Raw genomic sequence first — 131,300 nt, forward strand, 5'->3', positions numbered from 1 at the left:
CCAGGTCTGTTCTATACAAGCCGTTTGGCAGCCTAGTAGCCTTGATAGTCCTTTGAGGTAATAATCCATTCAGATAATTGTGTCCAATATCAAGATTTTAGGTATCGAATTTTTATTTAATTGATCTACATTTATCCTACTCTAATTCATTTTTTTTCAGAAGAACTCAGAAGCCCATGACCTCTCTCTCTATTCAATTCAAGGGGCTTTATTGGCATGGGAAACGTGTTAACATGGCCAATGCAAGTGGAATTGTCACAGGTGTGTGGAGACCGACCAAGGCGCAGCATGATTAAAGTTCCACATCTTTATTTTAGTGAAACTTTCAAACAAAACAAGACACAACCAGTGACAACAGCTGTGCTACCTGCACTAACTCTAAACAATATCCCACAAAACAGGTGAGAACAGGTAAGTATGATCCCCAATCAGAGACAACGATAATCAGCTGCCTCTAATTGGTAACCACGTTCACTCCCAAAACATAGAAACAAAATGACTAGAACACCCCCCTAGTCACGCTCTGACCTAAACACCATAGAGAACCAAGGGCTCTCTATGGTCAGGGCGTGACAGAAATAGATAACAAGCAAAATGAAATAAACTATAAAAGAATGAACAGTGAACATTAAACCCACTTAAGTTCCAAACGAATAAAGTCACTTCAAATGTCAGATTATGTCTATATAGAGTGTTGCAACAATGTGCAAATAGTTAAAGTACAATAGGGAAAATAAATAAACAGAAATATGGGTTGTATTTCCAATGGTGTTTGTTATCCAGTGGTTGCCCTTTTCTTGTGACAACAGGTCACAAATATTGCTGCTGTGATTGCACTCTGGTATTTCACCCAATAGATCTCTCTCACTCTCTATCTCTCCCGCAAGAGCTATGGGCCATGGCACAAGCCATGGATTGTTTGGCTTTCTCTGATCATACCAATAGATACTTGATGCTTTGTTAATGCCAGTATTGTAACTTAAGCTTCATGCCTTATATTATGCCTGGATTTCATACATTTTACAATGTTAATAAGTCAAATACAATTCTCAGACCTTTCTTTACCTTTCTGTTACTGTCAACTATAGTCTCTTGCATACAGTATTGCTAAATCATCTTTATGTGGTCAGATATTCCGTTTTAATAAACCGTCTTATTACGGGTCGCATGTGAGGTATAGTGCCTTCAGAAAGTATTCATATGTCTTGACTTATTGCACATTTTGCTTGAGCCTTAATTCAAAATGGATTAAATACAGTATATATTTTTGTCTCACCCATCTACACACAATACCCTATAATGACATGCTTTTGGAATAGAAATGCACATCCCTGAGCCTTCAATACCACAGCGCCCTATAAGCTCCTTCCAAAGCTCATGTCCCTGGGTCTGAACTCCTCCCTATACAACTTGGTCCTGGACTTCCTGACAGGCCTCCTCCAAGTTGTGAAGGTAAGCAACATTACCTCCTCGACACGGATTCTCAACAAGTGGGCCCCACATGAGTGCGTCCTCAGTCCCCTTCGATATTCCCTGTATACCCCTGTTTGGCCTCACACAGTTCCAACTCCATCATCAAGTTCGCTGACAACACAACAGTAGTAGGCCTGATTACCAGCAACGACGAGATGGGCTAAAGGTAGTAAATGTGAGGCACTCTGAACGCGTGGTACCAGATTAACAACTTCTCCCTCAACGTTAGCAAAACAAAGCAGCTGATTGTGGACTTCAGGGGGAACCAGGCTGGACACACCCCCATCCTCATCAACAGAGCCACCGTGGAGACTGTCAATAACTTCAAATTCCTCTTCGTACACATCTCAGAGAAGCTGAAATGGTCTAACCACACTTACACCATAGTGAAGAAGGTACGACAGCGACTCTTCAACCTCAGATTTTTGAAGAAATTTGGCCTGTCCCCGAGGGCCCTCATAGTGTTCTACAAGAGCACCAGAGACAGAATACTGTCGGGCTGCATCATAACCTGGTACGACAACTTCACCGAAACGGACGGAAAGGCTCTTCAGAGGGTACAGCCGAACACACCATTGCCTGCCCTAGAGGACACCTACAACACCAGGTGTCGCAAGAAGGCCAAGAAGGTCATCAGGGACCCCAGCCACCCAAGTCATGCCCTGTTCTCCCTGCTTCAATCACTCAGACGCAGGCAGTACAGGAGCACCAATGGTTTCTACCTTCAAACCATCAGGTTGCTGAATAATCACCACTAGTCAGCTACGTACTCCACCCTCCCCCTTGCTACCCACGATATGTACATTTTCCCCTTCACCCCCTCAAGTCATTACTCTGCCTCCTCCCCAGTGGACATTAATTTATTCATTACTGTCACAGTTATTATGTATATAGTGCTATTTTTTATTTATTTTATAAACAAGAATTTGTTCTTAACCTCTTCCGTCTACCCCCTACTTTTTCGAACATTCTGTTAAAAATCGCGCAACATTTCAGCGTCCTGCTACTCATGCCAGGAATATAGTATATGCATATGATAGTATGTGTGGATAGACAACACTCTGAAGTTTCTAAAACTGGTTAAATCATGTCTGTGACTATAACAGAACGTGAGCAGCAAGCGAAATCCCAAGAAAAACCTGGTCACAAAAACCCCAGAAAAGTATTAATCCGCCAGTCTCTGAATTGTTTATTGCAAGCAAAAATATATAGCCGGGAGCTTGCAGTTCCTACAACTTCCACACGATGTCGCCAAAAACGTAATTTTCATTGACAAAAATCCTTTGTGTAATGACAAATAGATCCTTCAAAAAAAAAGAAAACGTTGTCCTTTGTCTCTCTTCCAAAAATCGATTCCTGTATGCTGGACGAAATGTCCAGCATACAGGAATCGATTTTTGGAAGAGAGACAAAGGACAACGTTTTCTTGAGTAGCTGCTATTGAATACAGATCGCCCAGTGATCAATTTGATCGATTATTAACGTTTACAAATACCTAAAGTTGGGTTACAAAAGTAGGTTGAAGTGTTTTGTCAAAGAATATAGGCAATTTATATAATTTTTAAAAATTACGTTGCGTTTTGGAAGGGAGCTTTTTTCCTGAACCAAACAGGCTATACAAATGGATATTTTGGGCATACATAGACGGATTTAATCGGGAAAAAGACCCAATTGTGATGTTTATGGAACATATAGGAGTGCCAACAAAGAATATCATCAAAGGTAATGAATGTTTTATTTCTGCGTTTTGTGTAGCGCCGGCTACGCTAATTCTTTTGTTTACGTCCCCTTCAGGTATATTGGGGTGTTGCATGCTATCAGATAATAGCTTCTCATGCTTTCGCCGAAAAGCATTTAAAAAATCTGACTTGTTGGCTAGCTTCACAACGAGTGTAGCTTTAATTCAATACCCTGCATGTGTGTTTTAATGAACGTTTGAGTTTTAACGAGTACATTTAGCACTTAGCGTAGCGCATTTGCATTTCCAGGTGTCTAGATGAGACGTCTGTGTCTCAGGTGGGAGCAAGATTAACTGACCTGCCAAGTTAAATAAAATAAACAATTGTTGGAGCTCAAGCCTACAATTTTTACTCTACTCTGCAATCTCACCTGCAACCCTGTGCATGTGACTATTAAACACTGACTTGGAATCTCATAGATCATTTTTTTACTCATCTACCAACATGTACCCTTCTTTGTGAGTCACTGGAAAACATCCCTGGTCTATTTGGTTGAATCGGTGTTTGAACTTCACTGCTCGACTTAGGGACCTTACAGATACAGTGCCTTCGGAAATATTTAGACCCCTTGATATTTTACACATTTTGTTACGTTACAGCCTAATTCTAAAATGTATTAAAATATTCGTTTTTCCTAAGCAATCTACACACAATACCCGAAAATGACAAAAATAAATCAGGTTTTTAGATTTATTAGCAAATGTATTGTCACGTTCGTCGTAATAATGGCCGGACCAAGCTGCAGCACGATATGGTTTCCACATAATTTATTAAAGTAAAGAACCTAGAACAAAACAAATAAACAAACAAACAACAAACCATGACTAACGAGATGCTATGTGCACTAACTCAAAACAATATCCCATAACACACAGGTGGAAAAATTCTACTTAAGGATGATCCCCAATTAGAGACAACGATAGCCAGCTGCCTCTAATTGGGAATCATACTATAACGCCAACATAGAAAAAACAAACTAGAATCCCACATAGAAAATATAAACTAGACTAAACCCCTAGTCCGCCCTGGCCTACTCTACCATAGAAAATAAAGGCTTTGGACATGTATAAAAAAAAAGAAACAAAAATACTTTTTTTACATAAGTATTCAGACCCTTTGCGATGAGACTCGAAATTGAGCTCAGGTGCATCCTGTTTCCATTAATAATCCTTGAGATGTTTCTACAACTTCATTGGGGTCCACCTGTGATAAATTCAATTGATTGGACATGATTTGGAAAGGCACACACCTGTCTATATAAGGTCCCACAGTTGACAGTGCATGTCAGAGCAGAAACTAAGCTGTGAGGTCGAAGGAATTGTCCGTAGAGCTCCGGGACAGGATTGTGTTGAGGCACAGATCTGGCGAAGGGTACCAAAACATGTAAACTGTGCTGTCCAAACTTGTGAAACATACACGTCTATTATTGGTTCAGATTTGGTCCAGTCCGGACATGCTTGTCAAAAGATTTTATCATGTGACTCCAACTGAGAGTCAGATACATTCACACACACTTGCACACACACAAACCTGTTCTTGTTTGACAAAGAATTCCTTATTTTCAACAACAAATGTACATAACACAAATGTTGACAGTTTTACTTTTTTCACTTCATAAAAATATTTAATTTTCATCCAAATATCAGGTGGGTACTATTGCTACAGAGGGTGGTGCATACGGCCCAGTACGTCACTGGGGCCGAGCTCCCTCCCTCATACCAGGCGGTGTCAGAGGAAGGCCGTAAAAATTGTCAAAGACTCAAGCCACCCAAGTTACAGTGTTCTCTCTGCTACCGCACTGCAAGCAGTACTGGAACGCCAAGCCTGGGACCAAAAGGCTTCTGAACAGCTTCTACCCCAAAGCCATGACTACTGAACAGTTAATTAAACCCTACCTACATGTACATCCTACTTAAATCAATCACCCAACTACCTCGTACCCCAGTACACTGACTCAGTACTGCTACTAATTGTACAGTATATAACCTCATTATTATTATTTTACTCTTATGTTACTATTTTCTTTTATCTATTTGTTAATTTTCTTTCTTCTTAAATACATTGTTGGGAAAGGGCCAGGAAATAAGCATTTCACGGTAAAGTCTGTACATGTTGTATTCGAGTAATGTGAGGAATGAAATGTAATTAGATTTTTGATTTGATTTAATATTTAAAACTGTCTTGTAAGATATACTGGTGCTGATGAATTCACTAATCAGTAAAAAGCGTGACACCCAACCCCGGTCTCCCCTAAATCCTATGTAAATAGGAGGTCTCCACTAGAGTTCACATTTTGCCGTGCACATATCAAGTGTTTTTCTTCAGTTTCCCATTACTGTAAGAAGCAAACATATTTCTAAGCCTCTTTAACAATCCACAGCAATCCACAAACCACAATGCAAAGCTCCAATTAGAACACTGTACTGTACAATAGATGCATTGTTAAGTGCATGGCTATAAGAAAGAGACAACCTTGAAGAAAACCTCCTTTAACATGTGGTTCCAAATGCAGGAGAAAGATGCCTTTCATTTCTTAATCCATCTCTATGCTGCCTGGAGTTGGCTACACACAACTAGCTTTGCGTAAGAAATAATTATCCTGTCTTGAGAAATGGGAGAGAAGAGCACATCAAGACAATCCAACAGCTTTTACAATTAGTTTTTGTTCTTCCATTTTATAATAATTAACACCTTTCTATTCATCAATCTGTAGGTTAATAACCTTTCTCTTAAACGATTACACTTTCAACTCACAAGTTGAAAAAGATAAGGAATGTCTGGCAACATTGTCATTTCCGTGTATGAAATGAACATAAAAGTGCACATGTACACCAACTGTTGCTCTGACGACTTCTTTCCAACCCATACCTCCTCTCTTCCTCCTCTGTCATTATAACTATGGGGTCATTTGGAATATGTCTGTCTCATACATTTCTCCACATGCTCCTTTCTCTCCAATCCAACCTGTGACCCCCACCTCCCTCTCGAGCTGCTCGCTTCTCTCCATCTCTGACCCCTTACTCTCCACTGCGACGCTCCTCTCCTCTATTTGGAGCCCTCACCCATTCCCTCCATATTGCTTGAATCTCTGGCGACATGGGCTGATTGACATCATTGATAGCAGAGAAGAGAGAGGTTAATAAGGACCAACTGTTCCCTGCTCCCCACCACCGGCACAATGAGGACGTTTACGAGCTCTGGTTTAGCAATAATGATGCCAATGATGAAGTTGCTGCAATTCTACAGTAGCCAAGTCAGATACATGATTAAAAGGACTAAATGGGTTATAAGGACATATTTGCATTGTATTTTATGGGAATTATGGAGTTACACATAGTGTCTGCTGCACACTTGTTGAAAACAACAAATGAGTATCGAGGCACCGGACTTAAGTAATAGCATACATATTATACATATAGTAATAGCATATACAGTAATAGCATACATACAGTAATAGCATACATACAGTAATAGCATACATACAGTAATATAAAACATACAGTAACAGCATACGTACAGTAATAGCATACATATCATACATACAGTAATAGTATACATACAGTAATAGCATATGTACAGTAATATAATACATACAGTAACATAATACATACAGTAATAGTATACATACAGTAATATAATACGTAGAGTAATAGTATACATACAGTAATAGCATACATACAGTAATATACTACATACAGTCACAGCATACATGCAGCACTACTGCTATTTGTATGTATCAGAACATATAGCTAACAGATCTAAAACACAGCCACCATATTGTGGGACTGAAAGATACATTATGAATGCACACTCTGTGATCCAGTGGAGGATACTGATAGCATCTCTTTCATTTCCTCCACATACTCTGCTGAAACACAGGCCCCTGTGGTGCTGGCCACTTCTGATAACCTTGGAAGGGGAAAGATGGAAGAAATAATTTACTTTCATAGCAATCTAATAAGAAATCTCAGGTCTGTCTGTCTGAGACAGCAAAACAGACTGTCTGTGTTTTCCCCCTCTCCTCATGTAGCCTTTTTTTATAGCTTTGACTAACAGTTCAAACCAGCTCATTCTTAGTACTTTGAAAGTTGAGCTTGAATTATTCAAGACGGTCTTAAAAATTAATCTGGCCGAGAAAAAGGAAAATAAGCGTGGTAAAAGGAAAATCTAAATAAGTCGTGAACGTTGAGACGCATTTTTCAGTAGGTAGCTGTCATCGTGCTCAAGAAGAGCCAACCAATGTGGCTGCAGGGTGGAAAGACTGCTTATCTGAAGAGAGGCTAAGGTAAACTATTAACTATGCAGAACATGGATGTCATGGGCAAAGAAGGCACATACAGCTGGAGGCAGCCAGGCCCCGCTGGAATGTTTTGTAGAATTATTGCCAAAATCCTACTACTGTATGTGAATATATCAGACACCTAATGACTTCTAGATGTCGTGGTTTTTCTCTCAATATGCAATTTTGACGTCTTCATTTGTGTCTGAAATTGCCATCTATGCTAAGAAGATTCACTTCCAAAATAGGGCATTGTAGGCAAACATACAGTAAATGATACTGAGCTCCTACAATTGAAACTCAATTATGAAGGTTCAACATGTGGTAATTCAGAGAATGACACAAACTAAATGTGATCATTCAAACTATAGCTAGCTACCACATGAACTAAATGATCCTCAGGGTAGCAAGAGGGTATCACTGCAACCGTTGTTGTTGATACACCCAAACAAAGAATGGGATTCAATCCAAAATAGAGAAAGCCTACACAACAAATGTAGTCAGATTTCCAATTCCAGACATTTATGTTGGTGGTTTTTCAGAAATTCCTGGGACATATTACCATCAAATCCTTTGAGAATGCGGTGCTGGGAATATTGCCGGGATGAGCAACATTGAGAGGAGTCAGTGATTAGCTGTTGGGCCAAGCACGCCCATTGTTTCCTATCACTTTCCTCCCAGTGCCAGAGGATTAAATGTTGCCTTAAACCCCATGCCAGGGTCTCTCCAGACAACAGAAAAACAGAAAAAGCAATCACGCGAATATGGTTAGTGAACAAAAGGAACTGAGCACATGCACGTCTGGAGACACAGAAAAGGCATTTAAGATGAGAGCATGAATATTAATCAACCCAAATGTTTTAACAGTGTGTTAATTGATTGCTCCTTGGTTTGCAGTCACAAGGAGCAGAGAAAGTCTCACCTTCTGTCAGTCTATGTCTATGTCTCTGTGTCTCTCCCTTTCTTTCTCTCTCTCTTTCAATCACTCTCTCTCTCTCTCTCTCTCTCTCTCTCTCTCTCTCTCTCTTTCATTCAAGTGTGAGTTTGTGCAGGGTAACCTAACTAATTTGTTCATCTTAACTTAACCTAAAATGGCCTGGTATAAGATCACTCATATTGTATAAGTGTTTACATTGTACTACAGTGCACTATGTGTTTTGTAATTGTTACCATATTATTTTCAGTGAATAAGGCATTTCATGTAAGAAAACCCTGGGATTTTGTTTTTAAATGGACCAACATTTAGTCACTTTGGTTATGGCACTTCTTACACCATATTCATTTTTCTGCCGACAACTCCCCTGAAGCTTTAAGTGAGTGCTAAATGTTCGTGGGCATCTGAAAGTTTAAACGACAGCCGTAAAGCTTGTGGATGTCGTAGAGCAAAACAAATGACAGTGTCGTGTTCATGACAGTCTCATCCTTCGATGATGGGGTTGCTAGGATTTTATAGATGATTTATTGACAATTTTCTTGTCTGGATTGTCTCACGTGTAGAAAACACCGCTTTCACAAGCCCCAGGTTATGGAATAGGCACACACTTTATATAGGCGGAAAGAGGGGATTGAGCTGCAGCCACTGTAAGCTGATGCCACGGTAACTCTCAAGCATAAACACAAGGGGACCTGAAGGAAAAAGATTTAGGTGGTCACTGGAGTGGCAACGCTGTGTCTGGCTGTCCCTGGGAGACCATGGCTATGTTCCTCTTGCCTGCCTTGCATCCCAGCAGACAAGGCTGGTGGGAGGAGTTATAGGAGTATGGGCTCATTGTAATGGCTGGGATGAAATAAATGGAAAGAAGTCAAAGGTGTTTGATATCATTCCATTTATTCTATTCCAGCCGTTACAATGAGCCTGTCCTCTTATAGCACCTCCCACCAGCCTCCTATGCATCCCAGGTGTTTGTGTAATGATTGATAATGTTAGCTGGCTGTTTTATCATTGTTGAGCTCATTCATGCTTTCTGAAGATTCACTATCTGACCGACACCTTCGGATGCTTCTTGCGTAATTAAGTAGGGAGCTGAAGCAGATTGAATGGAACTAGCATTGAATTGATTGATTAATTATGTTTTTGGGGAAATAAGCAGGGGTTCTTCATGTGCAAAGTAGGTTTTTCAGAATCTGTTTATACTGAAGAGTGATGGTTTTCACAGTTTTATGTTGGGTGTTTTTGGCATTTTGCATTCAATTTAGTAATTTTAGAACTTTTTACATTTCAACAGTTTATTTGATATGTTCCTATTTTATATTAGGCACCTATCATGTTTGCTAATTACTCATTATTTGATTGCATACTGCCTTGTGTGACATTGTTAGTTACTTAGGATATTAGACATTCTCAGATGCCAATTATTGTTAACTGTACTGGATCAGGAACGATTAACTAATTATAGCTTATAAGAAACTAATGTTGCTGTGTCATACGTGGAAAAATTAAATACATTTTAACCAGATATATATATATTTTTTAATCTCTAATCATAATTATATATCCTAAGACACATTCAATGTGTCTCACCTTAAAGAATGCATGGAGGGCAATTAATAGCAATGGCTTTGATAACATCCACCATTCATCACAAACCATCTCAGAGTTCAGTTTATAACAGGGCTCTCCAACCCTGTTCCTGCAGAGCAACACTCCTGTAGGGTTTCACTCCCCCAGCTAACCTGATTCATCTTATAAACCAGCTAATTATTAGAATCAGGTGCGCTATATTAGGTTTGGAATGAAAACCTACAGGATGGTAACTCTCGAGTAACAGTGTTGTAGGGCCCTGGCTTATAATATTTAAATGGTGTCAGTTCAAGCAACACAAGAATGTCACCTTTATCACTCATTCTCATTCAGACACACCATTACTATGGAAATGATTGGTCAATGGCGGCACATGACTCGCATTTTACCTAAAGCAGACAGACATACATAATTAAGTAATGCTTTGCATCCCTGCAAGCAAGACGGCCAAATGACACCGGAATATTTACCTCCAGGCAAAGGTTAGGAAGCTCACCAGACCATTGTGTGTTGGTTATCCTTAGATAAAGCTGAAGCGTGCAAAGAAAGTTCCTTTACAGATACACAGCGTTAAAAAAACTGGGAGAGCGGTGAGATGCTGAAAATGAATGAGATATCCATCCCGCTATTATTCATATTATTTCCGCCCATCCATCGTCTATGTACGGTGCCAGATTGCAAAATGCTTATGCACTTATTCCCAACTCCCCCTCTAAACACACACACACACACACACACACACACACACGTGGTCTGTGGATTGAGTAGATTGTTGCAATGCACAGCGGTCATTAGCGGCCAAACCTCCCACTGAAGAGGCAGCCGATGAAAGCACGGCCATAATTGCGAGCCCTACATTTAACATTCTATTCTCACCCAGCACCTACTTTCCTTTTATACTTTGGGCTGCCGAGATAATCTCACATTGATTCTTCTGAGCACATCCAACGCCCTGTGTGCAAAACAATTCTTTAATGTTGATGTTTGTACACCTTTTATTGTATCTCCATTTGCAATAATAACACGTTTTAAGCAATAACATGAGGCCATGGCTTATGACATTTCATAATGGCTGTGACGTGGTCATAGCCACGAATTTAAGCCGAGTGTCGTAGACCACCACAGACATAATAGAAATGTCATAACACATGGACTCAGGTATATTATTGATTTTATACAATGGGTTACCAGCATTAAAAGCTAGTTTAATTCCCAAACCATTAAAAAAAAAATATATATATGTTACATTCACTAACACTGGTTGTCAATTGCAATTGTAGGTGTTCAAATCAAATCAAATTGTATTTGTCACATACACATCGTTAGCAGATATTAATGCGAGTGTAGCAAAATGCTTGTGCTTTTAGTTCCGACCATGCAGTAATATCTAACAACTAATCCAACAATTTCACAACTACGTTATACTCACAAGTGTAAAGGAATGAATAAGAATATGTACATACAAATATATATCGATGAGCTATGGCCGAACGGCATAAGAAAGATGCATTAGATGGTATACAGTACAGTATATACATATGAGATGAGTAGTGTAGGGTATGTAAACATTATATAAAGTGGCATTGTTTAAAGTGACTAGTGATACATATATTGCATCCAATTTTTAATTATTCAAGTGGCTAGAGATTGAGTCAGTATGTTTGCAGCAGCCACTCAATGTTAGTGATTGCTGTTTAACAGTCAGATGGCCTTGAGATAGAAGCTGTTTTTCAGTCTCTCGGTCCCAGCTTTGATGCACCTGTACTGACCTCGCCTTCTGGATGATAGAAGGGTGAATAGGCAGTGGCTCAGGTGGTTGCTGTCCTTGATTATCTTTTTGGCCTTAGTGTGACATCGGGTGGTGTAGGTGTCCTGGAGAGCAGGTAGTTTGCCCCCGGTGATGCGTTGTGCAGACCTCACTACCGTCTGGAGAACCCTACGGTTGTGGGAGGAGCAGTTGCCATACCAGGCGGTGATGCAGCCCGACAGGATGCTCTCGATAGTGCATCTGTAAAAGTTTGTGAGTGTTTTGGTGGCAAGCCGAATTTCTTCAGCCTCCTGAGGTTGAAGAGGCGCTGTTGCGCCTTCTTCACGATGCTGTCTGTGTGGGTGGACCATTTCAGTTTGTCCGTGATGTGTACCCCAAGGAACTTAACTTTCCACCTTCTCCACTACTGTCCCGTCGATGTTGATTAGTGGCAGCTCCCTCTGCTGTTTCCTGAAGTCCACGATCATCTCCTTTGTTTTGTTGACGTTGAGTATGAGGTTATTTTCCTGACACCACACTCCGAGGGCCCTCACCACCTCCCTGTAGGCCGTCTCGTCGTTGTTGGTAATCAAGCCTAACACTGTAGTGTCGTCTGCAAACTTGATGAATGAGTTGGAGGCATGCATGGCCACACAGTCATGGGTGAACAGGGAGTACAGGAGAGGGCTGCGAACGCACCCATTTGGGGCTCCAGTGTTGAGGATCAGCGGGGTGGAGATGTTGTTTCCTACCCTAACCACCTGGGGGCGGCCTGTCAGGAAGTCCAGGACCCAGTTGCATAGGGAGTGGTCGAGACCCAGGGTCTCGAGCTTGATGACAAGTTTGGAGGGCACTATGGTGTTAAATTCTGAGCTGTAGTCGATGAACAGCATTCTTACATAGGTATTCCTCTTGTCCAGATGGGTTAGGGCAGTGTGAAGTGTGATTGTGTCGTCTGTGGACCTATTGAGGAGGTAAGCAAATTGGAGTGGGTCTAGGGTGTCAGGTAGGGTGGAGGTGATATGATCCTTGACTAGTCTCTCAAAGCACTTCATGATGACAGAGGTGAGTACTAGGGGCTATCGTCATTTAGCTCAGTTACCTTAGCTTTCTTGGGAACTGGAACAATGGTGGCCCTCTTGAAGCATTGCTGGAATAGCAGACTGGGATTAATTGATAATGTCTGTTAACACACCAGCCAGCTGTTCTGCGCATGCCCTGATGACGCGGCTAGGGACGCTGCCTGGGGCGGCAGACTTGCGAGGGTTAACTGGTCGTTAGTTCTATTTGTATTGACTGCCATGTAAAGCAAAAGTGCCCAAGCGCTGGTTGATAGTTCCAGAACTTTGGCTTATAGGGACGCTGTCCATGGTTCTGAAAACAGTGCATGTCTATGCATAGGCAAATTGAAAGCCATATCGAAATGATGTATAGGGGAGCTGTCCATGGTTCTGAAAAAGGCTCAGGTCTATGCATAATAATAGGCTACCTCTTATATGATGTAGGTTCCCTCAAAATAATATAGTAAACTCTCATGTTTTATTGCCCTGAAGCATTGTAGCAAAAGCATCGATACAGCAGATCAGAATATAAACCTTACATGTTTGACACATCGACTGTTATTTATTTACGATTCAAATTGAATTGCACATTTCCGTTCAGTGTACAATTAGAGAAATAGCTAACGTCAGGTTCTCAGCTGGGCGCCATTTCTCAGGAACAACTGCCTTGTTGTTCCACCAAGCTTTTAGTATGTTAGTCCATCTCCTCTGGTTTTCTGTGGACAGCTTCTAAGAGAGCTTTGCATCAGAGAGCTGGTGGATGCTAGTCATCCTGATGCAGTGGTTGGTATACTCCGGGTCGGTTTTCATGTCATAAGAAGGAATAGCCCTCTACCACGGCCACAAATTGGTGAAAATTCCCATTGTAAAAGAGGCAACTGCGTCATAATTATTTTTATACAGATAACTAAACATGCTGAAAAGTGTCTGTGTTGTTCAATGTACGTGTAACCAGGCCAAAAATCCTGACCTAATGTTTGCATTGCTCCCAGAGTGGGAAATTGTGGGGACCCGGTTTCAAAGTGCATGTAGCTGTTGGTTGGTGGAATCCCCATCGACTGAGGAAGAGGGGTCACCATTATGTGGTTGAATGAATATTATGTTCAATACTAAACTATATTAATCAGTCTGACTGCATAATAATGTGAATGAATGCATCATACCCTGTGTCTCTGGAGGATTTAGACAAGGTAGTGAGCCTTGCATCACCACTCAGTATGACTATAATGAACACGTGTCTAACTTGCACCGTTTTACAATTATTAACCTGTCTGGGAACTCCTGCCAACAGCCATTGAAATTGCAGTGTGCCAAATACAAATCAACATAAATCTCATGAATACAATTTCTCAAACATACAAGTACTAGGCACCATTTTAAAGATAACATTCTCATTAATCCAGCCACAGTGTCGGATTTCAAAAATGCTTTACAGCAAAAGCTCCACAAATGATTGCTAGGTCACCAACAAGTCACAGAAAAACCCCACCATAAAATGAATCACTACCCTTTGCTGATCTTCATCAGATGACACTCATAGGACTTCATGTTACACAATACATGTATGTTTTGTTCGGAAAAGTTCATATTTATATCCAAAAATGGCGTGTTATGGGGCGGCAGGGTAGCCTTGTGGTTAGAGCGTTGGACTAGTAACCGGAAGGTTCCTGAGCTGACAAGGTACAAATCTGTCGTTCTGCCCCTGAACAGGCAGTTAACCCACTGTTCCTAGGCCGTAATTCAAAATAAGAATTTGTTCTTAACTGACTTGCCTAGTTAAATAAAGGTTAAAAAAATATATAATAAAATAATAAATAAAAATAAAAAAGTTCAGTAGTTCCAAAACATGCAGTGATTTTGCAGAGAGCCACATACATTTACAGAAATACTCATTAGAAATGTTGATGAAAATACTGGTTGCGCAGTCAACATTAGTCAGAAATAGAATAAAAATATTCACTTACCTTTGATGATCTTCATCAGAATGCACTCACAAGAATCGCAGTTCCATAATAAATGTTTGATTTGTTCGATAAAGTTAATTTATGTCCAAATAGGTTCTTTTGTTAGGGCGTTTGGTAAACAAATCCAATTGCACGTTCAGGTCCAGCCGAACGTCGGACGAAAAGTTCAAAAGGTTATATTACAGGTCGTAGAAACTTGTCAAACTAAGTATAGAATCAATCTTTAGGATGTTTTTATCATAAATGTTCAATAATGTTCCAACCGGAAAATTCCATTGTCTGTAGAAAAGCAATGGAACGAGAGCTACCGCTCATGTGAATGCACATGACTGAGATCAAAGCTGCTGCCAGACCTCTGACTCAATCCCCTCTCATTCTCCTCCACTTCACAGTAGAATCCTGAAACAACGTTCTAAAGATGGTTGACATCTAGTGGAAGCCTTAGGAAGTGCAAAATGACCCATATCCCACTGTGTATTCGACAGGGGCTGAGTTCAAAAACTTTAAACCTCAGTTTTCCCACTTCCTGTTTGGATTTTTCTCAGGTTTTTGCCTGCCATATGAGTTCTGTTAAACTCACAGATATCATTCAAAACGTTTTAGAAACTTCAAAGTGTTTTCTATCCAATACTAATAATAATGTGCAAATATCAGCATCTGGGACTGAGTAGGATGCAGTTTACTCTGGGCATGCTTTTCATCCAAAAGTGAAAATGCTGCACCCTATATACAAATAGTTTAATCCTAGCTACCAATATTATAGCACTAATTTACTAGGTGTAAATAATATTTACCAATACACCTGCTAAATTCTGAAATCAAAGAACTACTCTGTAAAATGAGGAATGCATTTACTCATTTCAACTAATAAGATTTACTAGTCACACAATAATTAACACAAACAATTACAGTGCACATGAAATTCCTGCACTGTAAAAACAGAATGACTCAAAACACCATGATTGTATAATGAAACAATGAAAAGTAGTGCACCTAAACTGAGATCTGGTGTTTGGAGGGTGTTTGAAAGTAAACCCAATGTAAGTGTTCTGATACACTGAAAGTGTTTCTAAAACAGAATAGAGTGGTTCTTAAATCTGAATATTGGTGTTTTTAATAGAGTTGTGAAAATACTTTTAGGGGTTTCAGTAAGGGCTGTGGCGATCACGAAATTTCGTCAGCTGGTGATTGTCAAGCAAATAACTGTCGGTCTCACGGTAACGTTAACATAAAGACATTTAGCATCTCCTGGCTTCCACATGCCACTGATGCAGACCTTGGGAACGTCTAATAAATCCATGTAATATACCCTACACCTTCACAATAAATCCATTATTTATTTTCGACAGGTGTAAATAAGCATGATATGAAGAAAATGTTGTCGATTTCAGAAGAACAGATTAGCATACTCTTAGTTGACCTTATGTTAGGTTCTGATCTGGCTATGACAAATGGCTGTGGACTACACTAGTTCATTTAGCAGACAAGATTTGCTTAGAATTCATTGGCATTATTTGAAAGTATAAAGAATACAATAAATCTGAATAAAAGACAAATATTTTCTCCAAATGATTTGAGGGAGTGCACATATGCTGCTATTCTCTGTTGAACGTTTAACAAAGAAATACATTTTCCTATATGCTTAGTTTGGAGTTATTAATTAATGTAACTTTCGATGTTCTACAGACGTTGGGCTGTGTTTAGATTTTTAATGCATTGTAAAGCTGTATGATGCGAGTCTAATGATGATTTGAAAAAAGATGCTTGAAAAACATGAGATCTGCTTTGTTTTTTTGCGCAAGCTGTACACACTTCATTAAGTGTGTGCCATAAGACTCCTGAACAGCTAATCATAGGGCTACCCAGACCCCTAGTTTACGCTGCTACTCTCTGTTTATAATCTATGCATAGTCACTTTAAATCTACCTACATGTACGTATTACCTAAATTACCTCAACTAACAAGTTCCCCCGCACATTGACTCTGTACCGGTACCCCCTGTATATACAGTTGAAGTCGGAAGATTACATACACTTAGGTTGGAGTTATTAAAACTCGTTTTTCAACCATTCCACAAATGTCTTGCTAACAAACTATAGTTCTGGCAAGTCGGTTAGGACATCTACTTTGTAAAACACACAAGTAATTTTGGAGTCATAAGTTTACATACACTAAGTTGACTGTGCCTTTAAACAGCTTGGAAAATTCCAGAAAATTATGTAATGGCTTTAGAAGCTTCTGATAGGCTAATTGACATAATTTGAGTCAATTGGAGCTGTACTTGTGGATGTTTTTCAAAGCCTACCTTCAAACGCAGTGCCTCTTTGCTTGACATCATGGGAAAATCCAAATAAATCAGTCAAGACCTCAGAAAAAAAATTGTAGACCTACACAAGTCTGGTTCATCCTTGGGAGCAATTTCCAAATGCCTGAAGGTACCAAGTTCATCTGTACAAACAATAGTACGCAAGTATACACACCATGGGACCAGGCAGGCATCATACTGATCAGGAAGGAGATGGGTCTCCTAGAGATGAACGTACTTTGGTGCGAAAAGCGCAAATCAATCCCAGAACAACAGCAAAGGACCTTGTGAAGATGCCAAGCAATCTGAATGACCCTAACAAACTTCAAAAGTTGTGGCAAAATGGCTAAAGGACAACAAAGTCAAGGTATTGGAGTGGCCATCACAAAGCCCTGACTTCAATCCCATAGACAATTTGTGGGCAGAACTGAAAAAGAGTGTGCGAGCAAGGAGGCCTACAAACCTGACTCAGTTACACCAGCTCTGTCAGGAGGAATGGGCCAAAATTTCCCCAATTTGTCATGGGAAGCTTGTGGAAGGCTACCCGAAACATTTGACCCAAGTTAAACAATTTAAAGGCAATGCTACCAAATACTAATTGAGTGTATGTAAAGTTTTGACCCACTGGGAATGTGATGAAATAAATAAAAGATTAAACAAATACTTTTCTCTACTATTATTTAGACTTTTCACCTTCCTAAAATACAGTGGTGATCCTAACTGCCCTAAAACAGGGACATTTTACTAGAATTAAATGTCATGAATTGTGAAAAACTGAGTTTATATGTATTTGGCTAAGGTGTATGTAAACTTCCGACTTCAACGGTATGTTGTGGCATGTAGGCTAATTACTTATGTACATTTACATACACTTTGTTTTACTTAACAGAATAGCTAGTGTTTTTCAGTTTTCAAATCAATTTAATTGACTATTTTGGTAATTGGCCTCGGTAACCTAGCAGATGTCCTGGTAGATTAGGCACCTCTTGTACGCCAAATGGCCTTGCCCCTAAAATCGTGAAATGCCAGGCTTGCTGCTATGGTTACATCAACACAAACTGACACATGAATCATATATTGTGTGCTGCTGGTGAGAAAGAAAGGATGCAACGTCTGAACAAGGCTCTCTGCAGGGACATGGAACCAGTCGATGGGGCCGAAGGGGATGGGGTGTACCGAACCAGAGAGACATCATGACCCCCTTGTCTTTCGCTCTGAGCAGCATGCGCCGGTGGGGCATGTTGGTGGATACAGTAGGTATGCCCTGGTAGCGTGCTAGGGCTTGCGGGCAGACAAAGGTCAAAGTTTATCCAAACAGCAGATGGTTCCGCGGGATATAGAGGGAGTGTGTTGTGTGGTGGAGGAGTGGAACAGTGGAGGAATGGAGGCATGCAGGACTCAGCTTTATCTGCTTCCACTGGGCTGGGCTGGCATACACATCTTGGAATCTATGATAGCAAAGCACACAGAGAATACTCAGAATATACACTCAAAGCAGACACACACACACACACACACACAAGCAGAAACACACGCATACACAGTATATTTGAATTGATAGAACACAAGAAATACCAAATCTGTCATAGAATGTACATTTCAAAGAGACACAAAGCTCATAACATAATGCATAGCTCATCAATGCAGCACATACCAGTTATGTAAATGTGTGAGATTGTAAGGGCACATTGTTATACTGATTTGAGATGTTTTGTGAAGCAATCGTCTCCAACATTACCAGAGAGAGGATCTCTAAGCACCTGGAACAAATCCCCACCTTTGAAGTTTGTTGTTCAAATTTAGACCAACGCTTTGAATCTGAGGCAGTGAACAGTATATTTCACAAATTGAAATGGAGAGAAATACATAAATATGCTGTGTGCTGTGTGTACCATGCACAAAGCAAACCAATTCTCCTGTGGTTGACTTGCTCTAAGCTCGTTGCCTAAACAAGCTTTTCCTGCTCAAGGCCGTGAGCCGGGGACACTGGTAAATTAGGTCCTTGTTTTTGACTGATGAAATTGGTTCCAATGCTCCACTGCATCAGTCTACACAGGGGAAAGAAAGTCACGATAATTCAAAATAAACTGTAAGTTTGATAAGAGACCGCACATGGAGTAGAGCATGTCACCCAAGTGGTTATTCCTGTCAATACTGGGCTTACATCATCAATAAGAGTTCTTTCTGGAACATGGCAGAGACGTGTTTTGCTCTCATGCTGATCAGAGATTGGGCAACTCAGGGGCATAGAACAAATATATGTAGACATTAACCCACATAACTACTGTACATTAAAACCAGTTGGTTGATTTTCCACTTAGAACATTTTTCCACTGAGAACATTGTATGGTATTCTGTGTACATTATCTACTTTACTGTTTCATCCTACATATTGCACAGAACGCTACATATCAGACACATGTCAAGATCAGTGACAGTATTCACAAATATGCACTTGTCAGCAGTGGTTGGAACAAGTACAGGGAACAGAACCGAAACCGGGAAAATAACATTTAAAAAAAAACGGTAACAAAAGTGATCTCTAGATTTAAAAACGGAATACATTTTTATTTATTTATTTGGGAAGTAGTTAATAATGTATTTTATGTTTCAAGCACAAAAAAACAACATCACAGTGCTTATGCAAAGCACTCACTCTGTCACTCAGAAACTGCTCCAGTGTCTGCCTGTCAGCTAGTTTTCTAGGATAGTTAAGGATACTGTAGTTATCACATTTCACATTGAATGTATTAACCCATGAGAGTCTAAGCCTTGTCTAAGCAAGGGGAGGGGAGTTTAGGGGTTCTACTTAGATATATGGATTTTATTTGGTACCAAAATTATATTTGATTAACATTTTTATTTGGCCTTACCGCTATTACATTGAACAATAGCTAGTACCCCCAAAAAATCTAAACATTGTTTGTTCTGAGAGATATAATGAAGATCAGGAAAGATATAAATACATTTTTTACATGTATATACATTTTCTTACATGCATTTAACCACATATTGTTGGCACTAAACTTTCTCCATAAATACTTCCATTGCTTTTTTTCAACTGGTACTGGGAACCAGACAAGTCTTGAGGCCTGTGTCAAAACAATTGACACAATTGAGAGTCTCATCTTTCCATTGAGGGGTCATAATAGTTTGTAGACCAAACCGTTTGAACGTTACAGATGATTTTGTGAGAAGAACGATTTTAGGGATTTCTCATGGTCTGACAAACACCGAGTTAACTCTGTCGCCTATCACTGCAGATGTGGAAGTGTGACATAGGCGGATGCCGTGGATTGATCCAATTCAAACAGATACAGTGCCTTGCAAAAGTATTCACCCCATTGGCATTTTTCCTATTTTGTTGCATTACAACCTGTAATTTAAATCGATTTTTATTTGGATTTCATGTAATGGACATACACAAAATAGTCCAAATTGTTGAAGTGAAATGAAGAAAATTACTTGTTTAAAAAATTCAAAAATATTTCAAATGGAAAAGTGGTGTGTATATGTATTCACTCCCTTTGCTATGAAGCCCCTAGATAACATCTAGTGCAACCAATTTCCTTTAGAAGTCACATAATTAGTTAATAAATAAAGTCCACCTGTGTGCAATCTAAGTGTCACATGATCTGTCACATGATCTCAGTAGATATACACCTGCTCTGAAAGGCCCCAGTCTGCAACACCACTAAGCAAGGGGCCCCACCAAGCAAGTGGCACCATGAAGACCAAGGAGCTCTCCAAACAGGTCAAGGATAAAGTTGTGAAGTTCAGATCAGGGTTGGGTTATAAAAACATATCAGAAACTTTGAACATCCCACGGAGCACCAATAAATCCATTATTAAAAAATAGAAAGAATATGGCACCAAAACAAACCTGCCAAGAGAGGGCCGCCCACCAAAACTCACGGACCAGGCAAGGAGAGCATTAATAACCCTGAAGGAGCTTCAAAGCTCCACAACAGAGATTGAAGTATCTGTCCATAGGACCACTTTAAGCTGTATACTGCAAATAGTTGGGCATCACGGAAGAGTGTCCAGAAACAAGCCATTGCTTAATAAAAAAATAAGCAAACACGTTTGGTGTTTGCCAAAAGGTATGTGGGAGACTCCTTAAACATATGGAAGAAGGTACTCAGTACTTAAAATTGAGCATTATGGCCATCAAGGAAAATGCTATGTCTGGCGCAAACCCAACACCTCTCATCACCCCGAGAACAACATCTCCGCAGTGAAGCATGGTGGTGGCAGAATCGTGCTGTTGCGATGTTTTTCCATCGGCAGGGACTGGGAAACTGGTCCGAATTGAAGGAATGATGGATGGTGCTAAATACAAGGACATTTTTGAGGGAAACCTGTTTCAGTCTTCCAGAGATATGAAACTGGGATGGAGGTTCACCTTCCAGCAGGACAATGACCCTAAGCATACTGCTAAAGCAACACTTGAGTGGTTTAAGGAGAAACATTTAAATGTCTTGGAATGGCCTAGTCAAAGCCTAGAATGCAATCCAATTGAGAATTTGTGGTATGACTTAAAGATGGGGCTAGGGGGCAGCATTTTCACTTTTGGATGAAAGGCGTGCCCAGAGTAAACTGCCTCCTACTCTTTCCCAGATATTCCCAGAATATATGCATATTTTTATTACTGCTGGATAGAAAACACTCTGAAGTTTCTAAAACTGTTTGAATTATGTCTGTGAGTATAACAGAACCCATATGGCAGACACAAACCTGAGAAGAAATCCAAACAGGAAGTGAGAACTCAACTTAGAAAACAGTGCCATTGGATGTCCATTTAGATATGGATGAGCATGCACTTCCTAGAGCTTCCACAATATGTCACCGTATTTAGATTCTGGTTGTATGATTCTACTATAAAGGTGGGGCTCATAATACCTCTTTGAGTGGGTGGTCTGACAGAAAGCCTCGGTCTCATTGCGTGCGGTCACGAGAGCGTGTTCTTGCGTTCCAATGCCTTTCTTCAGACAATGAAATTCTCCGGTTGGAACCTTATTGGTGATTAATGTTTAAAACATCCTAAATATGGATTGCATACATCATTTGACTTGTTTATACGACCTGTAACGGAACGTTTTGAGTTTTTGTCTGGAGGAATTGCTCGTGCTTTTTGAGGATTGAATGCTGTGCTGAACAAGCTAACAACAAGTGGCTAAATTATGTGCTTTTTGGAACTTTATGGAACAAATCAGTCATTTATGGTCGAACTGGGATTCCTGGAACTGCCTTCTGATGAAGATATTCAAAGGTAAGTGAATATTTATAGTGTTTTTTGTAGCTTCTGTTGACGCCAAAATGGTGGCTATTTCTTTGGGTTCTGAGCACCGTTCTCAGATTATTATTTTTCCGTAAAGTCAAAAAAAAATCTGACACAGCGATTGCATAGAGGATACGTTTATCTTTAAATCTGTGAATAACACTTGCATATTTTATCAATGTTTATTGTGAGTATTTCTGCAAAATCACCGGATGTTTTGGAATCAAAACCTTACTGCACGTAACGCGGAAATGTAAACTGATTTAAAAAAAAAAATTATATATATATATATATATATATATATATATATATATATATATATATATATATATATATATATATATATATATATATATATATATATATATATATATATATATGCACATTATCGAACAAAACACACAATACATGTACAACATGATGTCCTATGAGTGTCATCTGATGGAGATAATCAAAGGTTAGTGATTCATTTTATCTATATTTATGCTTTTGTGACTGAAAAATCGCTGTGTGTTTTTGAATTTGGTGGTCATCTAACGTAAAAATATGTTGTGTTTTCACTGTAAAACATTTTTTTTTTAAATCGGACACGATGGGTAGATTAACAACATGTTTATCTTTCATTTGCTGTATTGGACTTGTTAATGTGTGAAAGTTAAATATTTCTAAATAATATTTTTTTCAGCTGAATGAGAGGGGGTGTTCCCTTTTAGGAACTCCTTGTGCCCCCTAGCCCCTTAAGGAGAAACATTTAAATGTCTTGGAATGGCCTAGTCAAAGCCCAGAACGCAATCCAATTGAGGATTTGTGGTACGACTTAAAGATGGCTGTACACCAGTGGAACCCATCCAACTTGAAGGAGCTGGAGCAGTTTTGCCTTGAAGAATGGGCAAAAATCCCAGTGGCTAGATGTGCCAAGCTTATAGAGACATACCCCAGGAGACCTGCAGTTGTAAATGCTGCAGAAGGTGGCTCTACAAAGTATTGACTTTGGGGGGTGAATAGTTATGCACGCTCAAGTTCCAACCGGACAATAGCGTATTCATTAGAGGAAAAAGAAGGAACGGGCCTTTCTAAAGACTGTTGACATCTGCTGGAAGCCTTGGGAAGTGGAATCTGGCCCCATAGACGAAGCATATTGGATAGGCAATCACTTAAATGAAAGTACAAACCTCAGATTTCCCACTTCCTGGTTGGATTTGTCTCAGGTTTTCACCTGCCGTATGAGTTCTGTTATACCTCACAGACATCATTCAAACAGTTTTAGAAACTTCAGAGTGTTTTCTATCCAATACTACTAATAATATTCATATATTAGCATCTGGGACAGAGTAGCAGGCAGTTTTTTCTGGGCACCTTATTTATTCAAGCTACTCAATGCTGCCCCCCTGTCACCAAGACGTTAAACCATGTGGCGATACACAATTTAATTTAAACATCCACATGACTTCTCTTTGGAGTAATTTGTTATCATAACTCTGCGTTGTTAATTAACTTTTTATATCCTGACTCACCGCAATTCATTCATCGAGTGATTTTGTTCTGTAAAGTGTCTGGCAACTGGCGAGTCTATATCTTGACGTCTGATAGTGGATGTATGCACTCCAATGCGTACTTTTAAGGCGTGGGATATTTTTCCAATATAAATCCTATTACAAGAACACTGTAAAATATAAATAACTCCTTTTGTGGCGCAAAATATACTAATATCCCAAACACATTATAATGCACATCATATTATGATGCCCAGTGCTTTAAGCCAAGCCTCGTCCATGTGCACCCCTCTCTTTCACTCCAAGCAGAAAACTTATTTAGCATTTTGCACCCTACACTTGCCCTGTCCAAGCTGCTCTATTCACGCTGATTGTTGGAGTTATTTAATTAGCTCAACGAAACAACTATGTTGATTTCACAGGGTCTAAATGGAACAGAAAGGAACGATATAAACCAGTACTTTTCTGGGGTTCGAACTGGCTCAGAACTACATTATGTTGGTCGGAACAATGGAACGTAACAAAAGTAATAGTGGTTCTGTTCAGAATGAAACAATTGGGATATAATTTTGTCTCCAAAGGCAATATGTTCCATGCAATCTGTTTGCAGTCCTTAGAGTGGTGATTTAGTAACACTGGCTATCGAATCAAATGAGAGAGAAGGAGCTGAAGAGTTGTGGACAGTAAATTGGGAAAAAATTATCAGTAAATTGTACAGTGCGGGAGAGGAGATAGTACCTGTGGAAAAAGTTATTTAATGAGAGTTTGATACTAAGAAGAGAGAACAGAAACCTGGAGGCAACTCGCCTTTTCAATTAGATTTAGCTCAGCAGCACCGCTCACAGGCCCTTTCCCCCTGACACCTCACAACTATACAGTGAGCAATGCTTACAACTTTACATAAGTCACCAAACTTTTCAACTCAGACGGGTGTGCAAAGCGAGGGGAGGGCATCAGTCGATTTCTGTGCCTTTAGATTATCCCTCAAGTTTACCCCATGTGTACTTAATATAAACCACCTTTAAGCCCAATGTAAGACGTTGACAATCTGTTGAGTTTTAGATCACACCTGCAGAACATAAGCTCAGCACTGATAAATGTATTAATACCAGAGATGACAGGAGTGACACTCATGGCAGGGACCGCTATAGACTGCACACTTCATGGTCCCAGTTTAGACACACCCATATGCCTTGCCTCCTCTTCTATGGCAGGGGGCAGGCACGTCCCCTGGAGGAGGCTCCCACACTGACTGCCTGTCTGACTGACTGGCAGCTATGTCCTTATGGCTCATCTTCCCTCTCCTCCTCCTCTCGCTCATATTTAGAGAATTGGAGGCGGCTGCATCATCCATCATGAGGAAGGAGGAGAGCAATAGAGGGAGAGTGAAAGAGGGAGAAAGAGGGAGAAAAAAAGAAAGATAGAAAGGAGAGGGTTAGAGTTACAGAAAAATGAGAGAGAGGGGGGAAGAGAAAAATAAGTGTTAAGTGTTAAGGAGAGGGGTATATAGAGAGAAAGAAAGATTGAGAAGGAGGAGAGAGACATCTAGGTGGGTAGACAGGCTCTCTGGCAGGGCCTTGGCAGGAGTGATGGATGGAAGGAGAGGTGTAGTCCTCTCACAGCCCAACGACTGTCCTCCCTTTCAGGGGCGTCATGCACCCATTATTTTAGAGGGGGCACAAAGTACGTGAAGAAGGAGGGAGTGGAAGTCAAAGAATTATGAATTTTTAAAACACCTGAAAAAGGTTATTTCTTGCAATCTAGAGCCTAGTCTAATTCTCTGTCTATTTTTTTCTGCATAGGTTATCTAAGCATAATTCTTGTACTCAACTGTTCAATTGAAATGTTAATTATCGATGCACATTGATTCTTTTGAGAACTTTTGTGCCTTAGCAGTTTAGTACAACTGCCACACTGGTTTATAGTGTCATCTGGGGCAGCAGGGTAGCCTAGTGGTTAGAGTGTTGGACTAGTAACCAAAAGGTTGCAAGTTCAAATCCTGCCCCTGCAAAAGGCAGTTAACCCACTGTTCCTAGGCTGTCATTGAAAATACAATTTTTTTCTTAATTGACTTGCCTAGTTAAATAAGGTAAATAAAATAAAATGTTTTCTTGCCAGCAGGCATGCCAGCTAAGATAGTTAGACAAGCTACAATAACTTGATTGATAGCTTGAAATGGCTTGAAAGTTAGTTATGAGGTTCGGAAATTGGGAACCTACTATATCTAGCTGGTTAGTTAAAGCCAACTTCATAAAATTGCTAGGTGGCTAGTATTACAGACAAACAATACATTTTAGTTGTATTTATTTATTAATAAGGAATGAATAGGCGACAGAGCTTGATCAAATTCATTTACAAACATACCTGCGAGTCCTGGCAATCACCGACAGCGAAAATCAAACCAAACACTCTGTCACTCCTCCACTGACGTAGGACATCTTTGGGCTTAAAAATTAAGTTTAGTAATTAATTTAACATCTGAAAATGTAAATAAACTGGACAAATCCTATGGGGCATGTTTCCTTGTGCCCCTTATGGGCATGACACCTTTGCCCTCATCCTCTTGGACAGTGGAGCTCAATACCACAGACAATTCTCACTGTCTGAGAAGTCTCACACGGCAACCATGCAACAAATCAGGTTTTTCATTTTTTTTGTTTTACCTTTCTGGCTATTTTTTTGAAGGAAATAAACCATACCAATACAGTAATTCTCAATTTACTGTAATAAAGGTGATAATGTGCAAAAACAACAACTTTGCATAAAAAAAATGTCAAACTATTTATAGGTGTTTCCTTTGTTATTCAGAATAAAGTGGAAATAGAATGTAGAGAAAACCAGTTGTTTTGTTATTGATTTACTTGTGCTTTCGACTGTTTACAATGGGCCCAAACACATACTGTATAGTATGACATATGATGTGTCATTCGAAAGTAGAGATGGATGCTTTTGTGAAACTTACACTCAATTATTCAACTGAGGTGCTTGCATGTCTGACTGTCTTCTTGGCTGAATGGATTGAAGTGAATCTATGTGAATGAGATTCACATTGTGATAATTAAGAAACAACAAACAGAGAGGTCCTTCTCATTGTTTGTGGAGTATTAAAGAATTGTTGAAAAAGCCTCCCATGCGTTTGAAAGGCGTAAGCAGTATCATACCTCCCCAAAATAAAGCCTCATACCTCTGACTTCCTTTATGAAAGCGAGGGAGAGGGAAAGAGGGAAAAGAAAAGATAGAAGGAGAGGTAGACAGAGATAGATTCAGATACAGAGAGAGATATCCTCCATTCAATTTATCTTCCCTAGCTGACACATACTGGATGCATAATCAGTTAATGCTGATGGTAAAACAGTCTGATTAGTATTACCAGTTACGGGCAGATCTGTATGGGCAACACCGGTATGCCAGCCCGTGGGCACCCTGAGTTCTGTGTCTTGATAATCTATCTGTATATACAGTATTTATTGCATGTTCCCTCCCATGGAGTTGGTTAGCCTGTTTGTGTGTGCTTAACCCCTGTACTGTTTTCACTGCCACACCGCTTCATTATATGATATGCCATAGTTTGCTTGTTTGTAAATTAAATAGTTGTTATAGTTTGGGGTTATCATGGTGTGTGGGTCCTTCTGTAAGAGCCCCCTTATTACGATCTACAGTGTGTCATGGGTTTAAGTGAGTATGAATGGCTATGTAATTGGCATGGCTGGCAGAACGTAATTTTGCTTCTCAAGGAGATTGACATTTATTAAATTCATCTAACATTGAGTGTTGTTCTCTCCCTAGGAACATAGCAAACTGATGCCAATACAACAAGATAAATGTCAATGCAAAATATACTTTCACAGATTCAGATCTACTCAAATCCAGATCTGATGTGTGGTAAGTAAGTAACTCAAACTTTTGGTCCAGTCCTACATTTGCTTGAATGCATGATTTATTCAAAAGCATAATTTATGCATGTTGCTAGTATGAAGGTAGAAGCCAAGACACTTTAATATATTTTATAAGCACTGTGGATCCATTTTAATAATGATTATGGCCATCACAATTAGCATTCTCTGAAGACAGGCCTCGGAAATAACATTTTTAATAGAGATATGTGGGTTAAATACTCATTTGAAGATGGATAACTTCTGTGATGCCTTTTTGTTTTTATGTTAGCTTTAAGGACCTTTTACAAATCAAATCAAAATCAAATCAAATTGTATTAGTCACATGCAGGTCGAGAGCTTCAAGTTCCTTGGTGTGCACATCACCAACAAACTATCATGGTCCAAACACACCAGGACAGTCGTGAAGAGGACCTCTATACCTACCACATTGCAAGCGGTACCGGAGTGCCAAGTATAGGTCCAAAAGGCTTCTTAACAGCTTCTACCTCCAAGCCATAACACAGCTGAACAGCTAATCAAATAGCTGGACTATTTACACTACTGCTACTCGCTGTTTATTATCTATGCATAGTCACTTTACCCCTACCTATGTACATGTGCATATCACCTCAATTACTTCAACTAACCTATACCCCTGCACATTGACTCGGTACAGGTACCACCTGTATATTGTCACGACTTCCTCCCAAGTCGGTTCCTCTCCTTGTTCGGGCGGCGTTCGGCGGTCGACGTCACCGGTCTTCTAGCCATCGCCGATCCACTTTTTATTTTCCATTTGATTTGTCTTGTTTTGCCGCACACCTGGTTGTACCCGCACACGTGTATTTAACCCTCTGTTCCCCCATGTATGTGTGTGGAATTGTTTGTTGTTATGTGTATGTGCACGTCAGACTGGTTTGCGCCGGGTTATGTCAAGCCGTATTTGTTTATTGTTCTTAGTGCCATGTGTCTGTTCGCCGTAATAAAGGGCTCCGTTTTGCTACCCAATTCTGCTCTCCTGCACCTGATTTCCCTGCAGGAAATTGTAAGTAAGCATTTCACTGTTGTACTCAGTGCATGTGATAAATACAATTTTATTTGAGCCTTAAAATGTCATCCTGTGTAGTTTTTGTAAAAAGTTGAGTTTTTGATTAACTGTTCAAGAGTCTTATGGATAGGCAGTTGAAGCTGTTAAGAAGCCATTTTGACAAAGGCTTGCCGTGCAGAGAAAACAGTCTATGACTAGATGTGCCTGGAATCCTTGGCAATTTGTTGTGCCTTCCTTTGGGCCTTCCTCTGACACCGACTGGAAAAGAGGTCCTGAGTGGCCTGTGGCTTCGCCCCAGTGATGTACTGGTCCGTACGCACTACCCTCTGTAGTGCCTTGCAGTCGGAGGCCGAGCAGTTGCCATACCAGACGGTGATGGTGCAGCTGTAGAACTTTTTGAGGATCTGAGGACCCATGCCAAAACTTTTCAGTCTCCTGAGGGGGAATAGGCATTGTCGTGCCCGCTTCACAACTGTCTTGGTGTTGACCATGATAGTTTGTTAGTTATTTGGACACCAAGGAACTTGAAGCTCTCAACCTGCTCCACTACAGCCCGATGAGAATGGGGACGTGCTCGCACCTCCTTTTTCTGTAGTCCACAATCATTTCCTTTGTCTTGATCATGTTGAGGGAGTGGTAGTTCATTTAGCAGACAAAATTTGCTTAGAATTTCATGGCATTATTTTCTATTTTTTTAATAGAATGAAGAATACAATTGAACATACCTGAATAAAATAGAAATTATATTTTTTCCAAAGTATTTGAGGGACTGCTCACGTGGCTATTAACAAAGGAACAGGTACTCCTACATGCTTAATTTAGAGTTATTTATGAAACTTTAGTTGTGAGCTAAACTCAAAAAAGAAAAATCCTCTCCATGTCAACTGCATTTATTTTCATCAAACTTAACATGTGTAAATATCTGTTTGAACAAGTTCCACAGACATGTGACTAACAGAAATGGAATAATGTGTTCCTGAACAAAAGGGGGGGTCAAAAGTAACAATCTGGTGTGGTTTCCAGCTTCATTAAGTAGTGCAGTGCATCTCCTCTTTATGGACCACCAGATTTGCCAGTTCTTGCTGTGAGATGTTACCCAACTCTTCCACCAAGGCACCTGCGAGTTCCCAGACATTTCTGGGGGAAAAGCCCTAGCCCTCACCCTCCGATCCAACAGGTCCCAGACATGCTCAATGGGTTTGAGTTCCGGGCTCTTCGCTGGCCATGGCAGAACACTGATATTCCTGTCTTGCAGGAAATCACTTACAGAACGAGCAGCATGGCTGGTGGCATTGTCATTCTGGAGGGCTGTGTCAGGATGAGCCTGCAGGAAGGGTACCGCAAAGAGTGAGGAAGATTTCTTCCCTGTAACGCACATTATTGAGATTGCCTAAAATGACAACAAGCTCAGTCCGATGATGCTGTGACACACCACGCTAGACCATGATGGACCCTCCACCTCCAAATCGATCCCACACCAGAGTACAGGCCTCGGTGTAACGCTCATTCCTTCGACGATAAACGTGAAGACGACCATCACCCATGGTGCGACAAAACCGCAACTCGTCAGTGAAGAGCACTTTTTGACAGTCCTGTTTGGTACAGCGACGGTGGGTTTGTGCCCATAGGCGACATTGTTGCCGGTGATGTCTGGTGAGGACCTTCCTTACAACAGGCCTACAAGCCCTCAGTCCAGCCTCTCTCAGCCTATTGCAGACAGTCTCAGCAGTGATGGAGGGATTTTGCCTTCCTGGTGTAACTCAGGCAGTTGTTGTTGCCTCCCTGTACCTGTCCCGCAGGTGTGATGTTCAGATGTACTGATCCTGTGCAGGTGTTGTTACACATGCGCTGCCACTGTGAGGATGATCAGCTGTTCGTCCTGTCTCCCTGTAGCGCTGTATTAGGCGTCTCACAGTACGGACATTGCAATTTTCTGCCCTGGCCACATCTGCAGTCCTCACGCCTCCTTGCATCATGCCTAAGGCACATTCACGCAGATGAGCAGGGACCCTGGGCATCTTTCTTTTGGTGTTTTTCAGAGTCAGTAGAAAGGCTTCTGTAGGGTCTTAAGTTTTCATAGCTGTGACCTTGATTGCATACCATCTGTAGACTGTTAGGGTCCTCTTACGTCGACCTGACACGCAAGCGTCCCATCTAGACACCTGGAAAAGCAAATGCGCTACGCTAAATGCTAATAGTACTCGTTAAAACGCAAACGTTCATTAAAACACACATGCAGGGTGTTGAATTAAAGCTACACTCATTGTGAATCTAGCCAACAAGTCAGATTTTAAAAATGCTTTTCGGCGAAAGCATGAGAAGCTATTATCTGATAGCATGCAACACCCCAAAATAACTGAAGGGGACGTAAACAAAATAATTAGCGAAGCCGGCGCTACACAAATAGCAGAAATAAAATATAAAACATGTTCGGAAATCTCTCTTCCAAAACTTCCTGTCGGAGACCGGATGGAATGGGGTCTCTCCTTTATTTGACCAAGAAATAACTCCCAGGAAATTGACAAGACTGGCGACATCGTGTGGAAGCAATCTCAGCACCATTTAATTTGGTGTCCCTTAAATAATACATGCAATTGGTGCATGGATATTTTTTCCAGTTTTCAGTGACCAGTTTTTCTTGCTCTTTTCGATGAAACACACGCTCTGTTATATAGTCACAGCCGTGATTTAACCAGTTTTAGAAACGTGAGAGTGTTTTCTATCCACACATACTAATCATATGCATATACTATATTCCTGGCATGAGTAGCAGGACGCTGAAATGTTGCGCGATTTTTAACAGAATGTTCGAAAAAGTAGGGGGTCGACTTAAGCGACCGTTCCACAGGTGCATGTTAATTAATTGTTATGGTTCATTGAACAAGCATAAGAAACAGTGTTTAAACACTTTACACAGAAGATCTGTGATGTTATTTGCATTCTTTACGAATAATCTTTGAAAGACAGGGTCCTGAAAAAGGAACGTTTATTTTTTGCTGAGCTTAAATGTTGGGCTATATGTTTTGATTTTTCATACATTCTATGGTTGCATGATGAGACTCTAATGATGGTTTTAAAAAAGTAGCATGAAAGGTGTGAGCTCTACTTTGTTTTTTTTTGCGCTGGCTTTACACATTTCATCAGTCTCTCGTTCACAATTTGGTAAGCACTAGATAATGCTTCGAATTTCCCAGACACAAATATATAATTCACAAGTGATAGGCTAATATTGTCACCACAGGAGGTTGGTGGCACCTTTATTGTGGAGGATGGGCTCGTGGTCATCGTTGGAATAAGTGGAATGGTATCAAATACATGGTTCCCATGTGTTTGTGTCGACGAAATGTAGTACTGAGAGAGATTTGCTCATTTCTTCAAACAATCATCTTTATTTAATATCGATTAATTATTTCAATGATGATTCAAACTATTCAAAGTGTTTATTTCTATATTATCCAAATTCAAATAAATTACAAAAAAATATTTAATTTTCATGAAATCACAATTGCAATATAGCGTCACACAGCTTAGCTTGTTGTTAATCCACCTGGCGTGTCAGATTTCAATACGTCATCGCAGACAGAAATTCCAAATAGTATCCGTAAAGTGCGTAGAAAGATGTAAAATGTTTTTATAATCATTCCTCAGGTTGTTTTTACAAAATATAATCGATAATATTTCAACCGGAATGTAGCTTCTTCCATAGGCGAGAGAGAGAAAATGGCTGTTGCCATAACAATTATATATTCACTTACATTCTTCCTCTGATTTGTCATCCAAAATGTCCCAGCTATAACATGTAGTGTCGTTTTGTTAGATAAAATCCTTCTTTATATCCCAAAAAGTCAGTTTAGTTGGCGCCATCGATTTGAGTAATCGACTTGTTCAACATGCAGATAAAGGAATCTGAAAATCTGCCCCTAAACTTTGTTTCAACAAGTCAAAATACTATTTACTCTTCAGATACCCTAAAAGGTAATCAAACTATAATATTTTTTTGCGGAATGAAGTATGTTCAATAGGAAACCGATTTTAGCAGGTGCATACTATCTTCTTGGCGTGGGCAAACACACATTTCCAAAACTGTGTCCCTGTACTAAAACTTATACGTTTCTGGTTGGTTTCTCTTTGGATTTTCTCCTACAATATTTATTGAGTTATATTCTCCTACATTATTTTTAACATTTCTGCAAACTTACAAGTGTTTTGCATATCCTGGCTTCAGGGCCTGAGCTACAAGCAGTTTACTTTAGGCACGTCATTCAGGCAGAAACTGAGAAATTAGGGGCCTAGCCCTAAGAAGTTTTAAAGTAAAAAATAAGCAAACACTCCCAAAACATATTGTGGCAAACCTCTTCAAGGTTAGGAGCGTTTGTCACAAATTAAGTGGTAAACTGTCACCAAATCACCCAAGAATGAGAGTTCTTTCGAACAGGACAGTACCTGTGTGTTTGTTTCTCCGTCCTGGTCCACCCAGGCCGTAGGCGAGGTCAAGGATAGCAGGGTTCGGTACACGAATCGGGTTCTCGGTAGGTCCAGGTCCAAACACCAACAGGTAAGTCCAAAACAATCCAGCTCATACACAGTAAATCCAGCCAATCTCTATTGTCTCTTTCTCTATTGTTCATAGATCCTTCCAGCACTCTCTCTCTCTTCCTGTTTTTTCTTGACCCTTTATCTGTGTGTCGGCTCCACCTTCTGAGGGTTCCCCTTGCTTCTGGGACTTGTAGTTTTGGGGTCGGCCATTTTGTGATCTGTAGTTCTCACAGGGGTGACCATTTTAGTGATCGGGCAGAGCCCGTTTATTAGTTCTGCTCTCACATATCTGCCATTTATCACTCGACCCCCTTCTTTGCCACAATATATAAAAAGATTCTCTGGTCAGACGACACTAAAATTTAGCTTTTTAACCATCAAGGAAATCGCTATGTCTGGGGCAAATCCAACACCTCCCATCACTCTGAGAACATCATCTCCACAGAGAAGCATAGTGGTGGCAGCATCATGCTGTGGGGATGTTTTTCATTGGCAGGGACTGGGAACTGGTCAGAATTTAAAGAATGATGGATGGTGCTAAATACAGGGAAATTCTTGAGGGAAACCTGTTTGTCTTCAAGAGATTTGAGACTGGGACGGAGATTCACCTTCCAGCAGGACAATGACCCTAAGAATACAGATAAAGCAACACTTGAGTGGTTTAAGGGGACATATTTAAATGTCCTGGAATGGCCTAGTCAAATCCCAGACCTCAATCCAATTGAGAATCTGTGGTATGACTTAAAGATTGCTGTACACCAGCGAAACCTATCCAACTTGAATGAGCTGGAGCAGTTTTGCCTTGAAGAATGGACAAAAACCCCAGTGGATAGATGTGCCAAGTTTATAGAGACATACCCCAAGAGACTGCAGCTGTAATTGCTGCAAAAGGTGCCTCGACAAAGTATTGACTTTGGTGGAGGGGGGGGGGGGGGGGGGTGAATAGTTATGCTCGCTCAAGTTTGCTGTTTTTTGGGGTCTTATTTCTTGTTTGTTTCACAATAGAAAAGTGGTAGGAATGTTGTTGAAGTAAAATGCTACAACTCCCCCCAAAATCAATTTTAATTCCAGGTTGTAAGGCAACAAAATAGGAAAAATGCCACAGGGGGTGAATAATTTCGCAAGCCACTGTATAGCTGACACTAACAATTCTCAGTCATTGTTGGTTCAACCCCCTCTCATGCAGTCCAAGGAGCATCATAAGCCACTCTGGGTTCATCCTGTCGTTATATCTGCACGTGGGTTGTTGTCTTTACCCCAACCTGGCTTAGTTTCCAGATGCAAAGATGATTTTAAGACAATAAGGAATTGTTCTAAACTCCTTCTGGCTATCTCTATTTTGATTACGCCCACCACATCTTGTCTATGTAATGCAGTTTTTAACACATTTGTCAGCTCAAGCCATCTCCAGTGACCATACGCCCAGATTAGCTGCAGGGAAATAGAGTGGAGTCCATGAAAACACAGACTTAAACAGAACAGAAATGTCCTATTTGTTAAGTATTATATGCTTACTATTAATATCAAAACAAACCAGGTAAATATGTAATTTTACTATCACAGATGCCATTCCCTTTACTCCGTTCCAGCCATTATTATGAGCCTTCCTCCCTTCAGCAGGAAGCAAAGCATCCCCAAACCATCACACGACCACCACCATGCTTGACCGTTGGTGAGGCGACCATCTCTGTCGGTGTCATCTTGATGGCCACCAAGGTTTCTTCGTGCAACAGAAACAAACATCTCTCTGGTCAGAAGAAGGGTGGGGGTGTATGCCTTATGATTAACGACTCCTGGTGTAATCACAACAATATACGGGAACTCAAGTCCTTTTTTTCACCTGATCTAGAATTCCTTACAATCAAATGCAGAGAGCATTATCTTCCAAGAGAATTCTCTTCTATTATAGTCACAGCAGTGCAGATACCTCGTCGGCCTTGAAAGAACTTCACTGGACTCTATGTAAACTGTAAAACAATACATCCTGAGGCTGCATTTATTGTAGCTGGGGATTTAACCTCTCTGGGGTAGGTGGGACGCTTGCGTCCCACATGGCCAATAGCCAGGGAAAATGTAGAGCGCCAAATTCAAATACATTTCTATAAAAATCTAACTTTCATTAAATTACACAGGCAAGATAACAAATTACAGCTACACTCGTTGTGAATCAAGCCAACATGTCAGATTTCAAAAAGGCTTTTTGGCGAAAGCATAAGATGCTATTTTCTGATGATAGCACAACAGTAAACAATGAGAGAGCAGCATATTTCAACTCTGCAGGCGCAACACAAAACGCAGAAATAAAATATAAATCATGCCTTACCTTTGACAAGCTTCTTTTGTTGGCACTCCTATATGTCCCATAAACATCACAAATGGTAATTTTGTGGTCATTTTGATACACTGCCGATTTTGCAGGTTTTCCTACTTACAAAGCATGTAGAGGTCTGTAATTTTTATCATAGGTACACTTCAACTGTGAGAGACGGAATCTAAAACAAAAATCCATAAAATCATATTGTCTGATTTTTAAATCATTCATTTTCATTTTATTGCAGAACATAAGTATTTGATCACCTACCAACCAGTAATAATTCCGGCTCTCACAGACCTGTTAGTGTTTCTTTAAGAAGCCCTCCTGTTCTCCACTCATTACCTGTATTAACTGCACCTGTTTGAACTCGTTACCTGTATAAAAGACACCTGTCCACACACTCAATCAAACAGACTCCAACCTCTCGACAATGGCCAAGACCAGACAGATGTATAAGGACATCAGGGATACAATTGTAGAACTGCACAAGGCTGGGATGGGCTACAGGACAATTGGCAAGCAGCTTGGTGAGAAGGTAACAACTGTCGGCGTAATTATTAGAAACTGGAAGAAGTTCAAGATGATGGTCAATCACCTTCGGTCTGGGGCTCCATGCAAGATCTCAACTCGTTGGGCATCAATGATCATGAGGAAGGTGAGGGATCAGCCCAGAACTACACAGCAGGACCTGGTCAATGACCTGAAGAGAGCTGGGACCACAGTCTCAAAGAAAACCATTAATAACACACTACGCCGTCATGGATTAAAATCCTGCAGCTCACGCAAGGTCCCCCTGCTCAAGCCAGCGCATGTCCAAGCCCGTCTGAAGTTTGCCAATGACCATCTGGATGATCCAGAGGAGGAATGGGAGAAGGTCATGTGGTCTGATGAAACAAAAATAGAGCTTTTTGGTCTAAACTACACTCGCCGTGTTTGGAGGAAGAAGAAGGATGAGTACAACCCCAAGAACACCATCCCAACCGTGAAGCATGGAGGTGGATACATCATTCTTTGGGGATGCTTTTCTGCAAAGGGGACAGGACCACTGCACCGTATTGAGGGGAGGATGGATGGGGCCATGTATCGCGAGATCTTGGCCAACAACCTCCTTCCCTCAGTAAGAGCATTGAAGATGGGTCGTGGCTGGGTCTTCCAGCATGACAACGACCCGAAAGACACAGCCAGGGCAACTAAGGAGTGGCTCCGTAAAAAGCATCGCAAGGTCCTGGAGTGGCCTAGCCAGTCTCCAGACCTGAACCCAATAGAAAACCTTTGGAGGGAGCTGAAAGTCCGTATTGCCCAGCGACAGCCCCGAAACCTGAAGGATCTGGAAAAGGTCTGTATGGAGGAGTGGGCCAAAATCCCTGCTGCAGTGTGTGCAAACCTGGTCAAGAACTACAGAAAACGTATGATCTCTGTAATTGCAAACAAAGGTTTCTGTACAAAATATTAATATCTGCTTTTCTGATGTATCAAATACTTATGTCATGCAATAAAATGCAAATTAATTACTTAAAAATCATACAAGTTTATTTTCTGGATTTTCTTTTTGATTCCGTCTCTCACAGTTGAAGTGTACCTATTATAAAAATTACAGACCATACATGCTTTGTACGTAGGAAAACCTGCAATATCGGCAGTGTTTCAAATACTTGTTCTCCCTACTGTATATCCAAAATGTCCATTTATTTGGCCCGTTTGATCCAGAAAAACACTGCTTCCAACTTACACAACGTTGCTACAAAATATCTCAAAAGTTAGCTGTAAACTTTGCCAAAAACATTTCAAACTACTTTTGTAATACAACTTTTGATATTTCTAAACGTATATAATCGATCAAATTGAAGAAGGGATGATCTGTGTTCAATACAGGAGCAAAACAAACTGACGCTACTTTTCTGGTTACGCGCCTCTATCAAAAGGTACACATGAAGTGACGTTAGTTCTGAGCTATGGTACTTCTTCATTACACAAAGGAAAAATCTCAACCACTTTCTACAAACTGGTGACATCCAGTGGAAGCGGTAAAAACTGCAGGAAAGTTGATTCGAATTCTGGATTCCCCATAAAACCATATTGAAAAGACAGTGACTTCAAAATAAGAAAATCTGAATGGTTTGTCCTCTTGGTCTTGCCTGCTAAATAAGTTATGTTACACTCACAGACATGATTCAAACAGTTTTAGAAACTTCAGAGTGTTTACTATTCAAAACTAATAATAATATGCATATATTAGGATCTGGGACAGAGTAGGAGGAAGTTCTGTTTGGGCACGCTATTTATCCAAAAGTGAAAATGTTGCCCCCTGCCCAAAACAGGTTAAACCAAGTTAACCTGAGAACAAGACTTCCTACATTTTATCAGCATATCGAATGCGCAACCCGGGCTGGCAAAACCCTGGATCATTGTTATTCAAAATTCCACGCCGCATACAAAGCCCTTCCCCGCCTCCTTTCGGAAAATCTGACCATGACTCAATGTTGCTGCTCCCAGCCAATAGACAGATACTAAAAAAGGAAACACCCGTGCTCAGGTCTGTTCAACGCTGGTCCGACCAATTTGATTCCACGCTTCAAGATTGCTTCGATCACGTGGACTGGAATATGTTCCGCAGTGCGTCAAACAACAACATTGACGAATACGCTGATTCGGTGAGTGAGATTATTAGCAAGTGCATCAGTGATGTTGTAACCACAGCGACTACTTAAAACCTTCCCAAAACAGAAACCGTGGATTGATGGCAGCATTCGCGCAAAACTGAAAGGGCGAACCACGACTTTTAATAGGGCAAGGCGCCTGGAAACATGTCCGAATACAAACAGTGCAGCTATTCCCCCCACAAGGCAATGAAACAAGCTAAGCGTTAGTATAAAGACAAAGTAGAGTCGCAATTCAACGGCTCAGACACAAGAGGTATGTGTCAGGGGTCTACAGTCAATCACGGACTACAAAAAGATAACCAGCCCCGTTGCGGACCACAATGTCTTGCTCCCAGACAAACTAAACAACTTCTTTGCTCGCTTTGAGGACAATACGTTGCCACCGACACTCTCCACTACCAAAACCTGCAGGCTCTCCTTCCTCGCAGCCAATGTGAGTAAAACATTTAAACGTATTGACCCTCGCAAGGCTGCCAGTCCAGACGGCATCCCTAACCTCATCCTCAGAGCATGTGCAGACCAGCTGGCTGGTGTGTTTACAGACATATTCAATCAATCCTTATCCCAGTCTGCTGTTCCCTCATGCTTCAAGAGGGTCTCCATTGTTCCTGTTCCCAAGAAAGCTAAGGTAACTGGGCTAAATGACTATCGCCCCGTAGCACTCACTTCCGTCATCATGAAGTGCTTTGAGAGACTAGTCAATGACCATATCACCTCCACCCTACCTGATACCCTAGACCCACTCCAATTTGCTTACCAACCCAATAGGTCCACAGATGATGCAATCGCAATCACACTGCACACTGCCCTAACCCATCTGGACAAGAGGAATACCTGTGAGAATACTGTTCATCGACTACAGCTCAGCTTTTTACACCATAGTACCCTCCAAACTCGTCATTAAGCTCGAGACCCTGGTTCTCGACCCTGCCCTGTGCATCTGGGTCCTGGACTTCCTGACAGGCCGCTCCCAGGTGGTGAGGTTAGGAAACAACATCTCCACCCCAATGATCCTCAACACTGGAGCATCCCTGTCTTCCCCAACCGGCTCTCCGGACATCTGAAGACCAAGTCGCATGCATTCTCCCATATAGTGTTCTTGTGCTCCTCCACAAACACCTCTCTGAGACTCAAGCCTGTTGCCTTGAAGATTTGTTCCTCTTTCCACCACAGCATTTAGTTGGGACACAACTGTCAGATTTGGAGGCTGTTTTCCTTGCTTCTTGAAGACTATAACTACTATAGCTAGCTAGTTGGTAAATTATTTGTTTGTACATACATCCTCCCCTTGCACAAAGGCACAAAATGCTTCAAGTTGCTTAATCCCTAAACTAGCCTAACTTTACCTCTAAAGTGCGGAGTAACACATTGACAAGGACACATGGGGTGCTTTGCACATGCAAATAGCGTGCATATGAGAATCATAAAGTCACTCCAAGTAGCTAAATATTTTAGCTAACCTCTCCCTTTTACAAGTTGGAGTTATCCGAGAAGTGACACACAGCTGTGTAGACACGTGGGTTGCACATCAGCCAGGCTTTCATGATTGTCCCCAGTCACAAATATGTAACATTTGAGAAGATTAAGCATTTTTAGCCCTTTGAGACTGTGCCCTGAGTTCTAAGTCTTTACATTATGAATTGACCATTCTAATGAAGATGGAAGACAGTGTTTTTATGTAAGAGAGAGAAGAATGAAGCACCATGTTGAGGATGAATTAAGCCATTTCCTGCTGCCACATTAAGCTGAACCTCAACACAGGGCTCTTCTCTCACATGGTCAGGTGCAGGCTTGCATTCTTCGGAAGCGTCTGTTGAATGATGCAATACCTGAATTTTGTTTTTAGCCTCAACCGTTCTGCCGATGTCACTCAAAATCACATTAAATTCTGTGTGGGTTCGGGTTACTGTTACGGTCAGGGTTAGTATTAACACTAAAACCACCATAGGCCAATGGCCAACAACGTTTGATTTTGTAAAAAAATGTAAATAATAAAAACTGTCACGCTCAATCTCTGACTTTTCTTAAATGTTTGTATTTTACACTGCTCCGTAGTCAGACTGTTTAAATCACAATCAGAAAACTATTTAGAGCCTTTTTACCAGTTTTTTTTCACACCTATTCCTAACTTAACCCGCCAAGACAATATGCTGTAGGATGTAGGTACCCAGTCAGGCGCTAATGTGCCTCTCTCTCTCCTAACTGAATGAATAACAAATGGATGAATGGACGATAGTTGTGCACGTTACTTCACAATATCATTTTAAATTACGCCTAACTGAATGATAAGGAGGGTTGAAGAGTTTGAGTTTGTGTTATGCCTCTTTATAAGCAGGAAATCATTTGATGTGCGCCTTGGGGGTTGAAACCATTCTCTTTTATGTTTTACTTTGCAAAAATAAGTTTTATTTACTATATCGCTATTACTAATCAAATGCATTGTAAGGGAAACAAAAACATGCTACATGTTGCAGTAGGCCTTTCGATTAATAAAAACATATCCTTGACTGTCCACTGTCCACAGCCCACTGAATGAATTACAAATGGATGGAATGGGCGATAATTGTTATTTCACAACAACAAAAAATTAGGCCTAACTGAAAGATGAGGGTGAAGAGGTCAATTTTATTTAGAACAACAGTGTAATCATGGACTTGTGTTATGCCTATTTATCAGAGTTGGCGCTCATGTTAATAATTTGACAGTGCGCCTTGTGGGTAACTCTATTACTAATCAAATGTATTGTAAAGAAAACGAAAACATGCTATGTGTTGCAGTAGGTCTCTAGAATAACGCAAAACATATCCTTGACTCTGTCCAACTTGATGAGCGGGAAACAAATGATGCCAGTCAGCCCATTGAAACTACACCTAAACTATTCTGAAACTAATTTCACACATAATAAGAATTAGCCTATTGACAAGATTAAATTGACAATTATCTGATGAATGACAGTATTAGGCCTATCAATTGTCAAATTGTACATAAAGAGATGGGTGCATCTTGTAACTTTCTTTGTCAAATTCTCCTTCAGAGTCATATGCAGGTAAAACATTTTGATTTCTAAAAGAGCATATTCTGCCATTTCTATTACACTTTCTCATGTCAAATAACTCTCATAAATCAGTTCTATTTCCAAAATTCCACAAACCTTTGGTCATGTTGTGTAGTGGAGGAGACCAATTGCTATGCCTTGGAGCTACATGAGAAGAGAGTCACAGGGAAGGTGTATCACCTGACGGGAGAGAGAAAGATAAAACCAGACTGTGTGCTTGACTATAATTGCAAAATGGTGGCAGTGTCATGACAAGTTGGACATGGTAAACAGCTTTGCTGCACACACTCAGAAAACCACCAAGTGGTATATGAAGATATTTTTCCATCTGATCAACACTGCTGTCCTCATTGGCCACATAGTTCACCGCCAGCTAACAAATGAGATGATTACTGAACACGGACATACAGTTCACGCACAGATCAAATAATATTCCATTATGCAATTGTGTTTACAGTATCTCACCCACCTCCCCAGTCAATCATCTCCACTCCCTCATTCTCCCTACTCCCTCTCCAAACAGTATATTGCTAGCATACAAAAGCTGTCCTTAATCTTACACACCACTGCACTTTGTATACCAGGGTTGGCTGGCCTTCCCTAGTCACTCGTAGGCTCAGTCACTGGTATACTTTTATTTACAAAGCCATTTTGGGTTTACTACCTTTTTATTTGGGCATTTTTATTGTTCAGAAATGTGGCGGGTACTCTCTTCGTTCGCTGGATTTTATCCTGCTAACTGTTCCAAATGTCCCAACTGAATTAGGTAAAAGGGCTTTTATGTACTCTGCGCCATCATCTTGAAACGCCTTACAAAATATTTTTCAACTGGAAGAACTTGTCCCGATTAGTATTTTTAAATCACTGATGAATGATCTTGAGACTGATTCCCTGACCTGTCAATGTTTTTAATTTGCTGTTTTTGATTTTGTTATACTCTTGTGAATTCTATGGTTGTTACTAAATTACTTGTAGTTTTTCATGTTGTTTGTCTTAAATTTTTGTAATGACTTGGTGCTGCCTATCTTGGCCAGGACGCTCTTGAAAAAGAGGTTTTAAATCTCAATGAGCCCTTCCTGGTACAATAAAGGTTAAATAAATAAAAAATATTAGTCAAGAAAGATGTCACGTTCCAGTTTTGATGTTTGCAAGTTATGATCAATACTGTGTGTGTTGTTTCTAAAAGTTTAAGAATGAAGAGGAATTATTAGTAATTAGAATACAATTTACTATAGCAATAAAATAATATTGCAATGAAGTAACATAATAACACTGCGGTAAAAATATAAGTTGCATTTACAAAATCAGCAAGACCTATGCTAAACAGGCCAAATGAAAACACAGGCCATGGTCGTGATAAGGCCAGGCCAACTTCAAGTGATACAACACAAGTTAATACTTACCTGACGCCATCAGTATAGTTTTACAAAGCTAATAGAATAATGTAGCTAGCTACATAAGCAAAATTGAGTATAACACCATAAAGTTTATGAAATCAGTACCTTGCCTTTCTGCGGTTATGAAGGAATGCACACAGAATACTTTCCATACATATGGTGTAATACAGTATAAACAACGCAATATACAGAAACTATTAAGATAGCGTAATAAGGCATTTACTTTGATAGGAACGCACACATGTCCAAAGTTATTATCAAAAAGGAAACAACAATGAAGGCAATGCGAGTGCCAACTGGAAAATGCACCAGGGAGAAAAAGTTTGTGCAGGTCCTGTTCAGACTGGAGATGTTCAAATGTCTGCATACTTGACCTGGGGAAATGCAGGGGAGGTGCTTGGGCTCTTCGTGCTTTCAAGATAACCGGGAAAAATCATGAAGTCAGTGATCTTCAGGTCGACACAATTTATGTCCAAATAGCTACTTGTTGTTAGCGTGTTCAGCCCAGTAATCCATCATCATGAGGCGCAGGCACTTCGTCCAGACAAAAACTCGAAAAGTTCCGTTACAGTCCTTTAGAAACATGTGAAACGATGTATGAAATCAATCTTTAGGATGTTTTTTTACATAAAACATCAATAATGTTCCAACCGGAGAATTCCTATGTCTGAAGAAGAAAAGCACTGGAATGAGAGGTAACTCTGTCCGGAGCGCCCATCATGAGACCAAGGCACTATGCCAGACCACTGACTCAAACATGGTCTCATGAGCCCCTCCTTTATAGTAGAATCCTCATTCAAGTTTCTAAAGACGGTTGACATCTAGTGGAAGCCGTAGGAAGTGCAACTTGACTCCATAGACACTGTGTATTCGGTAGGCCAAGCTTTGAAAAACAACAAACCTCAGATTTCCCAATTCCTTGTTGGATTTTTCTCAGGTTTCCGCCTGCCATATGAGTTCTGTTATACTCACAGACATCATTCAAACAGTTTTAGAAACTTCAGAGTGTTTTCTATCCATTACTAATAATACTATGCATATATTAGTATCTGGGACAGAGTAGCAGGCAGTTTACTCTGGGCACCTTTTTCATCCAAGCTACTCAATACTGCCCCCCTGTTACCAAGAAGTTAAAGATACAATGTTTTCATTATAACATCTTTAATGATATCACAAAACAATACATGATCTGACATGATTATTCTTTAAGTCCCTCCCGACCATTTCCCACATTCTTTGTGTTAGAAATATTATTTAACCTGTTTGGGATAGGGGGCAGTATTTTGACGTCCATATGAAAAGTGTTCCCAAAGTAAACTGCCTGTTACTCAGGCACAGAAGCTAGGATATGCATATAATTGGAAGATTTGGATAGGAAACACGCTAAAGTTTCTAAAACTGTTACAATAATGTCTGTGAGCATAACATAACTGACATGGCAGGTGAAACCCTGAGGACAAACCATCCCCACCAAAAAACATTCAGCTTACCACTATTTTCAATGGCTATTTAAGTACTCCCAGATTGCAGTTCCTAGGGCTTCCACTAGATGTCAACAGTCTTTAGAAAGAATTTCATGCTGGTTTTTGGAAAAATGACCCAGAAATTGTAGTCTTTCTAGGTGGCTCCCATTTTGGCTGTAGTGTTTCCAAGCACGTGGGAAGAGAGCGCGTTCTTTGGTATTTTTCTCCGGTTAAGACAGTAACGATTCTCCGTCTTAAATTTGATTGTTTATATATGTGTTAGGGTACCTAAGGTTTGATTATAAATGTTGTTAGACTTGTTTGGAAAAGTTTATTAGTAATGTTTGGGATTCATTTTTATGCATTTTGATGGAAGGAAACTGGGTGGATTATTGACTGAAGCGCGCCAGCTAAACTGAGTTTTTATTGATATTACGATGGACACTATCGAACAAAAGGACCATTTGTGATGTAACTGGGACCTTTTGAAGTGCCAACAGAAGAAGATCAAAGGTAAAGCTTTTATTATATCGCTAATTCTGACTTTTGTGTCGCACCTGCCTGGTTGAAATGTGTTTTCAACGGTTTTGTATGCGGGGCGCTGTCCTCAGATAATCGCATGGTTTGCTTCTGACGTAAGGCCTTTTTGAAATCTGCCACAGCTGCTGGATTAACAAGAAGTTAAGCTTTATTTTCATATATTATACTTGTGATTTTATGAAAGTTAAATATTTATAATACTTTCGTTTGAATTCACTCCATCTCCCCCCTGTGATTCAATAAGTACCTTGGTTGCTTCATCCCAGTCTCCTCGTCTGAGTCTTCTCTTGGTTTCCCCTGTTCCACTCCGCGTAACAGTATGAATTGGTCAAAGAGATGAACTCAGCAGACTCTGCTACTCTCCACCATTCCCTCGTCGGCCAAGGCGGCCTGCTCGAGCAACATTACCAAGTCCTGAAGACCCTTCTGGAGCACATCAAGAAGTTTTCACAGAGCCTGTCTAACCTACAGGGCCGACCATTCACCCAGAGCTCACAACCAGTTCTACGTCCTTCTCCTCCACTCCGGGAGCCGTTTGTTTCGACTCCCGAGCGTTACGATGGCAACCTCGGAGCTTGCAGAGCCTTTTTGGTACAATGCTAGTATTTGAGCATCAGCCCTACTCTTATGCCAGCGAACGGGCCAAGATTTCCTTTCTAATTTGCTACCTCTGTGGAGCAGCGCTTTCCTGGGCCATGGTGGTATTGGAGAGGCAGTCCCCCATCTGCTTGTCCTGCTTCAGATTCATGGAGGAGATGAACAAAGTCTTTGACCACCCGGTGTGCGGTAAGAATGCCGCTAAACGACTCCTGTTCCTCCGTCAATGCACCCATAGTGTTGCTGAGATGGCATATGAGTTTCACACCCTTGCCGCTGAGAGCAGCTGGAATGAGGAGGCCCTTCAGGGAGCATTCCGGAACACGCTCACTGAGACCCTCAAGGATGAGTTGGTGTCGAGGGATGAGCCTGATGGACTTGATGACCTCATCTCTCTCGCTAGCTGCATCAACAACTGTCTCTGTGAGTGTCGGAGGGAGAGGGTAGGTAGGGTTGCACATCCCGTAACATCTGCTTCAGTGCCTTGTCCTCTTTTTCTGACTGCGCATGCTTGCACACGCTTCTTCAGTTCTGCCCATAAAGTTTCTATGGGATTGAGGTCAGGGACCAGTCAACGAGAGCATACAGGTCAAGTTAATCTTTATGTCCAAAAATCTCATTTGAAATTGGTGTGTTATGATCAGAAATGCTTTGTCTCAAACAAACATCCGGTGAAAGTCCAGAGGGCTTCATCAAATTACAGAAATACTCATAATAAACATTGATAAAGGATACAAGTGTTATGCATGGAAATATAGATAAACTTCTCCTTAGTGCAACCACTGTATCAGATTTCAAAATGGCTTTACTTCGAAAGCACACCTTGCGATTATGTTAGGTCAGCGCTAGTTACAGAAAAACATCCAGTCAGAAAACTCAGAAATAGCGTTATAAATATTTACTTACCTTTGATGATTTTGATCGGAATGCACTCCCAGGAAACCCAGTTCCACAATAAATGTTTGTTTTGTTTGATAAAGTCCATAATTTATGTCCAAATACTTCCTTTTTGTTTGTGCGTATAGCCCAGTAATCCAAATGCATAATGCGCGATCACTTGTTCAGACGAAATGTCAAAAAAGTTATATTACAGTTTGTAGAAACATGTCAAACGATGTATAGCATCAATCTTTAGGGTGTTTTTAACATAAATCTTCAATAATGTTCCAACCAGAGAATTCCTATGTCTTTAGAAATGCTACGGAACGCAGCTACCTCTCACAGGGGCGCGCGTGATCAGCTCATGGCACTCTGCCAGACCTCTGGCTCTCATTCTCTCCTCCTTCACAGTAGAAGCCTCAAACAAGGTTCTAAAGACTGTTGACATCTAGTGGAAGCCTTAGGAAGTGCAACATAACCCCAGAGACACTGTATATTCGATAGGCAATGACTAGAAAAACTACAAACCTCAGATTTCCCACTTCCTGGTTGGATTTTTTCTCAGGTTTTTGCCTGCCCTATGAGTTCTGTCATACTCACAGACATAATTCAAACAGTTTTAGAAACGTCAGAGTGTTTTCTATCCAAATCTACTAATTATATGCATATTCTAGCTTTTGGGGCTGAGTAGCAGGCAATTTACTCTGGGCACCATTTTATCAAAGCTACTCAATACTGCCCCCCAGTCCCAAAGAAGTTAACACAGTGTCCAAAGAAGGACCAGATGTATACAGAATGGTGTCGTCTGCGTAGAGGTGGATCAAAGAATCACCCGCAGCAAGAGCGACATCATTGGGATATACAGAGAAGAGAGTCGGCCTGAGATTTGAACCCTGTGGCACCCCCATAGAGCCTTCCAGAGGTTCGAACAACAGGCCATCCGATTTGACACACTGAACTCTATCTGAGAAGTAGTTAACCTTTCTGATCTCCCCATCCCGGATCCGGGATCGTGAATACAGACTCAAGCTCATTACCATAACGCAACGTTAACTATTCATGAAAATCGCAAATGAAATGAAATAAATATGCTAGCTCTCAAGCTTAGCCTTTTGTTAACAACACTGTCATCTCAGATTTTCAAAATATGCTTCTCAACCATTGCAAAACAAGCATTTGTGTAACAGTATTGATGGCTAACGTAGCATTTAGCATTAGCATTCAGCTGGCAACATTTACACAAAAAAACAGAAAAGCATTCAAATAAAATAATTTACCTTTGAAGAACTTCAGATGTTTTCAATGAGGAGACTCTCAGATAGCAAATGTTCAGTTTTTCCTGAAAGATTATTTGTTTAGGACAAATCGCTCCGTTTTCTGCGTCACGTTTAGCTATGAAAAAACCCCTGTATCCAGGATTGTGTAAATCTATCAGCAAGCTCATTAGCATAACACAACGTTAACTATTCATGAAAATCGCAAATGAAATGAAATAAATATGCCATCTCTCAAGCTTAGCCTTTTGTAAACAACACTGTCATCTCAGATTTTCAAAATATGCTTCTCAACCATAGGAAAACAATCATTTGTGTAAAAGTAGCTAGGTAGAGTTAGCATTTAGCGTTAGCATTTAGCGTTAGCATTTAGCGTTAGCATTAGCGTTAGCATCCAGCACGCAACATTTCAACAAAAACATAAAAGCCTTCAAATAAAATAATTTACCTTTGAAGAACTTCTGATGTTTTCAATGAGGATACTCTCAGTTAGATGGCAGATGCTCAGTTTTTCCAAAAAGATTCTTTGTGTATTAGAAATAGCTCCGTTTTATACATCACATTTGGCTACCAAAAAAACCCGAAAATTCAGTCCTCAAAACGCGAACTTTTTTCCAAATTAACTCCATAATATCGACTGAAAACATGGCAAACGTTTACAATCAATCATCAAGGTGTTTTTCACATATCTCTTCATTGATATATCGTTCTTGGACACATGGTTTCTCCCCTATATCAAATGGAAAAGTACAAGCAGCTGGCAATTGCGCACCGAATTCCACGCAGGACACCAGGCGGACACTTGGAAAATGTAGTCTCTTATGGTCAATCTTGCAATGATATGCCTACAAATACGTCACAATGCTGCTAAGACCTTGGGCGAACGACAGAAAGTGTAGGCTCATTCCTTGCGCAATCACAGCCATATAAGGAGACAATGGAAAACAGAGCTTCAGAAATTCTGCTAATTTCCTGGTTGATGCATCATCTTGGTTTCGCCTGTAGAATGAGTTCTGGGGCACTTACAGACAAAATCTTTGCAGATTCTGAAACTTCAGAGTGTTTTCTTTCCAAAACTGTCAAGAATATGCATAGTCGAGCATCTTTTCGTGACAAAATATCGCGCTTAAAACGGGAACGTTTTTTATCCAAAAATGAAATAGCGCCCCTAGAGATCTAACAGGTTAATGAACCAGTCGAGGTAGTCATTAGAGAAACCAAGGCTGCTGAGTCTGCCGATAAGAATACGATGATTGACAGAGTCCAAAGCCTTGGCCAGAAGACGGCTGTACAGTACTGTCTTTTATCGATGGCGGTTATGATATCGTTTAGGACCTTGAGCGTGGCTGAGGTGCACCCATTATGGCCAAACAGTTCTATTTTTGTTTCATCAGACCAGAGGACATTTCTCCAAAAAATACAATATTTGTCCCCATGTGCAGTTGCAAATGGTAGTCTGGCTAATTTATGGCAGTTTTGGAGCATTGGCTTCTTCCTTGCTGAGTGGCCTTTCTGGTTATGTCGATATAGAACTCGTTTTACTGTAGATTTAGATACCTTTGTACCTGTTTCCTCCAGCATCTTCACAAGGTCCTTTGCTGTTGTTCTGGGATTGATTTTCACTTTTTGCACCAAAGTACGTTCATCTCTAGGAGAGCGGTGTGCCAGATGCGTGGTCCCATGGTCTTTATACTTGCGTACTATTGTTTGTACAGATGAACATGGTACCTTCAGGCGTTTGGAAATTGAGTGAACCAGACTTGTGGAGGTCTACAATTTTCTTTCTGAGGTCTTGGCTGATTTCTTTTGATTTTCCCATGATGTCGATTAAATAGGCACCGAGTTTGAAGATAGGCCTTGAAATGCATCCACAGGTACACCTCCAATTGACTCAAATGATGTCAATTTGCCTATCAGAAGCTTCTAAAGCCATGAAATTTTCTGGAATTTTCCAAGCTGTTTAAAGGCACAGTCAACTTAGTGTATATACACTTCTGACCTACTGGAATTGTGATACAGTGAATTATAATTGAAATAATCTGTCTGTAAACAATTGTTGGAAAAAATACTTGTGTCATGCACAAAGGAGATGTCCTAACTGACTTAACAAAACTATAGTTTGTTTAACAAGAAATGTGTGTATTTGTTGAATAACTAGTTTTAATGATTCTAACCTAAGTGTATGTAAACTTCCGACTTCAAATGTAAGTGCCAATTGGTTGATGATCATCTTGTTACATTGATTGGAAATGTTTTGACAAAAGCATCAACCCTGTGACACTCATCTTTTCCCAAATGAATGCAATGTATTGACGTCAGTGTCAACTCTGTGGCACTTATCTTTTCCCATTGAATGCAATATGTATTCATCAATTGGTTGACACTCATATTTTACCATTGGCTGCGATGTATTTACATAAGGATCAATCTTAGAAGACTCATTGTTTCCCATCTAATGCAATATAGTGACATAAGCATTAATTGGTTGACATCTATCTTTTCCCATTACTAACTGAGATGTATTGACATAAGCGTCAAGTTGTTGATGCACAAGGATCAATCGTAGGAGACTTCTTTTCCCATTGAATGCAATATAGTGACATAAGTATCAATTGGTTGACACCTATCTTTTCCCATTAACTGAGATGTATTGACATTAGCATCAAGTGGTTGATGCCTTTTTTGAAAAAATATGACAGGATTACTTTTTCTTATGAAATGTTGAGCATGAGGAGGAGGCTGACAGCTGCATGTCCAGGGTCTTCTGGAGGTCTGGTTGCGCCTGGGTGATCTCATGAAGGATTGTTTGTTTTATATCATCAAGGTGAACTGTAACTACAATATCATGACATTGTGTCTGAGGGGTCACAACTACCATTCAGGCACATCTGAATGAATTTACACTCCCTAGTCAAATCTTATTTTAAGCCTAAACTTCCACGTAGAGACCATTCGCTTACATTAAAAAAGGCAATGTGTCTAATCTGTCCAGATTTCCAGTACAGACTTTCAGTTTCAGTAACTGGTCAAAGGCTGTTAGTGCTAATGATCGTCTAACATCTGGTTTCATATCAGCGTGAAGCTGGATCTTCCTTCACCTCCAGCTCTGGCAGGATGAGCCTGGATCAGCTTATAGGAGTGTTTATAGGAGTGTAGAAGCAATGTGCTCTCTCTCCCCTGACCTGGATTATCTTCCCCCCCTATATTCCTCCTTTCCTCCTCTCCTCCACTCCACTCCTCCTCTCCTTCATCAGTTTGTGATCCACATAGAAATTCCCTCCACCTCTTTGAACGTATGATTTATTTCATTTAGAAGAGAGAGAAATGATGAATAAACCGCTCAAGGAAAAAGGTATGTGTCCTATTAATAAATAATTAGCTTGGGGGGAGAAATAAAAATAACATTTTAATCTTTTCAGGAAACTAGGCATATGTCAGTCGTCAGTACTTCACAGGAGTGCCATTTGAATGTAAACTTAAAAAAAAAAAATCTAAATGTATTTTTTGGATGAAATGGCTTCTGGAACATGTGAAGTTAAATGTGCTTTAATAACAAACGTGTATGCCATCTGTAAATATGAATAAAATTGTTAAATTACAACAGCAACCTTCCCTCTAGCCATGATTGGCTGAGATAATGCATGGGCTGGACATGCCGAGAGATGTGTTTGGATTGGTCTTCCAAGTAACACGCTTCTGTCTGTAATATGAACTTGTCAGTCTGTGTAAGTACTACCTAATAACACTGCTTTCATGAAAGATATCACGCAGTATAACTGCATAAGTGATGCACTCCATTTTCTGGAGGATCGAGTTTTGAAATCAGTGGAAATAGAGTATGATAGCTAAGGAGATGGAGACAATTCTGATGTTTGATTGCAAATATGCCGACGGAGTCGATAAGAGAACACACAGAAGGCTGTTGCATTAAACACCTGTCTCCGGATTACGTCTTCAAAACTAAAGGCAACCATAGCATCTGTGACAGAGAAGGAGAAGCACCCATCCATGTATACAAGTAAGAGAGTCTAGCTAGCTATATTCTTAGATAGTACACGTTTCTAATTTAGTCAGAAAGTAATTTTCATTTCAAGGTAAAGTCTACTGTTAGCTAGCTAGCTGGCTAGCTGTTAAATGTATAATCTGTGTAGTAGTATTATTCGTATCACAGAGCAATTTGCATTGCTAGTTATAGCCTAATGTTAGCTAACATTGAACCTGTTTGGTAAGCTACCTGCAGATTCATGTAGAGTAGTAACATTATGATTTGGGATTATGGTTCATTGTTTACCTAGCTAGCTACATAGGTCTAAACAAAAGACTCCACTATGCAAGTCATTATTTCAATTAATTGTTTATGATGTCACTGTGACAACTCTCAATAGACATAGCTGGTAAATTCGCTCTGGCTATCTACTCTGATTTCAGAGCACTCTCGTCTGAGTGTGCCAGAGCGCAGAAAAACTGCCTAATTTACGAACACTCAACACTCTTTGATAATACCTGGTGTCAGTAAACATTAGCAAAAAAAGCGTAGTTCAATTGTTGCCAGCAGCACAGTTGCAGTCACCAACGCTCTGGATAACATAAAACAGCAACACCTCTGCTAGGGTGAGTAAAATGGTCACAGAGAGCTGTTCTCTCCTTTGTGTCTGGAAGTAGCTAGCAAGCTAGCCAATGTTAGCCAGTTAGCTTGGGTGTTTACCTGCTGTTGTTAGGTCAGAACGCTCGGATCATCCCTAATCGTCGGCCAGAGTGTCCAGTGTGCGCTCTGAAAGCGAAACGTTCTGAATTTACGAAAGGACTATCTGACAATACTGAGTTTACGAATGCCCAGAGCACACTCTGGCACTCCAGATGATTACATTTACGAACATACCCTGTCACGCCATGGCCATAGAGAGGCATTAATTCTCTATTTTGGTCAGGCCAGGGTGTGACTAGGGTGGGCATTCTATTTTCAGTTTCAATGTTTTGTATTTCTTTTTTGTTTGGCCGGGTGTGGTTCTCAATCAGAGGCAGCTGTCTATCGTTGTCTCTGATTGAGAACCATACTAAGGTAGCTTTTTCCCGCATGGGTTTTGTGGGTAGTTATTTTCTGTTTAGTGTGTGTTGCACCTGACAGAGCTGTTTGGTTGTGCCTTTTGTTACTTTGTTATCTAGTGCTCAGTTGTATTTAATTAAATGCCGAACACGCACCACGCTGCACCTTGGACCTCACCTTCTTCCACCAATGACAATCGTCACACACCCGTAGTATAAGCCAGCCTTTAGTCTTGAAATCTTTGGTTGTTTAGTAAATAGCCTCACATGTGAATACTTAAAGAGATGGGTGGGGCTAAAGCTTACGTGCGTGTGAACGATGCTGAATCAGTGTAGACAAAGAAGAGCTCTCCAGTAAGTACCAAAATGGTCAAGTGCCATTTTCTCAAAAGTGAGGTTACATGAGTCTGAATTGAGCCAGGTGGTCCCATATGGTTTTTGGAGGAGATTGGGTTGGTTGTAAAGAGCTATGTGTGATTAAAGTGCCTTAGCTTGTGCTGTGAATTACGTCTGAGACCCGTCCTCTCTGCAGAGCATTAGGTCAAGAAGCAAGTCTTAAATGGATGTGCTCTTGTTGTGAGTTTTACATACTGGGCCTGGACACTTACATGGACACAGACACAATTACTCAACTGCTAGATCTAATAGATTTCATGTCAAATCAAATTACATTTACAGTGAAATGCTTACTTAAGAGCCCCTATCCAAAAATGCAGTTAAAAAAAAGACTAATACTAAATACAAGAAACAAGTGATTAAAGAGCAGCAGGAGTGGACTGAGCACGCACTCCCGAGAGGCCCCCGTGTTGAGGATCAGCGTGGGGGATGTGTTCTTACTTACCCTTACCACATTGGGGTGGCCCGTTAGGAAGTCCAGGATCCAGTTGCAGGGGAGGTGTTTAGTCCCAGGGTCCTTATCTTATTGATGTGCTTTGAGGGCACTACAGCTCAGGTGTAGTCAACGCTGAGCTGTAGTCAATTAATTACATTCTCACATAGGTGTCCCTTTTGACTATATGGTAAAGGGCAGTGTGGAGTACAATAGAGATTGAGTCATCGGTGGATTTGTTAGGGCGGTACGCAAACTGCAGTGGGTCTAGGGTTTCTGGGATAATGGTGTTGATGTGAGCCATGACCAGCCTTTCAAAGCACTTCAAGGCTACAGACGTGAGTGCTACAGGTAGGTAGTCATTTAGGCAGGTTACCTTTGTGTTCTTGGGCACAGGGACTATGGTGGTTTCAAGGTCTTACTCACATCGGCTGCGGAGAGCGTGATCACACAGTCTTCTGGAACAGCTGGTGCTCTCATGCATGTCTCAATGTTATTTGCCTTTAAGCGAGTATATAAGTAGTTTAGCTCGTCTGGTAGTCTCGTGTCACTGGGCAGCTCTCGGCTGTGCTTCCCTTTTGTAGTCTGTAATGGTTTGCAAGCCCTGCCACATCCGACGACCACCGGATCCGGTAGTACGATTTGATCTTAGTCCTGTATTGATGCTTTACCTGTTTGATGGTTCGTCTGAGTGCATAGAGATATTTTTTATAAGCTTCCTGGTTAGATTCCCGCTCCTTGAAAGCGGCAGCTCTAGCCTTTAGCTCATTGCAGATGTTGCCTGTAATCCATGGCTTTTGTTTTTGGCGTGTACGTACGGTCACTGTGGGGACAACGTCATCGATGCACTTATTGATGAAGCCAATGACTGATGTGGTGTATTCCTCAATGCAATTAAGGAATCCCGGAACATATTCCGGTCTGTGCTAGTGAAACAGTTCTGTAACTTAGCATCTGCTTCATCTGACTACTATTTTATTGATCGAGTCACTGGTGCTTCCTGCTTACATTTTTTGCTCGTAAGCAGGAATCAGGAGGATAGAATTATGGTCAGATTTACCAACTGGAGGGCGAGGGAGAGCTTTATATGCATCTTTGTGTGTGGAGTAAAGGTGGTAAAGAGTTTTTTTCTTTCTGGATGCACATTTAAGATGCTGGTAGAAATTTGGTAAGACAGATTTAAGTTTCCCTGCATTAAAGTCCCCGGCTACTGGGAGCGCCGCCTCTGGGTGAGCGTTTTCCTGCTTATGGCGGAATATAGCTCATCCAGTGCGGTCTTAGTGCCAGCAGCAGTCTGTGGTGGTATGTATACAGATGAGAACTCTCTAGGTAGATATTGTGGTCTTTAGCTTATCATGAGATACACTACCGCAGGCAAGCAAAACCTCGAGACTTCCTTAGTTATCGTGCACCAGCTGTTATTTACAAAAATACATAGTCCGCCGCCCCTTGTCCTACCAGACGCTGCTGTTCTATCCTGCCGATACAGCGTGTAACCAACCAGTTGATAATGTCGTCGTTCAACAACGACTCCATGACGCATAAGATATCACAGTTTTGAATGTCTAGTTGGTATTTTTATCTTCCGCACAGGTCATGGATTTTATTTTCCAAAGATTGCACTTTGCTAGCAGAATGGAAGGAAGTGGGGGTTTATATGATCGCCTACGAATTCTCAAAAGGCAGCCTGCCCTCTGGCCCCTTTTTCTCTGCCTTCTCTTCACTCAAATGACGGGGTTTTGGGACTGTTCCCGGGAAGCAGTATATCATTCACGTCGGGCTCGTCGGGCTCGTTAAAGGAAAAAAAGGATTCTGCCAGTCCGTGGTGAATAATTGCAGTTCTCATGTCCAGAAGTTATTTTCGGTCATATGAGACGGTAGCAGCAAGATTATGTACAAAATAAATAAATAAATAAGTTACAAACAACGCAAAGAAACCAAAAAACACAATTGGTTAGGATTGCGTAAAACGTCAGCCTTGTTCTCTTGCGCTATTGTAGTTTGTTATAGGGAGAGAGCAAGAAGGAAAGAGAGAGACAAAGAGAAAGAGAGAGAGATAGAATGTTTGTGTGCGTGAAGTATTATCCCAAAATAGTTTAATCTTTGCATTGGCTATAGTGTGACTGACAGGTGTGGTGACTGTCACATGAATGTGTTTACAGCATGTCAGAGCATGACACAATACCTTTTACAGAACCACACCTCTCCTGATGTGATTACTCCACAGAGACCAGCCATGACCGTTGCTAAGAAACTGTTGCTACAGCTAGAGCTAATGCCAGTGAAATAAGTTGACTTGTATGTGAAAGTACTCTAAGTAAAGGCAGTGTGGTGTACTTAAGTAAAAATACTTGAAAGTACTACTTAAGTAGTTTTTTGGGGTATTTGTACTTTTTATATTTTTGACAACTTTTACTATATTACTAAAGAAAAGTATGTACTTTTTACTCCATACATTTTCCCTGACACCCAAAAGTAATAATTTTTAAAAATGCATAGCAGGACAATACAATTGTCTAATTCACACACTTATCAAGAAAACATCCCTGGTCATCCCTACAGCCTCTGATCTGGTGGACTCACTAAACACATGCTTCATTTGTAAATTATGTCTTAGTTTTGGAGTGTGCCCCTGGCTATCTGTATATAAAAAATACAAGAAAATGATGCCGTCTGGTTTGAGTTATATAAGGAATTTGAAATTATTTATTACATTTACTTTTGATACTTAACCCTCCTGTTGTGTTCGTTTCATGTTTATTACTTCTGTGTACAAAATGACCGCCCCCATTATAGCTGGTTATCAATCCATAATAATACATATATTCTCACCTAACATTGTGTTAAATCTTTTTATCAACATAAGTTCTTGTGAACTTTACAAGTTTTGAACTTCTATTTGCTATTTACGGCCTGTAGGCCTCATAGACCTGAGCTCATACAACTCGATTTTCAATTTAAAAAAACAATGTATGGATTATTTTGACTAATACAAATACTCATACATATTGTGCTATTTATCACAGAGTAAAAGAGCTTTATATACCAAAGCTGCGAGAAAAGTTCTATATATTATTGAAACAATGGGAGAGGGAGAGGAAATGGGAGAGGAAATGTGTCCATCTGATGAATGGGCATGTGCCTGAACTCAATATTATACACTGATTGTAGTCTCAGCCATTAATTTCTAATGACCGGTCATTTTTGACCAGGAACACCACAGGTGTATTTTACACAAGTTAAGTAAAACAAAATGTCATGAAAATCATCTAAATGTATTTTGTGTGTTCAGATGCCCTGTGTGGACAAAGTCATGGAACCTTATGCCAATCAGATTAAATTAACAACATTTTTCAGAGAGAAAACTTGTAAATCGGTCCAATTACCCCTCGATAACATATGCACTATATACACATATGGATTTAGTACTGTAGATATGTGGTAGTGGTGGAGTAACTTGTAAATCGGTCCAATTCCCCCACAATAACATATGCACTATACACACATATGGATATAGTACTGTAGATATGTGGTAGTGGTGGAGTAGAGGCCTGAGGGCATAGAGTGTGTTGTGAAATCTGTGAATGTATTGAAATGTTTTAAAATGGTTTAAACTGCCTTAATTTTGCTGTACCCATAATAAATACAAATTTGACCAGAACACAGCAGGAGGGTTAAGTATATATAAAACCAAATACTTTTAGACTTTTACTAAAGTAGTATTTCACTGCATGACCTTCACTTTTACTTCACTTTTATTCATTTTATATTAGGTATCTTTACTTTTACTGAAGTATGAAATTGGGTACTTTTTCCATCACTGAGTAAAGGTGGTAAGGAGGTAGTGGTGGGTGAGAGAGAGGAAGGGTGAGGGAAATGGGGGGTGGGTGTGATGGATATAGCTCCATCTGAACATTAAGTGCTGAAAAAATTGTCTGCTATGCTCAGTCATGTAAGAAATACTGTTCTTTTGACACATTTGGCCATGTTGTCAGTTGTAACTAGTTGGCACCCTGTATGTTAAAGTCAGTCAGAACAGAGTGAAAGTAGCATTACAAAGCCTACAGTGCAGCTGTGAAACTTTGTTTCTGCATGTTTACTGTATGTTTTCCCCCTATTAAATCCACACTGGAATCACACATCATGTGTGGAGAGGACAGCTAGTGAGGATTCAGGCTGTAGATTTGGTGCTTGAAATATTCCATCAGTCCTAAAGCTCCCAGGCAACCGAGGCTGTTATCTCCCTTCATTCTAGATTTGCCTCTGCATCACTGTCAATAATGCTGTGGGAAAGCTTCACCCCGGCTCCTCACTGGAGTGGATGATGCCTGCTCATTCACTCAGCTTTGGCCGTGTATTCCCTGTTGGCCAAGTCTTTTTGGATACACTTTTCTTCTTTCTCTCTCATTATCCGTCCAGCAGACTGTGGGATGTGCTTACCTTCTAGCAGTGCCTCCAAACATACCTGCACTGTGGATATCCACTGTGAATTAATGTGCATTTATATATACTTTCCAGGCTAACCTGAAATCCCCATAGGATAGATTGATATGCTTGAGTTTCGGCAGACTATGTATGATCTGTGCTAAATACGTTCAATGGATGTGAGAAACATATTGTCGACAGCTCTCATATTCTACCTGAAGCAAAATGGATCAAAGTTTAGAATAACGATTGTAACTGATTGAGGTGAAGATTACTAACAGAGTATGGCAGTGTGGTTTATCCACTGTACTGGAACTGCTAAGGTGAGAACACAACATAATCAGTATGTTCAAAATGAAATAATAAGATAGGAAGGTTGGAGCGATATTATGGGCCACTTAAAGGGATGCTGTGAGATTCTGGCATTTAAGCCCCTGTTCTACTTACCCAGAGTCAGATGAACTTGTGGATACCATTTTTATGTCTCTGCGTGCATGGTCATCTGTCTCTGGGGAAGTAGAACAAGGGTTTAAATTCCAAAATCTCACAGTATACCTTTAACTGACTGTAACGGCTTTCGTCGTCGGATGAGGAAGAGTAGTCGGACCAAAGCACAGCGTGGTAAGTGTTCATATTTCTTTATTGAACTGAACACTGATTTAACAAAAACAACAAAGGGAAAACCCGAAACAGTCCTGCAAGGTGAAAAACACAAAACAGAAATTAACTACCCACAAAAACCCAGTGGGAAAAGGCTACCTAAGTATGGTTCTCATTCAGCGACAACAATAGACTGCCTCTGATTGAGAACCACACCTGGCCAAACAAGAAATACAAAACATAGAAAATGAACATAGAATGCCCACCCTAGTCACACTCTGTGTAAAATAAAAGCCTCTCTATGGCCAGGGCGTGACACTGATGAAACTGGTCAAAGTTTCTGTGGAAAGGGATGGATCCCAAAAGTGTTCTTCGAAGGGTTATCCCATGGGGACAGCTGAAGAACCCATTTAGGTTCTAGATAGCACCTTTTTTTCTAAGCGGTAACCTGCAGGATGTTCATCATTTTTTTAAATGATGATTAGAAATGTTTGATTGGAAATGTGAATTGATAACCTCATAAATAGATACCGTACTACTTACTCCCTCTCCTATCATGTAACACAGTGACACTTCCTCACACTCAATTTCTGTCCAGCATTCCAGCTTTGCTTTGACCGTGACCCCCCTCTAGCAGCCCAGGCCAGCTGTAGGTGAGACAGATTATCAGTCAGGGGTCTGGGGGATGACATGTAGCCCCCTCTGGCTCCCGAAGTTGGCAAACTGGGGTTGCACAATGGCATCTTTTTATAAAATCAGAATAAAGGGCTGATTTGTATTCCGGGCTCCTCACATGTCATTGAACAAGAGAGAGAGAGAGAGGGAGTTTGGGAGGGAAGGAGGGAGGAAGAGATATAGAGAGGGAGGGAGTGTTTGTGTGTGTGTGAGAGAGAGAGAGTGAGAGAGAGAGAGAGGGAAGCTGAATCTAATGTGAATCAGCAGAGTGCTGTGACAGCCTAGGCATTTATTTGAGCAGAGACTGCTGCTATAGCAGGAAGGACACAGCAGCCTTCACCAACGCTCTGTCACTCACTTCCCCCGCTCCAGCCGCGCCACAACCACTACACAGGGAGACGCCGGAAGGGGGAGGTACACAGGACGCACACCAGGAGGAACCACTACGTCTTTCACATGCCACAAGCAATATGACTTTCGGAATACACTGTTTTTTTTTTTTTTTTTGTACCTTTCAGTCAGTCTCTTAACACCCCTCCTTTTCTCCTCCTGCTCTATCCATCTACTCCCCTCCTCTGCTTTTCTACTCCTCCGCTTGTGTTTGAAGGGGGATTCATGCCAAGAGAGAGCCTGGCTTGAATGAGAATCAGCTGCTGGAGCTCTCCAGGTTAGACAGAAAGAAGGAAGTACCAGTAGAGGACTCAAGGAGCATTCTCTGCACCTCTCTGCACCCCCAGGATCTCCATCTCTATCTCCTTGGGACGCCTCCTGTCCTCCTCACTCCCCAGGGGTCCTGCGTTGCCCATCGCTGTGAGCCTCAGCCAGGGTAAACAATCTAGTGGATGTATTGATATTGTGTTACTGAGAGGAAAAAGAGTTGAGTTCAAGTCTAGGCCTCGAGCTGTTTTGATTCTTCCGCTTCCTTGCACACAGCTGACTTCCAAGAGTTAAAAGGAGTAAACTCATTGGATTTTGAGTTTTATTTTCATTTTACTTTGCTGCTGCCCTCGTCGCACTGAAAATTAACCAAATCAACTAAAGTGAGTTGACATTGTGCTCAAAATATATTGGCGCTAGAGAAATATAAATATAGATTTTTTACTTGCTTTTTCTCTGCATATAAAATTGTGCATCCTTCCTCATGCATTCTGAAAGCACTTGAGACCGGTACAATTCCATGACTCTGCATGCTAACTGGACATCTTGCACTGGTGAGTGACTTTCACATTTTATATTTCTACGTAAATTCTAAACTGAATTTAGAATGCATTGAATATTTTCTTTTTTCCATTAGTGGGATTAATATAACTTTATTTGGATAGTCCATCTGTAGATAGATGCTCTACAGATTATCAGTAACATTTCAACTGACTATCTCCTAAGCCTAACCCTAACCCTGACCCTAACCTTAACCCTTATCCTAACCAGATCCCTAACCTTTATCCTTACCCTAACTCTTATTCTAAACCTAACCTTTGCAAGCAGTTGCTTATCCACAGATAGTTTGTTGATCGTATGACCATCTGTAGAGCATCTAAAGATGGACAATCCAAACTATCCAAGTAAAGTGTGACTGTGGGTTTTAATGTGTGTGAGCATAACTTGGTGTATTACAGGAAAAGAGTGTCAGCAGTTACCCCTGACTGAGTATGTGTATTTGTCACTCATTTAATCGCACTTGTGCACTCATTTAATCGCACACAAGTTTGCCTGGGGTTTTAAGTCCAATTGTGCCACTGCCTTTTGTGTTTGTGGACAATTATACAACAATATTATTAATGTGTGCAGGGAATATTCAATGACTTGCTGCTTTTACGTTATGTTTTCTTGCTGAGTGCTGGTGGAAAAAGATTGTGTCAACTACAGGAAACACCAGTAAATACTTGAGTTATTGCATTAGTGGTATAGTAGTTCCCCTTGTCAGCCCGAGATGTCTGGCAGTGATTATAAATCTGAGTTTCTGCACATATTGTACAGTCTAGCTATAGGAACATGACTATATTATTACTCATCAGAATGTGGGATGCATTCCCTGTCAGCCTGACAGACCTGTTTGCCAGAAACCAACCTCCTAGCTGCTTGAAAGCCCTTTGATTGGTGGGATGGTTGTGGAAGCACACCCTCTAGTCTGTCACAGTAAATGTGGTCTTTCTAGAAATCTTCAACTCATTCATTCTGTTTTAAAGTTGGGTAGGGGAACTGGGCGCATAAGAGAGTTGGATGATGAAGTCAAGAGTGAAGAGATTATTTTTTTCATTGTTGAGTGATTTTATTTTTTAAACAAAGGGAAAGATCACTGACTAATTTCTTCTTAATATTTGAAAGAAACAAATATTATTTGAAGCCATGTCTGATTTGTACAGAATCATCATCTTCACAAGCTTCACCATAATGCTATTGGTATCCCTGCCTCCCACCAACTCCCACTCTACTTCTACTGTAATTACACATAATTGTAATTGACATGTGCTTGGGACACTGAGGATTCACCATAATACACTGTTGATGGAAGTGAATGCCTGTCTCTTTGTACTCTATGTGTCTTGAGAGCAGTCGGATGGTGAGCGGTTTCTATTTACCACAATCACACTTGATACCCACAGGTCTATTGAGATAAGAGGTGAGCACCTCTGAGCTCACAAACACTCAGATAATACCCACACATTTGGTTGTCTGTAATCAGGTCTGAGATGCTTGAAGAGAGGTTAAGCTCCCCCTGGAAGGGTATGCACTGAGGCGTGAGGGTTTGGGGTCCCCTTGATGGCTCTGCGATGAGTCTCCAAGCAAAGAGGTGATGATGAAAGGAAGTAATTACAGCTGATTAAGTTATTAGTAATAAGTATTTACTCATGCGTAATGGATCATCTGCCTGGCTCTTTTTAACCAGGCGGAAACAGGATTAATTCAGTAACATTGTGTCAGTCCTCTCTCAAATCTATATACTGCTCTACTTTCAACATGAATATGCATAGATCTTAACACAGTCCTATTAACACTTAAACACCAGTCCCATAGTATATGATGTAATAAACCATTTCAAATCAATCTCAACAAGATTAATGACATCAGGGCCGGAATTTTTTTTAAAGCCTCCCCCTTCCCAGCACACCATCATTTTCTGTAAACAAATACACATACCAGATGCAATTCGATGCATGGTAAATTTGCTGTTAAAGAAAAAGCCCCTTTATAATAAAGCCACAATAGCATTTGCCATGTGGCATAAGCTACAATTGAGCAGAGGCGTTTTTAGGATTTTTCCACACATGGGGAACAAATTTTAGCAGGGTCAGAAAAAAAACTACCTTATAAAAATGCATTTCATGCAATTCTACATTATTTACATGACAGAAGATATATATTTATATACGCTATATATATATTAATATATAGCGTGTGTGTGTGTGTGTGTATGTATATATGTATATATATACACTGCTCAAAAAAATAAAGTGAACACTAAAATAACACATCCTAGATCTGAATGAATGAAATATTCTTATTAAATACTTTTTTCTTTACATAGTTGAATGTGCTGACAACAAAATCACACAAAAAATGATCAATGGAAATCAAATTTATCAACCCATGGAGGTCTGGATTTGGAGTGACACTCAAAATTAAAGTGGAAAACCACACTACAGGCTGATCTAACTTTGATGTAATGTCCTTAAAACAAGTCAAAATTAGGCTCAGTAGTGTGTGTGGCCTCCACGTGCCTGTATGACCTCCCTACAACGCCTGGGCATGCTCCTGATGAGATGGTCTTCTGAGGGATCTCTTCCCAGACCTGGACTAAAGCATCCGCCAACTCCTGGACAGTCTGTGGTGCAACATGGCGTTGGTGGATGGAGCGAGACATGATGTTCCAGATGTGCTCTATTGGATTCAGGTCTGGGGAATGGGCGAGCCAGTCCATAGCATCAATGCCTTCCTCTTGAAGGAACTGCTGTCACACTCCAGCCACATGAGGTCTAGCATTGTCTTGCATTAGGAGGAACCCAGGGCCAACCGCACCAGCATATGTTCTCACAAGAGGTCTGAGGATCTCATCTCGGTACCTAATGGCAGTCAGGCTACCTCTGGCGAACACATGGAGGGCTGTGCGGCCCCCCAAAGAAATGCCACCCCACACCATGACTGACCCACCGCCAAACCGGTCATGCTGGAGGATGTTGCAGGCAGCAGAACGTTCTCCACGGCGTCTCCAGACTCTGTCACGTCTGTCACATGCTCAGTGTGAACCTGCTTTCATCTGTGAAGAGCACAGTGGTGAATTTGCCAAACTTGGTGTTCTCTGGCAAATGCCAAACATCCTGCACGGTGTTGGGCTGTAAGCACAACCCCCACCTGTGGACGTCGGGCCCTCATACCACCCTCAAGGAGTCTGTTTATGACCGTTTGAGCAGACACATGCACATTTGTGGCCTGCTGGAGGTCATTTTGCATGGCTCTGGCAGTGCACCTCCTGCTCCTCCTTGCACAAAGGCGGAGGTAGTGGTCCTGCTGCTGGGTTGTTGCCTGCCTACGGCCTCCTCCACGTCTCCTGATGTACTGGCCTGTCTCCTGGTAGCGCCTCCATGCTCTGGACACTATGCTGACAGACACAGCAAACCTTCTTGCCACAGCTCGCATTGATGTGCCATCCTGGATGAGCTGCACTACCTGAGCCACTTGTGTGGGTTGTAGACTCATGCTACCACTAGAGTGAAAGCATCGCCAGCATTCAAAAGTGACCAAAACATCAGCCAGGAAGCATAGGAACTGAGAAGTGGTCTGTGGTTACCACCTGCAGAACCACTCCTTTATTGGGGGTGTCTTGCTAATTGCCTTTAATTTCCACCTGTTGTTTATTCCATTTGCACAACAGCATGTGAAATTTATTGTCAATCAGTGTTGCTTCCAAAGTGGACAGTTTGATTTCACAGAAGTGTGATTGACTTGGAGTTACATTGTGTTGTTTAAGTGTTCCCTTTATTTTTTTGAGCAGTGTATATATATATATATATATATATATATACAGTGGGGCAAAAAAGTATTTAGTCAGCCACCAATTGTGCAAGTTCTCCCACTCCAAAAGATGAGAGAGGCCTGTAATTTTCATCATAGGTACACTTCAACTATGACAGGCAAAATGAGAAAAAAAATCCAGAAAATCACAGCCAAGTCAAAGTCCAGACCTGAATCCAATTGAGAATCTGTGGAAAGAACTGAAAACTGCTGTTCACAAATGCTCTCCATCCAACCTCACTGAGCTCGAGCTGTTTTGCAAGGAGGAATGGGAAAAATGTCAGTCTCTCGATGTGCAAAACTGATAGAGACATACCCCAAGCGACTTACAGCTGTAATCGCAGCAAAAGGTGGCGCTACAAAGTATTAACTTAAAGGGGCTGAATAATTTTGCACGCCCAAATTTTCAGTTTTTGATTTGTTAAAAAAGTTTGACATATCCAATAAATGTCGTTCCACTTCATGATTGTGGCCCACTTGTTGTTGATTCTTCACAAAAAAATACAGTTTTATATCTTTATGTTTGAAGCCTGAAATGTGGCAAAAGGTCGCAAAGTTCAAGGGGGCCGAATACTTTCGCAAGGCACTCTATATACAGTGGGGAGAACAAGTATTTGATACACTGCCGATTTTGCATGTTTTCCTACTTACAAAGCATGTAGAGGTCTGTAATTTTTATCATAGGTACACTTCAACGGAATCAAAAAACAAAAATCCAGAAAATCACCTTGTATGATTTTTAAGTACTGAAGTGTACCTATGATAAAAATTACAGACCTCTACATGCTTTGTAAGTAGGAAAACCTGCAAAATCGGCAGTGTATCAAATACTTGTTCTCCCCACTGTATATATATATATATACATATATATATATATATATATATATATATATATATATATATATATATATATATATATATTCACACACACACACACTACCGTTCAAAAGTTTGGGCTCACTTAGAAATGTCCGTGTTTTCGAAAGAAAAGCAAATTTTTGTCCAATAAAATAACATCAAATTGATCAGAAATACAGTGTAGACATTGTTAATGTTGTAAATGACTAGTAGCTGGAAATGGCTGATTTTTTTATGGAATATCTACATAGGCGTACAGAGGCCCATTATCAGCAAACTTCACTCCTGTGTTCCAATGTCACGTTCTGTTAGCTAATCCAAGTTTATAATTTTAAATGAATAATTGGTCATGAGAAAAGCAAGAAAACCGGCCTTCTTTAGACTAGTTGAATATCTGGAGCATCAGTATTTGTGGGTTTGAATAAAAGCTCAAAATGGTGAGAAACAAATAACCTTATTCTGAAACTCGTCAGTGTGTTCTTGTTCTGAGAAATGAATGCTATTCCATGCGAGAAAGTGCCAATAAACTGAATATCTCGTACAACGCTGTGTACTACTCACTTCACATAACAGCGCAAACTGGCCCTAACCAGAATAGAAAGAGGAGTGGGAGGCCCCAGTGCACAACTGAGCAAGAGGATAAGTACATTAGATTGTCTAGTTTGAGAAACAGACACCTCACGTCCTCAAATGGCAGCTTCATTAAATAGTACCCGCAAAACAACAGTCTCAACGTCAACAGTGAAGAGGCGACTGAGGTGAAGATGCTGGCCTTCTAGGCAGAGTTGTGAAGAAAGACTGGACAACAAAATGGAAAGATTAAGATGGGCAAAAGAACACAGACAATGGACAAGAGAAATGCCATAATATCATATTGGAGTTTAGGCGCATTTTAGATTGTGGCCACCAAATGGCAGCAGTGTGTGTGCAAAGTTTCAGTCTGATCCTGTGAAGCATTGCAAGTCTGCCCAAATGTGCCAAATTGGCGAATTTATACATTTTCAAGTACATAACAATAGAGAACATACACAAATGATATGGTAATACAAATATTAAGTTTCCATACTCCCTGGAATGGTACACATGATGGATCATTAGCTTCCCTACAGAGAAAAACACTAACCTTCACACATCTAGATGGCCGGGCATGGTGGCTGTGGGACCAGCGAAAGCAGGGGTTCAAATAATGAATATAAAAATAGATTTTATGAAACACAACTATGATACCCTTTATCTCTGGGACCCTCAGGATGAAAAATCTGAATAAGATTACTGAATGAAATAACATTATGTACCTTCAGATGTGAATGTATCAAACCAGTTGTCGTGATACATTTGTTGTTGTTGTTGTTTTGCACCATCCTCAAACAATAGCATGGTATTATTTCACTGTAATGGCTACTGTAAATTGGACAGATCAGTTAGATTAACAATCATTTAAGCTTTCGATGTCCTGGAAAATGTGTTGTTACTTACAACGTCATTCTAGTCACGTTAGCGCACGTTAGCAACAACCGTCCTAGTATAGAGACACCGATCCCGTAGATCCTTAATGGGTACTGCCTTCACCCATTTGATAAAGTGATTGGTCGCCGTCAGACACCAGCTGTTTTCATTCCTGGATTTTGTGAAGGGCTTGAGGTCTATCCCTAACATTTAAAGTGTTAGACGGAAGATTGCTTTATTCTTACCCATATCTGTGTCATACAGTATGCAGATATTATATTTGTAAGGATACTGACACACACACATTCTATAATATTGAACTCTGCTGTGGTCAAATAAAGAAACCTTTGCTAAACAACTTATCACGGCAAATTTTGAAGTGGAACACTTACTGATCATGTGCCATGGTGAAACAACTTTGATGGGCTTCAACTCCGGCGCCACAGTCTTCACCCTCTCAAACTTCTGGCAGGCTAGACGGGGTACTGACCGTTAAGCACAAATTGAAACATTGTCTGATATGACATTCATTGAAATCATAATAATTTCAAATATAATAGAATGTGATTGATAAGCAAAAGGATATTTCATATGCCCAGCTGTCCACCTTCTTGACAATTCCATGTCAGAAGAAGCGGAGGTTGATTTTGGCAATCAAGCACTTCATTCCCGAAATGGCCAGCATGCATCTCGACCAGCACAGCCTCCTTCTCCTCAGAAAAAAATCACTCTCTTATGTGGCTGGCCATCCTTCCCCCGTAGGTACATATGATTGCCTAACAATTTGGAAGAGACGACTTGTTGAAATACTCAGGTCTAAGTAAATTTTCACTGCTGTCTTTCTCACTCTGTTTCTCTCTCTCCATTCATCTCTCTGTCTCCTCTCCCATCTCTCTATATCTGTGTCTTTCTAGCAAAGCACCATAGTTTACTGCATTTGGAATGACCATAATTGCTTACACCTATCCATTTGATGTATCAGGTTTAACTTATAGCAAGATACTTCAATATGACAGACATATAACATATAGCTAGCAACACGTAGACAACCAACTAGCTAGATGGAAAATGGTTGTACATAGCTAAATCTGTCCAGTTATCTAATAGAAGTTAACTGCTTAACGTTACCCTGAATTGTTCATTTGTTAATTCTTGTCATGATCAGTGGTGCCTTCATAGTACTTCGCCTAGTTGGAAAGATAAAAGATAATCTCCTCGAGGGATGCCATTGCCACTCGAGGGATGCCATTGACATTGCCACTAGCTGGCTAGCTAACCAATCAATCAATCAAATGTACTTATAAAGTTATATTCTTACATCAGCTGATGTCACAAAGTACTGTACAGAAACCCAGGCTAAAACCCCAAACAGCAAGTAATGCAGGTGTAGAAGCACGGCTAGGAAAAACTCCCTAGAAAGGCCAAAAGCTAGGAAGAAACCTAAAGAGGAACGTTAGCTAAATAAAACTGTCTGGCTAGTTAGCTAGCTGGCTGGCTAGCTGACTAGGCAGGCTGAGGTAAATAAGTACAGAAGCTAGCAATGTCAATCTAAAAACTGCTTACATTATTCTTTCCTTTTTAACAATATTTTCTTATGTAAAGACAAATATATGGTAAATAAAGAGTGTTCTCTTTATAGTCTTTTCAGTCCTCTGAAGCAGTAGGTAGACAGCAGGTTGTCACCATCAAAAACAGAGTCCTAGTACTTATGAGGTGAAATAGAACTAGAACTGCCTGAGTCCTCCGTCCTTTTCGACAGCTACAAGGTAAAATAGAGCCAAGCAACCAGCATAGCAATGGACGCTTTGGTTCATTGCGTTAGCCGGTCAGTATTTTGCAAGTTTTAGCAACAACCCTAGCAAGTTGGGGGGCACTTTTTGGCAGAGGGACAGGCCCCCTACGGGCTTGGGCCCAGCCCTTGACTCACACAACTGACCAGTCACAATTATTTATTATGCAGTTATTTTTTTATTTATCAAGCCAGGGCGCCCAGTTACCCATGTGAGCTCCCTACCTCCTCTCCTCCCCCCATCTGATGATTATCGGAGTAGAAGCAGACAGCAGCAAGCTGTCTACACTCATTGAGAGCAGGCTCTGAGTCTTTCTGTGATTGGTGGATGCAGTGAAAAAATATAAAATATATACTTCATATATAATATATACTGTATATATAACATATACCCCCTGCATTAATCCAGCCCTGATTGACATAGTAGTTGAAAATACATTAATGAAGTGCTTATAAGAGATATACAATTATCAACACAGATACTGTATATAATGGAGTCACTAGACCCCAAGTCTGAATATCAATCTAAAGTATCATTGTTTATTGTAGCTGCTATCCATTCTGGTTAAAAATAACAAGATTGGCGAATGATGGTTCCTTTCACTGTTCACAAAACCACCCCAACAAGGGACTGGCAGAGTGCGCCAGCAGTGAACAATAGAGTGTCAGCCATTCTTTAGAAGTTTTATCCAGCTCAAATCCCAAACTGGAAGCACTAGTGTCAGAAGCAAGCATATGTGCCATATATTATTGAACAAGAAAAACAATAGGAACAGCATCAAATACATGAAGGAAACAGGGGCACAATGGTGGACCTCAAGGGTGAGCGGCAGCTGGCTTCCATCTGAAGAGGGAGGGCCTATAACATGCCTTTCTCAAACAAGGCATCAAAGAGGTTGTTATGACACTTTAACTTATAGCAGATTTTTTGAAGACATATCTACAATGTAATGGCAATTCATGTATACAGAATAGTTATTATTCTTTGTTGACAAAACTGCCCTCCTTGATATACTCCTACTACTATATGCAATTTCTTTGTTTTTACTTTATAACTCATCTGTAGGACTAGTTCTGTTGTGACAGTGCACTCATCTCAGTGTTGAAGAGCAACAAGCACATTTCAGTAACAAAGTGGGATGCCTCAGCCTGGCGATTCCACAGGAACTCAGTGAGTTGAGCCCCCAACCTTGCACAGAGCGCCTCTATCCTAGGGACGCTTATTTTCTGTGTCCCTGTGTTTATCTGAGCTCCACTCTCTTTTGTGGAGCTTTCGAGTGGCATTCATGGAGGGCTGTCAGGGAGAGAGGGAGATACAGTAGGAGAGCTAGCGAACAAACAGCTCTTCACTCCTCTCTGACAATGAGGCTCTTGCCAGGTTGGCACTTGTGACTTGGAACAGGTGCAGGGAGATTTGGGGACAGGAGGCTGGAGGCTGAATACAGGTTACCCTGAGGACAGAGGGTTGTCTTTAAAAATACTGATGAAGACATGATGGTGAGTTGCACTATGGCCAGTGAATTCTAGTCTTTTAAGGCAAGACTTCAACATTTCAAGGCTATAATTCCAGCCTTCCAATGCATGACTGATGTGGGTAGTCCTGCACAGAGCCTGGCTAACTTTCAGAGTTTTACTATACTGTACGTGGGATGGCTCCTGTCATGTATGTGTTGTTACTTCCTGATGATGATCAGGTGGACAGGACAAGGTTTTCCATCTGCTGGTCTATATCTCATGGAGGAACTGGAGGACCTATTGGGTGTATCCTCCAATGATTGCCAATTAAGCTGTTCTATGCCTCATACATCACCGTTTGACACATTAGTTGCCTGCCTGTCTGTCTGCTGCTTAGCAAAGCATTTGGCTTCTAAGAAGAGAGGGTAAGAGCGAGAGATAGAGAGAGCACCAAGGTATGGCAGAAGTGAGATGGTGGAGGTAATGAACTGTGCCCACCCTTGATCACCTCTATCTGGGGTTATCTGCCCACCATCTGAGCAGAGATGGCCTCTGAGGATAACTAAGACCAATAATGGATGGGAAGGAGTCACAGAAGCATGCTGGCATGTCCATATAGCTAATAGATAATTACTTTTAATGCCTGTTCAGATCCACCAAAACATTAATGCTAACCTCTTAATGGAACCTCTAAAGAGCATACTTTAGTAAACATTCACCAAAGATAGAGTACAATCTAATGGTCATTTTATAGATAATAGAACAATAGGAGGCTTAGACATCAATCCATTTATATTATTTGGCCAATGCGTTTTAATGGATGTAGTTAGCAACTGAAAACAAGATAAAGAATGCACTGTAAACACAAACCTGTGGCATAACTGCAGCAACAGCATTATGCCATGTTAAGCCATGTGGTGCCTTATTTTAGCTGTCAGTCAAACCCTGTGAAGTGAAACTAAAGTTTAGGCAATAGTCCCAAATGGTTTATGTTAGGGTTAAGGTTAGGCATAGGGTTAAACTTACGTTTAGGTATTAGTTCCGAGTTGTTAAGTTAAGTGTAAAGGTTTGGGAAAGGCTTAAAAAAACAGTGCCTAGCACTGGGATTGAACACAAGACCCTCTGAGCCGGAGTCTGCCCATCCCCCATCCCCATTCACAACACCCTAGCAAGCCGCAAGTCTACTAAAACAGTAGTAGGCACTCAGGGTATAGCTTTCACATTTCGCCAGGTCCAAACGTAATCTTGTACATGCAGAATCGGCACCTCCTGGCATATTCCATAAGAGAACGGGCTGTGTAAACACGTCCATGCATATAAGTCTAAACACATCCAGACCTATCCTAGACAGGATAGCACACATGCTAGTCCTGGAAGCAGTCTCTTCCTCGGGTGTCCTCTGTACTTGAGACCATCTGGAGCAGAAAGGAGAGAGGGTCTGAAAGAGGGAGAGGAAGAGAGAGAGCGAGAAAGAGAGAAGGAGAGAGAGGAAGATGGAGAGAGAGAGAGAATGGGAGTGGGGGCATGTCTGGCTGGGTCTGCCCTTAATTAGTATTTCATCATAATTACAGGCCGACTCCAGACTGATGGCTCTATTTAAGGAGCGACTGAAGAGGGTGAACAGCAGGAAGAGGTTGAACGTCTGAGTGGCAGTAATGTCCTCCCCTGACGGTGAGAGAGCGGTGCGGGGGGTGGCAGGGGAGTCCGGTCCGTAAGATGGAGAAGCAAAGGAAAAGACCATATCTGTATTTCCATTCATCCAGGTGACCTGTATGCTAACTGTGGCTTCAGTCCATTCCTCTGCATATCTATTATTTTTTGTTGATTAGGTGTTCAGCGTTAAAAAAAAAAGTTCAGTTGTTTCAACTAATTATTATTAAGTAACTGGTTCCACAGACTTTTTTTGTTTATTCAACTTGTCGGTTAAAGTGTTAACTTAACATTTTAAGTTGGCCAAAACTTAGCTTCCTTGAGAAAACGTAGGCAAAAATTCAGTGAACACAAAATTGTGTTTGCGGGCCTCCCGGGTGGCGCAGTAGTCTAGGGCACTGCATCGCAGCGCTAGCTGTGCCACCAGAGACCCTGGGTTCGCGCCCAGGCTCAGTCGCAGCCAGCCGCGACCGGGAGGTCCGTGAGGCGACCCACAATTGCCCTAGCATCGTCCGGGTTAGGGAGGGTGTGGCCGGTAGGGATATCCTTGTTTCATCGCGCACCAGCGACTCCTGTGGCGGGCCGGGCGCAGTGCGGCGCTAACCAGGGTAGCCAGGTGCACAGTGTTTCCTCCAACACATTGGAGGCCCGCTGTGTTAAGAAGCAGTGCGGCTTGGTTGGGTTGTGTTTCGGAGGAGGCATGGCTTTCGACCTTCGTCTCTCCCGAGCCCGTATGGGAGTTGTAGCGATGAGACAAGATCGTAATTACTAACAATTGGATACCATGAAATTGGGGAGAAAAGGGGGTAAAAAAAATATTTAAAAAAATACAAATTGTGTTTGCTCAAGTCATGTAAAACCTGACTTATAAATATGGTCAAATGGTCATAAAATTGTATTCATTTCATTGTCTTTCTCTTTGTTCCTGACCTGCTGTGGTGAGATACAGTCTCTCTTGTTCTTCCCCCCTTTCTCCCATGAGCTATAGGCCATGGCACAAGCCATGTTTTTTGGTCTTTCTTCTCTGATCATGCCTAGATACTTCATGTTTTGTTTATGTCAGTATTGCCTTGTAACTTATGAAGCTTTATGCCTTTTATATGAATTCATTACATTTATGAATGTAATTCAATACGTTTGCCTTTGATAGACAATTCTCAGACCTTTCTTGACCTTTCTTTTACTGTAACTCAACTATAGTCTCGCACATATTGCTAAATCATCTTTATGCAGTCAGATGAACATTTTAATAGACTTTGGTCTATTAATTGCTTAGTGTTATCACAGGTCGCAGTGTAGTTATATATACAGTGCCTTGCGAAAGTATTCGGCCCCCTTGAACTTTGCGACCTTTTGCCACATTTCAGGCTTCAAACATAAAGATATAAAACTGTATTTTTTTGTGAAGAATCAACAACAAGTGGGACACAATCATGAAGTGGAACGACATTTATTGGATATTTCAAACTTTTTTAACAAATCAAAAACTGAAAAATTGGGCGTGCAAAATTATTCAGCCCCCTTAAGTTAATACTTTGTAGCGCCACCTTTTGCTGCGATTACAGCTGTAAGTCGCTTGGGGTATGTCTCTATCAGTTTTGCACATTGAGAGACTGACATTTTTTCCCATTCCTCCTTGCAAAACAGCTCGAGCTCAGTGAGGTTGGATGGAGAGCATTTGTGAACAGCAGTTTTCAGTTCTTTCCACAGATTCTCGATTGGATTCAGGTCTGGACTTTGACTTGGCCATTCTAACACCTGGATATGTTTATTATTGAACCATTCCAATGTAGATTTTGCTTTATGTTTTGGATCATTGTCTTATTGGAAGACAAATCTCCGTCCCAGTCTCAGGTCTTTTGTAGACTCCATCAGGTTTTCTTCCAGAATGGTCCTGTATTTGGCTCCATCCATCTTCCCATCAATTTGAACCATCTTCCCTGTCCCTGCTGAAGAAAAGCAGGCCCAAACCATGATGCTGCCACCACCATGTTTGACAGTGGGGATGGTGTGTTCAGCTGTGTTGCTTTTACGCCAAACATAACGTTTTGCATTGTTGCCAATGCATTGTTGCCAATGTTTCATCTGACCAGAGCACCTTCTTCCACATGTTTGGTGTGTCTCCCAGGTGGCTTGTGGCAAACTTTAAACAACACTTTTTATGGATATCTTTAAGAAATGGCTTTCTTCTTGCCACTCTTCCATAAAGGCCAGATTTGTGCAATATACGACTGATTGTTGTCCTATGGACAGAGTCTCCCACCTCAGCTGTAGATCTCTGCAGTTCATCCAGAGTGACCATGGGCCTCTTGGCTGCATCTCTGATCAGTCTTCTCCTTGTATGAGCTGAAAGTTTAGAGGGACGGCCAGGTCTTGGTAGATTTGCAGTGGTCTGATACTCCTTCCATTTCAATATTATCGCTTGCACAGTGCTCCTTGGGATGTTTAAAGCTTGGGAAATCTTTTTGTATCCAAATCCGGCTTTAAACTTCTTCACAACAGTATCTCGGACCTGCCTGGTGTGTTCCTTGTTCTTCATGATGCTCTCTGCGCTTTTAACGGACCTCTGAGACTATCACAGTGCAGGTGCATTTATACGGAGACTTGATTACACACAGGTATTTATCATCATTAGTCATTTAGGTCAACATTGGATCATTCAGAGATCCTCACTAAACTTCTGGAGAGAGTTTGCTGCACTGAAAGTAAAGGGGCTGAATAATTTTGCACGCCCAATTTTTCAGTTTTTGATTTGTTAAAAAAGTTTGAAGTATCCAATAAATGTCGTTTCATGATTATGTCCCACTTGTTGTTGATTCTTCACAAAAAAATACAGTTTTATATCTTTATGTTTGAAGCCTGAAATGTGGCAAAAGGTCGCAAAGTTCAAGGGGGCCGAATACTTTCGCAAGGCTCTGTAATATGCATACAAGATAAATATTACTCACTACATTAAAGTATTCATATTTTCCTCTGCTGGCTCCAGTCAGAATGCACATTGCCAGATTTCCCATGATTCACGGGGCACCGTCGTATGCCAGGGTCGTCAGACACCATCTGTAGCATGCATAACATTGCCACCACATGTCATGATGAGCTGGCTATCATGATACAGACATGGTACAAACATCACAAAATCTCACTCTCCCTTAGCTCATTTACCCTCTTCCTTCCAGAAGATCACCATAGATGAATATCAGCCCAGTCATTTGCATGTACACATGTAAGATCTTAATTTGATCATCCCCTTGCAGGAGGACATTCCTGCAATACAGGACATGTTAAACTTGTGTATTTGAGGTTTAAAAAGGCATCTGAAGTTTGCAATGTCCACTATGAAATTTCAGACTTCATTCTCCGAAACAAAAAATGTATCAACTCCTACAAAAAAGTGAATTCATTATATCCACATAATAATTCAAATTTTATGTTGCGGCTGAATAATTTTCCTGCTGTAGCAAACTGGCTCTGTCATCTGTATTCACTATTGTCTCACCACTTACTATAGTTACTGCTTACCGCCAACCTATTTTCTATCATTTATATATTCCATCTATTCAGCTGATGACAGGCCTATTGTTTTCAGTATTGGCTGTTTTGATAGCATTCTTGATTTATCAATCATGGATTAATATAAATCTAAACAGATTGTTTACGTATGAGGCACAGAAATACCCCTTGTGTCAACAGATCATTAGATTGTCTTTTGAAGTAAAAAGGGTTCTGTGATGTATTAAGGGGTAGATAAGTAGGAAATACACCTTCATTAGTAATTTACCAACCTTTCAAGATGTACATACTGTATAGTTGATAGATATACAAAAGATTGTCAAGGGGCAGTAGATTATGTCCTCAGCTTTGTTCAGTAGTCTTTAGATCCAGAACACTGTGGATGATTGACCAATCTCTGACACAGGAACTGTATTATTAGGACAGTTTTTCTTGGAGGTGTTAGAATGGATTTGGCTGCATCATCGTCCAGACCTTGGAGTTGATAAAGCAGAGCTAACAGTCAGGCTGAGGCATCAAATGGATAAGCTTTTGATAGCACACACACACACGCACACACAGGCACACACACAAACAAGGTAGATCTCTTAACTCTCTGCTTTCCTTCCAATTGCCAACCTTGGGGGCTGAAGCTTCTCACAAACATGCTGTAAATATTGTTTTAATTGGGCATGAATCCCTGTTTGTTTATCTGAAATCAGAGGACAAAAAAACACATTTGTCGATGGATTATCTCTTTCTTGTCTTAGGGGCTTTTATGTTTTATGTTGTTGCATGTTTATTTATTTATTTTCAGAGTCTAAATTTGTCATGATGTTGATTCCCTGTAGTCCTTGTCTGATTTCTTCACACTTGATTAGGCTGTGGATATTCTCTCCCTGAAGCCATCACCCTTTTTTTACTTAGACTGTAATGACATACTGACTAATTGTATAACAAAGACGACGGTGGTAGGTTCGCCTATGACAAGTTATATGGGGATTAATGATGAGAAAAGACAAGATTCATAGGCACACACCCACACATGCTAATTAACACATTCATCTTATGCCTACTGGAAAATTGAGAGAGTACCATAACGACTGATAAAATAACAAATTTATGATAATCAGATTAATGAAAACGAATAACATCAATGGCCAATATCCTGGCAATAAAAAGATCCTCCGATGCCAAATACAACCAATAACAATAAACAGTAGCCACTTCCCTTCCAATAATAAACACGGTATCATCGTCAGCACAATAAATAAGATGGTGTAACCCAGTCCGTCAGTCATTCCTCAGTAGTAACTTCCTAACAGCGTGAAGCAAATGTAGGGGAAATGGCCGTACGAGTGTTGTTGGCAGTTGACCAGCGATTATTAAAAGGGAATGGAAACGCCAACTAACTGTAACTGTAAATCGCCATATTGGCATTGTTGCATCACAGGCAGGAGAGAAAATATTTCGAACTCCCCAAAATATATAGTATACATATATATATTATAGGTGTATAGTATAGTATAGTATAGTATAGGTGTTTTTAAGAGTTCCAATGAAACAAGAAGAGGATTCACATGAAAGGCGTATGGTTGTGAATGCAAGTCTTTGCCTCAAGCACAAGCTCAATAGACGAAACAACAGTAGCTTACCTTAACCTTTTGCGTATAGGGAGCAGTATTTTAGTTTTTGGCTAAAAAAAACGTACCCATTTGAAACTGCCTATTTCTCAGCCCCAGAAACTAGAATATGCATATAATTGTCAGATTAGGAAAACTGGTCACTGAAATCTGAAAAAAGTATCCATGCGCCCCTTCAGTGACCAGTTTTTCTTGCGCTTTTCGATGAAACACACGCTCTGTTATAGTCACAGCCGTGATTTAACCAGTTTTAGAAACTTCAGAGTGTTTTCTATCCAGACATACTAATCATATGCATATACTATATTGGTAATGTCTCAATGGATTTTTGTCAATGAAAATGACGTTTTTGGCGACATCGTGTGGAAGCTGTAGGAATTGCATCCGTCTCCATATTAAATTTGGTTTCCTTTAAATAATCTGGAGACGGATGCAATTCCTACAGCTTCCACACGATGTCGCCAAAAACGTCATTTTCATTGACAAAAATCCATTGAGACATTACCAATAGATCCGTGATTCCATCCAGCCTACCTCAATCGATTTTGGAAGATTGAAAAATGGACACTGTTTTCTTTTGTAGCTGCTATTGAATACAGATCGCCCAGTGATCAATTTGATCGCTTATTAACGTTTACAAATACCTAAAGTTGGGTTATAAAAGTAGGTTGAAGTGTTTTGTCAAAGAATATAGGCAACTTATATAATTTTTAAACATGACGTTGCGTGTTGGAAGAGAGCTTTTTTCGTGATGCAGACAGGCTATACAAATGGATATTTTGGGCATTCATGGACAGATTTAATCGGGAAAAAGACCAATTTGCGATGTTTATGGGACATATAGGAGTGCCAACAAAGAATATCATCAAAGGTAATGAATGTTTTATATTTTATTTCTGCGTTTTTGTGTAGCGCCGGCTACGCTAATTCTTTTGTTTACGTCGCCTTCAGGCATTTTGGGGTGTTGCATGCTATCAGATAATAGCTTCTCATGCTTTCGCCGAAAAGCATTTCAAAAATCTGACTTGTTGGCTAGATTCACAACGAGTGTAGCTTTAATTCAATACCCTGCATGTATATTTTAATGAACGTTTGAGTTTTAACGAGTACATTTAGCATTTAGCGTAGCGCATTTGCATTTCCAGGTGCCTACTTGAGACGTCTGCGTCTACGTCTGCGTCTCAAGTAGGAGCAAGAAATTAATAAGTAGGCTACTACAATTACATTGTTAATGATTTTATTAAATTCATTGGTTGTGGTTATTCACAGTAATGCACAAAACTGAAACAAGGGTTTGTAAAATGTGCTTATTAATTTAGTCAAAATACTGCAATACATGTACAGATATGTTTTTTTTACCTTCTCGAGATCCTTCAACAATTTCAGGTTGAGGACCATTTTCCTCACTGCCTCAAGCTGCAGACGATGTGTTCATCTAGGGTCTCATTCCTCTTCTGGTGTGTAAGGGGGGTGCTCACAGCAGTTGAGTGTGTCTCCAGTGAACCACTGGTGTATATTCGTGATGTGGTGAACTGTGGTGATCCACTTTTCTTTTAGCACCTGGACACTCCCACCACAAGTGGTGCGTTAACCACTCTAGGGTATGTGGGACACCCACCTGGCCAACATCCAGTGAGATTGCAGAGCGCCAAATTCAAATACAGAAATAATTCATAAAAGATACAACTATTTTACATAGGTTTAAAGATTAACTTCTTGTGAATCCAACCACAGTGTCAGATTTCAAAAATGCTTTACGATGAAGGAATACCTTACATTATTTGAGAACATAGCCCAGCAGACAAGTCATTACAAACAGTAACCAGCCAAGTAGAAGAGTTACACAAGTCAGAAATAGAGATACAATTAATCACTTACCTTTGATGATCTTCATATGGTTGCACTCAGAAGACATTCATTTATTCAATAAATGCTCCTTTTGTTCAATAAAGTCTCTTTATATCCAAAAACACATTTTCTTCATTAATCCACAGGCTCAAACGCAGTCACAACAGGCAGACAACAAATCCAAATAGTATCCGTAAAGTTCGTAGAAACATTTCAAATGACGTTCAAAATCAATCCTGAGGTTGTTTTTAGCCTAAATAATCGATAATATTTCAACCGGACAATAACGTCAATATAAAAGGTAAACAAGAAAGGCACTCTCTCGGTCGCGCGTATGAAAAAGTTCTGTGACACGGCAGGGTCCACTCATTCAGACTGCTCTTACTCCCTAATTTTTCAGAATTCAAGCCTGAATTTTTTTCTAAAGACTGTTGACATCTAGTGGAAGGCATGGGAACTGCAATTTGAGTCCTAAGCTAATGGATACTGTAATGGCATTGAATAGAAAACTACACACAAAAAAATCCTAGTTCCTGAATGGATTTTTCTCAGGTTTTCGCCTGCCAAATCAGTTATGTTATACTCACAAACACTATTTAAAGTTTTGGAAACTTTAGAGTGTTTAGAGTGCATATTCTATCTTCTGGGCCTGAGTAGAAGGAAGTTTAATTTGGGCACGCTTTTCATCCAAAATTCCGTCACTGACTTGAATCATCATAACCATATAGTTGTGATTTTACAATATTTCATTACTGCATCCATGGGCCTGTAAGTAATAAAGATGTTATTACTATCCTAAAGATACCTCCATACATTTACCAAATACACACTTACAACCCTTGGGCTAGCTACAAAATATAGGTTAGGCTGTAGCTTACCTCACCGTGTTGCAGTCATCTCTCTAATCCCTCCGTCTCCAACCAGTAGCTGTTCTTTCACCTGCTTCCTACTCACGCCCCCATCATTACAGCATACCAATTATTGTTAGGACAGGCAATGTGAGTGGGCACATTTCCTTCCTTGGGCAGAGTATGCCAGTACTCTCTACGTCACTCTCTACGTCACTCCTTCACTGGGTTGACCCCCTTCCAGTGGGTGTTGGGTTTCCAGCCGGCCCTGGCCCCGTGGACCCTGGGCCAGACTGAGACTCCTGGGATTCCAGCGTGTCGTCCATCGTCAGAAGGAGCAGGCAGACCGTCACCACAGTGAGACCCCTGTGTTCCATCCTGGGGATCGTGTCTGGCTCTCTACCAGGAACCCTCCCACTCCGCCTGCCCTGCAAGAAACTGAGCTTCTGGTTTGTGTGGCCGTTCAAGGTTCTACAGAGAGACAATGAGACAACATACAAGTTACAAGTACCCAGTCACTACCGTATCTCATACTCTTTTCATGTCTCCCTTCTTATGCCGGTGGTTCCTGGACCCCTAGCAGATGCTGTCCCCCACGGCACACCTCCATCCCCCCGGACATCGAGGGGAGCCCGGCGTACACTGTCAGATCCCTACTGGACTCCCGGCGTCATGGGGGTCAGCTCCAGTATCTGGTGGAGGGGTATGGGAAGGGCCCAGATGAGCGGTGTTGGGTTCCAGTGGAGGACATTCTGGGCCCAAACATTTATCTGTGATTTCCACCTAGCCGCCCGCTCCTCGTCCTCAAGGTCGTCCCCCTGGTCGGTGTCGTTCTGAGGCTGGAGCTGCATGTCAGGGGGGGTACTGACACGTCTGCCCCTGCTTCTCCCCTCCTGACTTCACCAGAGTACTAACCCCCGGTCCTGAGATTCATCATTACGCACACCTGGCACTCATCATTACGCGCACCTGTGAATCATTATGATTCACACCTGGACTTTATTACTTTCATCATTACCTGCCATTTATATTTCACTCTCCCAGGTTCACTCACCAGTTGGTATTGTTCTTGTGTATCAGCATACCACCTTATGTTAGTGTCGTGTTCTTGATTTAATTCAAATGTTTCACCTGCACCTGCTTCCGACTCACCGCCCCATCATTACCTTAACATTACCTCAGGCTCCATTGACTCGCGTCGCCTCCTCAATTCAGTTTGGCTGTTGCTTGACTCCGAAGTAAGTGATGTTGATGACCGTAACCCTTGAAATTGAAAATGGAGGGACAAGCAGAGGGCTTCAACATAGGTCTATGACTCCGTACCCTTCGGAAACTCCTTGTTGACCCATCGAATGTGCCCTTTATCGCAAAGTCTTTCTATCAGTGGCGGTCAGTGATGTTTAAAATAAGGGAGAACAATACATTTTTTCATGAGCATGGCCTTATTTCTATTACAGAATATTGGATGCCTCTCATTCATATTCCCTTCACCCAGTTCAATGTACAGTAACAGTGATAGGTTTAGGCTACTACCTGACACTCAAATTTTCCCCATACCCATCATGAGGTTGCTACAGCCTAGCCTATCAATTAAAGTTTACAACGTAGGTGCACACAGGTCGAGAGACACATTTCAGGTGACAGACAATGCCATTCAATACCACCTTGCACAGTCTTGCCTGCATCTAGCTGATATAGGTTGTAATTATTAGTCCAACAGTTGCAAACAAGATTTTCAATTGGACATATTGCTAATGCTTAAGCAACATTTTTTCAACAAAATCGGTGGAATGAATACAACCCTGATCACACGTCAACAGAGTTCATTCTCAAAACAGCCACGTTCTGTTCCTTCTCTTCCCTTCACTTGTGGACAATGCACAACACATCGGCTGTATGTGACCAAGCAAGAAAGAAAAAAAATTCCAAGCCAAACCGCTACACATAGCCTCCATCATTGTCACCATCGTAGCTAAAGTAACGCCATAGTCAGCATAGCTAATAGAACTAATGTGTTAGTAAACCCGCTACAATCATGCAGTAAAGTTAGTGTACAGCCAGTAAGCAGTTACACCGGCGGGACCGGGTGTCAATGCATTTGTAATACCAAAAGCTTAATCAATCTTATTCCTGTATTGATGCTTTGCCTGTTTAATGTTTCGTCGGAGGGCCTAGTGTGATTTCTTATAAATTCCAGATTAGTGGCCCACTCCTTGAAAGCGGCAGCTCTTGCCTTTAGCTCAGTGTGGATGTTGCCTGTAAATCATGGCTTCTGATTGGGATATGTAGGTATGTACTGTCACTGTGGGGATAACGTCGTCAATATACTTAGTAATGAAACTGGTGACAAATGTTGTAAACTCCTCAATGCCATCGGATGAATCCCGGAATATATTCCAGTCTGTGATAGCGAAACAGTCCTGTAGTTTAGCATCCACTTCATCTGACCACTTCCTGTCACGCCCTGACCTTAGAGATCCTTTTAATTCTCTATTTGGTTAGGTCAGGGTGTGACTAGCGTGGGCAATCTGTCATGTATTGTCATGTTGTGTCTTGTTTCTGTCCTTTCCCTTCACCCTGTCTCCCTCTGCTGGTCGTTATTAGGTTACCTTTTCTCCCCCTCTTTCCCCCCAGCTGTTCCTTGTCTCCTCCTAACTACCTCGTCACCCCTTTTCCCACCTGTTCCCTTTTTCCCTCTGATTAGTCCTCTATATCTCTCTCTGTTTTTGTTTCTGTCTTTGTCGGATTCTTGTTTGTGTTAGTCATGCCTGAACCAGACTATCGTCATGTTTGCTGCAACCTTGTCCTGTCCTGTCGGAATCTGCCGGTCCATCTGAGCCTACCTTTGTTTGGTTATTAAAGAAGCTCTGTTTACATTAATTCGCTTTTGGGTCCTCATTCACGCATCGTAACACAATCTATGTTTTCTATTTCTTTGTTGGCCTGGTATGGTTCCCAATCAAAGGCAGCTGTCTATCGTTGTCTCTTATTGGGGATCACATTTAGGCAGCCTTTTCCCACCTGTTGTTTGTGGGATCTTGTTTTTGTGTAGCTGCCTGTGAGCAGCCCAGAACATCACGTTTCATTTTCTTCTGTATTGTTTTTGGTGAGTTTCATTTTTATTAAACATGTAGAACTCTAAGTACGCTGCACCTTGGTCCATTCATTCAGACGATTGTGACACTTCCTTATTGAGCGCATGACAGCTGGAGACACAACCGACCCTCACGGATCTTACCAGATGCTGCTGTTCTGTCCTGCTGATGTATGGAAAACCCAGCAAACTGTATATTATCCATGTCCTTGTTCAGCCATGACTCTGAAAATAATAATATATTACAGTTCTTATTAATGTCCCATTGATAGGATAGTCTCAGAGTTTATCCAGTTTGTTATGCAGCAATTGCACATTCGCCAAGAAAACAAAGGCTAGGGCGGTTTATTTACTCACTGCCATAGTCTCATCAATCTTCACAAATGGTGACCTCTATAGCGATGTCTTTTCCTTTCTTAGCTTTCTGCGGTCATAGTGAACAATGGTGGAAACATTATGTACCAAAAAAATTAAGATCAGTGCAAAACAACACACAAAGTACAGAATTGGTAAAGAACCTGTAAAACAGTGGCTATGCGTCCCAGTGCCATCTTCACCTAGTCACATAGTCAAGGTCCTTACAAATCACGACCAGAGTAATTCCTTTTCACATTGGCCCACACATTCTAAAATTGCCTCTGCCTCAGACAGAATCTTGTTGGAGTTGAAATTCAATGCAGTGTTCAATACTAATTGCAACATTAACCACAACAGTGTCTCCAAATGGCCTTTATTTGACGTAAGCAGAGTTAAACAGCATTTGATGAATTGCCACTGCAGAGCTAGCCCAAATGTTCTGGGGTCATCTTCACTGCGCTGATCTGGTCCAAATGAGTAGGGCTGGTTTCATCACTGCTTTTCACCATGATCCTTTCAAGAGAGCAGGGAATAGCATCACAGCCTTTAAAATACGAATCTAAAAGCTTTGGCTATCGTTTCAATTACATGACCTGATGTAATAGCCAATTGTAGTTTACTTTTCAATCACTGCTTTGTGTATGCGTCAAAGAAAGCAGTCAGAATAACCAAAACCATTCCAGTGGAGCTGTCCATGGTGCTGAGGTACACACAGGGAATATTTGCTATTGCATGGAAAGTAATGCACAGTTCAATTATGCCTCTTGCCTCCACATGACTAGAGAAATGTTTATTTCTATCTGAACCATTCCTAACATTAGAACCAGCTCATGCCCTGAACAACAAATCAATTGGTATTATGCTTGGTGTTTTCTAAGCAACAAATAGCCAACAACTACATTGTTTGTTGAGTTGAGTTATGCAAAACATTTAAGGGCGTTCTAGTTTATGTTTTTTGAAAATCTCACTAAAAGAGGGTGGGGGAGGGAGAAAGGAGGAAAGAGGACGAAGGGAAGGAGAGGAGTGGGCAGGTAGAGAGCTTAGGGAAAGAGGTAGATATAGGTGAGATGGGGTCAGACTCGGCACACAGGATGAATTTAAAGTGGTAGACCTAGGAGAGCTAGAGGTGAGAAAATCAATAGGGCTCAGTGGAGTCTCACAGCTCCATTGACCTGGACAACAGGTAGCTCACCCTGAAAACAGAAAAACAAAAACAATGAGAGGTCAATATACCGGCCCCATGGCGATCTAATGTCACCTTCCCTATATACCTGAGTGTGGAATTGAAGTCAACCAGCATGGCCCCTTGAAACAAACACCATTACTCCCCACTGTATACTATGACTATGATCCAGAAAGAGTGGCTGCATTGTTCTTACCACTGTTGTTTAAATTGATAAATATGTGTAGATTACAAGAGTGAGTCATTCTGTTGAAACAATAACTATCCTGTTTATGGTCTACAGTTGAAATCAGAAGTTTAAGTAGTCTAAGGTTGGAGTCATTAAAACTCGTCTTTCAACCACTCCACACATTTCTTGTTAATAAACTATAGTTTTGGCAAGTCGGGTAAAGGAACAATGGTAGCCATCTTGAAACATGTGGGGACAACAGACTGGGATAGGGAGTGAATGAATATGTCCGTAATCACACCATTCAGCTGGTCTGCCCATGCTTTGAGGACGCAGCTAGGGATGCCGTCTGGGCCAGCAGCCTTGCGAGGGTTGACACGTTTAAATGTTTTACTCACGTCAGCCACGGTGAAGGAAAGGAGGGGGGCCCAGTCCTTGTTAGCGGGCCGCAACGGTGGCACTGTATTATCCTCAGGGCAGGCAAATAAGTGTTTAGTTTCCGATTCCGACAACATATCCCGAGAGAGCCATGTTTCCGTGAAACAGATCATTTTACAATCTCTGATGTCTCTCTGGAAGGCAACCCTTGCTCAAATTTCGTCTACCTTGGTGTCAAGAGACTGGACATTGGCTAGTAGTATACTCGGGAGCGGTGTGCATTTGCACATCTATGGAGCCTGGCCAGGTGGCCGCTTCGTCTGCCCCTTCTGCGGCTTCGTTGTTTTGGATTGCCTACTGGATTTAGCTCCATTGTCCTGGGTGGTGGTCCGAACAGAGGATCTGCTTCAGGAAAGTCATATTCCTGGTCATAATGTTGGTAAATTGACATTGCTCTTATGTCCAATAGTTCTTCCTGGCTGTATGTAATAAGACTTCATATTTCCTGGGGCAACAATGTAAGAACTGATACATAAAAAAATCTAAAATACTGCATAGTTTCCTCAAAGTCGAAGTGAGGCAACCATCTCTGTCGGCGCCATGCTGGCTATCTTCTTTGTCTACACCCATTCAGCATTGATCACACCCTCTTAAGCCTTAGCCCCACCCATCTCTTTAAGGGTTGATCCAACCATTCTGCACTAACTTGCCAGTTACTTCCAGACATCTAAGTCAGAGAGAAAACAGCTCACTAAACATTACTTGCCCTATCGCTGTGGTTTCACGTTCAGAGCGCACACTCTACGCTCTGGCCAATAAGTAGGGTTGTTCCGAAAGCTCTGACCTCACAACTACAGTCAAGAACCCAAACTAACTGGTTAACATTGGCTCGCTACCCCCAGACACATAATGAGAGAAAACCCCACAATGACCATTTTACTTTCCATAGCAGAGCTGGGTAGGCTTTTTTTCATATTATCCAGAGCATTGGTGACTGAAACTGTGCTGCTGGCAACAATTAAATTACGATTTGTTGCCGACATTTACTGACACCGAACATATTCAATGGGTGTTGTGCATTTAGTTAATCAGTTATTCTGCTCCCTGGCACACTAAAACAATAGTATTTTGTTAATTAACGTAGCTATATAGCTAGCTAGGTAAACAATGAATCCTAACGCATGACATAATGTTAGTTAGCAAGCCAGCCTGTCACGTTCTGACCTTAGTTCTTTTGTTATGTCTTTGTTTAGTATGGTCAGGGCGTGAGTTGGGTGGGTTGTCTATGTTCTGTTTTCTATGATTTGGGATTTCTATGTTTGGCCTGGTATGGTTCTCAATCAGAGGCAGCTGTCAATCGTTGTCCCTGATTCAGAACCATGCCTCCTTGCAGCATGCCGAAGGCACATTCACGCAGATGAGCAGGGACCCTGGGTATCTTTCTTTTGGTGTTTTTCAGAGTCTGTAGAAAGGCCTCTTTAGTGTCCTAAGTTTCCATAACTGTGACCTTAATTGCCTATCATCTGTAAGCTGTTAGTGTCTTAACGACCGTTCCATAGGTGCATGTTAATTAATTGTTTATGGTTCATTGAACAAGCATGGGAAACAGTGTTTAAACCCTTTACAATGAAGATCTGTGAAGTTATTTGGATTTTTACGAATTATCTCTGAAATACAGGGTCCTGAAAAAGGGATGTTTCTTTTTCTGCTGAGTTTACATGTCATCATGCTTAGTGAAAGACCCTGCAGTCATAGGAGACATAATTTACTCACCAAGCTGTCATTACCCTCTCCTGCTTTTTATCTCCCTGTACACCGGAAAGCTAAACGACGCATGCTCAATTTGCTGTCCCCACCCCCGTTCACTAAGATGCGCACCCCCAAAGGTGTCTATAACGAGCAGTTTTCTCTCCTGAACTTTCCACAGTGAACGCCAGTGATATAGGCAGAAATTGTTGTGTGGCTGGGTATACGTAAAAGTGACTGGGCCAACATTTTCCAGGAAGTAATAAACAAACATACCCAAACATGTTTAAGTTACAATTTGGGCAATCACATTGCATCATTTAATGCATAACACATGATAAATGTAGACAAGAAACACCACACATTTCCCTTTGCAAACAAGCCTGTTGTTACTGTCAAGTAGGCAACGCAACTACACAAATGCTTTGAACAACACAGCTTGAAAAACAGGCTGACTGTCTGAGTCCGACAGTAAACAAACATAATGAAATACACAACAGGTCTATCAACAACATATTTAGAGAGAGAGCAAGAGAGAGCGAGAGAGAGAGAGGGGAGAGATTATAAATCAGACAAGTGCTGTGATAAAAATGGGGAAAGTTATTCTGTCACAAAATATGGAGAATGGCTGAAATGTTCAGTCCGTCCATCTCGGCACCCGGAAAATGGGCAAACAGCATTTTGCACAAAGAAGAAAGGAGGAAATGAAAAAGAAAGCCCTGAATGTTTTTTCATTAAGATAAAACATGAACACTTTGAAATGAATAGCTCACTTTGAAAAACAAATATACAGGCAGGCATGAAATCATTATACATAATATCTTGGCAGGTAGCTCACCTGAATCAGCAAACATATAAGCCTGGCCTACCAAGGCAGGCATGATAACATGAAATCATCATACATATAGTATCAAGGCGAGTATGAATATAGTAGCCTAGCTCACTTTGAATCGAACACATAGGACTGATCAACCATGGCAGGCATGAAAACATTAGGCTAAATTGTTTAAAAAAAACAGCATTCAGGCTTACCTGTTCTTGTTTGTTTCACATTTTGCAGCAGAAGATCTGATGGATGTTTTTTTATCCATCCTGTGTTGGAGAAGAGTCACTACATGAAGTGCAAGCTTCAGTTTTAGAATAGAAAAAACATTTTAGCAGAAGTATATTACAGAAAGTCATAATATATAAAGTCATAAGAAGGGTGATGATGGTCCTATTGATGTTAGGGAAAATGTCAGAGGTGCAGCTCTTCAGAAAAAAGGGATTGTTCTGAACCCCCTCCACATTACGATACAGTTGCAAAATTAACACGGTTAATTCAGCATCCTCAACATATAGTTTAAATCCAAGTTATCACATGAGGTCTGCATTGCTTCTTTCAGTGTTGCATCTTTGGGCAGCTGCTGTAGACAATTTTGTATTTTTGGATCATTTGTAGATATGAATATGTGTATATGAAAGTGGATATGAAAGTTGCCCTTATTAAGGGCCTCTTACTCTCTGTATGTCCATAGTCTATGTCCTGTTTAGTGCATAGCATAAGAATGTCCATAACCACTTTGACGTGATCACAATTCCTCTTTACAAATGAATAGTTCATGGCCTCGCAGTTAAATAGTTTTATGACTCTACCACGGCTTTGTTGCGATGGCTTGCACTGTAGCCTTCAAATCCAGGGCAAAATATTGGGGTTTGTGAGCCTGGTGCTTGACACATGCCTCACAAATATGCTTCCAACCCTTATGTCAATTTCTAACAAACAAACCTTCCAAAGTGGCCTCGTTGAAATGTATACATATTGTATAGAAAACAGTGTCCTTTGCCAAGCTGTAGACAAGAAAACTGTCCATATCACTTCCATGAGAAACACTGTGATTTTCCATTGATTACTGTAGTGGGGAGCATTCCATTTTTGGTTGTGTGGGTGGTTTGTCAACTGCAGACAAATCCGCAGGTGAACTGGTGATTACATGCTCACCATGATGAGGCAGGGCCGGGAGATGGTGAGCTAGCTGGGTTGTGGAAGTCGAAGCAGTAGCCATGCGAACCTCTTCACGGGGCTGACATGCTAGCCTCCTCATGGACTGAGAGATTGACAGATTGGGCTTGGCTGATAGAGGTTTTCAAGCAGGTGTTATTTCTTCATCCTCCAACTTTGGCTTTTTGAAGAAGCGCTTGAGTGAACTTTGTTTCACCATACTGTTACTTGTGACTGACTACACTCTTAGAAAAAATTGTTCCCAGTGTGTTCTTTGGCTGTCCTAATAGGGTAACCCTTTTTGGTTCCAGAACCCTTCTGGGTTCCATATAGAACTCTCTGTTGTACATGGAGCCCAAAAGTGTTCTACCTGGAACCAAAAATGGTTATTCAAAGGGTTCTCCTATGGAGACAACTGAATAACCGTTTTAGTGGGGTGCTGCCCTTAAAACCCTAATGATAGAGCTGCCACTGTTCCATTGACCTCGTTACCACATGTACTGTATACAAGCCGATACTCTGTTTGTGTTGTTATCTGCCTCCATATCCATGCAGTGTTTTCCTGGCAGACTACCTTTTCAAAGCCATGGCATGAATGTTTACCCTCTCCTTATTTGTTTACTTCTTGAAAGTGAATAAATAAAGGCTCCCCGTTTCTTATTTCAAACATATAAAAAAAATGCAACGCAGCAAAGCAAAATGCATTTATATGAGAACTTGTTAAAAGTAGATTTTGCAGCAATACAAGATATCACTTTTATTCAGAGGGAATTATTCATGTCAGGGATATTCAGCTAAGCCCCAGTTTTGCACGTAAACCAAGATCTTTTGGAAATGCATCTTAACATTTAAACTGGTGAGTCCTGCAAGGTTATTTTCGTCACCAGTTAAGGGAGAAAACATTTCTCCATGTTCTTGAATTCTAAACTGCATTTATGGGGGAGGGGAGTATTGTATCTTTGTATAACTCTCTCTCTCGGTAAAACATTGTCTAATCAAGGCTGTAACCGTTCCAGCTGTAGGGAGGAGAGTTTTTGAAAGTGTCAAAACCGAAGACTTGATTCATAACGGAATAATATTGTTGATCCGACAACTTTCTCAGATGTTAAAATGTTTAACTACATTTAGAATTGAAAACAAAAGTCCTCTCATTGTCAACGGCATTTATTTTCAGCAAACTTAACATGTGTAAATATTTGAATGAAGATAAGATTCAACAACCGAGACATAAACTGAACAAGTTCCACAGACATGTGACTAACAGAAATGGAATAATGTGTCCCTGAACAAAGGGTGGTCAAAATCAAAAGTAACAGTCAGTATCTGGTGTGGCCACCAGCTGCATTAAAACCTGTTGCGACGAGCAATCCCGTATCCGGGAACGTAATTATAGCCTCAAGCGCATTACCATAACGCAACGTTAACTATTCATGAAAATCGCAAATGAAATGAAATAAATATATTGTCTCTCAAGCTTAGCCTTTTGTTAACAACACTGTCATCTCAGAATTTCAAAATATGATTTTCAACCATAGCAAAACAAGCATTTGTGTAAGAGTATTGATAGCTAGCATAGCATTAAGCCTAGCATTCAGCACGCAACATTTTCACAAAAACAAGAAAAGCATTCAAATAAAATCATTTACCTTTGAAGAACTTCGGATGTTTTCAATGAGGAGACTCTCAGTTAGATAGCAAATGTTCAGTTTTTCCAAAAATATTATTTGTGTAGGAGAAATCGCTCCGTTTTGTTCATCACGTTTGGCTAAGAAAAACAAAACGAAAATCCAGTCATTATAACGGCAAACTTTTTTCCAAATTAACTTCATAATATCGACAGAAACATAGCAAACGTTGTTTAGAATCAATCCTCAAGGTGTTTTTCACATATCTATTCGATGATATATCCCTCGTGGAAGTTTGGTTTCTCCTCTGAACGACGTGGAAAAATGCCTGCAGCTGGAGTTTGCGCACCAATTTCGACGGAGGACACCAGGCGGACACCTGGTAAATGTAGTCTCTTATGGTCAATTTTCCAATGATATGCCTACAAATACGTCACAATGCTGCAAACACCTTGGGGAAACGACAGAAAGTGTAGGCTCATTCATTGCGCATTCACAGCCATATAAGGAGACATTGGAACACAGCGCCTCCAAAATCTGGAGCACTTCCTGTTTGAAATTTCATCTTTGTTTCGCCTGTTGCATCAGTTCTGTGGCACTCACAGATAATATCTTTGCAGATTTGGAAACGTCAGGGTGTTTTATTTCCAAAGCTGTCAATTATATGCATACGGCCCCCTTGAACTTTGCGACCTTTTGCCACATTTCAGGCTTCAAACATAAAGATATAAAACTGAATTTTTTGTGAAGAATCAACAACAAGTGGGACACAATCATGAAGTGGAACGACATTTATTGGATATTTCAAACTTTTTTAACAAATCAAAAACTGAAAAATTGGGCGTGCAAAATTATTCAGCCCCCTTAAGTTAATACTTTGTAGCGCCACCTTTTGCTGCGATTACAGCTGTAAGTCGCTTGGGGTATGTCTCTATCAGTTTTGCACATCGAGAGACTGACATTTTTTCCCATTCCTCCTTGCAAAACAGCTCGAGCTCAGTGAGGTTGGATGGAGAGCATTTGTGAACAGCAGTTTTCAGTTCTTTCCACAGATTCTCGATTGGATTCAGGTCTGGACTTTGACTTGGCCATTCTAACACCTGGATATGTTTATTTTTGAACCATTCCATTGTAGATTTTGCTTTATGTTTTGGATCATTGTCTTATTGGAAGACAAATCTCCGTCCCAGTCTCAGGTCTTTTGCAGACTCCATCAGGTTTTCTTCCAGAATGGTCCTGTATTTGGCTCCATCCATCTTCCCATCAATTTTAACCATCTTCCCTGTCCCTGCTGAAGAAAAGCAGGCCCAAACCATGATGCTGCCACCACCATGTTTGACAGTGGGGATGGTGTGTTCATGGTGATGAGCTGTGTTGCTTTTACGCCAAACGTTTTGCATTGTTGCCAATTTTGGTTTCATCTGACCAGAGCACCTTCTTCCACATGTTTGGTGTGTCTCCCAGGTGGCTTGTGGCAAACTTTAAACAACACTTTTTATGGATATCTTTAAGAAATGGCTTTCTTCTTGCCACTCTTCCATAAAGGCCAGATTTGTGCAATATACGACTGATTGTTGTCCTATGGACAGAGTCTCCCACCTCAGCTGTAGATCTCTGCAGTTCATCCAGAGTGATCATGGGCCTCTTGGCTGCATCTCTGATCAGTCTTCTCCTTGTATGAGCTGAAAGTTTAGAGGGATGGCCAGGTCTTGGTAGATTTGCAGTGGTCTGATACTCCTTCCATTTCAATATTATCGCTTGCACAGTGCTCCTTGGGATGTTTAAAGCTTGGGAAATCTTTTTGTATCCAAATCCGGCTTTAAACTTCTTCACAACAGTATCTCGGACCTGCCTGGTGTGTTCCTTGTTCTTCATGATGCTCTCGGCGCTTTTAACGGACCTCTGAGACTATCACAGTGCAGGTGCATTTATACGGAGACTTGATTACACACAGGTGGATTGTATTTATCATCATTAGTCATTTAGGTCAACATTGGATCATTCAGAGATCCTCACTGAACTTCTGGAGAGAGTTTGCTGCACTGAAAGTAAAGGGGCTGAATAATTTTGCATGCCCAATTTTTCAGTTTTTGAATTGTTAAAAAAGTTTGAAATATCCAATAAATGTCGTTCCACTTCATGATTGTGTCCCACCTGTTGTTGATTCTTCACAAAAAAATACAGTTTTATATCTTTATGTTTGAAGCCTGAAATGTGGCAAAAGGTCGCAAAGTTCAAGGGGGCCGAATACTTTCGCAAGGCACTGTAAATGGAGCTCTATAGGAGAAAGCCCTGCCTCCAGCTGTTTGCTTAGAAATTTTTGGGAAAATTAGGAGGCCTGCGTCTTGTGACCATAGCGCATGTGTAGGTATGTACGGCAGGACCAAATTAGAGAGATAGGTAGGAGCAAGCCCATGTAATGCTTTGTAGGTTAGCAGTAAAACCTTGAAATCTGCCCTTGCCTTGACAGGAAGCCAGTGTAGGGAGACTAGCACTGGAGTAATACGATCAAATGTTTTGGTTCTAGTCAGGATTCTAGCAGCCGTATTTAGCACTAACTAAAGTTTATTTTGTGCTTTATCTGGGTAGCCGGAAAGTAGAGCATTGCAGTAGTCTAATATAGAAGTGACAAAAGCATGTATTAATTTTTCTGCATCATTTTTGGACAGAACGTTTCAGATTTTTGCAATGTTACGTAGATGGAAAAAAGCTGTCCTTGAAACAGTCTTGATGTGTTCTTCAAAAGATAGATCAGGGTCCAGAGTAACGCCGAGGTCCTTCACAGTTTTATTTGAGACGACTGTACAACCATTAAGATTAATTGTCAGATTCAACAGAAGATCTCTTTGTTTCTTGGGACCTAGAACAAGCATTTCTGCTAAGGTCTAGGAGCACGAGGACAGATGCAGAGCCTCGGTCTGATGCCATTAAAAGGTAATTTACCACCTTCACAAGAGCAGTCTCAGTGCTATGATTGGGTCTAAAACCAGACTGAAGCATTTCGTATACATTGTTTGTCTTCAGGAAGGCAGTGAGTTGCTGCGCAACAGCCTTTTCTAAAATTTTTGAGAGGAATGGAAGATTAGATATAGGCCGATAGTTTTTTATATTTTCTGGGTCAAGGTTTGGCTTTTGCAAGAGAGGCTTTATTACTGCCACTTTTAGTGAGTTTGGTACACATCCGGTGGATAGAGAGCCATTTATTATGTTCAACATAGGAGGGCCAAGCACAGGAAGCAGTTCTTTCAGTAGTTTAGTTGGAATAGGGTCCAGTGTGCAGCTCAAAGAAGTTAATGCATTTATCACTGCTGAAGTGAAAGCCATCCTCTCTTGGGGAATGCTGCTTTTTAGTTAGCTTTGCGACAGTATCAAAAATACATTTTGGATTGTTCTTCTTTTCCTCAATTAAGTTGGAAAAATAGGATGATCGAGCAGCAGTGAGGGCTCCTCGATACTGCAGGGTACTGTCTTTCCAAGCTAGTCGGAGACTTCCAGTTTGGTGTGCATCTAGGGTATTGCGCAAGGTTATTAAATTGAGTTCCTCAGTTAGGTGTTTAACTGATTTTTGTACTCTGACGTCCTTGGGTAGGCGGAGGGAGTCTGGAAGAGCATCTATGAATCTTTGGGTTGTCCGAGAATTTATAGCACAACTTTTGATGATCCTGGATTGGGGTCTGAGCAGATTATTTGTTGCGATTGCAAACACAAAAACATTGTGGTTCCATAGTCCAGGATTAATTGGAAAAACATTAAGATCCACAACATTTATTCCACGGCACAAAACTAGGTCCAGAGTATGGCTGTGGTAGGTCCGGAGTAGGTCCGGAGACATGTTGTACAAAACCCACTGAGTCGATGATGGCTCCGAAAGCCATTTGGAGTGGGTCTGTGGACTTTTCCATGTGAATATTAAAGTCACCAAAATTTTTTTATATTATCTGCCATGACTACAAGGTCTGATAGGAATTCAGGGAACTCAGTGAGGAATGTTGCATATGGCCCAGGAGGCCTGTAAACAGTAGCTATAAAAAGTGATTGATTAGGCTGCATATATTTCATGACTAGAAGCTCAAAAGACGAAAACATCTGGGGGTTTTTGTGAATTGAAATTTGCTATCATAAATGTTAGCAACACCTCCGCCTTTGCGGAATGCACGGGGGATATGGTCACTAGTGTAAGGTGAGGCCTCATTTAACATAGTAAATTCATAAGGCTTAAGCCATATTTCAGTCAGGCCAATCACATCAAGATTATGATCAGTGATTAGCTCATTGACTATAACTGCCTTTGAAGTGACGGATCTAACATTAAGTAGCCCTATTTTGAGATGTGAGGTATCACAATCTCTTTCAATAACGGCAGGAATGGAGGAGGTCTTTATTCCAGTGAGATTGATAAGGAAAACACCGCCATGTTTAGTTTTGCCCAACCTAGGTCGAGGCACAGACAAGGTCTCAATGGGGATAGCTGAGCTGACTACACTGACTGTGCTAGTGGCAGACTCCACTAAGCTGGCAGGCTGGCTAACAGTGTCATGTACTGTCATGTTGTGTCTTGTCTCTGTCCTTTCCCTTCACCCTGTCTCCCTCTGCTGGTCGTTGTTAGGTTACCTTTTCTCCCCCTCTTTCCCCCAGCTGTGCCTTGTCTCCTCCTAACCACCTCGTCACCCCTTTTCCCACCTGTTCCCTTTTTCCCTCTGATTAGTCCCCTATATCTCTCTCTGTTTTTGTTCCTGTCCTTGTCGGATTCTTGTTTGTTGTGTTTCATGCCTGAACCAGACTGTCGTCATGTTTGCTGTAACCTTGTCTTGTCCTGTCGGAATCTGCCGGTCCGTCTGAGCCTACCTATGTTTGGTAATTAAAGAAGCTCTGTTTAAGTTAATTCGCTTTTGGGTCCTCATTCACGCACCGTAACAGAAGAATCCGACCAAGAATGGACCCAGCGACTTCGGATCCTCTCCACTCAGCCGTCGGGATCCAGGGAGCGATGCTAGGCAGACACGAGCAGGAAGTGTCTGCTGCTCGACATGCCGTTGAGACCCTGGCCACCCAAGTCTCCAACCTCACAGAACAGGTTCACCATCTCCGCCTCGATCCACCGGCCACTTCCAGGGCTTTCGAATCTCCGGAGCCCAGAATCAATAACCCGCCGTGTTACTCTGGGGAGCCCACTGAATGCCGCTCGTTCCTCACCCAGTGTGATATTGTGTTTTCTCTCCAGCCCAACACTTACTCCAGGAGCACTGCTCGTGTCGCCTACGTCATATCTCTCCTTATTGGACGGGCTCGTGAGTGGGGCACGGCAATCTGGGAGGCAAGGGCTGAGTGTACTAACCAGTATCAGGACTTTAAGGAGGAGATGATACGGGTTTTTGATCGATCTGTTTTTGGGGAGGAGGCTTCCAGGGCCCTGTCTTCCCTATGTCAAGGCAATCGATCCATAACAGACTACTCTATTGAGTTTCGCACTCTTGCTGTCTCCAGTGGCTGGAACGAGCCGGCCTTGCTCGCTCGTCTTCTGGAGGGTCTCCGCGCAGAGGTAAAGGATGAGATTCTCTCCCGGGAGGTTCCTTCCAGCGTGGATTCCTTGATTGAACTCGCTATTCGCATTGAGCGACGGGTTGATCTTCGTCACCGAGCTCGTGGAAAGGAGCTCGCGCTCTCCGTCGCCCCCCTCTCCGCATCACTACCATCTTCCTCTGCCGGCTCGGGTGCTGAGCCCATGCAGCTGGGAGGTATCCGCATCTCGACTAAGGAGAGGGAACGGAGAATCACCAACCGCCTCTGTCTCTATTGCGGTTCCGCTGGTCATTTTGTCACTTCATGTCCAGTAAAAGGCCAGAGCTCGTCAGTAAGCGGAGGGCTACTGGTGAGCGCTACTACTCCTGTCTCTCCTTCAAGATCCTGCACTACCTTGTCGGTCCATCTACGCTGGACCGGTTCGTCAGCTTCCTGCAGTGCCTTAATAGACTCTGGGGCGGAGGGCTGTTTTATGGACGAGACCTGGGCTCGGGAACATGACATTCCTCTCAGACAGTTAAAGGAGCCCACGGCCTTGTTCGCCCTGGATGGTAGTCCTCTCCCCAGGATTCAGCGTGAGACGCTACCTTTAACCCTCACTGTTTCTGGTAATCATAGTGAAACCATTTCTTTTTTAATTTTTCGTTCACCTTTTACACCTGTTGTTTTGGGCCATCCCTGGCTAGTTTGTCATAATCCTTCCATTAATTGGTCTAGTAATTCTATCCTCTCCTGGAACGTCTCTTGTCATGTGAAATGTTTAATGTCTGCTATCCCTCCTGTTTCCGCTGTCTCTTCTTCACAGGAGGAGCCTGGTGATTTGACAGGGGTGCCGGAGGAATATCACGATCTGCGCACGGTGTTCAGTCGGTCCAGGGCCACCTCTCTTCCTCCACACCGGTCGTATGATTGTAGTATTGATCTCCTTCCGGGAACCACCCCCCCCGGGGTAGACTATACTCTCTGTCGGCTCCCGAACGTAAGGCTCTCGAAGATTATTTGTCTGTAGCTCTTGACGCCGGTACCATAGTCCCCTCCTCCTCTCCCGCCGGAGCGGGGTTTTTTTTTGTCAAGAAGAAGGACGGGTCTCTGCGCCCCTGCATAGATTATCGAGGGCTGAATGACATAACAGTGAAGAATCGTTATCCGCTTCCTCTTATGTCTTCAGCCTTCGAGATCCTGCAGGGAGCCAGGTTTTTCACTAAGTTGGACCTTCGTAACGCTTACCATCTCGTGCGCATCAGGGAGGGGGACGAGTGGAAGACGGCGTTTAACACTCCGTTAGGGCACTTTGAATACCGGGTTCTTCCTTTCGGCCTCGCTAACGCTCCAGCTGTCTTTCAGGCATTAGTCAATGATGTCCTGAGAGACATGCTGAACATCTTTGTTTTCGTTTACCTTGACGATATCCTGATTTTTTCACCGTCACTCCAGATTCATGTTCAGCACGTTCGACGTGTCCTCCAGCGCCTTTTAGAGAATTGTCTTTTTGTGAAGGCTGAGAAGTGCACTTTTCATGCCTCCTCCATCACATTTCTCGGTTCTGTTATTTCCGCTGAAGGCATTAAGATGGATCCCGCTAAGGTCCAAGCTGTCATTGATTGGCCCGTCCCTAAGTCACGCGTCGAGCTGCAGCGCTTTCTCGGCTTCGCGAACTTCTATCGTCGTTTCATCCGTAATTTCGGTCAGGTGGCAGCTCCTCTCACAGCCCTTACTTCTGTCAAGACGTGCTTTAAGTGGTCCGTTTCCGCCCAGGGAGCTTTTGATCTCCTCAAGAATCGTTTTACATCCGCTCCTATCCTTGTTACACCTGACGTCTCTAGACAGTTCGTTGTCGAGGTTGACGCGTCAGAGGTGGGCGTGGGAGCCATTCTTTCTCAGCGCTCCCTCTCTGACGATAAGGTCCACCCATGCGCGTATTTTTCTCATCGCCTGTCGCCGTCGGAACGTAACTATGATGTGGGTAACCGCGAACTGCTCGCCATCCGGTTAGCCCTAGGCGAATGGCGACAGTGGTTGGAGGGGGCGACCGTTCCTTTTGTCGTTTGGACTGACCATAGGAACCTTGAGTACATCCGTTCTGCCAAACGACTTAATGCGCGTCAGGCGCGTTGGGCGCTGTTTTTCGCTCGTTTCGAGTTCGTGATTTCTTATCGTCCGGGCTCTAAGAACACCAAGCCTGATGCTTTGTCTCGTCTCTTCAGTTCTTCAGTAGCCTCCACTGACCCCGAGGGGATTCTCCCTGAGGGGCGTGTTGTCGGGTTGACTGTCTGGGGAATTGAGAGGCAGGTAAAACAAGCGCTCACTCACACTCCGTCGCCGCGCGCTTGTCCTAGGAACCTTCTTTTCGTTCCCGTTCCTACTCGTCTGGCCGTTCTTCAGTGGGCTCACTCTGCCAAGTTAGCCGGCCACCCTGGCGTTCGGGGTACGCTTGCTTCCATTCGCCAGCGTTTTTGGTGGCCCACCCGGGAGCATGACACGCGTCGTTTCGTGGCTGCTTGTTCGGTCTGCGCGCAGACTAAGTCCGGTAACTCTCCTCCTGCCGGCCGTCTCAGGCCGCTTCCTATTCCCTCTCGACCGTGGTCTCACATCGCCTTAGATTTTGTTACCGGACTGCCTTCGTCAGCGGGGAAGACTGTTATTCTTACGGTTGTCGATAGGTTCTCTAAGGCGGCTCATTTCATTCCCCTTGCTAAGCTTCCTTCTGCTAAAGAGACGGCACAAATCATCATCGAGAATGTTTTCAGAATTCATGGCCTTCCGTCAGACGTCGTTTCGGACAGAGGTCCGCAATTCACGTCTCAATTTTGGAGGGAGTTTTGCCGTTTGATTGGGGCTTCAGTCAGTCTCTCTTCCGGCTTTCACCCCCAGTCTAACGGTCAAGCAGAACGGGCCAATCAGACTATTGGTCGCATCTTACGCAGTCTTTCTTTTCGCAACCCTGCGTCTTGGTCAGAACAGCTCCCCTGGGCAGAATACGCCCACAACTCGCTTCCTTCGTCTGCGACCGGGCTATCTCCTTTTCAGAGTAGCCTCGGGTACCAGCCTCCGCTGTTCTCATCTCAGTTCGCCGAGTCCAGCGTCCCCTCCGCTCAGGCTTTTGTCCAACGTTGCGAGCGCACCTGGAAGAGGGTCAGGTCTGCACTTTGCCGTTATAGGACGCAGACTGTGAGGGCTGCTAATAAGCGTAGAACTAAGAGTCCTAGATATTGTCGCGGTCAGAGAGTTTGGCTCTCCACTCAGAACCTTCCCCTTAAGACGGCTTCTCGCAAGTTGACCCCGCGGTTCATTGGTCCGTTCCGTATTTCTCGGGTCATTAATCCTGTCGCAGTTCGACTTCTTCTTCCGCGATACCTTCGTCGCGTCCACCCGGTCTTCCATGTCTCCTGCATCAAGCCCGTCCTTCGCGCCCCCGCTCGTCTTCCCCCCCCCCCCCCCATCCTTGTCGAGGGCGCACCCATCTACAGGGTCCGTAGAATTTTGGACATGCGTCCTCGGGGCCGTGGTCACCAGTACCTCGTAGATTGGGAGGGGTACGGTCCTGAGGAGAGGAGTTGGGTTCCCTCTCGGGACGTGCTGGACCGTGCGCTGATCGAGGATTTCCTCCGTTGCCGCCAGGTTTCCTCCTCGAGTGCGCCAGGAGGCGCTCGGTGAGTGGGGGGGTACTGTCATGTACTGTCATGTTGTGTCTTGTCTCTGTCCTTTCCCTTCACCCTGTCTCCCTCTGCTGGTCGTTGTTAGGTTACCTTTTCTCCCCCTCTTTCCCCCAGCTGTGCCTTGTCTCCTCCTAACCACCTCGTCACCCCTTTTCCCACCTGTTCCCTTTTTCCCTCTGATTAGTCCCCTATATCTCTCTCTGTTTTTGTTCCTGTCCTTGTCGGATTCTTGTTTGTTGTGTTTCATGCCTGAACCAGACTGTCGTCATGTTTGCTGTAACCTTGTCTTGTCCTGTCGGAATCTGCCGGTCCGTCTGAGCCTACCTATGTTTGGTAATTAAAGAAGCTCTGTTTAAGTTAATTCGCTTTTGGGTCCTCATTCACGCACCGTAACAAACAGCCTGCTGCCTGGCCGGCACCCTATCTCATGGTGGAGCTAGGGGAGTTGGAGCCCTGTCTATGTTCGTAGATAAGATGAGAGCACCCCTCCAGCTAGGATGGCGTCCGTCACTCCTCAACAGGTCAGGCTTGGTCCTGTTTTTTGGGTGAGTCCCACAAAGAGGGACAATTATCTACAAATTCTATCTTTTGGGAGGGGCAGAAAACAGTTTTCAACCAACGATTGATTCGTGAGACTCTGCTGTAGAGCTCATCACTCCCCCTAACTGGGATTGGGCCAGAGACAATTACTCGATGTTGACACATCTTTCTATCTGATTTACATGCTGAAGCTATGTTGCGCTTGGTGACCTCTGACTTTTTCATCCTAACATCATTGGTGCCGACGTGGATAACAATATTCCTATACTCTCTACACTCGCCAGTTTTAGCTTTAGCCAGCACCATCTTCAGATTAGCATTAACGTCGGTAGCCCTGCCCCCCAATAAACAGTATGATCGCTGGATGATTCGTTTTAAGTCTAATACGGAGGGTAATGGAGTCGCCAATGACTAGGGCTTTCAATTTGTCAGAGCTAAGGGTGGGAGGCTTCGGAGTCTCAGACCCTGTAATGGGCAGAGTAGAGACTAGAGAAGGCTCGGCCTCTGACTCCGACTCGCTGCTTAATGGGGAGAACCGGTTGAAAGTTTCTGTCGGCTGAATGAGCGACACCGGTTGAGCATGCTCACAGCATTTCCTTCCAGAAGCCATGAGAAAGTTGTCCGGCTGCGGGAACTGTGTGAGGGGATTTTTACTACTATCTGTACTTACTGCTGGCACAGACGCTGTTTCATCCTTTCCTACACTTAAATTACCCTTGCCTAACGATTGCGTCTGAAGCTGGGCTTGGAGCACAGCTATCCTCACCGTAAGGCGATTGTTCTCCTGTACATTATGAGTACAGCGACTGAAATTAGAAGGCATCATGTTAATGTTACTTCTTAGCTTCGGCTGGTGGAGGTCCTGATGAACCATGTCCAGATAAAGCACCCGAAGTGAAAAAGTTAAATGAAAAAAGTTGAACGAGGGAAAAACTCAAAATGTAAACTGTAATAAAAAATTTAAAACTGTAAAGTTGTCAGGTAGCCAAGTAAGGTTAGCAAATGGGTCTTCCAAATGAACGATGACCCCAAGCATACTTCCAAAGTTGTGGTAAAATGGCTTAAGGACTACAAAGTCAAGGTATTGGAGTGGCCATCACAAAGCCCCAACCTCATTCCTATAGAAAACGTGTAGGTAGAACTGAAAAAGCATATGCGAGCAAGGAGGCCTGCAAACCTGATTCAAGTTACACCAGCTCTGTCAGGAGAAATGGGACAAAATTCACCCAACTTATTGTGGGAAGCTTGTGGAAGGCTACCCAAATCTTTATACCCAAGTTAAACAATTTAAAGGCAATGCTACCAAACACTAATTGAGTGTATGTAAACTTCTGACCCACTGGGAATGTGATGATAGAAATGAAAGCTGAAATTAATAATTCTCTCTACTATTTGTCTGACATTTCACATTCTTAAAATAAAGTGATGATCCTAACTGACTTAAGACAGGTACTTTTTACTAGGATTAAATGTCAGTACTTGTGAAAAAAGGAGTTTAAATGTATTTGACTAAGGTGTATGTAAACTTCCGAAGTGATAGGATAATAAACCACTGTTCTCCCTTAAGGGAAACTGACCTGACCTCAATCCCCTTTGAAGCCTAATCCAAAGATCTCCACCCATCTCCCCTAACACATTCCACAGCCAGCTGCCTCCTAGAGATAACCATTAACTCCTGATGTAAAACCATTCTCTCTCACCCCTCAGATACTATAGTATTACTTCTGCTCTATCATATCTCTAGTATAGCAATGTTCCAAGTTTAACCCAGAATCCAACAATGCTAACAGCAACTAGTTATAAAGTTGCGGAATTGTCATTTAAGAAGCTTAAAAACACTGAAACAATGGTAAACTTGCCTGGTATTGGACGCAACCAACAAATGTAAATGCCTGGAATTTGCTAAACGGCATTTGGACTTAGATTAGAACCTGTGCTATGGTCAGATGACATGAAAATAAAGCTCTTTGGCCACGCACAACAGTGGTGGGTTTGGCATCGAAAGGAGGATGCTTATGCAGAAAATAACCTCATACCTACTGTTAAATCTGGTGGTGGATCTTTGATGGTATCGGACTGTTTTGCTTCCACTGGTCATGGAGCCCTTGTTAATATCAACGGCATCTTGAACTTTACCAAGGACCAAGAGATTTTAGCCAGGAGACCAACATTTGGCCACAAGTGTATCTTCCACAAGACAATAACCCCAACCCCAATGACAATCCACAAAGAAATGGTTAATTGACTACAATATCCACATTTTGAGATGGCCTTCTGTGTCTCCTGAATTGAACTCTATTGAAAACCTGTCATTTGAATTGAAGACGGCAGTTCATCACCACAGACCAAAGGATATTTTGGATCTGGAAAGATTCTGTATGGAGGAATGGTCTAAGGTACATCCCAATGTGTTTGCCAATCACATTAAACATTATACAAAAATATCCAGTGCTGTAAACCTTTGGGAAGGGGAGGGTGCCGTAGTATTGAAAAGAGGGGTCCCAATATATATTTTGTTCACCTTTTGTAAAAAAAAAAACAAACAAACTACTTGTATCATTATAAAATCATACATTTTCAATGTTTTTGCATACAATATAGCTAAGTATTTGTATTTATATTAGACAGTATTTTTTTTGCTCATCTTTATCAAGGGTGCCAAAAATGTGTGTGTGTGTACCCTACAGTAGCATGCAAACAGCTACAACAGCTAAAGCCTTGACAAAGTAAGCTTTAATCTGCACCCATTTCCACACTGCATTAACAGCTAGGCCTCAAGGGAATTCTTTTCTCAATTTAGCCAAAAATATTCTCCTTTTCTGCTCACTTAATACAAGAGTAGCTACTGGATTCTTCTTCATTTCCATTTAAATGCTGTTATTACTATTTTTATTCAATTTACTTTATGATAGTTGTTTATTCCTTTCAATTATATAGCCTAGCACATTTTTTTGTGGTTTGGGTTGCTTATCATTGTAATACATGTGTTGATCATATCTGATTGTCAGGGTTACAGTCAGATATGGCCAGTATTGGGTAGCATACATAATCTAGTCTTCTCCAAAGGACGTAGTGTGAGGCTATGATGTGAGGCTGCTGGTGGGTGTATGGGTTTTATTCCTGCCCGGAGACCATTGAAGAGATTGGCGTCAGATATAAACTGTTATGTACAGGCATGAAATAATCTTCTTGTGATAGGGCAGATATTTTAGTAATACAAAATGAAGATAAGACCACAGAATTATGAAATAGTAATTTTTCATTGTATTTTTCTTCTTCCTCCTCTGTATCCGCTGCTAAAGCCACTTTCCTTCACTCTGACTTTCAAGCCTCTGGCCAAGGGAATCAGTCACCCATTATTTTAGAGGGGGCAGGAAGTATGTGAACTCCTGAATTCATTGAATTTTGCATTTTTCAAACACCTGTAACAGATTTTTCCTTCAATCTAACTCAGTTGGTAGAGCATGGCACTTGTAACAACCACGGTAGTGGGGTTCCATTCCTGGGACCACCCATACGTAAAATGTTTGCTTGCGTGACTGTAAGTCGCTTTTGATAAAAACGCCTGCTAAACTGCATATACAGTACCAGTCAAATGTCTGGACACACTGACTCATTCCAGGGTTTTTCTTCATGATGCCATATTTTCTACATTGTAGAATAATAGTGAGGTCATCAAAACTATGAAATAACATAGAGTCATGTAGTAACATAAAAAATGTAAAACACATGTTTTATGTGACTTTCTTCAAATTGTTTTATTTTTTATTTTTTATTTCACCTTTATTTAACCAGATAACTTGTTCTCAACTAGCCTATCATTTACAACTGTGACCTGGCCAAGATAAAGCATAGCAGTGTGAACAGACAACAGAGAGTTACACATGGAGTAAACAATTAACAAGTAAAAAAAAAAAAGAGAGTCTATATACATTGTGTGCAAAAGGCATAATTACAATTTTGCAGATTAACACTGGAGTGATAAATGATCAGATGGTCATGTACAGGTAGAGATACTGGTGTGCAAAAGAGCAGAAAAGTAAATCAATATAAACAGTATGGGGATGAGGTAGGTCAATTGGGTGGGCTATTTACCGATAGACTATGTACAGCTGCAGCGTTCAGCGATTTTTGCAATTCGTTCCAGTCACAGGCAGCAGAGAACTGGAACGAAAGGCGGCCAAATGAGGTGTTGGCTTTAGGGATGATCAGTGAGATACACCGGCTGGAGCGCGTGCTACGGGTGGGTGTTGCTATCGTGACCAGTGAACTGAGATAAGGCGGAGCTTTACCTAGCATGGACTTGAAGATGACCTGGAGCCAGTGGGTCTGGCGACGAATATGTAGCAAGGGCCAGCCGACTAGAGCATACAGGTCGCAGTGGTGGGTGGTATAAGAGGTGCTTTAGTAACAAAACGGATGGCACTGTGATAAACTGCATCCAGTTTATTGGAAGCTATTTTGTAGATGACATCGCCGAAGTCGAAGATCGGTAGGATAGTCAGTTTTACTAGGGTAAGTTTGGCGGCGTAAGTGAAGGAGGCTTTGTTGCGGAATAGAAAGCCGACTCTAGATTTGATTTTAGATTGGAGATGTTTGATATGAGTCTGGAAGGAGAGTTTACAGTGTCCAAGGAAGGGCCGGAAGTATACAGAATGGGGTCGTCTGCGTAGAGGTGGATCAGGGAATCGCCCGCAGCAAGAGCAACATCATTGATATATACAGAGAAAAGAGTCGGCCCGAGAATTGAACCCTGTGGCACCCCCATAGAGACTGCCAGAGGACCGGACAACATGCCCTCCAATTTTACACACTGAACTCTGTCTGCAAAGTAGTTGGTGAACCAGGCAAGGCAGTCATGTGACGACCCTCCCACTCTGTCTGCCATATTTTGTCTTTGTTCTTGTTTCCTTCCTTATTAGGATGCCGGTGGGCGGAGTTGAGAGGGTCGTCAGCTACATGGGATACACCTGGGCCCAGGTGTTTCCCAGGATAAATACACCCCTTCCCCATTCATGGAGGAGACTCTCTCCATGCAGACATTTGTAGATTGTGTTGTGGTTCTTGTTGACTTTTTGTTTGTTTGCTTTGGCACCTTTCAACACCCTGCATTATCACATTCATGCATGCAAAACACTCACTTACGCTACTGATTACTGATTACACACATCATTGTATATTTTCCTTAGTTGCTTTAGTTAATAAATATCTTTTGTTACTCCTTATCTCCACGTTGTCTCCCTTTGTTACGGGCTTTGAGCCGGTTCGTGACAGTCATTAGAAAAACGGAGGCTACTGAGTCTGCCGCTAAGAATATGGTGATTGACAGAGTCGAAGCCTTGGCCAGGTCGATGAAGACGGCCGCACAGGACTGTCTTTTATCGATGGCGGTTATGATATCGTTTAGTACCTTGAGCGTGGCTGAGGTGCACCTGTGACCGGCTCGGAAACCAGATTGCACAGCGGAGAAGGTACGGTGGGATTCGAGATGGTCAGTGACCTGTTTGTTGACTTGGCTTTAGAAGACCATAGATAGGCAGGGCAGGATGGATATAGGTCTGTAACAGTTTGGGTCCAGGGTGTCTCCCCCTCTGAAGAGGGGGATGACTGCGGCAGCTTTCCAATCCTTGGGGATCTCAGACGATATGAAAGAGAGGTTGAACAGGCTGGTAATAGGGGTTGCGACAATGGCGGCGGATAGTTTCAGAAATAGAGGGTCCAGATTGTCAAGCCCAGCTGATTTGTACAGGTCCAGGTTTTGCAGCTCTTTCAGAACATCTGCTATCTGGATTTGGGTAAAGGAGAACCTGGAGAGGCTTGGGCGAGTAGCTGCGGGGGGGGGGGGGGCTGTTGGCCGAGGTTGGAGTAGCCAGGAGGAAGGCATGGCCAGCCGTTGAGAAATGCTTGTTGAAGTTTTCAATAATCATGGATTTATCGGTGGTGACCGTGTTACCTAGCCTCAGTGCAGTGGGCAGCTGGGAGGAGGTGCTCTTGTTCTCCATGGACTTTATAGTGTCCCAGAACTTTTTGGAGTTAGAGCTACAGGATGCAAATTTCTGCCTGAAGATGCTGGCCTTGGCTTTCCTGACTGACTGCGTGTATTGGTTCCTAACTTCCCTGAACAGTTGCATATCGCGGGGACTATTCGATGCTATTGCAGTCCGCCACAGGATGTTTTTGTGCTGGTCGAGGGCAGTCAGGTCTGGAGTGAACTAAGGGCTATATCTGTTCTTAGTTCTGCATTTTTTGAACGGAGCATGTTTATCTAAAATGGTGAGGAAGTTTATTTCTAAAGACTGACCAGGCATCCTCAACTGACGGGATGAGGTCAATATCCTTCCAGGATACCCGGGCCAGGTCGATTAGAAAGGCCTGCTCGCAGAAGTGTTTTAGGGAGCGTTTGACAGTGATGAGGGGTAGTCGTTTGACTGCGGATCCGTAGCGGATAAAGGCAATGAGGCAGTGATCGCTGAGATCCTGGTTGAAGACAGCGGAGGTGTATTTGGAGGGCCAGTTGGTCAGGGTGACGTCTATGAGGGTGCCCTTGTTTACAGATTTAGGGTTGTACCTGGTGGGTTCCTTGATGATTTGTGTGAGATTGAGGGCATTTAGCTTAGATTGTAGATTGTACTAGCCATCCCGGATCCGGGATCGTAAATACAGCCTCAAGTCCATTACCATAACGCAACGTTTACTATTTAATGAAAATCACAAATTAAATGAAATAAATATGCTAGCTCTCAAGCTTAGCCTTTTGTTAACAACACTGTCATCTCAGATTTTCAAAATATGCTTTTCAACCATAGCAAAACAAGCATTTGTGTAAGAGTATTGATAGCTAGCGTAGCATTTAGCGTAGCATTCAGCGGGCAACATTTTCACAAAAACAAGAAAAGCATTCAAATAAAATCATTTACCTTTGAAGAACTTTGGATGTTTTCAATGAGGAGACTCTCAGTTAGATAGCAAATGTTCAGATTTTCCAAAAAGATTATTTGTGTAGGAGAAATCGCTCCGTTTTGTTCATCACGTTTGGCTACCAACAAAAAAAAAATTCAGTCATCAAAACGCCAAACTTTTTTCCAAATTAACTCCATAATATCGACTGAAACATGGCAAACGTTGTTTAGAATCAATCCTCAAGGTGTTTTTCACATATCTCTTCGATGATATATCGTTCGTGGAAGTCTGGTTTCTCCTCTGAATCACATGGAAGAATACTTGCAGCTGGAGATTACGCACCAATTTCGACGCAGGACACCAGGCGGACACCTGGTAAATGTGGTCTCTTATGGTCAATCTTCCAATGATATGCCTACAAATACGTCACAATGCTGCAAACACCTTGGGGAAACGACAGAAAGTGTAGGCTCATTCCTTGCGCATTCACAGCCATATAAGGAGACAATGGAAAACAGCGCCTCAAAAATTTTGCTCACTTCCTGTTTGAAATTTCATCTTGGTTTTGCCTGTAGCATCAGTTCTTTGGCACTCACAGATAATATCTTTGCAGTTTTGGAAACGTCAGGGTGTTTTCTTTCCAAAGCTGTCAATTATATACATAGTTGAGCATCTTTTCGTGACAAAATATCTTGTTTAAAACGGGAACGTTTTTCATCCAAAAATGAAATACTGCCCCAGAGTTTCAACTTAAGCATATCCCAGTTTAGGTCACCTAACAGAACAAACTCTGAAGCTAGATGGGGGGTGATCAATTCACAAATGGTGTCCAGGGCACAGCTGGGAGCTGAGGGGGGTCGGTAGCAGGCGGCAACAGTGAGAGACTTATTTCTGGAGAGAGACATTTTTAAAATTAGTAGTTCGAACTGTTTGGTTATGGACCTGGAAAGTATGACATTACTTTGCAGGCTATCGCTGCAGTAGACGACTTGATGACAGCTTTGCACACTTTTGGCATTGTCTCAACCAGCTTCATGAGGGTAGTCACCTGGAATGCATTTCAATTAGCAGGTGTGCTTTGTTTTTTAACATTTTATTTAACCTTTATTTAACCAGGAAGGGCTAATAAAGATTTGAAATCTCTTTTTCAAGAGCGTCCTGGGCAAGGTAGGCAGCACCAAGTCATTACACAATTACAGGTAATCTAGTAAATAATCATAGAATTCACAAGAGTAAAACAAAGTAATTAAACAACAAATTAAAGCATTGACAGGTCAGGGAATCAGCCTCAAAAATCCTTAATCAATGATTTAAATACACCAATTGGGACAAGTTCTTCCAGTTTGAAAGTATTTTGTAAGGCGTTCCAAGCCGATATGCAGTGTACATAAAAGCCCTTTTACCAAATTCAGTTTGGATATTTGGAACACTTAGCAGGATAAAGTCCTACGAACGAAGAGAGTAGCCACCACATGTCTGAACAATAAAAATACTAAAATAAAATGTTAGTAAACGCAAAATGGATTTGTAAATAAAAGTATAACAGCGACTGAGCCTACGATTGACTAGAGAAGGTCATCCAACCCTTCTAAATAGAGTGCAGTGGTGCGTAAGGGTTTTGCAGTTTAAAATAAATATCAATGCTCCATGGTAAAGGGTGTCAATTGATTTCAAACACTGAGCGGAAGCATTCATATATAAAATATCCCTATGGTCTAGTAAAGGCATAAATGTAGCTGATAGCCTTTTTCTGGCTTCAAAAGAAAAACATTCTTAATCCTAAAGTCAACTTCAATTTTTTGTAAATTGTTAAATATGCAATTTAAAGGAGAGTCCATCATCAACTAAAATTCCAAGATATTTATATAAGGTTACAGCCTCAATCTCATTTCCCTGACAGGTAGTAATAGGTGAAAGGTTCAGAGGTCTATTTCTTGCTTCCGGAAACACCATTAGTTGAGTTTTGTCAGTATTGTAGATAAGCTTCAATTGACACAAGGTATGTTGAACAGCATAAAAAGAAATTTGCAAGATCTGGAAAGCTTTTGTGAGAGACAAGGCAAAACAATAAATAACAGTATCTTCCGCATAAAAGTGAAGTTGCGCATTTTTTACATTTGTCTAAATTATTTACAGTATATAAATAGTTTATAAGAGGGGACCAAGTGCAGAGCTCTGGGGCAAACCATTACAGACAGATAATGTAACAGACATGAGCCCATCAAATTGAGTTTCCTGAGTTCTATCAGACAGATGGTTAGCAAACCATGCAACTGCATGTTCTGAAAGACCCAAGCTTGACAATCTCTGACTCAGTATAGCATGATCAACTGTATCAAAAGCCTTATAGAGATCAATAAAAAGTGATACAATGTGCTGTTTTTTGTTAAAAGTTAATTTGTGGAATTTCAGTCCTTATTAATGAGTTTGAGCCAGTCATTTATGTTGTGACAAGGTAAGGGTGGTATACAGAAGATAGCCCTATCTGGTAAAATACCAAGTCCATATTATGGCAAGAACAACTCAAATAAACAAAGATAAACAACACTCCATCATTACTTTAAGACATGAAGGTCAGTCAATCCGAAAAATGTCAAGAACTTTGACAGTTTCTTCAAGTGCAGTTGCAAAACCATGAAGCACTATGATGAAACTGGCTCTTATGCGGATCTCCACAATAAAGGAAAACCCAGAGTTACCTCTGCTGCAGAGGATAAGTTCATTAGTTACCTCAGAAAATGCAGCAAAAATAAATAAATGCTTAACAGAGTTCAGTCTCAACATCAACTGTTCAGAGGAGACTGCGTGAATCAGGCCTTCAAGGTCAAATTGCTTCAAAGAAACCGCTACTAAAGGACACCAATAATAAGAAGAGACTTATTTGGGCCAAAAAACAGGACCAATGAACATTAGACCGGAGTAAATCTGTCCTTTGTTCTGAGTCCAAATTTTAGATTTTTGGTTCCAACAACCGTGTCTTTGTGAGATGCAGAGTAGGTGAATGGATGACATCTCCATGTGTGGTTCCCACCGTTAAGCATGGAGGAGGAGGTGTGATGGTGTGGGGGTGCTTTGCTGGTGACACTGTCAATTATATTTTTAGAATTAAAGGCAAACTTAACCAGCATGGCTGGTTAAAAATCTTTGTGAATCTACACACAATTCCCCATGTTGACAAAGTGAAAATAGTTTTTTTCAGAAAAAAGTCACCTAAAGGACTCAGACCCTGAGAAACAAGATTCTCTGGTCTGATGAAACCAAGGTTGAACTCTTTGGCCTGAGTGACAGACTCCTCTCATGACCTGGGCAATACCCTCCCTACAGTGAAGCATGGTGGTGGCAGCTTCATGCTGTTTGGATGTTTTTCAGCAGCATGGACTGGGAGATTAGTGAGGATAGAGGGAAAGATGAACAGAGCAAAGTACAGAGAGATCATTGATGAAAACCAGAGCTGTCATGACCTAAGACTCTGTCACATGTTTACCTTCCAACAGGACAACGACACTAAGCATACAGCCAAGACAATGCGGCAGTGGCTTCGGGACAAGATTCTGAATGTCCTTGAGTGGCCCAGCTAGAGCCTGGACTTTAACCTGATAAAACATCTCTGGAGATACCTGAAAGTAGCTGAAAAGCGACACTCCCCATCCAAGCTGACAGAGCTTGAGAGGATCTGCAGAGAATAATGGGAGAAACTCCCCAAATAGAGGTGTGCCATGCTTGTTGCCTCGTTCTCAAAAAGACTGCAAAAGGCTGTAAAAGGCTGTGATAGCTGCCAAAGGTTCTTCAACAAAGTACTGAGTAAAAGGTCTGAATACTTTTGTAAATGTCATATCAGTTTTTTATGTGTAGATAGATGAGAAACAAATATTTTACTCATTTTAGAAAAAGGCTGTGACGTAACAAAATTTTGAAAAAGTGTAGGGATATGAATACTTCTGGATACACTGTATATACAGTACGAGTAAAAAGTTTGGACACACCTACTCATTCAAGGGTTTTTCTATATTATTAAAATGTTCAACATTGTAGAATAATAGCGAAGACATCAAAACTATGAAATAACGTAAATGGAATCATGTTGTAACCAAAAAAGTGTTAAGAAAATCTAAATATATTTAATATTATAGATTCTTCAAAGTAGCCACCCTTTGCCTTGATGACATGCTTGGCAATCTCTCAACCAGCTTCCTGAGGAATACTTTTCCAACATTCTTGAAGGAGTTCCGACATATGCTCAGTACTTGTTGGCTGGTTTTCCTTCACTCTGTGGTTCATCTCATCCCAAACCATCTTATTGGGTTGAGGCCATATGATTGTGGATGCCAGGTCATCTTTTTTATCACTCCATCACTCTCCCTGGTTAAATAGCCCACCTCCTGGAGGTGTGTTTTAGATCATTGTCCCCTTGAAAAATAAATTATAGTCCCACTAAGCACAAACCAGATGAGATGGCGCATCGGTATAGAATGCTGTGGTAGCCATGCTGGTTAAGTGTGCCTTGCATTCTAAATAAATCAAAGTCAGTGTCAACATCACAGCACTTTCACACCTCCTCCTCCATGCTTTACGGTGAGAATCATACATGATTTGGGCTGGAATCTGAAGTTCAGGTAACTCCAATGAACTTATCCTCTGTAGCAGAGGTATCTATTGGTCTTCCTTTCCTGTGGCAGTCCTCATGAGTGTCAGTTTCATGATAGCGCTTGATGGTTTTGCAACTGCACTTAAAGAAACTTTCAAAGTTCTTGAAATTTTCCGGATTGACTTGCTTATTTGAGTTGTCCTTGCCATAATATGGATGTGGTCTTTTACCAAATAGAGCTATAATCTGTATACCACCTTTACCTTGTCACATCACAACTGATTGTCTCAAAATTATTAAGAAGGAAAGAAATTCCACATTAACTTTTTTACAAGGCACACCTGTTAATTGAAACGTTTTCCAGGTGACTAATTCTTGGAGCTGGTTAAGATAATAGCAAGTGTGCAAAACTGTCATCAATGCAAAAGGTGGCTACTTTCAAGAAACTCAAATATAAAATATAGTTTGATTTGCTTAACCCTTTTTTGGTTACCAAATGATTCCATATGTGTTATTTCATAGTTTTAATGTCTTCACTGTTATTCTACAATGAAGAAAATAGTAAAATAAAGGACCCTTGAATGGATAGGTGTTTCCATACTTTTGACTGGTACTGTATATTATTAATGAATTAATTAATACGCATGTTTTTTCTTTGTATTATCTTTGATTGGATCTAATGTGTTATATTCTCCTACATCCATTTCACATTTTCAAAAACTTCAACGTGTTTCCTTTCAAATGGTATCAAGAACACGCATATCCTTGCTTCAGGTCCTGAGCTACAGGCGGTTAAATTTGGGTCCGTCATTTTTTGGTGAAAATTGAAAAAAAGGGTAGTTTCCTTTTAATCCTCCCTCCGTACTCCCTCTCTGCTAATGACTTAGTCAACCACATTGAAAAAAAGGTTGATGACCTACGCTCCTCATTCACTCACGCTACGGAGTCAACTGGTCCACTCACACAGAACCACTATATTTATTGACCTCTTTCTCCCCTCTCTCTCTCCAGATGAAATACTGTGACTAGTGATGTCCGGCCACCAGACAACCTGTCCACTTGACCCCATCTCCTCCTCCCTTCTCCTGACAATATCTGGAGACCATCTACCATTCCTCATGTCCCACATCAACTCATTCCTGACCATTGGCTGCGTACCTTCAGATGGCCAGTTGCTCCCCTCCTCAAGAAAACAACACTCAACCCCTCTGATGTCAAAAACTACAGATCAGTATCCCTTCTTTCTTTTCCTTCCAAAACACTTGAGCGTGCTGTCTATGGCCACATCTCTCGCTATCTCTCTGAGAATGATCTTCTTGACCTTAACCAGTCAGGCTTCAAGGCAGCTCACTCAACTGAGACAACTCTCCTCTGTCAGGGAGGCTCTTCGCTCTGTCAAAGATGACTCTCTCTCATCTGTTCTCATCCTCATAGATCTATCTGCTGCCTTCAACACCATGAACAGTCAGATTGTCCTCTTCATCCTCTCAGGGCGGGACATCTCAGGCTCTGCACACTGCTGTATTGCATTCTACCTGGAAGTTTGCTTCAAACAGAGGATCTTTGTCTGCACTCAGCTCTGTCATATCGAAAGTTTGGGACTATAAGGTTCTATAGGCATTTTTGTCAAAATGTTGCTATTGACATAGCCTTGTTCAGTTCAATGTCCTCTACCTATATAGTACTCTAAATACCCTAATTCATGTTGTTAAGTTCAGAATAATACAATATAAAAATTGCTGACACCATTCAAACAAATGAGGGTTTCGAAAATGAACGCCAACCTTCTCAGAATCATATTTTTGCGGATAGAACCTTTATAATCCCAAGCTCTTGATATCCTCACATGGTCTCTCCTATCATTGCTACTGTATGTGGATGGTGCTCAACTTCTTTTCTCCTTCTCCACTTCTGATACCCAGGTGGTGACACATCTCTGCATACTTGGCAGACATCTCAGCTTGGATGTTGGCCCACCACCTCAGGCTCAATCTCAACACGATGAAGCTGCTCTTCCTCCTGGGGAAGGCCTGCCCGCTCCAAGACATCTCCATCACAGTTGATAACTCCAGGGTGTCTCCCTCCCAGAGTGCAAAGAACCTTGGCGTGACCCTGGACAACACCCTGTCATTCTCTGCAAACATCAAGCAGTGATTCACTCCTGCAGGTTCACGCTCTACAACAGCCGTAGAGTATAATCTTTCCTCACACAGGAAGCAGAGCAGGTACTGATCTAGGCACTTGTCATTTCCCGTCTACACTACTGCAACTCTCTGTTGACTGGGCTCCCCACTTGTGCCTTCAAACCTCTGGTGCCTGGTGTTCAACCTTCCCAAGTTCTCCCATGCCACCACGCTCTTCTGCACACTCCACTGGCTTCCAGTCGAAGCTCACATAATCTTCAAGACCTTGGTGCTTGCCTATGCAGCAGCAATGGGAACTGTGGTCAAACCCTACACCCCAACTGAAACACTCTGTTCTGCCACCTCTGGTCTCTTGGCCCTGCCACCCTATTGGAAGGGCAGTTCCCGCTCATCCTTGTCAAAGCTATTCTCTGTCCTAGCATGCCGATGATGGAACAATTTTCACCGTAATGTCAGGACAGCGAAGTCCCTGCCCATCTCCCGATAACTTCTGAAACTTTAAAGAGTATCTCAAATAGTGGTGGGAAAAGTACCCAATTGCCTGACAAGTAAAAGTTAAGATGGCGTCATAGAAAATGACTCACGTAAAGGTGAAAGTCGCCCAATAAAATGCTAATTGTGTAAAAGTCTAAAAGTATTTGGTTTTAAATACACTTACTGTATGAATCAAAAGTAAATGTAATTAAAAAATATATTTAAGTATCAAAAGTAAAAGCATAACATTTTCAGATTGCTAATATTAAGCAAACCAAATGGCACAAATTCTTTTTTTTTCAATTTACAGATAGCCAGGGGCACAGTAAAAAATGCAGACATAATTTACAAACAAAGCATTTGCATTTAGTGAGTCTGCCAGATCAGAGGCAGTAGGGATGACCAGGGATGTTCTCTTGATAAGTGTGTGAATTCGACCATGTTCTTGTCCTGCTATTAATGAGTACTTTTGGGTGTCAGCGAAAATGTGTAGAGTAAAAAGTACAATATTTTTACTAGGAATGTAGTAAAGTAGAAGTTGAAGTTGTTAAAAATATGAATAGTAATGTACAGATACACAAAAAGTGAGTTCCAGAGCCTGTAAAGCTTCATGCACTCTGGATAAATGTTAAATGGCGACCGGTAATGGGCTTCGGATAACCAAAATGTGTAAACAGTATCCTGCATTATATTAAATTCATCTATGCATTTTGAAGTGTTTACTATTTACTTTTTTTCACTGACATATAATCGCTTCCCTGAATAAACATCATTTGATATTGCTTTTAATGGTATCCATATTTTAGCTGATATTTTGGAACATTTTCATCTCCCTAACGCCAAAGCAGTGTATCGTTACAGTTCACCTGTAGCTATATTTTACTATATTTACCACTTCTGACATTGTACCATATCTACAATAGATAATCTCTCCCTTTTCCCTACAGTCTATATTTATGCACAATAAATATAGACTGAGCCTGTAAAAAAGATGAGGGCTTAATGTGTAGGGTTTGACATTGCGGATACAACGAGACCAAAGTGTTGAGGTCCCTCTGAAAAAAATCTTGACAGGATCTCTCCTTCCTCTGGTGGGTGCCTAACAAGGCCTCAGCAGCTATTCCCAGCAGGAGGACGTCACATAAAGAGAGGGAGATCAATAGCGCTTGGTGTTTAATATTCTCCACATAAATTATAGGAGTGCCATGGGACTAAGGCTGTTCCTCTTGTTTCAGCCCAGCTAGGCGACACAGTAAAACAGTACACCTGCTCCAATTTCAAAGACATTTTGAGGATGAGTTTAGGAGGTTGATGGCACATAGAGTAGATGATAGATGGTACGGTTGTGTTCACGTTAGCATGCTGTTTTTAGCATGGTTAAAAAGGTTTTAATCAGAAAAGTTATACTGTCATACTGCAAATGCGTAACATAATAATCAACTCACTACATAACACATTTTTCACTGAGATAATTTTGGCATGTATCCCCCCAAAAATGATGTATCCAAAGTATCCCAGATTACAAAAATATATCCCTATAATATTGTATGGGACATCCTCCGACTCCAAGTCTCCATTGAGCTGGGTGTTTCTCACTGAGACTCATCTTCTAGAACTTCCCCTGTAATAAAGGCTATTCCCATGGGTGCTGCATAGACTGATAGAACTCTTCATTTCCACCTTGGTTTTCAACCTCTAGCTGACTGTGGGGAGATCAACCCTGGAGACACTCCACTCATCTGTGATACTGGGCTCTCCACCACCAGCCTGCCTCTCCGGGGAGAATCTTTGATTACTTTTATCACCTGTGTGGTTTTTGGTTGGCATTCTACATCAGAACATGTATATTTCATAAGAATTTAAAATATAAATGATGTTGCCACTTGATTGATGATATCCATTGTGATACACTGCACAACCCAACTCCATTTCATGCATCACACTCGTAAATGTCTGCTTCACTGAAATTACATTCTATCAGTATTGGCTGAAGTATTGCAGCACTACAAAGGGAAGAGATTAAAAAAACGATTGCTTTGATTGAAGTCCTTAAAGCATAGTCACCTCCAAAATGGTTGGCACCCTTGATAAAATAAATAATACAAATACTGAGCTATATTGAATGCAAAAAAATATAAATTATATTATTTTATACTAATACAATTGCTCAGAGAAAGAGATTTTGTTTAACAGGTAATACTGTTTTTTCTCAAATAGATAGATTTTGGCACCCCTAAAGATTCATGTAATTCAATTAAAACAAAATTGAATCTGCATTAACATTTTACTTTTAAAATGAATCTCTGTTTAGTTAATATTAATAGACCAATTGATGTCACCAGCAGGCCAAAACTCCATCCCACCACAACAGGCTGAAATTTCAGGTGGTTTTTTCAAACAGCTCTTACACGAAAAGGTCACTATCATAATTTTCACACTTTCACAGTATTATTCCAACCTCATAGCGTGGAAATATATGTATATATATATATTAAAATAAATCACGTTTTTGACTGCCATTGTATTAGTATGAAATAAAATAATTGTCAAAATGTTTAGAGCAGACAATATAGCTTAATATTGTATTATTTATGTTAATCTTTATGTGTGCCAATAATTTGGGAGGTGACTATACTTGTGAAACTGGTTTTGGACATCTCTTTCTTGTATTTTCTCTATTATTTCATGTCTATTACTTGTGTCAATCATGTTAATCTTCTCTGACTATAACAATCTTGTGATTCTAATTACCTACTTTTCATTCAAATTACAACAGACACAAGGCTTACTGTTACTAACTTAGCAGTGATTGAAAATATCTTACTTAAAAAATAAGAAATTATTGAATAAAAGTCTGGTTAAAAGCATTGGACCACTTGGGGAATGGTGGCTTCTAAGGAAACATATAATAGGGATAGGATTAAACAAATCAAGCACATGGTCCATAAGATTCCATCTGTCTTAGAACAGTCTTACAAGTAAAAAATACATAAGACATTATATGTCTATTGGGTCCAGCCTTATCTTTTGTTCCTTCAGGGCAGTATTTTACTGAGAGGGGAATGTCTGCACCTGGTCTCTCTGTGTGTCTCTCTCACTCTCTCTCAATTCTCAATTTCAGGCATGGGAAAGCAAGTAAAATAGATGATAAACAAAAAGTGAAATAAACTATAAAGAATTAACAGTAAGCATTACACTCACAAAAGTTCCAAAAGAATAAAGACATTTGAAATATCCTATTATGTCTATATACAGTGTTCTAATGATGTGCAAATAGTTAAAGTACAAATGGGAAAATAAATAAACAATTATATGTTGTATTTATAATTTTGTTTGTTCTTCACTGGTTGCCCTTTTGTTGTGTGCTGTGATTGCACACTGTGGTATTTTACTCAATATATATGGGGGTTTATCAAAATTGGATGCGTTTTAATTCTTTGTGGGTCTATGTAACCTGAGGGAAATATGTGTCTCTACTCATACATTTGTCAGGTTAGAAAGGTTTCACCTCATTTTGTGGGCAGTGTGCACATAGCCTGTCTTCTCTTGAGAGCCAGGTCTGCCTTTGGCGGCTGTTCTCAATAGCAAGATTATGCTCACTGAGTCTGTACATAGTCAAAGATTTCCTTAATTCTGGGTCAGTCACAGTGGTCAGGTATTCTGCCACTGTGTATTCTCTGTTTAGGGCCAAATAGCATTATAATTTGCTCAGTTTTTCATTCCAATGTGTCAAGTAATTATCTTTATGTTTTCTCATGATTTGGTTGGATCTAATCGTGTTGCTGTCCTGGGGCTCTGTGTGGTCTGTTTGTGTTTGTGAACAGAGCACCAGGACCAGCTTGGTTAGGGGGCTCTTCTCCATGTTAATTTCTCTGTATATTATGGCTTTGTTATGGAATGTTTGGGAATCGCTTCCTTTTAGTTGGTTGTAGAATTTAACGTCTCTTTTCTGGATTTTGATATTTAGCGAGTATCGGCCTAATTCTTAACCTCATGCATTATTTGCATGCATTATTTGTACACAGAGGACAGTTTTGCTGAAGTCTACATGCAGTCTCAATTCGGTGTTTGTCACGTTTTGTGAATTCTTGGTAGGTGATCAGACCCCAGACCTCCCAGACCTCACAACCATAATGGGTTCTTTAACTGATTCAAATATTTTTGTCAGATCCTAATTGGTATGTCGAATTTTATGCTCCTTTTGATGGCATAGAAGGCCCTTCTTGCCATGTCGCTCAGGTCGTTCACAGCTTTACGAAAGTTACCTGTGGTGCTGATGTTTAGGCCAAGGTATGTATAGTTTTTTGTGTGCTCTAGGGCAACGGTGTCTAGATTGAATTTTGTATTCATGGTCCTGGCAACTGGACCTTATTTGGAACACCACTATTTTTGTCTTACTGAGACTTACTGTCAAGCCCAGGTCTGACAGAGAATCTCTCTCTCTCTCAATGCTTTATGTCATCCCTAGGGGGTGAGACAGCCATTGAAGATGCTTGTGTGGATGGGTTTGGAGTTGCCCAAGGTCCATTTTGTCATGGGAACAATATAAAAATAAAGCAGTCCTTTTCGGGGCCTTAACTTATTTCTTTTTGTCAGAGCCAGATGACTGCATTCCATTTGGGTGCTGTCCCCATCGGGGGGTTGACATGGTTTTTAGAACCATCTAGAAACAGCATTTCTCTTCCCCACCAAGTCTGGTCTCATAGACTAGACGTAACAAGTTAATGTAAATCCTAGACACTTAAATTATGTTGATATGTTATGTTTGGTATGGTTACATAAGACAGAAAGTTACTTAAGGCAAAAAAACGAAAGTAGGGTGGTTGATCGGGTTGGATGGGTAGATGTATAATGCGAACATCTGGCAACCAAAAGGTTTCATGTTTGAATGTCATCAGAGACATTTTTAGCATTTTAACTTTGCAACTACTTTCTACTTTTTATCTACATTGCAACTACTTAGCATGTTAGCTAACCCATCCCCTAGCCTACCCCTTAACCCTAACTCCTAGCCTAGCTACTATTATCCACCCAGCAAACATTAGCGTTAGCCACCTAACTTACGCTAGCTACAACAAATTGGAATTCATAACATATCAATCATTTACACATTTTGTAACAAAATGTACAAATTGAAATTCGGAAACAAATTGTACAAGGTGCTATTCGAAACATATCATACAATTTGTAATTCATAGCATATCATTCGAAATGATATGGACATCCACAAATCTCTTTAAAGGTAAAGATTTGAAGTCGGACGTTTACATACAGCTTAGCCAAATACATTTAAACACAGTTTTTCACAATTCCTGACATTTAATCCTAGGAAAAATGTCCTGTCTTAGGTCAGTTTGGATCACCACTTTATTTTAAGAATGTGAAATGTCAGAGTAAAAGTAGAGAGAATGATTTGTTTCAGCTTATAATTCTTTCATTACATTCCCAGTGGGTCAGACGTTTACATACACTCAATTAGTATTTGGTAGCATTGCCTTTAAATGTTTGACTTGGGTCAAACGTTTCGGGTAGCCTCCACAAGCGTCCCACAATAAATTGGGTGAATTTTGTCCCATTCCTCCTGACAGAGCTGGTGTAACTGAGTCAGGTTTGTAGGCCTCCTTGCTTGCACCCCTCTTTTTCCGCTCTGCCTGCACCTTTTCTATAGGAATGAGTTCAGGGCTTTGATGGCCACTCCAATACCTTGACTTTGTTGTCCTTAAAATTAAAGCCATTTTGCCACAACTTTGGAAGTATGCTTGGGGTCATTGTCCATTTGTAAGACCCATTTGCGACCAAGCTTTAACTTCCTGACTGATGTCTTGAGATGTTGCTTCAATATATCCACGTAGTTTTCCACCCTCATGATGCCATCTATTTTGTGAAGAACACCAGTCCCTCCTGCAGCAAAGCACCCACACAACATGATGCTGCCACCCTCGTGCTTCACGATTGGGATGGTATTCTTCAGCTTGCAAGCCTCCCCCTTTTTCCTCCAAAACTAATGATGGTCATTATGGCCAAACAGTTCTATTTTTGTTTCATCAGACCAGAGGACATATCTCCAAAAAGTACAATCTTTGTCCCTGTGTGCATTTGCAAACCGTAGTCTGGCTTTTTTATGGTGGTTTTGGAACAGTGGCTTCTTCTTTGCTGAGCGGCCTTTCAGGTTATGACGATATAGGACCCATTTAACTGTGGATATAAATACTTTTGTACCTGTTTACTCCAGCATCTTCACAAGGACCTTTGCTTGTCATGTACTTCTAGAAGTAGTGGGTGGAGGAGTCAGGCGCAGAGAGCAGGGTAGTTGAAATGTGGAATGTTTATTCCCAAAACCACAGTGTCGGTCAACGCCACACACTTGGACGCAATAAGACCCAGTCCAAAACAACAGGACGAAACGGTTCGAGAACAAAATACTTCCACAGAAATCACACATATCAAATAACAGAAAACAACTGCAACTAATCAAAACTAAATGAAAAAGGGGATCGGTGGCAGCTAGTAGGCCGGCGACGACAACCGCCGAGCGCGCCGCCCGAACAGGAAGAGGCACCATCTTCGGCGGTATTCATGACATTGCTGTTGTTTTTTGATTAATTTTCACTTCTTGCACCAAAGTACATTCATCTCTAGGAGACAGAACACGTCTCCTTCATGAGCGATATAACGGCCATGTGGTCCCATGGTGCTATACTTGCACACTATTGTTTGTACAGATGAACGTGGTACCTTCAGGCATTTGGAAATTGCTCCCAAGGATGAATCAGACTTGTGGAGGTCTACAATTAATTTTCTGAGGTCTTGGCTGATTTCTTTTGATTTTCCCATGATGTCAAGCAAAGAGGCACAGAGTTTGAAGGTAGGCCTTGAAATACATCCACAGGTACACCTCCAATTGACTCAAATTATGTCAATTAGCCTATCAGAAGCTTCTAAAGCCATGGCACAATTTTCTGGATTTTTCCAAGCTGTTTAACTTCTTATGTGCAGGTGGGACGGTAACGTCAGGTAACATCCTGGCCAACACCCGGTGAAATTGAAAAGCACCAAATTCAAAATACAGAAATAGTCAAATTAAACATTCATAAAAATACAAGTGTTATACATCGGCTTAAAGATGAACTTCTTGTTAATCCAGCCGCTGTGTCAGATTTCAAAAAAGGTTTTCCTGTGAAAGCAACCATGCGATTATCTGAGGACAGTGCCCCGCTTACAAAAGCATAGAAACATTTTACAACCAAGTAAAGGAATTACAAAAGTCAGAAACTATCCAATACTACCATTCATATGCATATCCTAGCTTCTGGGCCGGAGTAACAGGCAGTTTACATTGGGCACCTCATTCATCCAAAATACAAAATACTGCCCGCTACCCAAGAGAGGTTAAAGGCACAGTCAACTTAGTGTAGGTAAACTTCTGACCCACTGGAATTGTGAAACATTGAATTATAAGTGAAGTAATCTGTCTGTAAAAAATTGTTTGAAAAATTACTTGTGTCATGCACAAAGTAGATCTCCTAACCGACTTGCCAAAACTATCGTTTGTTAACAAGACATTTGTGGAGTGGTTGAAAATGAGTTTTAATCTCTCTTGGGTAGGGGGCAGTATTTTCACATCCGGATGAAAAGCGTGTCCAAAGTAAACTGCCTGTTACTCAGGCCCAGAAGCTAGGATATGCATTTAATTGGTAGATCTGGATAGAAACACTCTAAAGTTTCTAAAACTGTTAAAATAATGTCTGTGAGTATAACAGAACTTATATGGCAGGTGAAACCCCGAGAACAAACCATCCCCCATAACAAATTCAGCCTACCACTATTTTCAATGGCTATTATTTTTATTTTAAGCGAAATCCACCAAGCTTGCAGTTCCTAGGGCTTCCACTAGATGTCACCAGTCTTTAGAAAGAGTTTCATGCTGGTTTTATGAAAAATTAGTCAGAAATTGTAGTTTTTCTAAGTGGCTCCCATTTTGGCTGTAGTGTTTCCAAGTGCGTGGAAGAGAGCGCGTTCTTTGGTATTTTTCTCCGGCTAAGACAATGATTCTCTATCTTAAATTTGATCGTTTATTTACGCATTAGGGTACCCAAGGTTTGATTATAACCGTTGTTTGACTTGTTTGGAAAGGTTTCTTAGCAACATTTGGGATTCATTTTGAATGCATTTTGATGGAGGGAAACTGGGTGGATTATTGACTGAAGCGCGACAGCTCTTCAGCTCTTCAGTTTTATGGATATAAAGAAGGACATTATCAAACAAAAGGACCATTTGTGATGTATCTGGGTCCTTTTGTAGTGCCAACAGAAGAAGATCATCAAAGGTAAGGTATTTATTATATCGCTATTTCTGACTTTTGTGGCACACCTGCCTGGTTGAAACATGTTTTTCATGCTTTTGAATGCGGGGTGATGCCCTCTGATAATCGCATGGTATGCTTTCGCTGTAAAGCCTTTTTGAAATCTGACACAGCGGCTGGATTAACAAGAAGTTAAGCTTTATTTTGATATATTTCACTTGTGATTTTATGAAAGTGAAATATTTATAATTCTGTAGTTTGAATTTCGTGCACTGCAATTTCACCGGATGTTGGCCAGCTACCTTCCCACCTGCCCATAAGAAGTTAATGACTCCAACCTAAGTGTATGCAAACATCCGACTTCAACTGTATGTCATACTAAATGGAGGGAGAGATGTACTTTTATTATGTTATGTCTACCCCTGAGTCCAGGTTGCCACACCAGTGTTCTGTCCTTATGCCTCCCGCTGTAGTGACTTCCTCAACCAGACCTCCAAATACAGGGCTACACTCACTAACTATAATGACATTTTAAGTACTATTCTGATCAGTGGTAGTCACAATCCAATGGCGAACCTCTTGAAGGATTTAATATGATCTCCTGTAATTGAGAATATCTAACAATGTTTGCTTGTGATGTCTTAACAGTTGACATAAAAGCATGTGAAGTGTAAGCTGTTTAATCAGTCTGGCTAACACATCTAAATTGTACCCCTCAATGAGATCTTCTCTGTAATTAACTACTGATTACTCTCTTATCAGACTTACCCTGTGAGGGAACAATGTAATGAACAGTCTTATGAAGTGAAGGTATTCCCAAATGAACTTGGACACCTGCAGGATGGCACAGTTAATCCATGTGGTGTAATTGACAAGTACAATGGCTGTAGGCTGACCAGAGTCTAAACCTACTGTGATTTAACTGTTTTCTTTACTATATTTTGTTAGCATGTGACTTTACCGAGCACTACTGTAAATATACACATTTATTGTAAATGTCGGTTTAATTTCAAAGCAGCATCTCTGGAGGGTACAGGTCAACAGTTGGATGATTAGTAGCTCATGGTTGAGTAATATAATGAGATTTTATCCATAACGTAACAGGGAGGGAGATGATGGGGATCGAACACGCTGCGTTCTGGCAGAAAGGAATACAATAGGAACCCTGCTGGGGCCATCCTCAAAGCTTTACCCAACAAATTGGGATTCAGCTGTTGAAATGTAATTTGCACCATGCTGCTTTGCAAATATTCCTGCTGATACAGTATCAGTGCAAACTCTTTCTCCTCTTCAAACTCATCTTTCTCTCTCCTAACTTCAACTTCCCACTGTCATTTTTTTTGTTACAGTACTACTGAGCTAATATATCAAAGAAACATCAATGCAAACTATATAATAATAATATAATTATTCTAAGTACTGCTGTCCATTACAAAGATGCTGTAAAAACAAAGAAAACAAAGGGTGTGTTCGTAAATGCTCTCTGGAGTGCCAGAGTGCGCCCAGAGTGCACCTTGGCCATTCATAAATTCAGAGTTTTGTCAGATTTTCCGTTTGTAAATTCAGAGTGTTTCGCTCTCGGACCGTTCAGAGTGCACACTGGACGCTGTGGTTGAGGAGTAGGATTGATCTTAACATTCTGACCTCCCAACAATAGTCAAGCACCAAAGCTAACTGGCTAAATTTGGCTAGCTTGCTAGCTACTTCCAGACACAAATGTAGCAACATTTTACATTTTGACTTAAAGCTACAAAATGGTATATTATACACTACAGTTGAGGAACAATGGGAAAGTAATTTTGCTTTGAAAGTTCATAAACTTGTAAACTCACTTTTGAGAATAAGGCTTTTGAATGTATTGGTACTACTATTGGAGAGCCCTTCTTTGTCTACACCCATTCAGCATCAGTCACACACTGCGTTTCACGTTCAGAGCGCACAGCGAACACTCTGGCCAATAAGTTTACTGACGTTTACTGACACCGGCCATATTCAATGGCTGTTAAGAATTTGTAAATTCATCAGTTATTCTACGCTCTCTGGCACACTCAGACTCGAGTGCTCTGAAATCGAAAGCACACCCGAAATGGTTACTTGCATATTGGAGTCTTTTGTTAAGACATGTAGCTAGCTAGCTAGGTAAAAACTAACCGTGATCACAACTCATGACGTTACTACCCTGCATGAATCTTCAGGTAGCTAACCAACCAGGTACAATGTCAGCTAGCTAACATTAGGCTATAGCTAGCTAAGCAAATTGCTCTGAGAAATTAATAATAAGGTTATAGACATAACGTTAGCTAGCGAGCTGGCCAGCTAATGTTAGCTAGCTTGCTAGGTAAACAATGAACCATAATAACAACTCATGACATTACTACCCTGCATGAATCTGCAGGTAGCTAACCAACCAGGTTCAATATAGCTAGCTAAGCAAATAACTCTGAGAAATTAATAATAACGTCATAGACGTAACGTTAGCTAGCGAGCCAGCCAGCTACCATTAGCTTGGCTAGTTACCCAAATAAATGTCTCTTTTTGTCAAAATTAGAAACATGTAATATCTGATAATGTAGCTAGACAGACTATTTTAGCCGTATACATCATTCACGGTTGGACGCGTCTCTTGTCGGATGCCATGGTTGCCCTTCGTTTGAAGATGCAATCCAGAAGCTATCATACTCAAATTCCACTGATTTCAAAACTCAGTCCTCCAGAAAGTGGAGAGCAACACTTATGTAGTTTTAATACACAATACATAAAAAAACTGCTTTAGAAAGGATTACCTAAACATACTGACCAGCTCAAATAGACAGAAACGTGCTATATCGCAGACCAATCCAAACTCATCTCTTGGCATGTCCACCCACTCATTATCTCAGCCAATCATGGCTAGTGGGAAGGTTGCCAACTTTTCTTTGGCTAAACCAACTAGGCTGGTAATTTAACAATTGTATTGGTATTTACAGATGGTTTAAAAGTTTGTTATTAAGGCACATGAAAGTTCACATGTTCAAGAAGGCATTTCTGGAATTTTGATGTAAAAAATGTAAAGAATTTGTTCAAACGGCACTCCTGGGAAGTAGTGACCCGCAACATATGCTTCATTTCCTCAAACGCTCACATAGCAGAGCTGGTTGGGCTGTTTTTATATTATCTAGAGCGTTGGTGACTGTAACTTTCTGCTGGCAACAATTTAATTACGTTTTGTTGCCGACTGACACCAGTCATATTCAACAGAGTGAATTTACGAACTCACCCAAATATAAAGATCTGACAGGACTTGGGCAATGTTCTTCCACAGCTTCAGATCAAAATATTTTCTTCAGGCAGTTCAGAAAGGCTGGGCAGTATTAAGCGGGGGGAGATTCGATGGCACAGAGAGGGAGCAGCGTCAGTCAGTTACTTAGACAGGCCCGGAGCTCTTTATCTGCACCTTGTTCATTGTCTCCTCCTCCACCTTTGTAGGTAGGCTGGATTGTCCACTACTGAAGTGCAGCACCCACCTGAGTGATACTTCGGTAGCTATAAGCTCCAGAAAGACCACCACAGTTCGGCAGTAGTTAGGAAGTAGTCCCCTACGAGGCGAGCCTCTCTCAACCCTTCACACCGCAGTCCACATACCCATATCCACTTATGTCTGCGGGCACTATTTTCAGTTGGCAATATATTATTAAGCCAATGCATTTGTCAAATGCATGCTCATTTGCAATTTCGACCTGTTCAAAGACTGTTTTTTAATATTCATTTTTCCCATTTTGTTTAATTTGATTAAAAAACAAGCATAGCCTCCCCTACTCTCAGTGAAGGCTGTTTTTTTTGTCCTGCCCATTTAATTCGCCAAGTGTTCAAGAATAAAGATTTTGAGCTTGGCTCATTAGACTGAAATAATTCTTAATCGCCAAAGCTTTATTAAAAGAACAAATTTGGGAGCAACAAATCAGTGAGTGGACACTACCTTCTTATATATGTAGGCTATTGTCAACATTTGTTGCCAGCTCCTGTTATTATTTTGAATGTGCATGAAAACCCTCCATGTAGGCTAATTATACCCATCATCGAACAAGACATGAGATAATCCGGTGACACTCATATTTAGATAAATTTCAGTTATTTTCCTGTTATATCTTCCATTTTGTTTTATTAAAAAACAAGCCCATAGTAGGCTGTCCTTAACCTACTATAACGAAAGCTGGTTCAACAACAATGTGTCTGGTGTATTTCTTATCCTCGCCATGCATTAGCCAAGTAACATATCCATAAAAGGTTTCTAAATGGTCTACTTGTGAGGCTTTTTCCATCATGCTTTTGCATTATTCACAATTCACATAAGATGACTTGCAGTGCATACTTCATTAGGCCTCTATCCACCCCAATTTCCATAGAGTGATTACAAAAGAGGGCTCCTACAAATATATTCACATTTTTCAACCCTAGAAGGTCATATCAATGGTAGACCTAGGCTATATCTTGCTTATTGAGAATGTGCCTCAGACATACAATACAATTTCCGGGAGCCTAGTAACATTTTGGGGGGGAGAAGTGCAATGCATAAAGGCCTGTACTCGTTGAAGAAAATTACAACAATGTTGACGGTCACCAAACATACAGTATGTGTCTACTGTTAGCTAAACAAGAGCTGGTTGTCACTTTTCAACCAGCACTGTCAAAACAATATTTTTTTTTATGAATACACCTACATATTGTTTTTCCGATGACCTGTGCTCTGTTGGTATCAAATAAAAAATTGTATCTTGACCTGCATATGTTTGTGACCCTGACTAGCCTGAGCTACTCTGGAGATATGGAACTGCAGATGTATTAATATAATGGGGAAATCCATTTTGAGAAAAGGTATCACTCACTAATGAGAACTTGTTTTGTGTTAAAGTCTACCAAAGCACATAGTCTGTTGGAGAGTTTGGACTAATACGCTTTGATGAGTGTAGAGATTGAGAGTAGAAGAACTGTCTAGACCTCTGCAGTCAGTGTTAAAATTATGGAGCTCACAGAGAACGGAGCTCACACCTGATTTTAATGGGCAGACAGCGCAGCGAGAATTTAATTAAACTGTGTCCTACTTTGGCAGAGGAGTCAGTTAGCTCAATCTGCTTGAAAGAGCCATTGCAACAATGATCAACTGAGTGTAAAACAGCAGAATACATGTATATTATAATTCATGTCCTTTTCTAAATATTTTAATTTATACAACGGGAGGTTTGGAATGCCTATTGTTATAACCTATCCTGCCCATGATATATGAGACAACATACACAACACCAAATTCATATGAAGTGGCATCATTTACGTTGTTACCTAGCAATGCACTACCACTACTACTTTAACAACTAGGAGGAGGATATGAAAGAAATGAAACAAGAAGAAGAGCAAGTGGACCAGCAACCTGAGCATAGTGTTAATCAGTAGCGCTGCTATAGACGACATAGATAAGGAGAGAAATGAAAAAGCTACATCAAGACAAACCAACTGAGCAGGGAAGTACTTTCTGAAATGTCTGTCAAAAAAGGGGATATACATCGATCTGGCAACTGTTTCAAAACAGGAGATGGGTAATATTCTCTGGAGTTTCTACACCACCGCAAGGACTGCTAAAAGAGACCGATATGGAATCAGCAGCTTTGCAGACTGCGGGCAGGCCAAAACCGCCACTTAAATGAGCCTCCAATGTGCCAGTCTTGGTGCCTGATGAGAGATACTGAGTTTCTGAACTCAAACAATGTCTTTGCTGGTATCATAAAACAGCTGGGAGGGCAGGGACAGAACCAGCAACAACCCAGCTATAATGTAGCAGGACCTAAAAAAATCCTCTGCTAGTTCGAAGCCTTGAGACCCACCACCCCTAGAGGATTACTGAATAAGGTGTGGTTTGATTTGCAGTTCCACAATAGCTGAGGCACCGATGGAAATTGCAAACTGAAGCATTCGTAATAAAATAAGACAAAAAGAAGACACACATTTTGAGATATGCAACACTGAGTTTCGATGAAGAAACCAAGTTCTCTGCCCCATGGAAATGTGCAATTCAGTTTAAATAGCTGTCGATGCTGTGACCAATAGAAACAATGTCATTGTGGTTTCTATTCTGATCTACAGTATCAATGTCTTTGCTACAATGTTCAGCACTGTTTTCATATCCATGAACAGCGCCCCAATGCAATGTTTCGATCTGGCATTCATTTGTCCTATGTATAGGCCAGACGGGCACTGTTTTCAGAACCATGGACAGCGTCCCTAGAAACCAAGTTTCTGAAACTACACTACATTACCAAAAGTATGTGGACACCTGCTTGTCGAACATCTCATTCCAAAATCATGGACATTAATATGGAGTCCGTACCCCCTTTGCTGCTATAACAGCCTCCACTCTTCTGGGAAGGCTTTCCACTAGATGTTAGAACATTGCTGTGGGATTTCCCAGAAGAGCATTAGTGAGGTTGGGCACTGAGGTTGTGTGATGATTAGGCCTGGCTCGCAGTCGTCGTTCCAATTCATCCAAAAAGTATTTGATGGTGTTAAGGTCAGGGCTTTGTGCAGGCCAGTCATGTTCTTCCACACCCATCTCGAAAAACCATTTCTGTATGGACCTTGCTTTGTGCACAGTTGAATTGTCATGCTGAAACAGGAATGGGCCTTCCCCAAAGTGTTGTCACAAAGTTGGTAGCACAGAATCATCTAGAATGTCATTGTATACTGTAGCGTTAAGATTTCCCTTCACTGGAATTAAGGGGCCTAGGCTGAACCATGAAAAACAGCCCAAGACCATTATTCCTCCTCCACCAAACTCTACAGTTGTCAATATGCAACTGATTCGTCTGTCGGACTGCCAGATGGTTCAGCTTTATTCATCACTCCAGAGAACGTGTTTCCACTGCTCCAGAGTCCAATGGTGGCGAGCTTTACACCACTCCAACCGACGCTTGGGATTGCGCTTGGTGATCTTAGGCTTGTGTGCGGCTGCTCGACCATGAAAACCCATTTCATTAAGATTTCGACTAACAGTTATTGTGCTGACGTTGCTTCCAGAGGCAGTTTGGAACTCAGTAGTGAGTGTTGCATCCACTTGGACTTCAGCACTTGGCGGTCCCGTTCTTTGAGCTTGTGTGGCCAACTTCACGGTTGAGTCTTTGTGGCTCTTAGACGTTTCCACTTCCCAATAACAGCACTTACAGTTGACCGGGTCAGCTCTAGCAGGGCAGAAATTTGTCAAACTGACTGGTTGTAAAGCTGGCATCCTATGAAGGTGCCAAGTTTAAAGTCACTGAGCTCTTCAGTAAGGCCATTCTACTGCCAATGTTTGTCTATGGAGATTGCATAGTTGTGTGCTCGATTGTATACACCTGTCAGCAACTGGTGTGGCTGAAATTGCCAAATTCACTAATTTGAAGGGCTGTCCACATACTTTTGTATTGTGTATCAACCAGCGCTTGGGTAGTTTTGCTTTACATGCCAATCAATACGCATTGAAACTAACGACCAGAAACACCGAAAATGTCATTTGACAACCAGTGTTAGTGAATGTAGCATCACGTTTTGTTGAAAACTGTATTTTTAATGCTGGTAACCCGTTGTATAAAAGCAATGACATAATGTGACCACGTCAAAGCCATGATAAAAAGTCATAACATTTGGCCTCCCATGTATTATTGCCTAAGTACATGGCTGTATGTTTAGACAGAAGATGAAACGAAGGACAGACAGAGGGGTAGGCGGAGCGTGGGATGGGTATTTACATTGTCGTAGATGGCGTGGGGGGTGTTAGTGAGGTGAAGTATACCTATTAATTGAAACAATCTGATGAGGCTGGCATTCACTTCGGAACACAGGAATGTGTTTGATGAGCAAATATCACAGGGTGTGTAATGCTGATTCCAGAAAATGGTGAGATGTGTTTGGCTTTCCTTTTTTCTTCTAGGTCGCTGGGCACTTTGCAGCTGACACAATTAATCTCTTTCCAACAGGCACTCCTTTTCTAATTTAATTTCTGTTGTCTTTGATTCAAAGCCGTGGTAATGATCCACAATGTCCCCATCTGTTCCTGGCTTCCTGTTCCACATATGCACAGCTCTGTTCTCTCTGTTCTCTCACGCCTTTGATGTCCCTCCTATTGCACAGCTTTAATAGCCACATATGTCACATGATTCACATTTATTACATTTAGAGGAGATCTTCAGGTTGTGACACATCACACTTGTTAACCCTGTTGATGACTTAACCCTCCTCTTGGAGCGGTGCCCTCCTACAGAGCTACCCTAATCTAACAATCAGCTGCTTCTCAGAACCTTATTGTCTGAATAAGTGTGTTTGTGTAGCGCTGGAGAAAAACCTTGCAGATCCAATGGAGCTCCAAGAGGAGGATTGGCAACCCCTGCCCTAGACATTAATAGTACGTTGTATTTTTTCCACCTCCTTCCAAGAACCTGAGGAAATGTCAGGATTCCATGATGTCCATGATGTCCCAGTAAGGGATTGAGAAATGGATCCTCTGTCCATGGTATACCTGTTAAAATTATTACCTCTTCCTAAAATTGTATCAGGAGAGAGTTAAAGGTGATATTTCCTTATTTCTGAAAGTAACTCCAACACAAATAGATTGTATTTACCTGAGAAACATATTATTCAGAGTTTCCCAGCTCACCTTAGTGGGACACTAGCTCATTATGCTGCCCCATAATCTGAACAACTGTCTCAATTATTCCTAAAATGTGAATTCCCCTTTGAGACTACATTTGGAATCATTCCAGGTCCTGGATAAAACAATATACTGTATCTCTTGAACACACAGTTTCACAAAAGTCTGTGGGACAATGACGAATGGAAAACATCTTCCTCATTATCAAACAAGGGAATCATTATGGGGACGGAACACTTATGACACAGTTGCTACAGGAGAACAGCTCTCCTACACCCGATCTGTCCACTCTATCTCACCTTTGGGGGAATGGCCCTCCACTCTTTCCTAAACTTGCCTATGAGGCTTTAATCTTCTAAATGCTGCTTGAGGATTTGACTTTATCCGCATAAATCTCGGGCCCCAGCCCTTACCTTGATTAACGGCCCCCATCTATCAGGGTGCCATGCAGTGTTCAGGGCTCGCCCCCCCAGACAGCTTTGCTTTAGAATAATGGGAATGCTCCGTCCCCAACCCCAACCATGCCGCATCTGCAATGATTGTGCATCTTTTTGATCTATCTGTCAGGCCACTCCATTAAGAAGGACAGAAGGGTATGGTGAGAGACAGGGTGAGAGGGGAGAGAGGGACGAGGGAGAAAGTCGGGGGAGGGAGGCATTGCGGCAAGGCGTCTTTGTGTTTTTACCTGTACAGTAGCTGACAGGCTGTAACTTTGTGAGGAGCAGTGCTGTCCCCAACTGATAAACACAAGAATGCAGTCAAATACACACGCACATAAAAATGCAGCTGTGCACCAATGGGGCTGCGGTTTCTCCTTTTTCCAGTTCCAAGCTGTGGCATGGAGCCTCAGAGACATTCTGTCTGTCATCAATAACCTTGGCAGCGACTAG

The 131,300-nt window shown here is 41.3% G+C and overlaps 1 long non-coding RNA gene across 1 annotated transcript; it reads left to right on the forward strand.

Moving 5' to 3' along the window:
- The first annotated feature begins 59,366 nt into the window (after window positions 1–59,366).
- On the forward strand, window positions 59,367–114,176 carry LOC110522363. The gene is made up of 3 exons (XR_002473300.2): window positions 59,367–60,113; window positions 60,229–60,284; window positions 111,855–114,176. It is a non-coding gene; the product is annotated as an uncharacterized LOC110522363 (long non-coding RNA).
- Window positions 114,177–131,300: the final 17,124 nt, after the last annotated feature.

This window comes from Oncorhynchus mykiss, chromosome 1, assembly GCF_013265735.2.
Source record: "Oncorhynchus mykiss isolate Arlee chromosome 1, USDA_OmykA_1.1, whole genome shotgun sequence".
Lineage (NCBI taxonomy): Eukaryota > Metazoa > Chordata > Actinopteri > Salmoniformes > Salmonidae > Oncorhynchus > Oncorhynchus mykiss.